General features: G+C 38.1%; 1 protein-coding gene across 2 annotated transcripts; it reads left to right on the forward strand.

Annotated features, from left to right (window-relative positions):
* The first annotated feature begins 17,007 nt into the window (after positions 1 to 17,007).
* On the forward strand, positions 17,008 to 106,692 carry OPRM1 (opioid receptor mu 1). 2 transcript variants are annotated; one of them, XM_074037306.1, is made up of 4 exons: positions 17,008 to 17,581; positions 78,858 to 79,210; positions 79,985 to 80,505; positions 104,442 to 106,692. In XM_074037306.1, exons 1-4 carry the CDS (start codon positions 17,292 to 17,294, stop codon positions 104,478 to 104,480), a joined length of 1,203 nt encoding a protein of 400 aa, XP_073893407.1. In that variant the 5' UTR covers positions 17,008 to 17,291; the 3' UTR covers positions 104,481 to 106,692. The 2 variants fall into 2 exon arrangements, with proteins under 2 accessions (XP_073893407.1, XP_065399681.1); XM_065543609.1 differs by lacking the exon at positions 104,442 to 106,692 and adding an exon at positions 94,243 to 95,250.
* Positions 106,693 to 144,179: the final 37,487 nt, after the last annotated feature.

The following is a 144,179-nucleotide window of genomic DNA, read 5'->3' on the forward strand; positions in this document are numbered from 1 at the left end:
TTTTTTTTCTTTTTGAGATGGAGTCTTGCTCTGTCGCCCAAATTTCTTTTATTACTTTTTTTATAGTTTTCATTATAGACATCTGTCACTTCTTTGGTTAATTTAACCCCTAGGTATTTCATTTTACTTGTGGCTATTGTAAATGGAATTGCTTTCTTGATTTCTTTTTCAGATTGTTCACTGTTGATATATAGAAGTGCTACTGATTTTTTGTATGTTGATTTTGTATCGTGTAACTTTACTAAATTTGTTGATGTGTTCTAATTGTTTTTTGGTTCAATCCTTAGAGTTTTCCAAATATAAGATAATATAATATGTAAACAAGGATAATTTGACTTCTTTTTTTCCAATTTGGATGCACTTTTTTTCTCTTGTTTGATTGCTCTAGCTAGTACTTCCAGTACTGTTAAATAACAGTGGTGAAAATAAGCATCCCTGTCATGCTCCTGATCTTAGAGGAAAGGCTTTTAGTTTTTCCCCATTTGGTATGATAGTAACTGGGGGTTTGTAATACATAGCTTTTATTATGTCGAGGTATGTTCCTTCTAGCCCCAGTTTTTTGAGGGTTTTTATTATGAAGGAATATTGAATTTTATCAAATGCTTTTTTTAGTATCAATTGATATAATCATATGTTTTTTGGTCTTCATTCTGTTGATATGAGGTATCACATTGACTGATTTGTGTATGCCTTGAATCCCAGGGAGAAATCCCACTTGGTCATGATGAATTATCTTTTCAATATATTGTTGAATTCAGGTTGCCGGTATTTTCATGGGGATTTTTGCATCAGTATTCATCAGAGGTCTTGGCTTGTAGTTTTCTTTCTTTGCTGTGACTTTGTTATGTTTGGTATCAGGGTAATATGGGCCTCATAGAATGAGTTTGGTAGTATTCCCTCCTCCTCTATTTTTCAGAATAGTTTTAGTAGGATTGGCATTAGTTCTTCTTTAAATGTTTGGTAAAATTCAGTAGTGAAGCCACTAGGTCCTGGGCTTTTCTTTACTGGGAGAACTTTATTCTGGGTTCTGTCTCATTACCTGTTATTGGTTTGTTAAGGTTTTGTATTTCTTCATGGTTCAATCTTGGTAGGTTGTATGTGTCTAATAATTTGTCCATTTCCCTTAGATTTTCCTATTTCTTGGCATGTGGCTGCTCATAGTAGCCATTAATTATCCTTTGAATTTCTGCAGTATCAGCCCAAATGTCTTTTTTTCCATCATTGACTTTTATTTATTTGGATCTTCCCTCTTTTTTTCTTAGTTAGTCTGGCTAAAGGTTTGTCAATTTTGTTTATCTTTTCAAAACCTCATTTTTTGTTTTGTTAATCTTTTGTATTGTTTTTTACATTTCAGTTTCATTTATTTCTACTATGATTTTTATTATTTCTTTTCTTCTACTAATTTTATCTTTGGTTTGTTTTTGCTTTTCTAATTCTTTAAGACATATTACTAGGTTGCTTATTTGAATTTTTTTAATGTAGGCACTTAATAGCTACAAACTTCCCTCTTAGTACTGCTTTGGCTATATCCCACAGGTTTTGGTATGTTGTGTTCAAATAAACATTGTCATTTGTTTCAAGACTTTTTTCAATTTCCTTCTTAATTTCTTCATTAACTCATTGGTCATTCAGGAACATATTGTTCAATTTCCATGTGTTTGTACAGTTTCCAAAATTCCTCTTGATATTGATTTCTAGTTTTATTCCATTGTGATCAGAGAAGATACTTGATATTTAATTTTGTTGAATGTTTTAAGACTTATTGTGTAACTTAACATATGGTCCATTCTTGAGAATGATTCATGTGCTTAGGAGAAGAATGTATATTCTGTAACTGTTGCATGAAATGTTCTGTATTAAGTCTATTTGGTCTATAGTGCAGATTAAATGTGAGGTCTCTTTGTTGATTTTCTGTCGGGAAGATCTGTTTAATGTTGAAAGTTGACTTTTGAAGTCTCCAGCTATTATTGTACTAGGGCCTGTCTTTCTCTTTTGTTCTCATAATATTTGCTTTGTATATCTGGGTGCCCAATGTTGGGTGCAAATGTATTTGAAATTGTTATATTTGCTTGCTGAAGTGACCCCTTTATCATTATATAGTAATCTTCTTTGTCTCTCCTTGTAGCTTTTGTCTTGAAATCTATTTTGTCTGATACAAGTATAGTTACTCCTGCTCTTCTTTGGTTTCCATTGACATGTGATATCTTTTCCTATCATTTTATTGTCAGTGTATATGTATCTTTAGAGGTAAAGTGAGTTTATTTTAGACAACAGATCAATGGGTCTTGATTTTTCATCCATTCAGCCACTAATTAGGTTTTGATTGGAGAGTTTAGTCCATTTTCACTGAATGTTATTATAAGTAAGCAATTATTCCTCCCATTTGGTTATTTGTTTTCTGGTTGTTTTGTGGTCTTGTCTCCCTTCTTTTTTCCATGTATCTGCCTTTCAGTGAAGGTAATTTCCTCTGGTTATATGGTTTTATTTGTTGCTTTCTATTTTTGGTGTATCCTTTGTATTTTGAGGGATGGTTATGTTACCATGAGGCTTGCAAATACTGTCTTGTAACTCATTATTTTAACCTCATAACAATTTAACACTTTTTGCATAAACAAACAAACAAGTAAAAACAAAAACAAAAACTTTAAACCTTAAATTTGTCCCCCTACTTTTTAAGGTTTTGTTGTTTCTATTTACATCTTATTGTACTGTCTATATCTTAAAAAGTTTCTGTAGTTATTATTTGTGTATTGGTTTGTTATTTATTCCTTTTACTTAAGATAGGTTTAGATTACATACTAAAGTTATAATGTTATAATATTCCATGGGTTTCTGCGTACTTACTATTACCAGTGAGTTTTGTACCTTCAGATGATTTCTTTTTGTTCATTAATGTCCTTTTCTTTCTGATTGAAGTACTCCCTTTAGCATTCCTTGTAGGACAGGTCTGGTGTTGATGAAATCACTCAGCTTTTGTTCATCTGGGAAAGTCTTTATTTCTCCTTCATGTTTAAAGTATATTTGATGAAGAAATAGGGTAAATGTTTTTTTTTTCTTTCAGCACCTTAAATATGTCATGCCACTCTCTCCTGGCCTGTAAGGTTTCCACTTAAAGGTGTGCCCACCGGACATATTAGAGCTAAATAGTATGTTGTTTGTTTCTTTTTTATTGCTGCTTTTAGGATCCTTTCTTTACCTTTGACATTTGGAAGTTTGATTGTTAAATGACTTGAGGTAGTCTTCTTTAGATTACATTTGCTTAGTGTTCTATAATAATCTTATACTTGAATATTGCTATCTTTCTCTATGTTTGGGAAGTTCTCTGTTATTATCCTTTTGAATAATCTTTCTACCCTTATCTCATTCTCCACTTCCTCTTTAAGGCCAATAACTCTTAGATTTGCCCGTTTGAGGGCTATTTGCTAGATCCTGTGAGTGTGCTTCTTTGTTTCATTGCTTTTTATTCTTTATTATTTTGTCTCCACTGACTGTATTTTCAAATAGCCTGTCTTCAAGCTCATTAATTCATTCTTCTTCTTCATCTCTGTTATTAAAAGACTGTGATGTATTCTTCAGTATGTCAGTTGCATTTTTCATCTCTATAATTTCTGTTTTATTATTTTTAATTATTTTAATCTCTGTTAAATGCATCTGATAGAATTCTGAATTTCTTCTCTGCATTACATTGAATTTGCTTCAGTTTCTCCAACATAGCTATTTTACATTATTTGTCTGTATGTCACATATTTCTGTTTCTCCAGGAATAGTCCCTGGTGGCTTATTTAGTTCATTTAGTGGGGTCATGTTTTCTTGGATTGTCTTGATACTTGTAGATGTTCATATGTGTTTGAGCATTGAAGTATAAGGTATGTATTATAGTCTTTTCAGCCTGGGTTGGTTTGTATTTGTACCTGTCCGTCTTGGGAAGGCTTTCCAGATATTCAAAATAACTTGGGTGTTCTAATCTAAGGTGTATCTGCTTTAAGGAGCGCCTCAACCCCAGTAATGCTGTGATTCTTGCACATTCACTGAGGTACCATTTTGATGGTCTTTGACAAGATCTAGAAAACTTATCTGAATTACCAGGTAGAGACCCTTGTTTTTTTCTCTTACTTTCTCCCAAACAAACGGAGTCTCTCTCCCTGTTCTGAGCCACGTGGAGCTGGGGGTGGTGTGACACAAGAACCCTTGAGACCACCACTACCTGGACTCTGCTGGGTCAGACCTCAGGCCAACACAGCACTGGGTGTTACTCAAGTCCTGCTGTAGGTTCTAGAGTCAAAAACCTTAGAACTCTATGTGGTAGCCAGGTTCTAGAGTCAAAAACCTTAGAACTCTATGTGGTATTCTACATTACTGTGGCTGAGGTGGTACTCAAACCACAAAATGCAGTCCTTCCCACTTTTCCTTTCTTTCCAAAGGCAGAGGAGCTTCACCCTGTGGCCAGAGCTGCTATTGGCCCATGGGGAGTACTGCCAGACTACCATTGCTGTTCCTTTAAGCCACGAAGGCTCTTCAGTCAGCTTGGCATGAATGTACCCTGCCTGGGACTCACCCTTCAGAGCAATGGGCTACCCTCTGGCCCAAGGCAGGCCAAGAAATGCTATGCAAGAGCCAAGTCCTAGAACCCCATGAACCTACTTAGTACTCTACCCCACTGGGGCCAAACTGGTATCTAAGGTGCAAGACAAAGTGCCCTTTGCTTCCCCCTCCCCCCCGCCACTTTTCTTAAGTGGAAGGAGTCCTACCCCATAGTCACTATGGTTGGGAACCTGCTGAGTCTCACTTGAAGCCATGAAGTTCTCAGTCTCACTTAAGGCCCTCAACATAGTACCTGAGTATTGCTGCTGGTTATTCAGGACCCAGGGGCTCTTCATTAGCAAGTGATAAATTTTTCCAGGACTGGGTTCTTCCCGTCAAGGTAGCAGGTTCTCTTCTGGCCCAGGGCGTGTCTAGAGATGTTATCCAGGAGCTAGGGCCTTGAAAGAGGGCCTTACGACGATGACTGGGGCCATATCCTGCTGTGGCTGAGATTCAAGATGCAACACAAAGTCCCCCCCACTCTTTCTTCTCCTCTTGTAGAGTGGAGGAAAGGGATTTCTTTGGAGCTGTGAGCTGTGCAGCCTGGGGCTAGGAAAGGAGTGATGCCAGCTCTTCCTTAGCCATCACAATGCTCCTATAGTCCACTGTCTATTGGCCAAGTTCAGCACTAGGACTTGCCTGAAAGTTGCAGTCCTTGTGGCCTAGATAGTCTTTCAAGTTTATTTAAGGCCCCAGAGCCCTTTAGCCCACAGTGGTGAGGCTTGCAGGAACTCAAGTTTAGACCACTGGGATTAGTGATGCCCCTCTGGCTAGGGCTGGGTTAAATGCTCCCCACAGTTTGGTCCAGTTCTGTTTTCTGCTATAATAGGACAGCACTGAGTTCAATATGTCACAAATGTTGCAATCTCCCTCTGCCTAGCACACAGAAACACTGTCCATGCACTGCCCACCCACTGCTGGGGAATGGAGGAGGGATGGTGTTGGTGATTCAAGACTGTTTTTCCTACCCCTTCAGTGCCTCTTTCTCTTTCAGTGATATGAAGTTAAAACCAGGTGCTGGCTGGGCACAGTGGCTCATGCCTGTAATCCCAGCACTTTGGGAGGCCGAGGCAGACAGATCATGAGGTCAGGAGATCGAGACCATCCTGGCCAACATGGTGAAACCCCTTCTCTACTAAAAATACAAAAAATTAGCCGGGTATGGTGGCAGGCGCCTGTGGTCCCAGCTACTCAGGAGGCTGAGGCAGGAGAATGGCATGAACCTGAGCAGAGATTGTACCACTGCATTCCAGCCTGGGCAACAGAGAAAAAAAAAAAAAAAACAGATGCTGTGAGTGCTCACCTGATTTTTGGTTCTTATGAGGTGCTTTTTGTGTAGATAGTTGTTAAATTGGTGTCCTTATCTGGGTGGCAATTAGTGGAGTCCTTTATTCTGCCATCTTGCTTCACCAGAAATCCAATATTATTATCTTATTTGGTCTAGCTTATCAGTAGCCCTTCCCTTGTAGAGGTCTCCATGGGGCTTTGCTAAGCTCAAATACAGATTCACATATTAGACACTGCCCCCTTTAAACTCTGATCTGCCCTTAAAATATTTGGATATACATAAGACTGACATTTTGTAAATAGTATATGAGCAACGTGACAACAAATTAAATGTTTCCTTTAAAAAAAACTAAATACTCTAGAATATGAATAAATGAAAGCAGTCTTTCAAATGGTCATTTTGTAAGATTATCTGTTTCTGAAAAAACTTGCTGGTTTAAGAACTAATCTTGAAATTGCTTTAAAAAAATTCATAAACGTGTTTTTTGAAAATAAATTTCATTCACATACACTAAAGCTGAATGTCTTTCTTTAAACCACAAACAAAATAATATGAATACAATGAATGCATAAACTTGGCTTTAATATTTCAAAAAAAATCAATTCTACTTCAAGAAATAAAGACTTAAACACTTGCAGCTATATTAAAGGATATGTTAATATAAAAGGAAGCACAGTTCCAGATGAGATTTTCTAGACATATGCTGGATGATATGGTTTGGCTGTGTCCCCACCCAAATCTCATCTTAAATTGTAGTTTCCATAATCCCCACATGTCATGGGAGGGGCCCAGTGGGAGTTCATTGAATCATAGGGGCAGTTACCTCCATGCTGTTCTCATGGTAGTGAGTTCTCACGAGATCTGATAGTTTTATAGGAGGCTTTTCTCCCGTTCACTCTGCACTTCTCCTTGCTGCTGCCATGTGAAGAAGGACGTGTTTGCTTCCTCTTCTGCCGTGGTTTTAAGTTTTTTGAGGCCTCCCCAGCCATGTTGAACTGTGAGTCTATTAAACCTCTTTCCTTTAATAATTACCCAGTCTCAGATATGTTTTATTAGCAGCATGAGAATGGACTAATACAATGAGCTATCATTAATAATTCTGTAGCCTCCTATCAGGAAATGTTTAGTCATGTACCCATGTACATTATATTCAGGTCTGTTTCCTTAAAAAGTAGTAGAATACCTGACATACTGTAGACTTCTGAGAGTTTCCCCTTGGTGTGCATTTACATTTAAGAGAGGAGATTTTAACATATTTATGAAGAAGGGTAAATCCTGGTTTTTGCTCTTGAGGTCCATAAACTTGATTAAGAAAATAAAAAGACAGGCATTGTGGGGACACTGGGGATTTTAGAACTTTTCTTTTATGCCCAGAAAAATTTTAAAGATACAAAACAGAACTATATCTGTCTCTTTAAGAATTTAAACCTTTTATAGTAAGGTATTATTAAGAATGAACTTCAAAGCATCAATTTACTTTAATCAATATTCTTACTATGTACTTGGACACTTACAAGGAAAATGAGGGAGAAACAAGTAAAATTGTAAGCTAAAAAAACAGAATAATAGAAAATATTCACAAAGTACATGCACTGGACTTTCCCAGTAGCAAATTAATTTTTAGTACAAAAATTTTTTTGTATTTTCCCCTATAAGATTTGGAAAGTACAGAGAGATTAGAGAAAAAAGACAGTCTGGTCAAGACCAGACTGACCAACCTGGTGAAACCCCATCTCTACTAACAATACAGACAGATTAGAGAATAAATTTGGGTAGTAGACCTTGTTCTATGTCAATTTTGGCAATCTCCTCCCTGAAAAGAGGAAACATTCTATGAAGGTGAGAAGGATTGAGAGTGATAAACACCATTAAAATACATGGATTGCTTTCGTTGTTCTTACATGAAAACAGTCACAGAACAGATAAACACAAAGACAAGTTACGTTAGTACTGCTCTATGAGCCTGTAAATGGATCCAAATGAAGCCTAGACTATATAATCCAAGATAAGAAGCAGAAATTTCAGCCACAAAGAATCTAAGTGTAACTTAATTCTAAGGTTACCATGGAAGTTTAATTTTATATTTAAAGCAATCAAAAAAAAATAACATGTTCTATGGTAGTTTAATCTCATCAAAAGCTCTGTGAGTAGTTCACATTTCTATAAATCTCATTTCAAAAATGGAATGTCCTACTGTTAATATGAAATATTGCTATTTTGACAATTTTAAATTATTATTTTACTAAAAGTACTTAAAGAGAAAATTATCAATTAATTGTTTGGCACAGGTCATTAAGTTCTGAGATACGCTGTTGCATATGTCTAGAATACACCAAACCATGGAGTCTACACCACTCTCCTGGCAATCAGTTGCTACACAGAAGGCTGAGGAGCTGCTACATTCCATAACTGCCAGTCTATAATGTCAATAGAACCAGTGTCTTACAGTGAGTCAAGAAATGTTTATTGGCTAGGTTCAGTGGCTCACGCCTGTAATCCCAGCACTTTGAGAGACCGAGGCGGGCAGATCCTTTGAGGTCAGGAGTTCGAGACCAGACTGACCAAAATGGTGAAATCCCATCTCTACTAAAAATACAAAAAAAAAAGCTGGGCATGGTTGCACACACTTGTAATTCCACCTACTCGCGAGGCTGAGGCAGGAGAATTGCTTGAACTTGGGAGGCGGAGATTGAACTTTGGAGGCGGAGATTGCAGTGAGCCAAGATCACGCCATTACACTCCAGCCTGGGTGACAGAGTGAGACTCCATCTCGGAAAAAATAATAAAAATAAAAATCAAAGTAAAATGTTTATTAAATATCTACTGTGTGCTAGAAGAAAAAAAAATGAGCAAAAACAGAGAAGAAAGAAAGAGCATGGCAAGTACAGGGACTTATAAGCCGTTCAGGATTCATGGTGAGCTAGGAGCAAACAGTGGGTATCCAGAAATGCAGCTAAAAGGGTTTGTCCTCAAGGACCTTAGATGTCAGGATGTTTAACTTTATCCTGTGCATTATGGGGAGCCAACAAGCATCATCAGCAAGGGCACAGTCTGATTTCCATTCTTTTAATCTCTTTCTGGCTACAGTGTATAGGATGAACATGTAGGAAAATAGATCAGTTAAGAACTCACTGTAAAACTCTGTATGAGCCGTGAAAGTCTGAACAACAAAAATGATACCAAAAGGTACAATCAACAATCGTGGTAGTTGAATGTGGGAAAGGCAGTGAGAGCAGTCTATGATTTTCTTTAACAAAAATTTATATGATGCATATTGTGCCAAGGACTCTTGTAAGTGCTTTATTAATGAAGCTCATTTAACACCCATAAAAGTCTTATAAAGTAAGCACTACTGGAAATCCAATTTTACAAATGAAAAAATCAGGCCATCAACTAGCTGATTAAGTTGTTCATAGTCACACCAATTGCCTGTGATTGAAACAAGATTTTAGCAAGAAATGGGGTATGAGAATTTATATTTCTTTTAAAATTGTTTTTGGAGACAGGATCTCTCTCTATTGCCCAGGCTAGAGTGCAGTGGCACAGTCATAGCTTACTGAAGCCTTGACCTCCTGTGCTCAAGTGATCCTCCCACCTCAGCCTACCGAGTAGCTAAGATTACAGGCATGCACCACAACACTTGGATAATTTTTTGTTTTTGTAGAGATGGGATTCTGCTATGTTGCCCACGCTGGTCTCAAACTCCTGGGTTCAAGTAATCCTCCCACCTCTGACTCTCAAATGCTGGGATTACAGGGATAAGCCACCTCACCCAGTTCAAAGTTCACATTTCTAACCACTGAACAGTGCTGCCTACCTAGAAGGCCAAGGAAGGCTGCCAGATTTTTGCCTTGGGGAACTAAGGAGATGATGATGCCATTAAGAGAACTATGTTTGGATAGGAAGGTGAAAATGCTTTGGGCTTGTTGTATTTCCAGTGCTCATGAGTTATTTAAGTGGAAATGTCTACCAAAGTTATCTGTATTAGAATCTGAAGCTTTAGAGAAACAACTGAGCTGGAGATGTAGGTTGGATCTGTCAGCATATAGGTTAAAATCAAGACAAGAATGACTTGAGATTACTTAAGAAGAACACATTGAAAAGGTTAATAGAGAGAATGCTGGAAAACATCCACATTTAAAATGCAAGCAAAGGAAGAAGAAAGCATTAAGATAAACCAAAAGAAATTGTCAGGGTGGGAAAGTAATTTTAAAAAATAAAGTTATGGAAGAGAGATAATAAAGAATATCAAAAAGAGAGATGCTACAAAATAAAGACTAAAACACCAATAGATTTAACATTATGAAAGTCCCTAGTGTCCTTGGAAATAAAGGCCAGATTTTAAAGTGTGGAGGAGGAGAAAGGGAAGCTGTGAAAAACAGAGAGAAAATTGAAGGCAGGCCTTGGGTTAGAGATGAAAATGTGAATAAAATGCCAGTTTTTAATGAAAATGGAATAGTCCCATGGAATTAACACCGAGTCTTTTATACAAAGGCAAATGTGCAAGGGTTTGACAGCAGAATTAAAGCACTGCAAAAGTGCTACCCCCACTGCTTTCTCTGTGACCCTTGGAGCATGAAGTTCAGGGAGGGGAGGATGAGAGAAAGAATCAAGGGAAAGGAAGGACAGAGAGTTGTACGGAGATAAGAATGCAGGTTAATACATTTTGTTTGTTTGTTTGTTTGTTTTGTTTTGTTTTGGTGAGTATTGAAGGCTATAATGCAAAAGAGTGATTTGCTCAAGAAGAGATTTCAGAAAGATTTACATGGCACTGGTACAAATGTTCAATGGAGTAAAAGGAAACAAAAGACAGAAGCTGAGACATTCTTATAATGACCTAAATCAGCGCTTCTGAAAGTATAGTCTGTGGATTTGTGGGGTCTCTAAGACTCTTTCCATGGATCAACGTGGTTAAACCAATTTTAATAATAATTCTATAAAGTTAAATGGCTTTTTCACTATATTGCATTTTTGCATGAATGGTGCATAAGCAATCATGAGTTCAACTGCTCACACCTTAGCAGAAATCGAGACAATAACCCCATGCTGTACTAAGAGTCACTGTGCTCTTCACAGACCTGCAGTCACAGAAGAAAAACATGAAATAAGTTCTACTTTTAAAACTATAATTAATGGATCAGTAAAATGTATTAATGGTATTAAATCTTGGCCCTTGAGTACATCTCTTTAAATCTATGTATGATGACATGGGAAGGACACATGAAGCTTCTGCCACAAACTAAAGTAAGAGATTTGTCTCAAAGAAAAGCACATGCATGACTGTTTGAGCTGTGAACTGAACTAACCACTTTTTCCGTGGATCACTATTTTTATTTAAAGAATGACTGAAAAATAAACTACATTTATTCGAAATTCTGTGTTTGGCAGATATCTTCCTGAAAATGAAAGAACTGAATGTATCAACTCAAGGAAAACTAAAAGTATCTATTACCAATGATTAAGTTCAGGCTTTCAAGCAAAGTTGGAATTTGGAAAATTGTCCCCCACTGGGAGCTTAAAAGCATCTCAATATTGGAAGAAATTTCCTACAAGACCAGTTGTAATATGAACAAATGTAATTTGTTGCTATTTTCTAATGACATGTTTCACCATTTGGAAAGTGACATAATGCAGTGAACTAGTATTTTCTAAATGATCAATGCATACTATTACAAAACTACACATGAATAGCAGATTCGTTCAAAGTAGAAGACAGATCAATAGATTTAAACGTGTCAAAGTACAAAAAATTCATTAATGTGGTTTTAATCTCCACATACCAACTAACCTTTAAAAAACTAGCACTTCTTAAGTTTGGATTTAGTATTAAAGAAAAATATCCACTATTATTTGTAAAGGCTGTTAAAATAATCTTCCTTTTTCCAAACACATATATGCAATTGTAAATCCATATTTTTGTTCATGTATATCAGCTAAACAATGTATTGCAACTGATTGAATGCAGATGCAGATATGAGAATCCAACTGTCTTCTTCTAAATCAGACATTTAAAAGAATTGTATGATGTAAAACAATGCCATTCTTCTCACTAAATATTTTCTTGCTTGGGAAAAATATAGGGTTTCTTTTTCCTAGAAAAATATTTATGTTTACGTGTAATAGGTGTATTGTTATTTAAAATATAATGATAGGCTGGGCACGTTGGCTCATGCCTGGAGATCGAGACCATCCTGGCTAACATGGTGAAACTGCGTCCCTACTAAAAATACAAAAACAAAATTAGCCAGGCATGGTGGCAGGTGCCTATAGTCCCAGCTACTCAGGAGGCTGAGGCAGGAGAATAGCGTGAACTCGGGAGGTGGAGCTTGCAGTGAGCTGAGCACCACTGCACTGCAGCCTGGGTGACAGAGAGAGACTCTGTCTTAAAAATAAATAAATAAATAAAATAAAGTATAATGATAAAGAAATGTTTTTATAGATCTCTCAGTTTTAATATCTGAAGTGATAGACTGTGATAAAGATAACCTAAATAAGAAAAGCTTTTTGGATCCTCAATAATTTAAAAACTTGTAGAGTCCTGAGACTGAAACATCTGACAACTGTTTATCTAATAGAAAGTGATAAGGGGCTGTACTAGGGTAATGGCAAACCTCTGTAACTGGAAATTGAAGAGCAAGACTTGAATAGAAATGAGGTTCCAGATTTTAGAAAGACATTTAGACTTATGTATCATTTAAACTATTTGTTTTTGGATGAATTTTCAAAAGAGTTGATTTAGCTGGACCCTAGATACTACCTTCAGGCCCTTAAAAGAATCAGATCCTTTAAGGATGATTCTGTATTATTAAATATAGTGTATTATTTATGATAATTCTTTTTGCTAATTTGTAGGCCACATACAACAGGATATAAAAAGCCGAAAGACAAAGGATAAATTCTTTCATATGTGTGTAATCCTATAAACCCTCTTTGAAGTTGATTCTCATATTTTTGCTTTACAGAAAAGGAAACCAAATATCAGGAAGTGTAAGTAATTTAGTAAGTCACAAGGAAGTAAATAGTTGAGCCTGGATTTTGAACTGCTTTTTTTTTTTTTTTTTTTTTAAATCAAAAGTCCACGGCTGTCATCCACTTTATTCTAGATGCCTTTGTTTTAGGTTTATTGGGTAGAAGTTGGTGTGAGAAGTTTTTTGCTTTCATTTACTTATTTGTTTTTTACCATACAAATAAAGAGTGCCTATTCCATTTTACTTGATATGTATGCAACAATCCAGTGATCAAGGATAATATTGTATCACAATGAATTTGCATTCTCATTAGCTATACACATTTAAATGTTAGATAACACAGAAAAGATCTATAAACAAATATATAAAATGCTCCTCCAATGAAACCTTGGATGTCCCATTTTTCTGAGCTTCAAACCACTGTAATTGTTTCCTGCATAGTATTTATGCCTGTGTTCCTCATTAATAGCCATTAATCATGTGTTCCATTAACAGCCACTCTCAACAGAATCAGGACTAAGCTATTAAAATAAGTGTAGGGTGATGGCAATCCTATGAATAACTAAGCCAAAAGATGTTGAAATTCAAAAAAGGGAAGTGACTTTTAGCACTTTCCTGGGATTCATCCATGCTATGAATAAGTATGTTGCTTTGAAACAAATAATTTTTGTGAAAAATGTTGCATGATATGGATTTGATAGCAATGTTAAATCTAAATTGATAGATAATAAATTAGTCTTCCTTCAAATAGAAAGCCTGGGCTAAGCAAGAAGCATCAACAAAAAGATATTTCTATTGTACAAATTACATATTAAGACTCAATGAAATAAAAGATTTTGTGTTTGGGATCAATACTGTATAAAATAATTATGTTTGTAATAAATTGACTCATTTATTTGCAGTCCATCTGCTTTTATGAGAGACTTGAATTTTCACAATAGACTTCAGACCAATTGAGTAGGAAATGAACAATTATGGAGGAAAGGGGGAATATACCAGAGGGAAACTCTGAAATAACAAAAGCTTGAAATTGAGGTGCTTTTGTACTACATATTAAGTGGTATTAATTTATTATTTCTGAAACATTTTTTATCTAGGTTTCTCAAGGCGGTCAATATATTTGAAAGAAAATTAAATTTGTTCTGCAGTTCCCTGAATTGTATATTAAATAGGTGGAAGATACCAAGATATAAATGTTAATACAACATAAGGAAGGACATGCAATGATAACCAGAAGATTCTATATTCAAAATAGAAGGATAATAACTATCCTCAGTGAAAGATGATAAAGACCAATAGAAAAAGAGAAAATCAATCTCAGCTGAGAATATGAAGTACAAAGTTCAAGTCCTTCTCTAGAGAGCAATTGCATTTTTCTATAAAACAGAAAAAAAAAACAACTGTTTCTAGAAAAGGGCAATGGGAATGGGGTTGCTCTTCACCTATAATTCTAGAAGAAAAGGCATATGGCTAGTCCATAAGTATATACATTTAAGTCCTGGTTCATTAACAGACTATATTGAGTCAAAAAGGACAAAATATCTTCATTAAGGTTTTCCCATAACGATGTTTTATTTTCAAACTGTATCATTAAAAAATCACCCAGATTATTTTATTAAATAGATAATGGCACAAAATATATGCTAATCATTTTTTCAATTGAATTCAAATATGATGCACATGCATATTCATATATATTTAATACAGAAAGAAACACAGAGAGTGAGGGAGGGAGTCCACTATGTATTAAGTACTGTGTTAGTGAGTAGGCCTCTCTTAGGAACCTTATTACAGAGTACAAAGCTAAGAGAGTAAATAAAGTATATTAAAAAATGCATGCAAAAGATGACAGAATCACCATTCCAAAAGATCTTGGTGGGTAACAATCATGAACTGGATCTAACAAGATGTAACTTAAAAGTAAAAAACTATAGTGTTGCACTGAGCTCCCTCCAAAGCAACTATATATTTATAGGAGATGAAACACATGATTCACCAGGCATGAGAAGAAAGCTTCCATAATCAAAAACAATTGTATCCATCTTTTTAAACTCCAGCTCCTATCACATCATCTGGTCCAAAGCAGATCTTTAGTATTTGTGGAACTGACTTGGATTGTTTTTTGGGAATTTTGTCATTGGTAAACCTAAGGAGAGTCAAGAGAACAATGTGACCAAAAAATAAAAATAAAAAAATAAAAAAAGATTGGGACTTTCATTGTACTGGTAGAAAGATGAAGTTTATAATCTGGCTCAGTTTCTTTTTTGTTTTCTTTTTTGTTGTTGTTTTTTGGTCAGGGCAAACTTAGGTCATTATTTTTAACACTAGAACTGTAGTTTAAGAGCAGATAGACAAGCTATAATGAGAATAGACAAACAGCAAGGCCACCGAAAGAACTCAGAACTACATCTTATAAGAAACAACTGAATGATGCCAATGTTTAACTTGCAAAAGAGACTACTCAGTTGATTTCAAATATATGACATATAATGGTAATGAACTATCACTTATTAAGCAATTACTATTGCAATGTATACTCATTTAATCCTGCTAACAGACATGTGAGGTGAATATTACTAGCCCACCCCCCCTCTTTTAAACTAATGAGAAGACTGTCATCTGTAAGGTAAAATAACATGTCCAAACTCATAGAGCTACATAGTTATAAAGCTGATTTATAAAATGATTTGACTCCAAGATCAGGAATTATTACACTGTGTCTTGTCTTCCACATGAACTAACCACAAAGGAACTGAGTGCATGCAGACAGATTTCAGCTCAGTATAAGAGAATTGTTACATTAGTTCATGGAAGAATATGTTTTTAAAGTATTTTTGTTAGTCTCTAGGAAATCTCTGTAACATTTTATTGTATAAATTATACCCTTTAATGTAATGTTTTTTGTTTGGTTTTAACAACCTTCTTCTCAGAAGCATATGTCTATCGAGGAAGTCTTCAGATAACAAGGACAAAAATAATACTGAACATTGGCAAATAGCCTATGATTAATAGAGTTTACCTATGAGTTATCTGCTTCTAAGATAAATACCTAAAAATAATATTGGAATTAAATGTTCCTTTCAAGATCTACCCTCCCTGCTCCCTGAGAGTGCAGTTAATTTTTCAAGACCAACTGGGGACATGTATTTTCAATGTTTATGGTTAAAAGATATATACATGCACAAAAATATACATGCACAGAAATGAGAATCACTTCAGAATTGGTGTTAACTTTAGGGGAAAAAAGGCCAAGAACTTACTCTTTGTAACTACAAATTTATTTCTAAAATAGAAGCACTCGTGGATTTAGAAGTAAGGTATAAAATTCAAAAACGTATCCATGTTTCTCAAGGACCTTGTTGTAGGCCACTCTAATTCCATACGTTATGTGACTTTTCCTAGAATTTTTACACTAGAAAACAGGCAATCAAATTTTGTTTGGTTTTAACAACCTTCTTCTCAGAAGCATATGTCTATCGAGGAAGTCTTCAGATAACAAGGACAAATCATTCCTAATAGGTCTATGAGATTTAAGATGTGAAAGATCAACATTATCTTTAGTTGACTTTACTGGATGCCACAACCTTCTGATTTCTGTAACCACTTCTTATGCCTCTTCCTCACTGAGACAAAATCAGAGGTAAACAGAGATTCACCCTAAGAGAAATTGGGGAAAATGAGGAACAGGTTTTCTACACAAAAGTTTATTTCTTTCTTATTTCTTTTTCAGAAAATAGAGGATCGCTGTTGTTCCCAACAGGTTTGTAGGGAAGAAAATTGGAGAAACATTATTACATTTTCTTAGATGTTGGCAACTGAGGCAACAAGGACTGCAAAACAAGATTGTGTGTCCCCTATTCCCAAATGATCAAAATTGGCAATAGGGATGGAGGAGCATTGGGGTTTTAGGGTTGTTAGGGTTTCGTCAAGCCAGTGTATTCCCTGCCAGATTTTAAGGAGAAAAAGGCGCTGGAAAATGGAGTGATGTTAGCCCCCTTTCTTATTTTTCACTGCTGCCAAAAACTAACTCTATCTCTCTCCCCAACCCTTCTCTCCATCTCCCTCCCTTAGATGTGTTTGCACAGAAGAGTGCCCAGTGAAGAGACCGACTCCTTGGATCGCTTTGCGCAAAATCCACCCCTTTTCTCTCCTCCCTCCCTTCCAGCCTCCGAATCCCGCATGGCCCTCCCTCCCCTCCCGCAGCGGTGCGTGGCTGGGGATGAGCCGCTGTGAACTACTAAGGTGGGAGGGGGCTACAGGCAGAGGAGAATGTCAGATGCTCAGCTCGGTCCCCTCCGCCTGACGCTCCTCTCTGTGTCAGCCAGAACTGGTTTCTGTAAGAAATAGCAGGAGCTGTGGCAGCGGCGAAAGGAAGCCACTGAGGCGCTTGGAACCGAAAAGTCCCGGTGCTCCTGGCTACCTCGCACCGCGGTGCCCGGCCGGCCGTCAGTACCATGGACAGCAGCGCTGTCCCCACGAACGCCAGCAATTGCACTGATGCCTTGGCGCACTCAAGTTGCTCCCCAGCACCCAGCCCCGGTTCCTGGGTCAACTTGTCCCACTTAGATGGCAACCTGTCCGACCCATGCGGTCTGAACCGCACCGACCTGGGCGGGAGAGACAGCCTGTGCCCTCCGACCGGCAGTCCCTCCATGATCACGGCCATCACCATCATGGCCCTCTACTCCATTGTGTGCGTGGTGGGGCTCTTCGGAAACTTCCTGGTCATGTATGTGATTGTCAGGTAAGGAAAGCACCAGGGCTCCGAGCGGAGGGTTCAGCGGCTCAAGGGAGTCCAAAGAGACACCTAACTCCCAAGGCTCACTGTTGGGCGGGAGGATGAAAGAGGGGAGGTAAACTGGGGGAACTCTGGAGGCTACCACGGACAGTGATTGCTATTTCTGTGAGAAAATCTACTTTTCTAATTTTTCAATTGATAAAGAAGTAATCCAAAATTTCAGGAGCAGAGAAGTTGCTTTGGTTAAAGCTACAAAGGTCTAGGGGTGGGGGGGAAGTTATAGGGTAGACTTAGAGCTCTTCCTTATACTGAGCAAAGAGGGCTCTTGGCAGAGTCCTACACTCAGTCCCTCTGCAGGAGCTATGGAAAGAGTAAGTTGTGAATAATGGGTGAGAAATTCTAGTTAGCTTTCTCAAATTTGGTTGGGGCTGTGGTGTGTGGGGGGGGGGGGGAGGGGGGAGAAGTCTTCTCAGTTGTTTTGAGATGGACCTTGGCAACTTTCCTACTCCTACTGGTTTAGTACTTCCCTGTACTACAACCCCACCCTTTCTTCTCCCCTACCATAGCAGCCCTTACCCATATCTTCCTTTCATCCTGAGGCAACACTAGGTAGAGGAAGTTTCCCTAGCGTCTCTCCATGGTAGTTTTCCTCCTGTTATAACAAACATGACAGCTGTGTTGCCTAGACCAGTTTGCCATTGGTAGCTTCAGATCGCCTAAGTCACAAACTGCATCTGGAATGAGTAGGTTGGTTCAGGAAAACTGCAGGACATGGCTGTATTTCAATGCCTCCACAAGTTGGAGCTAATTAGGAGTGACCAAAAGCATCATAATTCCACAGTAGAGAACACAGGAAGTTTTGATGGGTGCTCTAAACAAAGTGTTCTTATCAAGTAAAATTAATTCAAAAGAGTTGTGGTCCACTTTCTGTTTACCCAGATGTTCCAGGTATATTTGGCAGAGTGTGGAAGCTCTCAATATTGATTGAGATTGGTATTGATTGTGTTGCTGTTGATGTGTATATTCAAATATATATTCAAATACTATATGTGAATGTGAAATGCCATATATCTGTTTTTGTTAAATAATATAAATATTTTAAGACTTTAAAATAGCTCCTAAATCGAGGGTTTTTTCTTTTTTAACCAGGGGTATGTGTATGTAGGTAACAAGGCATTGTTTTCATATTTAGTTACAATATTTGTTTCACCTATTCAGCAAGTATTGCAGGTTTCAGTGGAGCTCTTAAATCATTTAACAATTGCTCTCTCCAGTATCGTTTCATTACCAAGGTGCTGCAAATTGCTTATAAGCAATTCTTTCTACTCATCTGTCTGATTTCTTTAATTAATGATTTTCAAAGAGTAAAGCTAATTTCCCTGATCTTTTGATGAGGAATAAGATAAGTATCGTCTGTAAGAAAAGAGCACCATCTACTGAGAGGAAGGCTAACAACAGAAGGAAAAATGTAAGAAGATCAATGGAATAATTTATTTTTAAAAACATTTACTTTAAGTAATTCAATACAATGATTCACATTAAAGATTAAAAGCCAAGTTTCATTCTGCAGTTATGACAATAAAAGTTATAATTAAAGGCCTACTTTGTGAAGAGAAAATATGTTTCTCATTTTTTCTAAAAGAAATTCATAAAATCATACACTAATCAAGCTAGAAGGGACTCTAGAGATTATCTATGCTAAGTAAATAAACTGAGGCACAGAAAATGTAAATGATTTTCTCCAAAAACAGATATTTCATTAATTCAGTGCCACTGAATCTCTCCTAGCTAACATAATTTTATGTTTATTGTGTTGGCAAATCATGATTTGAGTTAATTTGACTATTAGGTTGACAGAGTGGGTTGATACAGCAATAATAACTTGGGAATAACAAATTATCCCCAAATTCTGTATGAAATCCTGAAGGAAAAAAAGCATGAAACAAAAATTACCAAAGCATCTAGGAATCCTGCCATCTGAAACATAATATTTTATTCCTTTTTATTGCTTCTTGGTATTTTCCTTCCTCATTTTTCTACACTTCAGTTTATGCTTTGCAATACAGAGAGGGCCAATAGAGTGGCAACTGGCTGTGAAATAAGCAGATTGGTTTTATTATTCCAGTGTAGATGTTGTTGGTTGGGTGAGTTGGTTTTAAAGGCATTACCTCTGGCCTCTTGTTGACTTGGAGAAACATGGTGACAGTGCATCTTACTGAGAACATGATATTATGCTTTATCCTTGGTACTGAAAGTTCTTACAAAATGCAGTACTATTTGAAAGGTCATCCCAAACACCCACCTGTGGCAGGGTGGGTTTTAATTGCAGGGTTAGGTAACCCTCTTGGAATGTGACTGTGAAACAGAAAAATGGGCAAGTTAGTGACAGATGAAGTGACAGGGAAGGCATCTGGGGATTGAACCAAGTATATCTATTTAGCCGAGAATATTTAACTGACTGTCTCCAGGCTGCAGTGTTTAAACTACAAAATGATCAGTTCAGGGATGTATTGTCCTTGCTAATAGGCTGGATATAATGTTGCATCTATTAAGCATTGAGGAGAAGTGCTCACTTCCTTCTCTATTTCAAATTCAACAAATACTATTGAATGATCAAGTAGCTGCAGTTTTCTGATTATATTAAGGTAATATTTATTAAGATGTTTTAGTCCATTGAGTGAATCATGAGGCTCAGATGACTATGGCAACAACAACAACAAAAATAACTGCTAACGCAGATGCTGTGATTAACTCTTTGGCTCTGTTTGTACCACCATCATCATCATCCCTTCATCAACAACATTATTAAGTAGTATAACTTAAATGAGATTCTTAAATAGGGCTGCTCTAAGGAATACAAGGGAGGAAAGAAGAAACTGTAATATGTTCTAAAGGTTTTACATCCAAATGTTAAGTCATAAAAATGTTATCAGTAACCATCACCTGAAAGCTTTTTTTGGTTTTAAAGAAAACTAATGCTTGCAGAATAACTTTATGAAAATTACCACAAAGATTTTAGAAAATATGATGAAAATATTACAAAAAGTAGCAACCACTTAAAATGGGATGATAGTGTTTCATTGTCAAGAACTGTAAAGAAAAAAAATCAAAACGAAGAGTAACAGCAACCAGAGATGTTTCACTTTTTAAAAATATTTAATAACTGAACCAAACTATAGGATTACCCATAACTGCAAAAACTAATATAATCCCTGATGTGTTTATGTTGGCAGATTCTTTTTCCAAGGTTTGTTCATATAGCTATGAACGTGGTATGTACAGACACTGTTGAAAAGTGGAGGGCTAGAAACTTTGGAATCTCTGTGGGCTGTGTAAACCATCCTTACAGTAAATTTCCAATGAAGAGTGCCAAGTAATAGTACCCTCATTTGTAAGACTATTTCTTAATGTGGTTAGATAAATTCCCAATATAACTAATTATCAGAGAAGAGCATTTAAATACGTGCAAGATGTTATTGTCATTTCTCCTTCCTAAGAAGTATTTCTGATTTTAGAAAAGTCCTGTGAGCTTATACTTGTTCTATATACCAAATATTTGATTCAGGTTTAAATTTAAAGATGATCAGTTATACTTGATTGGAACAGAAGTATAAACTTTTAAACTTAATCCAGATTTAGGTAGGTAGAAATTAGTGAACAATAATGTTTTATCTAATATAAGGATATATATATATGTGTGTGTGTGTATATATATAAATTCACACACACATACATATATATTTGAATCAATTTGAAAGCATATGTCACTAAATATGATCATTAGTAATTTTCATAAAATAAAAAGATAATAGTTTATTTAGAAAGCTCAAATACTAATAAAATTCCCTTTTTTAAAACCCATAAAATATCCTAATTAGAGGATAGATTTTAAGTGGAAAACACTAAGTAAAATTCAGTTCTCAATTTAATGGCTTACATTAAAAAATACTAACTTAATTGCATGCCTTTCACTTAGTAAGGGGGAGCTCCTGGTACCTATTACAATTTGAATTTTAAGTGCTATTTTCCCTATAGATACTAATTCAGAGGAGAACAACTCTTCTTCTGTGTCTCCTAAACACACTAAATTGCTTTTACTTTCCTTGGTTGTAAGCTGTGTCTTTTGTCATTTGCATGGCATTACCAATCAATGAGTTTCCTACATTCTTCTCTCTCTGTTTTCTTTCTTGAAAGAATGACCTATCTGATATTTCTTGAAACATCTCCAAAGATAAAAAAAATATAGAATTACAGAACAATTCTTCTGTTAAAGGATGGATGGATGGATAGATAGATAGATAGATAGACAGAGAGACAGATAGACTGAAACAGTTGAAGTCTCTTCTGTGCTCGCATTACCCTCCTTTCACTGAGACTACCACTACCATAAATTTAGTGGTGAGTATTCACATGCATGTTTTTAAACATTTACTACATATGGAAACACATATATATAGTAAATATATGGAAACACAAACACATAGTAAATGTTTTTGTATGTTTTTGTAACTTTTTATAATTGGTATCATATCATATGTTTAAGCTTAAATACATAATTTCCCAGTTACCCCAAGTTGTTATAGTTCCAGTAGGCCAGTGCTAGAAAATAGATGTCAAATAAAACCAACAAACATAAAAGAAAACAAACAAACATTGTGGCCATTAACTCTTCTGAGTACTTTTAACTGATCTTATTTTTAAAACATGTGTTAAAAATTATTCATAAAAATTTATTTGCAAGCATTTTTCTAATCTAATTGTTTTAATTAATATTTAGGTATAAAAAACTCAGCTACTGCTGCAAAAAAAAATACTGGTTAATAAATTTAAATAGAGCACAATTTCTCTACTGCTAAGAAGAAAATAAAAGTAATTAATTGGTGTCTGTATGCATTCGAATAATAAATGCTGGCAATATTTATTTTGAGATTTTGAACATCTAATAGGATCCCTTACATATAAAAGTTGAAATATTATTTCTCCTAGGATTCTGTTTAAAGCAGTAGTTGAAACAGATATTTTAAGCTCAGCAGCAAGAAAAAATAAGCTCATTTTGATAAATAACATACAACCATATGAGATTTTAAAATGTACTCGTGGTGGTCAGGCACTGTGGCTCTTATAAATGCCAGTACTTTGAGAGGTGGAGGCAGGTGGATCACCTGAGGTCAGGAGTTTGAGACCAGCCTGGGCAACATGGTGAAATGCTGTGTCTACTAAAAACACAAAAATTAGTTGGACCTGATGGCACATGCCTGTAATCCCAACTACTCTGGAGGCTGAGGCACAAGAATTGCTTGTACCCGGAGGCAGAGGCTGCAGTGAGCCGAGATCGCACCACTGCACTCCAGCTTGGGCGACACAGTGGGACTCTGACTCAAACAAAAAAATTAAAATTAAAAAAAAAGTACTGGGGTAAGTACCAAGACTAAATGGTGCATGTCATTTTAAAATACAAGAATTTCATGTCTTTAATCCTCACTAAGTTTAATGTTTATCTAACTGAAATAATTGTCTGTGACAGCAGTCTCCAAACTTGTTTTTAGACATAGACACTCATTTCAAGAACTTGGGACCCAATATATAAAACAGATCACAGAACAACTGTCCAGATGTAACCACATGTTGGGGCCAAGAGCGCTGCTCACCTTGCATCCCCATACCACCCACCAGTGCTGTCCCCAAGGGACCACCACAGAATTTCTAGCGCTCCACCAGGCAAAATTTGAAAGCAATGGCTTTCGTGTTGTTTCATAGCCTTCTCGTGGCCATGTCATGTCCTTCACCTTGCCTTCCACCTCAGCCGCTGATATGACAGTCAGTTTTGCCCAAACATAACTGAGTAACACTTCATCTTGGCTGCATCAAAATCCCTTACTTTCCGCCCTAGGGCTTTTCTATTGGAGTAATTGGCCTCCGTAGGAATCAGCCTGGCACTCACAAAGGCACTATTTGGAAGTTCAGGGAAGTTCTCTTGACCAGGAAATGGAAGCCTGTGGACAAATACTGCCCTTGCTCCCCTCTCTCCTCAGTTGTACAATTCTGAGGTGCCAACTACAAGGCATGTCAGAAGGCCCTGCCCACGTTGTGACCGTCTCAAACACATGCCTTGTTTTCCTCTTCCCTGGTTTACTCTTCAGGTTTCCCACTCCTTGCCAAGCAACCACTTTTCAAAATGGTTCACCTTCACACAAGGTCATATCTCACACTCTGCTGAATATCCTTCCTGTTCTTTTATAATTGGTGACTATATGTTAGCACAGTAAAATGTGGTTAATCAATAGAGCCCTTAGAGACCTATCAATAAAGGTTTTTTCTTAACTATCAAAAACTCATAAGAAAAATTCTAATAGGCAGCCCCAGTCAGAACTACCAAGAGAGTTCAGAAGCTAAGCTTTGCCTTCCATTTGTGTTCCTGCCTTGGGATTTAGGAAAGGCTTTTTTGGGTAAGTTTGGCTGAATGGAGAGAGAGTGGGCACCAGTCATGTCCAGTGCTCCGTTTACTTCTTCTTGAGCTCAGGGTGATAGGAGCAGAATTGTCTGCGCCATGTAAAGGAAATAAAGCTTCCTGTGCCTTCTGGCGAACTATCTGAGGGTTTAAAGAAACAAACAAACAAAAAAACCTACCACTCCCTTTTCCATTAATTTTATGTTATATAGTAACATTAAGAGTATCTTGTGATTAATTGAGCTCAAGAAAATTTCAGTCTTCAAAAGTGAGCTGAAGCATCAAATGCAAGAAATGTCATATACAAGAAGCATCATATACTGAGCTTGCCAAGCAACTCCTTTCTTTATCCATCCTTTCTTGTCTCAGGTAACTTTTTTTCTTTCCCATCCACTTTTCAGATATAAATTTAGAAAGGAAGAACAGCAAGGAAGAAACCTTGCTCTGGCTCAGGACCCCACGTGTCAGTTGTGGCTTGACTTCAAAGCACTGTGTGCCCCACTCTCCGTATCTGTAAAAATGTGCGAATCGGACTAAAAAAATCTTAAACCCTTTCTGGTACTAAAATGTCCTATGGCAACTTCAGTCACTATTAAGCGCATGTTTTTCCCAGCGATACAGTCTCGAGGAAAAGAGTAATCATACACAAAACTGAACAGTCATGGTCGCCATTCCGAATACCACAGCCCTTTGGATTCTATATAAGCTCAAATAGGTTCTGTCAAAGGGAGAAAGAGCGAGTGCGCACTGAACTGCCAGGTGTGGTGTTTATGATTAGGACAATAAGCGAAACAGAAAGTTACAGTCAAGCCTTTATTCACATGCTTCGAGAGTACAGGCAAGTGGTTAAATGGGAAAAGGTGGAACCCCACAATGTTTCATTCCTCCCACTCCCACCCCACAGAAGCCACCAGGTGAGCATAACATGTTTGAGCAGAAATGCAGGAAGGAGAGGGGAAGTCATCTTCTCACTGCACAGGGAGCCCCAAGCAAAAGGTCCTGCTGTTTTGTGCACCCAAAGTACTTGTGTTAGAGAAGCTTTGTTCAGGCATGATTTACAGTGCTGCTGACCATGAGTTCAACGTTAGTGAATCAGCTATGTATCATATAAAGCGTCTTTAGACAGAAACACACATAAAAAAGGTTATATATGCATTAGCTGATGAAAGGGTATAAAGAAACAAACAAAAAACCTACCACTCCCTTTTCCATTAATTTTATGTTATATAGTAACATTAAGAGTATCTTGTGATTAATTGAGCTCAAGAAAATTTCAATCTTCAAAAGTGAGCTGAAGCACACCAGGCACCCAAGGGCCTGGGTGAGAGATGGGGAAAGACAAGGAATGAAAAACAGTGAGTCAGAGTATGTGCTGCCTCCTTAAGGGTTAGGAATGCGTAACGCCTAAGAGCGTGATTGGCAAAGGTGGGGCGTGGGCAAAATTCTTTCTCACACTCTCTCTCTCTCTCATTCTCTATATAGGAGATTGTTTTAATATCTGCCTTCAGATATTAGTCATATCCTGGATGTTGTATTCCAAGTCTGATGCAGAGGTTCCACCAAATCTAATCAAGTGAACCTTCGTAAATCAATGGATAAGGCTTTCCCATAAGATGAACTGTGCGATGGGTTTAAACGAGAGAGAGATCATTCTGTTCTGGATATAAGTTTCTGTCCAACCAAAATGTTGTTAAGTACAATTTTTGTTTGTTTGGTTTTTGCTTGTTTAAAATAATATGTTAGCTTATGCACTGTATATAAGTAGGTGTCTTTGTGTATTCAGGCTGCTATAACAAAGTACCGGCCGGGCGCGGTGGCTCAACCCTGTAATCCCAGCACTTTGGGAGGCCGAGACGGGCGGATCACGAGGTCAGGAGATCGAGACCATCCTGGCTAACACGGTGAAACCCCGTCTCTACTAAAAAATACAAAAAACTAGCCGGGCGCGGTGGCGGGCGCCTGTAGTCCCAACTACTCGGGAGGCTGAGGCAGGAGAATGGCGTGAACCCGGGAGGCGGAGCTTGCAGTGAGCTGAGATCCGGCCACTGCACTCCAGCCTGGGTGGCAGAGCGAGACTCCGTCTCAAAAAAATAAATAAATAAATAAAAAATAAAAAAATTAAAAAATTAAAAAAAATAAATAAATAAATAAATAAATAAATAAATAACAAAGTACCATAGCCTGGGTGGCTTACAAACTACAGAAATTTACTCTTACAGTGCTGGAGGCTTGAGAAGTTCATGTTGAAAGCACAAGCAGATTCTGCATTTGCTGAGGGCCCTCTTGCATAGACAGCTATCTTCTCCCCATGTCTTCACAAGGCAAAGAGGCAACGGAGCTCTCCAGGACCTCTTTCATAAGGGCATTAATTGCATTCATAATGGCTTTGCTCTCATGACTTAATCACCTCCCAAAGGCCCCACCTCCAAATACTATCACACTGGGGAATAGTTTTCAACATATGAATTTGAGGGGAACACATTCAGTTTCAGTAGGTGTCCTAAGTGATTCAAATATTAACCGCTCATATTCACTAAAAACTATTAGTGTGATTTAAATTAATGTTTAAGTAAATTAGGCCAACCTGATCCCTTCACTATCTTCCAATATGCTTCATATTTATCTCTTTTATACTGTTTTCTTTATTTTTCTTTCTCTCTGTTTACCCATAACATATCTCTCATTCTTTTCCTATCAAAATGTTTCTTGTTCTTCAAGTATCAGCTTAAATCTATCCTTTCTTAGAGCCTCTCCAAAGTACTCCTACAACAAATTTCCCTGCAATATAACCCAAAATACATGCAACCATTGTTTAAAAAAATTATGCATTTTCTCATGGCCTTATAAAATGTCACTTGATAAAATTTAAAGACTTGAACTACATCTATCTCTCTATATTTAGGTAAGAAATCCAACATTCAAAGTTGACCAACACAACTGTATATCTTCAAAATACTGTACAATTCTAAGCATTTAGCAATTCAGATGTACCTCAAATTAAGTATAAAATCTAATTTAAATAATTTTCTCAATTCACTTTGTTCATGCATATTTAGCTTTTATCACTTGAGTCATGAAAAGTGATCTGTACCATAGATACATATTAGCAAATCATAAATTCATATACAAACACATGCATGTCTATATATGCTTATTCCTGAGTTTGCAAACTTTAAAAAGGGAATATATGGTTACTCTTATAATAAAAATGCAGAAAGTAAAATTTGAAGAAGTAAAAAAATAAAAAGTTAATATAGTCAATCCTCATTGTTCATGATAGTTATGTTCCATAAAGTCATTATGACTACAGAATTTGTGAATACTGAAGCTTTGCTTCTAGCGGATATATAGAGCTAGGTTCCTGTGAGCCTCTGATTACAAAATTTTCATCAGCTAATGCATACATAACCTTGTTTTATGTGTGTTTCTGTCTAAAGACGCTTTATATGATACATAGCTGATTCACTAACGTTGAACTCATGGTCAGCAGCACTATAAATCATGCCTGAACAAAGCTTCTTTAACACAAGTACTTTCCTCATAAGCTACACCACAGTCTTCTTGGCTTAGGGACACTAAGTAGAACTTCCACACTATGTTTGAGACCATTTTAAACAGTGAAGCTGCCACCATCACCAACAACAAAAAAACACAGAAATGTGAAAAATGTGGCATTAAATAGATTGTGAAAAGGACACTTGGTTGTAGTACAAGCTGAAATAAGACAGCAGAGCATTGCCTTGTTTGGCCTTACCTGGGAACTTGCACAGAGAGCAACTCAAATTTTTTGCTGCTCTACACATGTCCACCTAGGTCCTCAAATGACTGCAAAAGTCAAGTTTTATTTTGAGGGTAAATATTAATAGATTTTAGTGAACAGGCCAATTTTCAAATACAGAATCCTCAAATAATGAGAATCAAATGTATATAAATTGTTCCTCAAGGAGATATTTTTAAAACATTAGTAAAGAAGAAAATCAGGAAGCTATGTTCCATATTAAATATGGTAACAAATTCATGACATGATGACAAGTTGTATGTTTTGTTATAATCAGGTAGAATCATTTGAAAACAAAATGGATTCCCGTATAACTCACTCATCAGTCACCAGATACCTAACCACATCACACGAATTAAAAATATACATAGCACATTGATTGATTTGCATATTTTGAACCATCCTTGCATCCCAGGGATAAATCCCACTTGGCTACGAGGAGTGATTTTTCTAATGTATTATTGAATTCTGTTTGCTAGTATTATGTTGAAGATTTTTGCATTACTATTCATCAGAGATATTAGCCTGTATTTTTCTTTCTTTGATATGTCTTTGGTTTTGGCATCAGGGTAATATTGACCTCACAGAATGAGTTTGGAAGTATTCCTTCCTCCTCTATTCCTTAGAATAGTTTGAATAAGAATGGTATTAGTTCTTCTTCAAATGTTTGGTAGAATTCAGCAGTGTAGCCATCATGTCCTGGGCTTTTCTTTACTGGAAGACTTTTTATTATGGCTTAGATCTCAGTACTTATTATTGATCTGTTCAGCTTTTGGTTTTCTTCCTGGTTCAATTTTGGTAGGTTGTATGTATATACTCAAAACAAAGGAAATTAGTGTATCAAAGAGATATCTGCACTTCTATGTTTGTTGCAGCAGCATTGTTTACAATAGCTAAGATTTGGAAGCAACCTAAGTGTTCATCAATAGATTAATGCATAAAGAAAATGTGCTACATAAACACAATGGTATACTATTCAGCCATTAAAAAGAATGAGATCCACTCATTTGCAACAACATGATGAAACTGGAGATTATGCTGTTAAGTGAAATACGCCAGGCACAGAAAGACAAACTTTGTGTGTTCCTACTTATTTGTGTTATCTAAAAATCAAATCAATTGAATTCATAAACTTAGAGAGTAGAAGGATGGTGACCAGAGGCTGGAAAGGGTAGTAGGGACTGATAGGGGGTGGGAGGAGGTGAGGATGGCTAATGGGTACAAAAATATTAGAAAGAATAAATAAGACCTACTATCTGAAAGCACAAAAGAGTAACTATAATCAATAATAAGCTAATTGCACATTGTAAAATAACATAAAGAATGTAATTGGATTGTTTGTCACTCAAAGGATAACTGCTTGAGGGGGTGGATACCTCATTCCTCATGAATGTTTATTTCACATTGTCTGCATGTATCAAAACATTCCATGTACCCCGTAAATATATACACCTACTACATAGCCACAAAAAATACAAATAATTTTAAAATTAAAATATATATTAGCATGTTTTTTGCATATTGAAATAACATTTTCAAAACTAAATTGATTCCTGTATATTTCTAAAATAGAAATTTAAGTAAAATTATGATTATGTAATATAAGTATGTGAATGTCAAAATTATCCTTACAATGTAGGATTTCATCTGTCTGAAGTCTTAGGCTTTTATTTTCAGTAAAGCTCTAAAACATGGAAAGGAAACTTTTACTTAATAAGTAATAACCACGCTATAGCTATAAGATCACAACAATTACTTGAGATTTACAATTAGCAAATTTTGGAAAAAAATTTTAAGCCACAAAATCCTTACTCTAATTTTTGATAAACAACTAAAAAGGGCTCTTCCTACAACTGAATGACTCTAGGACTGTGAATTAGCCTGCTCCCTCCAAACCGAGAATGGTGAAAACGCACAAGTAAACTAGACATTCCATCTGGAAAATAAAATCCTATTTTACACCAAAGTAGTTTTATTAGCCAAAGTGAAATTTGGGTCTAAATAATTCTGAGGTGAGACTGTCATCTCATTTTACTAAGATGCACATAAGATCCATTCATTGCATGAAGAGTGATGACTTTGCTCAGTCTTTCCTATAAGAGTTACAAAGCATTTATGCAGCCAACAAACATATGAGAAAAAGCTCAACATCACTGATCATTAGAGAAATACAAATCAAAACTACAATGAGAGACCATCTCACGCCAGTCAGAATGGCGATTATTAAAACGTCAAGAAACAATAGATGCTGATGAAGCTGTGGAGAAAGAGGAGTGCTTTTACACTGTTGGTGGGAATGCAAATTAGTTCAACCATTGTGGAAGACAATGTGGCAATTCCTCAAGGATATAGAACCAGAAATATCATTTGACCCAGCAATTCATTACTGGGTATATACCCGAAGGAATATAAATCATTCTACTATAAAGACTCATGCACACGTATGTTTATTGTAGCACTATTTACAACATCTAAGACATGGAACCAACTCAAATGCCCATCAATGATAGATTGGATAAAGAAAATGTGTTACATATATACCATGGAATACTATACAGTCATAAAAAAGAATAAGATCATGTCTTTTGCAGGGACATGGATGAAACTGGAAGCCATCATCCTCAGCAAGCTAACGCAGGAACAAACAACCAAACACTGCCTGTTGTCACTCATAAGTGGGAGCTGAACAATGAGAACACATGGACACAGGGAGAAGAATAACACACACTGGGGCCTGTCAGGGGTTGGGGGGCAAGGGAACAAGGAGCATTAGGACAAATAGCTAATGCATGAGGGCCTTAAAACCTAGATGACGGATTGATAGGTGAAGCAAACCACCATGGCACACGTATACCTGTGTAAGAAACCTGCACGTTCTGCACATGTATCTTGGAACTTGAAGTAAAATAAAATAAAATAAAATAAAATAGAAAGTAAATATTTCAGGTTTTTACAATCAGATAATCTCTATCATAACTATTTAGTTCTCCTATTGCAGCCTAGAGGAAGCCATAGACAACACATAGACAAATGGATATGACTGCATTTCAATAAAACTTGATATGGACACTGACATTTGAATTTCCATATAATTTTCACACGCCTCAAAACATTATTTTTCTTTTGATTTCTTTCAACCATTTAAAAATGTAAAATTGTTCTCAGCTGGAAGACCACAGAAAGAAGTCGTACGCTGGGTTTTGCCCACAAGCTGTCATTTGCCAAACTCTGATACAGAACATCTTAAATAAAATTTTATTCTTGCAGTGGTCATGAAATAGGAACATATCATCTTCTTTAGAAAATTTGATTACATATTGTTTACTACATGAAGGCAAAACATTTTGTTAAAATAACCTAGTACTTTGTAGGTGTATGTATTTATGGGGTATGTATAAACCCACAAAAATTAAAAATTAACAAAAACCCTAGGCCAACTCACAGTATTTCTCAACATCAGAAAATAGCAACACAAATATGAAGTTAGCACAAACCACAACAGTTGCCATAGATTGCTATGACAGAGCACATTGCTCTTCCGGAACTGAGGTTGAAGTTGTGCTATAATAATCATCACACAAAATTATCTCTATTTCACCCCAGGCCCCCATCTCTAACCCTCAACTATTTATTTTGCTCAGACAATCAGCAAGGTTCATTACCACCCTTAGCCAGTGATTAAGGAGTAAGTGCTTAGAAAATAACATTTCTGAAGAATTTCTCTCTATTGGATATGCTTTGTGGTTATCTTAAATAAGTGCAATTTGCTAGGCTCATCACAGTATTTTCGTCTTCAATCTTTTGGAAGTTTTCAGGAAAAATGGAAACTGTCATCTGCAAATTCATATCAACTTCTTGGCAAATATAAAATCTGCCCTCCAAGACACCTATGCCTGCACACCCGCCGCCCTGCACCCACTGCATGTGACCAGATAGTGAGTGGCAGCTTCAAACTCTCTTTATGCCATTTCAAACGTAAAAGCTCATTGCTTGGATCTTTTTTCTTTTCTGTCTGACTTATATGTTGCTCATTTTAAAAATGTTTTCTACAGCTCTCAAAAGTTGCTTTGGAAAATGCTATTACTTATTCTTTGGAACTCAGACTGTCTAGCTGGGTAAAAAGGAGTACTAGGGTAGGCCAAGGTATTCTAAGGATGTTTGTAATCTCTTTGCTTCTTGTCTACAGTTTTGTTCAATGATTTCCTTAAGACTCAATTGAAATCTCCTCCCTGCCTGACTCTACGTCTTTAACTTTGTCCCCATATCTAAGTGACTGCTCCTTTGATCTGCCATGCTCAGAGGAAACCTTCTCACATGTACAGGAATTCTTTAGATTAGCCAGATGACCATCAGGAAAAAGTTTGCAAGAAGAGTTAAGTTAAAGGAGAGTTTAAACTGGGTAAGTTAAAGGAGAGTTTAAACTGGATGACATAGAGTCCCCTGCAAAATTTTATAATTCCCAGACTCTCATAAGTGAGAATTGGATCTAAATTCTAGCAAGGAACCCAGACAGGATAAAATGAATAATAACTGAGTCTCCTTCCAATTAATTCATGGAACATCAGAGCCATTATATAAATCCCTACAATATGCTGAGACATGTAGAAGAAGAGTACTTTCAGATCATCTAGTCCAGTGACTCTGAATCCTGGTGGTACCTTAGAATTACCTGGAAAGCTTAAAAAAAAAAAAAGGAAACCCACCTAAGGTTAATTGAATCAGAATCTCCAGGGGCAGCTCCTGGGCATAAGTAAGTATAAAAGTTCCCCTGGTGACTCTATCATGCAGCCAAGATCAAGAAGGACAGGTCTGGTTCAACCTATCCATTTTATGGATGAGAAAACTGAGTCCTGTTTGTGAAAAATATTTAACTAATCTGTCTATATATTTTACTTCTCTGAACTTTAAGGGGTTATTTATAGAACAAGTAGTAAATTAAATTACCTTCCAGAAAAGTGAAAGCTCAGGATTTTTTGAAAATTTATCTAAATTTGACCAATCACCTCTCTTCAGAGTAGGCATAGTGGAGTAGACAGAGTAGTAAACATGTAATGGAAGACATGTTTAGATAAATGCTTGAGGGGATGCATACCCCATTCTCTGCGATGCGATTACTATGCATTGCATGCCTGTAGCAAAACATCTCATATACTTGATAAATCACACAACTAACACCTGCTAGGTACCCACAAAAATCTAAATAAAAAAAAACTTGAAAAGCAGACATGTTTAGGTTTCTGCCCCTTACTAGTGACTACACTAGACACCTAACCTATTTCAATCTCATTAGTTAACGCTTAATAAAGGAAAAATAGCCATATTCAACCTCACATGGGTTTTAGGTCCAAATAGATAAGCTTTTGATAATAAAAATATGGGAAAATATGTGGTAAACTCTAAAGTGTTCTGTAAAGCTTGGCTGGGCGCGGTGGCTCATGCCTGTAATCCCAGCACTTTGGGAGGCTGCGGTGGGCAGATCACTTGAGGTCAGGAGTTCGAGACCCACCTAGCCAACATGGTGAAACCTCGTCTCTACTAAAAATACAAAAATGAGCCGGGCGACATGGCTTGTGCCTGTAATCCCAGCTACTCGGGAGGCTGAGCTAGGAGAATAGCTTGAATATGAGAGGTGAAGGTTGCAGTAAGCCAAGATGGTGCTACTGCACTCCAATCTGGGTGACAGAGTGAGACGTCGTCTCAAAAATAAATGAATAAATAAATAAATACTGAAGAGTTTTATTTGCTCCTAATTATCTTCCCTCATACTGGATTCACACCATCAGTTTGCAAGCTATCAACACTCACCCAGGGCTTTTGCCTTTTGCCTTTACCTAGGTCAGATATATTATCCATTATAATATTTCTGATTACAGTTTATCTTTCTAGACTCCTAAGTTCTGCAGAGGAGAAGCTAGGCTTTGCATGAGTATCACTGTTTCTTTCCATTCTTCTCTTCATTCCCATCAACTCCTTCTACATGCACTGGGTCATTTCAAAACCATCTTGTCAGGGACATGATGATGTGAAGAGAATTCTAAGACAGGTAATGGCAACTCATTTGGTTCCCTATTGATAAGTCTTTTTGTATTGTCTAATAAAGTCAGTGGGGGGAAAATATACGAACCGGTGATTTTTCGAACAAAATAGCATTTTGTTACTTAAATCTTGGTGTGAAAGAATCTCAAGCAGGATCTAAGTCTAAATGCTAATTGCATGTGACAAAACTCCTTTGTCTCCAGCAGCACTGTTCATTTGAATAAGAAGAAATAACTCACAACAATGACTTTCTCTGAACACTAGCTTTGAGAATTTAGGCATTTCTAATTTCATCCCTGTGAAGAGTCATCCTGACCCCTGTTGTGTCTGATTCTCTAATCACACAGTAAAGCTGGACAAATGATGGAGCTCTTTTCCTTTTTTTTTTGGACGGAGTCTCACTCTGTCGCCAGGCTGGAGTACAGTGGTGTGATCTCAGCTCACTGCAACCTCCATCTCCTGGGTTCAAGTGATTCTTCTGCCTCAACCTCCCGAGTAGCTGGGACTACAGGTCCTTGCCACCACACCCAGCTAATTTTTGTATTTTTAGTAGAGATGGGGTTTCACCATGTTGACCAGGATAGTCTTGATCTCTTGACCTCATGATCCACTGGCCTCAGCCTCCCAAAGTGCTGAAATTACAGGCGTGACCCACCACGCCCAGCATGATGGAGTTCTTTTCTGCATGAAGGATGCCTTAATGACAGTTCCTTGGGCCTACGTGTCAATTTCTAATGCCTTCATGATGGATTTTTCCAAGACTTGCAATGCAATGTCTGTCAACTTCCTAACTCAGGAAAGTAAACTCTATAAATAAAGCAAGCACAGGATGCAGCAGAGAATAATAACCTTGAATCTCATGGTGCCCTTGAGAACTAAGACTCTTCCAAGTACAGAAGCTGTGGGAACAAGGAGATCAATGGAAGGGAAGGCCTCTTTGTTTCCAAGCATTTTTTCACTGAAATGCTGGGTTCGGTGCCAGTGAGAGGTTGAGCTTTTTGTGGGGGAGTATAAAATGTTAATTGAAAAATATTGCCAGCAGGATAACCTGAACATCAGAGCCTCATTGTGCCTGCCAAGAAGAACAAGGGAAATTATTATCAACATTATAATTTCATTCTTACTCAGCCTCCATCAGCTCTGGAAAGAAAACCACGCAGGCTGAATAAAATTAAATATGAACATGTTCAAGATCCAAGGCCACTGAAATTGGTAGTCCTATTAAAGCAGATAGCATTAATTGAAATCCTTCAAATAGTCTTTCCTTCTGATGACAAAACGAAGCTTTTTCAAGTTCCTTATAAGATATATAAAACACATATCTAAGGACTAAAGATATTCCTTAAAATTGTATAGAACTTTACATTTTTCCCTATATTGAACAGTTTGAGTCTCATAAAATTTTTGTGAGTCTAAACAGAGAAGAAATTGAACAGATTCATTTTAAAGAAATAAGCAGACTAATTTTAAAGAAGAAACATGAACTACATTTGTTGAGCACTATGTACAAAGCACTCTCTTAGAAGTTTCAGATATCAGTGAGCAAAATAGACACAGTCCGACTTTTTTCCAAAGCCCAAAGGTACAGTCTAGTGGATAAGAAAATTAAACAATTTTACCAGTTAATAAATGCCAAGAATAAGACTATAAAAACTCACCTTATGTTCTTTCCATCACACTATCAGAAAAACACTCTTCTCAAGGTTTATTACAATCAATTACTGTAGTTCATCTTATTCCATCACCAAACCCATCAATGTGATATCTTCTTAATTTAAGTCTTTATTCCATTCCTCAAATTTTGTTAAAAGTATTATTTATGTCTCAGAGGCAAGATAGTAGTGAGTGGAAAAGGCCTTGGTTCATTTTCATAAAAGAATGAAAGAAAGTGCTATAGACCATAATTTTATAAGTATTCTTCTCAAAGTAGATATTGCAAAAATTTTACAAATAGTAAGGATATCGGCTCAGAAGAGCAGAGTCCTGTATGAGTGGAATTCGTAGGAAGAAAATCTCAGGAATCATTCCTTTCAGACATTTGTTACTCTGTCATTGTATTGGAACAATGACCAGTCTACTTATGAATACCCTATCAAGCGAAGACAGGCAGCAGAAGAATCAAGCTGAAAGTCAAACCTGAAACTTTCACATTTTACAAAGTTTTGTATCAGTTTTGTGGAATTTAAGATGTGACTATCAAAAGAGAAATTGACACTATCTTTTAGAAAAGGGCCACTATTCTGAACAAAGAAGAAATTGTCTGCATATAAACAAATACATCACATTTCCACAAAAGACTTTGGTACATTAGTCAATGCCACAAAGCATAACTTAAAACACATAAACTACACCAGTGATCATGTCCACAGGAGTATTATTTTCTCAGCAATTTCGAAACTCAAAATAACAGCATATGAATGAAGGAATTAACATGCTTTCTACACACCCTTGCTTTTATACATCTTTTAAAAAATATTTTATATAAAGATATATGTCTTCTACTATATCAAAAAAATTCTAACAGTAGTAAAAAGATGAAAAATGATGTTTGGTATAGCTGTCATGTTTTTATTCACACAGTTGTTTGAAGTTAAGTTGATATTAAAGCAGAATATATTGGGTCAACATTCTAGTTGAAATAGATAAAGTTATAAAATTTAGCAGACCAAAACATTTTTGGAACGATAATTGATCAAAGAAGCCCTTTGAAAACAGTTGTGTTTTCAGAACAATCATAGGTCAGAATGCATCAATTATCTTTAGCACACATGAGAAACATCTAGAAGCAATGTTAGTACAATCAAAACAAAAAGTAACACTTCAGTAAGTATGAATGCTTAACCTGGGCCCATATTTTAAGGACAAATAAATATGAACATAGAAGAATATTGGTCCCTAGCAATGTGCCTTGGAGAATAAATTAGCACCCATTAAATTTGAAACTCACAGAAAGCATTATCATCATCACCATCTTCATTGTCATCATCACCATCTTCATTGTCATCATCACCATCTTCATTATCATCATCATCACTGACTTTTACTGAAAGTAACTACAGTTCAGATTCCATACTAACAATCCTTCAATACACTACATTAAAAAAAAAAATGTCATCTGTACACCAACCATTAAGGAAGGTATTAATATTTTCCAACTATTACAGATGGGAAAAATAGAATTTAGGCAATTCGTATAGTAAGCCCAAATTTGTCCAACTAGTAAATAATGGAAGTAAGATTTGAACTGAGAGCTACGTTACCCTGAAACTTAAGTGTTTAAAAATTGTTTTATTCAATTGCATCAAGGAGAGATTCTCAAACCAGTTATCAAGGGTCCATTTGGATGGCTGACAGGTATATTAAGGTAGCTTTTACATCTTACTTTCCAGAATGTTCCCTAATTGGCAACCTATTTTCCTTATTGATAGGCTCTTCCTCATGGAAATCGGAATGAAGGAAATGAGATGCCTGTCTCCTTGCAAGTCAAACCCTGGAACTTTTCCTTCATATTAGGCTGCGACATTTTGAATTGACCTTTTGTCTCTATTAGAGACCTTTTGTCTCAATAGAGACCTATATAATAATAGACCTTTTGTCTCAATTAGAGACCTAGATCCAGTCTAGGTCTCTAATTGAATAACTAGATCTAGGTCTCTAATTGAGACAGCCTTTTAGCCTGGAAAAATAGGACCCATCAATTATTAGTGGAACTTCTATTTTACAAAACCTCGATTGTGATCTAAAGGTGCTGTCTTAATCTACCCTCGACAGCATCATTACTCAGTGTGTGACTAGGGAGTGCTAATAATTCCTATCGGCAAACTGGTCAAGAGACAGCCACTCTGCCAGGCTCAGTGCTTAAAGTTGGAGATCTAGTCAGGCTTCCTGGCTGTATTATTCAGTCAAGCACTGGGACATTTGCATATTTCCATTTACATTCATGATCCTTTTGTACACTTTTTTTTTAAAAAATGAAATTTCCAGTTTTGGGAATGCAAGCTTCTTGAGGACAGACTTTGTCTGGTATTTTTGTTGTTGTTTGTTTGCCTATTTTAATTCTTGTATCTCAGAACCCAACAAAGTAACAAATACTCATGTGACATACAGTAGCTGAAATGTTCCACTACACTGAATTGATTATAATGTTATGTTAATGCTACATTTATTTCAGCCCTTTGTGTCTCAGTGATCCATTCCTACGTTTTTAAAGTAACTTTTAGATCATTGTTCCACTGAGAGCTAATGTTTGAAAGAAACTTGAAATTCCCAAAATTAAAATTATTGTAAAAGAGCTATTTTTTTATTTTGATGCAAAGATATTTCCCAAGGTTATTTTCTACATTCGAGTTGAGAAGAGAACCTAAGCCCATGAAGTGTTTGCCTTTTCCTTTTCCCAATTTATTGTCATAAGGAATCCAAATGGGAGAGGGGTTATAACAAGATAATAGTAACGGAGAAAAATTGAATCTAGAAGAGGAATTAAATCTGAAAGAATCTAAGAAGAATCAATCTGGAATAAAAGGTTCAACTTTACTCAAGGATTTTTTTTGAAGCAGCACTAATTAAATTCAAGAAAAGCATCCTGCTCCATATCCTTGTATCCCTACCCTAGCAAGCAAAACACCAGATGGACAGGCTGAAGGCAGATTAGCTGGAATTACTGCCAAATGCAAGTAACCAGGCATGTCGGTGGTACTCCAGCGAGCCTGAATAAATAGACCAAAAGGACCCAGAAAAGTAATGGAAACTCCCCCTTTTTACTCATGACTCTTATCCGTAACTCTTTCTTTGCTTCTCAAATGGTTAATGGGGTCACTTACAAAAAGTATGGAAACCTAGTCCATTCAACTCCCATGCCAAATTCTTCCCATAGACTATTCCAGTCCATTCCATATTCTTTGTCTTAGACACAGATTGGAAAAGAATAAGGTATCTGGGGAGACTTCCAGTAAATGAGATTTTACTTATTGTATCAATATGATGGTCTGAAAACTGACAAATACTGAGAGAAGAATTCTTAGTTGTATGAATTTTTCCCCCAAAAAAATCAGTGGATTTCTGACTCCCTGAGAAAAGAAGATGAGGTGGCAATAGCCATAGTAACAGGAGAACAATAGGAGTAGAATGCTTCCCTAGAAAATGGAAAGAAAGAAGTCACAAGACAATGTGTGTTTAAGAAATCCAGATTCATCTTAGAGATGTATCACACAAGGAGGTTATACTAGGTGACACAAGAAAATTTCTAGCCTCTACTCTGCACCAATTATTTCACAAATATTTAAAAGTACAAAGTTTATGTCAAGAAAAGAAATTCTTACTTCACAGAGCAGAAAATACACTGGTAATAAAATATTGACAAATATCTCACTCTCAGTAAAATGGGTAGTAAAATTGGTGAATTTAAACATATTTATCAGTGGTGTATATTTACTTCTAGAAAGTAGATACATGGCAGGCTAATTGGAGAATACTAGATATATATTTGTTTCTGGAAAACTTTGGGGCCCACCCTAAATTAATGGCTTTCTGCCACCATCAGGGACAAAATCCTTGGCAAAATGGGCCAGGAACATGACCCCAGTAAGTGAATTTAATATTCTCATTGACACTCTCCATCTAGTAAAACAAATCTTGAAAAATTGCAACGTTCCTGTCACCTACATGAGGATTAGGTACGCTTCTCAACACTGCCATGTTACCCGCACTGTGCTATAACATCTAACATACCATTTAGAAATCACTTCATTCTGGTTTGTCACCAGACTTAGGAGAGATATGTCTCACTGTAGAACCAGTGCCTATCATGTGCTTGGCAAAAATAAAAATAAGAAAGGTGTTATATGGAATACTATGCAGCCACAAAACAGAATGAAATCATGTCCTTTGCAGCAACATGGATGCAGCTGGAGGCTGTTCTCCGGAGGCAATGCATGCAGGCACAGAAAACCAAATACCACATGTTCTCACTTATAAGTGAGAGCTAAACATTGAGTACACATGGACAAAGAGGGGAACAAAAGACACTGGGGCTTACTTGAAGGTGGGAGGTGGGAGGAAGGTAAGGATCAAAAAACTTTTATCAGGCACAATGCTCACTACCTGAGTAACAAAATCATTTGAACACCAAACCTCAGTGACATGCAATTCACCTATGTAACCTGCACAAGTACTCCCTAAAACAAAAATAATAGTTGGAAAAAAAAAAAAAAGGTGTTAAAGAAATGTATGTTGGCTCAGTGTTGACACTAAGAAGATTTTATGGTGAACAAAAGTAATTATGAAAATATAATGCATTCTATGAAAATTAAAAACATGCCCACAATTCTTAAGATGCTTTAATACATAAAGCTCAATAACATTTTTGTCTTTAGCTAGGAGAAGTGTGAAATTTGTAACTTTGATCACAAAGTTAGAGTATTAAATATAACAAAATGTTCCCAGAGTTTGGCTGTACTTGTTAAATTTAGAGTGATTTGTATTTTAGTTTCTATATAGTTCAATGTTCTTCAGATTTTTAAATATGAATGTCCAATAGTATAATAAGGAAAAATATAATCAATCATATGAAAACAAGTGAAAAGGGAGATAATTTCAGAAGTAGTAGATGATCCTGAAAAGTAATAAAGTATTGCATTAGAGAGCTTTTATACTAAAATATAAATCAATGTTTGGAGTTTTCCTATTAAAAAAAACAGTTACATAATTTGTGGCTGAAAATGTTGTTAGTGCCAAATGAGTCTATTCCAAGTCGGAAGACAACTCTATATTGATTTAATAACCCTTATTGCACTATAAGACTAAAATTTCAGGCTTTAAAAACTAATGGGACTTATTTGCTTTGCCAAATTACTGGTTTATTCATGAATCATATTTTCTCCTCACAAATGCTATTGAGTTCTCCACAGGGAAAGGAAAATACCTTCCAAAAAAACTATGTGACTGAAAAAAAAATCTCAGTAAGCTTCTTTCTGTTTCCTAGAAAAATGTCAATCAGCATGATTGTTAAATTATAAATAATTGTGTAATTCTTGGATGGAAAACAGTCATCATAAATACATAATTTTATATAAATCAAGATCTACAGGAACTAATTGCATTACCTTTATTTTTCCATCGATTGGTCCTAAAATATTTTGGAAGCCTCCTGTTGCAGGAATTCATTAAATGCCAAAATATTCAGACATCAGGAGGTACTACGACACACTAAAATGGATAAACAGGAATGCTCATCAACAGTTTGGACAAATAGAATTTGAAATTAAGTCTTTATAGACCTTAATTAAATCTCCCTTTTGTAAAACTTAGGAGCATTGAGAACATCCTTATTTCAATTTCAGCTTCCTAAGCAGTATCCTGACATATAATTCTTTCTAATCTGTTGTACTATTATTAAACATTCCAAGTGGTTAAATCTCCAGAAAACACACACACAAAACTACAACTAAAACAAATCTTAACTACCCAGATTTTTTGCTTGCATAGCAACAAATATCCAGTTAGTTCAAATGCATAATGCTAACAATGTTAAGCATTTTTGTCTTTGACAATTGTTCTAAACTTTAGTACTCTTCTCTTTAAAAATAGGTACAATAATCATAGTTGTCTTCGTTACTACTAGAATTTTTGTGAACATCAGTTTGCACAAAGCCCTGTAAAGAGTTAGTAAACTTTACTGTACTTTATAATTATTTATTATACAGATGGTTTATATTTCATGGTGCAGATATGGTAGCAGTGCAATGTAGTAGTAAAGAGTGTTGACTTTATTTTAAAAACAGGTATGAATTTAAATTCTGCCTGTGCCTTTGATATTCTTTTGTAACCCTAATTCATATTTTTATTGATTCATGCAACATAAAATTTCCATTTTAATCACTTGTAAGTATAAAATTCAGTGGTCTGAAGCATATCCGTATCATTGTGCAATCATTAGTATCAGCTATCTCTAGAACTCAATTCATCTTGCAAAACTGAAACTCTATACTCATTAAACAATAATACCCATTCATTCCTTCCTCCTCCCAAACCCTGGTAATCACCATCCTACTTTCTGTCTCTATGATTTTGACTAATCTAGTTAACTAATATAAGTAGAATCATATAATATTTATCTTATATAAATACTTTATTTCATTTAGCATAATGTCCTCAAAGTTGATCCATGTTGTAGTATATGTTAACATTTTCTTCCTTTTGAAGGATGAATAACATTTCATTGTAAGTATAAACCACATTTGGTTTATTTATTCATCTGTTGAGTGGTTGCATCTATCCTTTAGTAATTCTGAATAATTCTGATGTGAAGATGGGTAAATAAATATCTCGTGGAGACCATGTTTTCAATTTCTTTGGGTATTTGGATCATATGGTAATTCTGTTTTTAATTTTTTGAAAAACTGTCATACTGTTTCCCACATTGATATGTCATTTTACATTCCCACCAACAGTCCACAAGGGTCCTGTACTTTTTTCATATCCCCACCAACACTTGTTATTTTCTGCTTTATTTGATAGTGATATTCCAAATGAGTGTGAGGTGATATCTCATTGTGGTTTAATTTGCATTTTTCTAATGAATAGTGATATTTTGATCTTTTCATATGCTTATTACTCATCCAAAAATCTTTTTTGGAGAAAAGTCTGAATAGACTCTTGAATAAGTCCTTTGTCTATTTTTTAAATTGGGTTGTTTGTTTTCTGTTGTTGAGTTTTGGGAGTTATATGTTTTGGATATTAATCCCTTCTCAGATATATGTTTTCCAAATATATTTCCCATTCTGTAGGTTGCCTTTTTACTACATGGAAAGTGTCCTTTGATTGACAAAAGTTTTCAATGTTTATGATATCCAGTGTGTCCATGTTTGCTTTTGTTGCCTGTGCCTTTAGTATCATATCCAAGAAATCTTTGTCAAATCTAATGTTGTGAAGATTTTGCCCTATTTTTTCTCTTAAGGGTTGTATAATTTTAGCTTTTATATTTAGCTCTTTAGTCCATCTTGAGCTAACTTCTATACGTCAGGTTAGGTAAGGTTCCAACGTTATTCTTTTGCATGTGAATGTCTAATTTTCCCAACACCATTTGTTGAAAGGACTGTTCTTTCTCCATTGAAAGGTCTTGGAACTCTTGTTGAAAATCATTTGGGCATGTAGGCAAGGGTTTATTTCTGGGATCTCTACTCTATTCCATTTGTCAATATGTCTGGCTTTAAACGAGTACCATGCCATTTTGATTACTATTACTTTAAAGTAAGTTTTGAATTCAGGAAGTGTGAGTTCTCTGTCTTTGTCCTTCTTTTTCAAGATTATTTTGGCTATACTGTTTAACATAAGATTCCATATGAATTTCAGGATGAATTTGTCTACTTCTGCAAAAACTTCATTGAGATTTTGATAAAGATTGCACTTAATCTGAAGATCACATTGTATTAGATATGTTAGCAGTATTACATTTCCAATCCATGAACATGGGATGCCTTTCCATTTATTTATGTATTCTTTAATTTTCTTCTTCTTCTTCTTTTTTTTTTTTTTTTTTTTTTTTTTTTTTTTTTTTTTTTTGACAGAGTCTCTCTTTGTCACCATACTAGAGTGCAGTGGCATGATCTCCGCTCACTGCAACCTCCACCTCCCTTGTTTAAGTGAGTCTCCTGCCTCAGCCTCTGGAGTAGCTGGAACTACAGGTGCATACCACCACACCCAGCTAATTTTTGTACTTTTGGTAAAGTCGGGGTTTCACCATGTTGGCCAGGATGGTCTCCATCTCTTGACCTTGTGACCCACCCACCTCGGCCTCCCAAAGTGCTGGGATTACAGGCATGAGCCACAATTTTCTTTAGCAATGTTTTGTAGATTTTATACAAGTCTTTCACCTCCCTGGTTAATTCCAAAGTGTTTTATTACATTTGATGCTATCATAAATAAAACTATTTTTCTAACTTTCTTTTCAGATTGTTCATTGAGAAAGTATAGAAATGCAACTGATTTCTATATGTTGACTTTGTATTCTACTACTTCACTGAATTCATTTTTAGTTCTAACAGGTTTTTCTGTGTGTGGAATCTTTAGTATTTTCTACTTGTAAGATTATGTCATCTGCAAACATACATCATTTTACTTCTTTTTTAATTTAGGTGCATTTTTTTCAAATTTATTTCTCTTACCTATTTTCTCTGGCTAGAATTATCTTGCTGCATAGAACAGAAGTGGGGAAAGCAGCCATCATTGTCTTGTTCCTGATATTAGAGAAAAAGCTTTCAGCCTTTCAACATTGAGTATGATCTTTACTGTGGAAGTTTTGTATACAGCTTTTAATATGATACAGTTGATTCTTTCTATTTCTATTGGGTATTTTATCATGAAAGGGTGTTGAGTTTTAACAAATACTTTTTCTGAATTAAATGAGATTACCATGTGGGTTTTTTCTTCATTCTGTTAATCTGGGATGTTACATTGATTGATATTCATATGTTGAACCATCTTTTCATTCTAGAAATAAATCCCAGTTGATTATAATATATAATCCTCTCAATATGCTGCAGAGTTTAGTTTGACAATATTTTGCTGAGGATTTTTGCCTTGATTTTTATAAGGGACATTGGTTTGCTGTTTTCTTTTCTTGTGGTGTTGTTGTCTGTCTTTGATGTTAGGGTAATTCTGGCCTTATAGATTTAATTAGGAAGTGCTCTCTCCTCTTCGTGATATGGAAAATTTTTGAGAAGGATTGGTATTTGATCTTTTTTAAGTGTTTCGTACAATTCACGAATGAAGCCATCAGGACCAGGGCTTTCGTTTATTGGGAGATGTTTTTATTACTGGGTCAATCTCCTATTATTGATAGCTTCTGTTACTTTGTACTTTAGTCTTGAAAGGTGTTATGAATTGAATTATACACTCTCCCACTCCCCCCAAAAAAATCATACGTTGAAACGCTAACTCTGATGTGACTGTAATTGGAGGTAAGGCCTTTAGAAGATGATTAAAGTTAAATGAGATCACAATGATGGGGTACTAATGAGGTTAGTGGATTAGTGGAATTAGTAGCCTTATAAGAATTCGAGAGAGAGAGAGAGAGAGAGAGATCTCCTTTGAGCAAAGAGGAAAGATCACAGGAGGACACAATGAGAAGGCTGCACCTGCAAGCCAGGAAAAAACTCCCTCACCAGGAATTAAATCAGTTTGCACCTTGATTTTCAATTGACCAGCCTCCAGAACTGTGAGAAACATTTTTGTTGTTAAAACCACTCAATGTATGGTATTTTTTATAGTAGCTCAAGTAGACTATTACAGTAGTTTTTATGTTTTTAGGAACTCAGTCATTTCATCCAGATTATCCAATTTGTTGGCATATAATTTGTTCATAGAACTCTCTTGTAATCACTTTATTTATGTATAAAGAGTAGTAATATGCCTACTTCAATATTGTAGTGATCTGATTATTCTCTATTTTGTTCTTAGCCAATCTAGTTAAAGATTTGCCAATTTTGCTAATATTTTTGGAAAACCAATTTTTTGTCTTTGTTCATTTTCTCTATTGTTTTTCTAGTTTCTATGTCATTTATCTCTACTCCAATTTTTCCTTCCTTCTGCTAGCTTTGTGCTTATGTTGTTCTTTCTCTAGTTCCTTAAGTTTTTAAGCTGTTAATTTAAGATTTTTAAATTATACATACAAATTTTCCCTTAGCGCTGTGTTTGCTGCGTCACAAAAATTTTGGTGTGTTGTGTATTAATTTTCATTTATCTCTAAGTATTTTCTAATTTCTCTTGTGATTTTTCTCTTTGAACTATTGGTTATTTAAGAGTGTTCTTAATTTTCACAAACCTGTGAATTTTCCAGTTTTTGTTATGTAATTATGTTATCGATTTTTTAAATTTTATCCAATTTTGGTCAGAGAAGATACTGTATATAATATTTATTTTAAAATTTTTATTAAGATTTAATTTGTGGTCTAACATATAGTCTATCTTGAAAATGTTCAATGTGCACTTAAGAGGAACGTTGTTGTTGAGTGGTCTGTACATATCTGTTAAGCCTAGTTGGTTTATTGTGTTTTATAAGTCCTCTATTTCCTTACTTATCTCATCTGATTATTCTATCTTTTGTTCAGAGTAAGATATTGGCACCATCTCTTTCCCTCTTCAATTCTGTCCACTTTTGCTTTATATCTTTTTTAATGGTCTGTTGTTGAGTCGTGTTTATAATTGTTATATCTTCTTGCTGTGAAACATTTATTGACATACAATGCCTTTCTTTGTCACTTGTAAACTTTTTTTATTTACAAAAAGTTAAATTACAAATTATTGTTGCAATAATACTAGCTTTTATAATTGTCAATGTATTTACCTTTACTGAGACCTTTATTTCTCTGCATGGCTTTGAAGTATTGTCTACTATACTTCCCTTTCAACCTGCAAGATTCCCTTTAGTATTTTCTTAAATGTTAATAGTATATTTTACTTAATCTCATATATCTATATTATCATTTCAACAAGTAATCGATGTAAATTTCTTAAATCATGTACAACTTGATATTTTGAAGTATATGTACATTCTGGGATGGTTAAATCTAGCTAGCTATCACTTTTGTAATGAAAACACAACATCCACTCTGCACATTTTTCAATAGTACCATATGTCAATATTAACTAGAGTCACCATGTTGTACAATAGATCTCTTGAATTTATTCCTCTTAACTGTAAATATGTTTTCTTTGATCCACATCACCTCAACCCCAATTCACCCTAACCACCCAAGCCTCCATTCTATTCTCTACTTGTATGAGATCAATTTTGTAGATTTCTCACGAGTGAAATAATGTGGTATTTGTCTTTCTGTGCCTGCCTTATTGCACTCAACATATGTCCTCCAGGTTCACCCACTGTTGCAAATGACAGGACTTACTTTTTTTATGGCTAAGTCGTATACCATTGTGTATATATACCACATTTTCTTTATCCATTCATATATTAATGGACGCTGAGATTCATTCCATATCTTGGTAATTGTGAATAGTGCTGCAATAAACATTGGAATGTAGCTATCTCTTTGACATATTTATTTTGTTCCCTTTGGATATATATACCTAGTAGTGAGATTGCTAGATCATATGTTAGTTCTATATTTAGCTTTTTGAGGCACCTCCACAGTGTTTTCCATAACGGCTTTACCAATTTGCATTCCCACCAACATTGTGTGAGGATTTCCATTTCTCTCCATCCTTGCCACCACTTACCTTTTGTATTTTTTGTATCATCATTCTAATAGGTACAAGTTGATATCTCATTGTAGTTCTGACTTGTATTTCCCTGATGATTACTGATGTTAAACATTTTTTTCATATACCTGCTGACCTTGTGTATGTCTTTTAAGACATGTCAATGAAGGTCTTTTGCCCATTTGTTAATTAGGTTATTTGCTTTCTTGCTGTTGACTTGTAAGAGATTCTTATGTATTTTGGATATCAATCCCTTTTCAGCTGTATAATTTGCAAATATTTTCTCCCATTTTTAATGTTGTCTTTTCATTCTGGTAATTTGTCTCCTGCATTGTGCAGAAGCTTTTTAGTTTGATGTAATCTTATTTGTCTAATTTTGCTTTTGTGGCCTGTGCTTTTTTTCTTTCTTTTTTTTTTTTTTTTAGACGGAGTCTCACTCTGTCACCAGGCTGGAGTGCAATGGCCCAATCTCGGCTCACTGCAACCTCCACCTCCCAGGTTCAAGTGATTCTCCTGCCTCAGCCTCCCCAGTAGCTGGGATTACAGGTGCATGCCACCACACTCAGCTAAATTTTGTATTTTTAGTAGAGACAGGGTTTCACTATGTTGGCCAGGATGTTCTCTATCTCCTGACCTCGTGATCCACCCACCTCAGCCTCCCAAAGTGCTGGGATTACAGGCGTGAGCTACCACGCCCAGCCCTGGCCTGTGCTTTTAAGGTGATAGCCAGAAAATCATTGCAGAAACCAATGTCATGAAGCTTTTTCCTATGTTTTCTTTTAGCATTTTCATAGTTTGGGGGTCTTCCATTTAAGTTGCTAACTTACTTTGAATGTCTACTTTATCGGGTGAAAGATAAGGGTCTAATTTTATTCTTCTGCATGTGGATATCCAGTTTTCCCAACATTATTTATTGAAAAGACTTTCCTTTCCCCATTGTGTTTACTTGGCACCTTTGTTGAAAGTCACTTGATTGTAAATGCATGGACTTATTTCTGGACTCTTTATTCTTTTCCATTGGCCTATGTTTCTGTTTTTATGCAGATACCTTTTTTATTATTATTATAGCTCTGTAGTATACTTTAAAGTCAAGTACTGTGCTGCCTCCTGCTTTTTTTTTTTTTTTAATCAAGATTACTTTGGCTATTTGGGATCTTTATAATACCGTTTGAATTTTAGGGGTTTTTTTTCTGTGAAGAATGTCATTGTATTGCAGATGTCATAATTCTATATCTAGAAAACTCCATCATCTCAGCCCAAAAGCTTCTTAAGCTGCTAAGCAACTTCAACAAAGTCTCAGGATACAAAATCAATGTGCAAAAATCACAAGCATTCCCACACACCAACAACAGATAGGCAGAGAGCCAAATCATGAATGAACTCCCATTCACAATTGCTACAAAGATAACAAAATACCTAGGAGTACAGCTATCAAGGGAAGTAAAGGACCTCTTCAAGGAAAACTACAATCCACTCCTCAAGCAAATCACAGAGGAAACAAATGAGAAAACATTCCATGCTTATGGATAGGAAGAATCAATATGGTGAAAATGGCCATAATACCCAAAGTAATTTATAGATTCAATGCTATTCCCATTAAACTGTCATTGGCATTCCTCGCAGAATTAGAAAGAACTATTTTAAAATTCATGTGGAACCAAAAAAGAGCCCATATAGCCAAGAAAATCCTAAGCAAAAGGAGCAAAGCTGGAGGCATCATGCTACCCAACTTCAAACTATACTACAGGACTGTAGTAACCAAGATCGCATGGTGTTGGTACAGAAACAGACAGATAGACCAATGGAACAGAATAGAGATCTCAGAAATAAGACCACACATCTACAACCATCTGATCTTTGACAAACTTGACAAAAACAAGCAATAGGGAAAAGATTCTCTGTTTAATAAATGGTGCTGGGAAAACTGACTAGCCATATGCAGAAAATTGAAACTGGGCCCCTTCTTCATGCCTTGTATGAAAGTTAACTATTGTATAAAAGTTAACTTATATTAAAGATTTAAATGTACAACCCAAAACCATAAAGGCCCTAGAAGAAAATCTAGGCAATACCATCCAAGACATAGCACAGGCAAAGTTTTCATGACGAAAACATCAAAAGAAACTTCAACAACAGCAAAAATTGACAAATGGGATCTAACTAAAGAGCTTCTGCACAGCAAAAGAAACTATCATCAGAGTGAACAGACAACCGACAGAATGGGAAAAAATTTTTGCAATCTATTCATCTGGCAAAGGTCTAATATCCAGAATCTACAAAGAATTTAAACAAATTTACAAGATAAAAACAAACAACCCCATTAAAAAATGGGCAAAGAACATGAACAGACATGTCTCAAAAGAAGACATTTATGCAGCCAACATACATATGAAAAAAAGTTCAACATCACTGATCATTAGAGAAATGCAAATCAAAACCACAATGAGATACCATCTCATACCAGTGAGATTATTAAAAAGTCAAGAAACCACAGATGCTGGTGAGGCTGTGAAGAAATTGAAAAGCTTTTACACTGTTGGTGGGAATGTAAATTAGTTCAACCACTGTGGAAGACAGTGTGGCAATTCCTTAATGACCTAGAGCCAGAAATAATATTTGACCTAGCAATTCCATTACTGAGTATATACCCAAAGAAATATAAATCATTCTATTATAAAGACACATGCATACATTTGTTCATTTCAGCACTATTCACAATAGCAAACACATAGAATTTACCCAAACACCCATCAATGATAGACTGGATAAAGAAAACGTGATACATATATATCATGGAATAACATGAAGCCATAAAAAGGAACTAGATCATTTCCTTTGCAGAAACATGGATGGAACTGGAAGCCATTAACCTCAAACTAACACAGGAACAGAAAACCAAGACTGCATGTTCTCCCTTATAAGTGGGAGTTGAACCATGAGAACACATGGACACAGGGGGAGGAACAACACACACTGGGGCCTGTCGGGGAGTACAGGGGGAGGGAGAGCATCAGGATAAATAGCTAATGCATGCAGGGCTGACGTAGGTGATGGGTTGATAGGTACAGCAAACCACCATTGCACACGTTTACCTATGTAACAAACCTACATGTCCTGCACATGTATTCTGGAATTTAAAATAAAATTAAATTGAATTTAAAACATAAAATAAAATTTAAAATCTAGCTGTCTTCTATTAATTCAGAACGTTAAAGAGATTTGTAAACATAAAAAAAGTCATTATAGTTTTAACACGGATTTTATTGACTCTATAGATTGGATTCAGCAGTATGAACAGTCTAACAATATTAATTCTTCTAACCTATGAACATGAGATGTATTTCCATTTGTTTCTGTCTTCTTCAATATTTTCATCAATGTTTTATAGTTTTTTCAGTGTAGATGTATTTTACCTCCTTGGTAACATTCATTTGTAAGGTTTTTTTTTTTTTTTTTTTTTTTTGAGCTATTGTAAATGAGATTTTTCAAATTTTCTTTATCAGATGGTTCATTGTTAGTGTGTAAAAATGCTACTTTTTTAATGTTGATTGTGACCTACAGCTTTACTGAAGTTTGTTATCAAAAACCATTTTTTTGGTAGAGTCTTTAGGATTCTCTATATATAAGCTTATGTCATCTGTAAACAGGAACAATTTAACTTCTTCCCTTCTAAGATGAATACCTTTTCTTTCTCTTGCCTAATTGCTCAGATTAAGACTTTCAGAACTATGTTGAATAGAAGTGGCAAGAGTGGACATGCTTGTCTTGTTCCAGACTTTAAAAGAAAAGCTTTCAACTTTCCCCCATTCAGTGTAATGTTACTTGTGGGTTTTTCATAGATGGCCTTTCCTGTGTTGAGATACATTTCTTCTATACCTGATTTGTTGAGAGTTTTAATCACAAAAGACCATAAATTTTATCAAATTCATTTTCTGTATCTATTGAAATGATCCTATGGTTTTTGTTCTGCATTCTATTAATGTGATGCATTCATTTGCATATGTTGAACCATCATTGCATCACTGGGCTGAATCACACTTGATCACAGTGAATGATCTCTTTAATAAGATGTTAAATTACGTTTGCTAGTTTTTTACTGAGGATTTTAGCATATATGTTCATCAGGAATATATGCCTGTATTTTTCTCTTGTATGTGTGTTTGTCCTTGTCTGGTTTGGTATCAAGGTAATGCTGGCCTCACAGAATGAATTTAAACAATTTTTTCTCCTTCAATTTTTTTGAAATAATTTGAGAAGAATAAGTATTAGTTCTTCTTTAAATATTTGATAGAATTCAGCAGTGAAGTCTTCAGGTCCTAGACTTGTCTTTGATGGAAGACTTTTTATAAATGATTTCATCTCCTCATTCATTATTGGTCTTCTCAGTTTTCTATTTCTTCATAATTCAATCTTGGTAGGTTGTACGTGCCCATGAAATTGTACGTTTCTTCTAGGTTATCCAATTTGTTGGCATATAATTGCACATGATAGTCTATTATAATATTTTTTCTGTGATATCAGTTGTAATGTCTCCTTTTTCATCACTGGTGTTCTTCATTTGAGTCTTCTCTCTTTTTCTGAGTCTAGCTAAAGATTTGACAATTTTGTTTATCTTTTCAAAAAATAAACTCTTTATTTTATTGATCCTTGGTAATTTTTTACAGTCTCTCGTTTATTTCTGCTCTGATCTTTATTATTTTCTTTCTTATACTAATTATTTATTTATTTTATTCTTATTTTTCTGGTTCTTTGAGGTGCAACATTGGGTTTTTTTATTTGAGATCTTTCTTCTTTTCTGATGTAGGTATTTACTGCTCCAAATTTCCTGCTAAGTACTGCTTTTGGTGTATTCCACAGGTTTTGGTATGTTGTGTTTCTATTTTCATTTGTCTCAAGTAATTTTTTAATTTCTCTTTCAGTTTCTTCATTGACCCATTGGTTTTTCAAAAGCATATTGCTGAATTTCCATATGTTTGTGAAGTTTTCAGAGTTCCTGCTTTTATTGATTTCTACCTTTATACCATTATGTTCAGAAAAGTTACCTGATATGATTTCAACCTTCTCAAATTTTTTTCAAACTTGTTTTGGGCCTTACATATGATCTATCTTGGAAAATGTTTTATGTGCAGTTGAGATATTCTGCAGTTGTTGGATAGAATGTCCTGTAAATGTCTGTAAGTTTCATTTGGTCTAGAGCACAAATTAAATCCAATGTTTCTTTATTGATTTTCTGTGTGCATGACCTGTCTGTTGCTGAAAATGGGGTGTTGAAGTCCCCCACTACTATTGTATTGCCATCCATCTATTCCTTTAGATCTATTAATATTCACTTTATGTATTTAGGTGTTCTGATGTTAAGTGTGTTTGCATTTACAATTGTTACATTTTCTTGTCGAATGAAACCCTTTTTCATTATGTAATGTCCTCCTCTCTTTCTTTTCATAGTTTTTGACTTAAAACTTATTTTATCTGATATAAGTATAGCTACTCCTGCTCTCTCGTGGTTTTCATTTGCATGGAAAATCTTTTTCTATACCTTCACTTGCTATCTATGAATGTTCTTACAGGTGAGATGAGTCCTTTGCAGGCAACATAGAGTCGGCTCTTGTTTTTTCATTCATTTAGGCATTATATGTCTTTTAATTGAATAATTTAATCCATTTACATTCAAGGTAATTGTTGGTAGGTAAGAACTTGCTACTGCCATTTTTTAATTGTTTTCTGTTTTCTACCTGTTTTGCATATCCATTGTTCCTTTCTTTCTCTCTTACTGTCTTCCTTTGTGGTTGAGTGATTTTATCATGTTTGATTCAATGCCTTTTTTTGAGAGAAAGAAGGTGTATTAGTTCATTCTCACACTGCTATGAAGAAATATCCGAAACTGGGTAATTTACAAAAGAAAGAGGTTTTGTTGACTCACAGTTCCACATTGCTGGGGAGGCCTCAGGAAACTTACAATCATGGTGGAAGGCAAAGGAGAAGCAGGCACTTTCTTCACAGGGTACAGGACAAAGCAAGTGCAAGCAGGAGAAATGCCAGATGCTTATAAAACCATCAGATCTCCTGAGAATTCACTCACTATCACGAGAACAGCATGAGGGAAACTGCCCCCATGAGCCAATTACCTCCACCTGGTCCCACCCTTGGCATGCGTGGATTATAAGGATTACAATTGGAGGTGAGATTTGGGTGGGGACAGAGAGTCAAACCATCTCACAAGGTCTGATTCTGTCACCCAGGCTGGAGTGCAGTGGCACAATCTTGGCTCACTGCAACCTCTGCCTCCTGGGTTCAAGCAATCCTCCCACCTCAGCCTTCCGAGTAACTGGGACTACAGGCATGCACCACCATGCCAGCTAATTTTAGTAGTTTTTGTTTGTTTGTTTGTTTGTTTGTTTGTTTTTAGTAGAGATGGGTTTTCACCATGTTGGCCAGGCTGGTTTTGAACTCCTGGCCTCAAGAGATCCACCTGTCTCAGCCTCCCAAAATGCCATACCCAGCCATTACTTCTTTTGTTAAACATATCTACTGTAGGTTTTTGTTTTGTGGTTACCATGAGGCTTACAAAAAAATCTTGTAGGTAACAATTTAACTTCATAAAATAAAACTCTATATTTTTACTCCACTCCTCACCATATTTTGAATTTTTTAGTGTCACAATTTACATCTTCTTATATTGCATATCCCTCAAAGAAGTTTTTGTATTCTATGATTTTGTCTTTTAACCTTCATACTAAAGATATACACAAGATATACATGATTTACACACCCCATTACAGTACAGTCATGTATCACTTAATAACAGGTATATGTGCTGAGAAATGCATCATTAGGTGATTTTGCCATTGTGTGAACATCATAGATTGTATTTACACAAACCTAGATGATATTGACTACTCCACACCTAGGCTATATCGTATAACCTATTGCTACTAGACTACAAACCTGTACAAAATTTTACTATATTAAACACTGAATCTTATGGGACCATCATCATATATGCCACTTGTTGTTGATTGAAGTGTCATTATGCAGCTCATGACTGCACTCCCTTTTACTAGTGAGTCTTACACTTTTAGATGTTTTCATGTTACTCATTAGCGTCCTTTACTTTTGGCCTTAGCATTTCTTGTCCGGTGATAAACTTCCTCAGCTTTTGTTTGTTTGGGGAAGTTTTTCATCTATCGTTCACTTATGAAGGACAACTTTGCTGGGTACAATATTTGTGAATGGCAGGGTTTTTTTTTTATTTTTCCTTCAGTGTTTTGAATATGTCTTCTCACTCACTCACTCAAGCTTGGATTGTAAGATTTCCGTTGAGAAGTTTGCTGTTAAATGTATTGAAACTCCTTTTGTGTCACTTCTTTCCTCTTGCTGCTTTCAGGATCCTCTCTTTGTCTTTAATCTTTGAAAGTGTGCTTATATTGTGTCTTGGTTTAGTCTTATTTGGATTAAGCCTGATTGGAGACTTTTGGCCTTCCTTTACCTTGACATCTATATTTTTCTCCCGGTTTGGAAATTTTTCTGCTATCATGTATTAAATAAGCTTTCTACCCCTTTATCTATCTCTAATCCCTCTTGAATGCCAAAAACTGCTAATTTGCTCTTCCAATGTTGCCCCATAAATTCCATAAGCTTTCTTCAATCTTTTTCATTCTTTTTTTCTCCTCTGACTGTAAATTTTTAAATAACATGTCTGAGTTTACAGGTGTGTTTGTTGTGTTTGTTTTGCTTGATAAATTTGCTTGATGCTCTTTATTACATTTTTAACTTCGTTCTGTACTTTTCAGCTCCAAGATTTTTATTTGATGTTTTGTTCCTTTAATCTCTCTGTTAAATTTCTCAGATAAATTTCTGAATTGTTTTGCTATATTTTCTTTAAGTTTACCAAGTTTATTTATTTATTTATTTATTTATTTATTTATTTGAGATAGAGTCTTGCCATGTCAGCCAGGTTGGAGTGCAGTGGTGCAATCTCAGCTCACTGCAACCTCCACCTGCTGGGTTCAAGTGATTCTCCTGCCCTCGCCTCCTGAGTAGCTGGACCTGCAAGCACATACCACCACACCCAGCTAATTTTTGTATTTGTAGTCGAGATGGAGTTGAAGCACATTGGCCAGACTGATCTCAAACTCCTGACCTCAAGTGATCTGCCCACCTTTGCCTCCCAAAGTGCTGGGATTACAGGGGTTAGCCACTGTGCCTGGCCTTACTAAGCTTTTTTAAAACAGTATTTTGATTTCTTTTCTGATAGTTTATTTATCTCCATCTCTTTAGAGTTAGACCTTAGCACCCTATTTTGCCATTTGATTATGTCATGTTTCTTTAATTGTCCTTGATATTCATGGTCATGCATTGATGTCTGTGCATTGAAAAATGAGTACTTATTCTAATCTTTGCAGTCTGACTTGGTCTGGAAATGTCCTTCAATAGTCCAGATATTCTGGGTAGATTGTCTGATGTGGTATCTAAGACTCTGACTGCTGCACCTGTTTCAGCACTAGGGGGTGCCTATGCCTAGGACTGCCATGCCAGCACAGTCTGGGCTGAAATTGCTGTTAGCTAGTTTCTGTGGTTCCCAAGTTTTCAGATGTTTGGGATGGGATTTTTGTCTGTGTTTAGTGGCTAGTTGGATTTCTGTCAAGAGGAAATGAAGCAAGAGAACTCCTATTTTGCAATCTTGTTCATATTACTCCCCTTTGGCATTTCTTGCAGGATAGGCCTAGTGGTAACAAACTCCTTCAGCTTTTATTTTTCTGGGAACAACTTCTCCCTCACTTTTGAAAGACAGATATAGAATCATTAGGTGACAGGTTTTTTTTTTCTTTTAGCACTTTGAAATTACCAACCCACTGCCTCTGGCTTCCAAAGTTTCTGATAAGAAATATGCTGATAATCTGATTGAGAATCTCTAAGATGAGACAAGTTTCTTCTGTCTTGCTGCTTTCTCTCTCTTTATTTTTGTCTTTCAACATTTTGATTATGTGTCCTGAGCATCTTTTATACATGACAAGTTTCTTCTTTCTTTCTGTTTTTAAGATTCTCTCTTTATCTTTGTCTTTCAACAGTTTGATTATGTGGGTCTCTTTTAGTTCACCTTACTTAGGGATCATTAGCTTTTTGGATGTTTATATTCTTGTCTTTCACAAAACTTGGGAAGTTTTCAACTATTATTTCTTCATGTAATCACTCAACCACCCCCACTTTCTTTTTCCTTTTGGATTGCCACAATATGTGTGTTAGTCCATTTCATGGTGTCTCATGGGTCCCTTACACTGTGTTTTTTCTTCACCTTTTTTCTTTCTCTTCTTCAGACTTGATAGTTTCAATTGTCCTATTTTCAATTCACTAATTCTTTTTCCTACTCAACCCTGCTTTTGAATCCTTTTGGTCATTTTTTAAAATTTCAGTTATTATTATATTCAGCTCTAGAACTTCTTTTTTGTTTCTCTTTAGATTTTCTATTTCCTTATTGATATTTTCATTTTGTTCATACATTGTTTTCTTGACCTTCTCCATATCCTCCTTTTGTTATTTGAGTAGCTTTCAAATGGTGTTTTAAAGACTTCTTTAGTAGGTTTGTCTTCTGATCTCTGTCAGTAACAGTTTCTGTTGTTGTTCATACTTTTTTCTTTCTTTGTATGCCTACTAATTTTTTTTTTCAAAAATAGACATTTAAATCTGATAATCTGGTAACTCTAGAAATCAGGTTGTTCCCTTTCCCCAGAGTTTGCTGCTATTTTGTTTCATTTTGATTTGATTTTGATTCTTGTAAGTTATCTCTGTGCCAATGATTAGCCTACGATATAAACTTAACATCTTCTCAGGCGTTTTTCCGAGCCTGTGCCTCTCCCTTGGCTTGTTAGTGACTTTCTGATTTTCCTGGTATATGCAGTTGCTTTGGAATATCCTAGTCTTTAATGTCTGATCATCAAAAAAGGAAAAATAAATGAAGTAGGGGGAATATGGTCCTGGTAATTTAAATTCCTTGGAAGTTGCTTCAGTTACAGGAAAAGAAATTTGTAATATTTGAAGGTGAGGAGATACAACAATGACTATCTGTCTTTGTGTCTGCACCTCCATGATCAGAAGCAGCAGTCAGCACTCAGAACATAGATTCTGATATTTGGAGGACAGAGTTCTTCTTGCCTACCTTGGCTCCTGCAAGCTACATGCAAGCTGCATGCAAGCTTCCTGAAGCTCATGCACTGCCTCCAACCAGGCTCAGGGTAAGAGAGAGAAAGCTGCTAGCCAGATAAGAGCAGAAATTGACCAAAATTAACCACAGTTTACTGTCAAGCATTCCCCTGGAAGTTGCAAGCCTTCAATAACACTCCAAAGTTCAAAAATATTTACAACACACAGAATATGCTAATGCAGTTGTTATCTAGATGGGGAAACAGATTCTTGAAGCTTCTACTCATCCATCTGCCCAGAATCTTTGCCACTGTTATTTAAGAGGTGGTAGCATGCATCTTGAAAGGCTGTGATGAAGATCAAGTAAGAAAAATCCAAGTAAACTCTTTAGAGCAATGCCTAGCATTCAACAAATGTTAGCTATAATTATAATGCTCAAAAACAGTATCTATCTCCATTATTATTTAATTTGTTTTAATGATAATTTTTGTGGTAATATTGTCAACACTTCACATTTATGGAAATTGAGACTCAGCAACTTGACTAACATCACAGACAGTGTTCAGATTTTTATATCCTAATTCCAAACCCAATATTCTTACTACTAGAATATGCTGCACCGTTTTACTCCTAAATTGGTTAAGAAGCCAAATATAGGAGGAGATTAACAAATCAAGGTAGCTGTAGTTACTCATTGGTCTGTGGGTTCACAGCATTTTAATAGAGCCGACTTTGCTCTTAAGATAGAGTAAGCAGTTGGTATGACTCAGGAATCTCTATGAATGTTTCTTCCTTAAAAGGCAAGATTTGCTTCTAAATCCTGTAACAATTAAGATTCTAATTAAGGGAACATTGGATAGACATATTAAGGAGCAAAATACCTCTAGAAGGTATTGAAAATACTCACTGTGAGTATAAGCCAGTTGATTACAACTGAGCAAGCAGGTCTTCACTTTGATAACTTCTAGACCTAAAGACCATGTTTAACTGATATTTGAAGGTATGAAATGCATAATATGGAAAGAGATTTAACCTAGAGCATGGTGAAGATCTAGCTAAAGGCACAGTGTGTAGTCATAGATGCTGAAGGAAGGAAGCAGCTCTAAAAAAAGGTGAATGGTATCCAATACTAGCTTTCATACTCCCAGGTCCACCTGAGATGGGTTTTTGCCTGCCACAGATAGACACTGGATAAATATGTATGCCAAGATTTCAGTGGTGCAGCAGCTGATGTAGCTACTATGCCCCTTAATTGGCCTGTACCCATCTGTCAACATCATTGGAAAATGTCTATTGTTTCCCTCTAATTGCTGATTTTTGTTGGCCTGCTCATCATGAAGCCTGATCCTCATTGTTATCTTCAAGTACACTGTATTATCCATGCTCACCAGACAAAAGCACCAAGAATATCTCTGTAGTTTAAAAAAAAATAGGTTTATTGATCTTGCTGCAGCAAGGGACACAGAAAATCCAGGGATTTCAGTTTATATTTGGTGATTTGGGAAAGGATTCAAAGAAACGAAGGTCTATCCAGACAGGGTGCTGTCTTAAAGCAAGAGAAATTTGATGAATGAGCATCAGCAATTTTTTATCTAGGAGGCAGAATTAAGCACATAAGGCTAGAGTTGTCACTGAGCAGTGGTCAATGACAATAAGAAGCAGTGTTTACTTAATGTTAACCGGAAAAGGGAGATGCTTGCCATTTTTATGGTTGTGGGTGATTTTGGTTTTCTCTCTTGTCCAGGCACGGTTACAAAGTTAACTTATTTTTGTCTTGTTGCATCACACCATGGAGAGACCTCATCTGAGGTTTATATTCTATGGAATTTTGTTCCACAGAGGAATACCACAGACTGATGGTTAGCAACTAGGCTGCTCCCCAAAAGTTCTCAGGGACTTTTTTTGGTCTTTCTCAAAATTACTCAACTGACTATTATATACTGTCCATTCTCCTTCTTTGGCAATAGGAGAGGGATAAAAATGAGAATCAATGTGGGAGTGGTAAAATAACAAGCGCTGGGAAGGTATGGTTTATTCTTATTGGAGGGAAATCTCCTACGAGTGTGAGATGATTAGGAATGTCATAATTAAACAAATATATAAATGTGGCCATTAGGATCAAGAGAATGCATCATGTTACTCAGGCATAGCAAGGCAGGCAATTGAGTGCAGATTGAAGGTGGTCTCTGTACTTATAAACCAATAGATAAAACAAATAATACTACTATAATCATCACATATGTTACATAGCACTAAGATTTCATGTGCAAGCATGCAAAAGGTTGAAATATATTTTCAAATTCATTGATAGCACAAGATTTGCCTTTATTCAATACTAAAACTGAGTACTTGTTTAAAGTGAATTTCAATCTTTCATTTTCAAGATAGCTAACTGAAAACAAGCACAAGACTCCACTCCTGGTGTCCAAACTCCAAAACATGATAGAGACTATTTTTTAGATAATATAAAGCAATAAATCAATGGACAGTCATACATTAGTTTATGAAAATGGCAGAGAAATTCTTACTAAACAATGTGATCTTTTAAAGGGCCCTATTAAAGGTTATTCCTGTTTTCTCTGCCATTTTTGAACCAACTGAGAGATAAGACAAAATGAATTAACAACTTCACTACTGATAAATATCTTTATAATGAAAAGTTGTGCAGTAACAATGGCTTCCCAATTCTTATCCCAGAATGCAGCATATTAAACCACCTGATTGCCTGCTTGGACCACTGGTGACCTCCGCACATGGATACCCGCCCCTTTAAAATTTAGAAAATAGAGTAGCTTTGTGTTTTCCTTGAGAAGCTGAATCTCAAAGAAAGAGAGAAAAGGAGAAAGCTATACATATCCTATTCTTTAAACATATAAACTAGCTAAGTCACTCCTCCTTTTGAAAGGAGTGAATAATGGAACTGAGAGAAATCAAAGCAGAGAAATGGTGGATGACTTCACTCATGAAACATGAAGTCAGAAGAAAGGAGTTTCTCCCATTGCAGATAAACTAAAATGCTAAAAGAATACCTGAAACTAAGAACAGCCAATATAAGCTGCAGATAGTGGAGGCAACCCCACTGATATTCCATAATGAGGCAGATTTCCACAGTGGTAGCAGGCATGTTAGTTTACTCTTTTATATCTTCTGGGCTAGACATAAGCAAAGGTGTCCTTTATAAAATTCATGCAACTTACGGAAGAGATACTAGGCTATACGTGGGAGACTAGCACTTCTCTGCAGGATTAGAAGGAAAGATAAGTAATCGAAATCAGATGACCAGCCACTAATGTATTACATCTACTACAAGCCGTCTCATCCTCTGTTTTTATTGAAAACTGCATGGTGTGTAAACTCAGGAGCTAATTCTAACCTTTATCTCCAGCCAGGCTGCACAAGCAGAAGCAGTGAACAGTCTACCAGGGAATATTATCTTCAAGGATCAGCTCAAAGCCAATAATCATCACACTGTTGAAGAGTGACCACCCCAGGAAAGAGACAGGGCAGCAGTGGGAACACAACAAACAGAAGAATTTACACTTGAGGAAACAGAATAAAAAAGCAATCACACAAGGACTTTAAAATAAATCATATCAGGCATGGTGGCTCACACCTGTAATCCCAGCACTTTGGGAGGTGAAGTCATGTGGGTCACTTAAGTCCAGGAGTTCGAGACCAGCCTGGCCAACATGGCAAAACCCATCTCTACTAAAAATACAAAAATTAGCCAGTGTGGTGGCCCACGCTTGTGATCCCAGCTACTTAGGATGGTGAGGCAGCAGAATCATTTGAACCTGGGAGGTGGAGGTTGCAATAAGCCAAGCTTGTTCCACTGCACTCCAGCCTGGGTGACAGAGCAAGACACTGTCTCAGAAAAATGAATGATAATAAGTCATATTTCACATCTTCAGAGAGATAAAGGAGAGAATTTGTTTATGAAATAGTAGGAAGCAATTCAAAAATAGTAAGAGGTGGTTATTAACAAGCAAAGCATAGCACCTAAATTCCCAGACAACCTAGGTTTCAATTCTGGCTCTGACGACAATCAATAGTTGGATGTCTCCAGGGCAAATTACTTAACCAATCTGTGTCTTCATTTTCCATCTGTAAAATGAAGATAGTCATGGTATATACCTTATATGTGTGGTATGAGGATTAAATAATTTAGCATTAATAAAGCACTCTGAACAGTATCTGACATATAAATGTTTGTTAAATAAACAAACAAATTGGAAATTCTAAAAATAACAACCATAATTTTTGGCATTCAGGATTTTATGGGTGAGCTGAAAACCAGGAGAGAAGGCAAAGAGCATGTTAACGAGCTGGAAGAACACAGAAAATGGGATGGAGGCTGGGCGCGGTGGCTCACACCTCTAATCCCAGCGCTTTGGGAGGCCGAGGCGGGCAAATCACCTGAGGTCAGAAGTTCAAGACCAGCCTTGCCAACATGGTGCAACGCAGCCTTTACTAAAAATACAAAAATTAGCCAGGCATGGTGGTACACGCCTGTAGTCCCAGCTACTCAGGTGGTTGAGGCAGGAGAATCGCTTGAACCTGGGAGGTGGGAGGTTGCAGTGAGTCGAGATCAGAGCCGGGGGACAGAGCAAGATTCCTTCAAACCAACCAACCAACCAACCAACAAACAAAAAAAGACAAGAAAAGAAAAGAAAATGGGACAGAAATGGAGAGTATGAAGAAACACATAAGATACTAAAAGGATAGACACAGAAAAGCTAAAATTTATCTATTAAAGGTAGAGAACAAAGGAAATGGAAGAGAGGCAATATTGGAAGAAATAACAGCCCAAACATCCTATAACTAAAGAAAGGAATGAGACTAAACTGATGTCTCTGTGTTCCAAGCACAATCAATATTTTTTAAAATTCTTGCCACATTTTAGTAAAATTCAAGAACATACAAAAGAGAGAAGATTGCAAGTACTACAAGAGAAGAGAAAATTATATTTTTAAAGGGAATAGAATGAGAGTTTTCAACAACACAATCGGCACCAAGAAGACAATGAACAGAGCAACATTTTCAAAGTGAACAAAAACTACTTTGAACCTTAAGCCAAACCGGCTCTCTTAGAGGTTATATCCTCAACGTACACTAGAAACATGCTTTTTAGAGATATTGAAGTAAATAGCAACATAATCAGTTACAAATATTGAAAATGATACAGTGAACAATAGGAATGAGACAAAGCAAAAAGAACTGGCATTTTTCATTACAAGGATGAAATTATGTATTTGTACCTTTTTCATAGAGATTAAATCTGTTTTTTATATAACCAACTAAAATAAGCACTTTTTTTTTTCCAGACAGAGTTCACTCTGCTCCCAGGTTGGAGTGCAGTGGCGCAATCTCGGCTCACTGCAACCTCCACCTCCCAGGTTCAAGCACTTCTCCTGCCTCAGCCTCTCGAAGAGCTAGGATTATGAGTGCAGGACAGCATGCATAGCCGATTTTTTTAATTTTAGTAGAAATGGAGTTTCACCATTTGGGCCAGGCTGGTCTCAAACTCCTGACCTCAAGTGATCCACCCACCTCAGCCTAAAACAAGCATTTCAAGTGCTCCTGTACAGGGGGCTTGAAAGACTTACAAGACTCAACCCCACCTCTGAGATACGCACCATGTGTTAGAGGGAGGAAGGGTAGAACAGTGAACAGACCCAGGGAATCCCAGTCTGTCATTTACTGGCTTTACAGATTGGGGAAAAGGAGCTGATGTCTCTGAGCCTTAGTTTTCTTGCCTGTAAAATGGGGATGATGAAGTGCCCACCCCATCAACTTTATGAATTACTTAGTGCAATACCGGGCATGTAGACAATATTCATTTTCATTACTCCTCTTCTCATGTATAAGGAGATACTTGAAAAGGCAATCACCATGTAGTAGGATTTTACTTTACTTTTATGTTATTCTTTGTATTTTCCTGTATTGTGTATTTGTAGAGTAAGCATGTGTTATTTTTACAAAGTTTAAATAATGCACCCTGTAAAGGAATCAATATTTTTAAATTATCAGAAGAAGATTTCAGAGATCATTTTTAATAATCTCAGAATAAGTAAGACCTTTATGAAAAACATGTACAGGCACATACACCACAGGTAGTCAAAATGTAATACTTCTAAGGGACAAAAACACTATGAATAAAGTTAAACAATAGCAATCTTTGAGGAAATATTTGCAGCATGTATCTTAAATTTTTATAAATCAATAGGAAAAAGACAACCCAATAAAAATGGTCAGAAAAAGAAAATAAATTCATAGAAGAGGCAGTACAATTAACCCAGAAATAGATGAAATTATTTTCAACCTCTAAATAGTATACTGTTAATTGAAACAATAATGGCATATTACATATCATTCATAATATTGGTAGATATGGCTGGATATGGTGGCTCATGCATATAATCCCAGCACTTTTGGAGGCTGAGGCAGGCAGATCGTTTGAGTTCAGGAGTTCAAGGCCAATTTAGACAATCGAGGGAGATCCCATCTCTACAAAAAATAAACAAAAATTTAGCCAGGTGCAGTGGTGTGTGCCTGCAGTCGCAGCTACTTGGGAGTTTGAGATGGGAGGATCATTTAAGCCAGTGAGGTCAAGGCTACAGTGTGCAGTGAGCTGTGATCACCCCACTGCACTCCAGTCTGAGTGACAGAGCAACACTCTGTCTGGAAACAAACAAAAGAAAAGATTGGTAGATGTTTTAAAGTATTTTGACATCAAGTATTGGGAGGATGTAGGAACAAACGATCATGTGCCTCAGATCAGAGGACAACTGCTTTTCCAGGTAATTTGGGTGACCTTCTCTAAACAGAAATGTGGATCCTCTGGAAACTGCTAACACCAGCCCAGAGAAAGATTTGCACAAAGAGACAGTTACAGCAACACCCATTGCAGGGTTGCTAATAATATTGAAAAATGAACAACGTAAATGCCAAGTGGCAAAAAGCATACATAAAATGAGGCGTATTCATATAAAATACTACTATACAGCTATTTTTTAAAAAATGAACTAAACCAGGCATGATGGCTCACACCTGTAATCCCAGCACTTTGGGAGGCTGAGGCAGATGGATCACCTGAGGTCAGGAGGTTGAGACCAGTCTGGCCAACATGGCGAAACCCTGTCTCTACTAAAACTACAAAAATTAGCTGGATGTAGTGACAAGCACCTGTAATCCCAGCTACTCGAGAGGCTGAGGCAGGAAAATCTCTCGAACCCGGGAGGTGGAGGTTGCAGTGAGTCGAGATCATGTCATTGGACTCCAGCCTGGACAACAAGAGCGAAACTCCATCTCAAAAAAAAATGAACTAAGTCTACAGGTATTAAAATGAAGAACCCACAAAATTATATTGCTGACTAAAAAGTTGAAGGAACTCACAGAATATATACAAAGTAGATAGAGTATGTTACTATTTGAGTTAAGAAAATAAATAATGTAGTCCGGGCACCATGACTCACACCTATAATCCCAGCACTTTGTGAGGCTGAGGTGGGCGGATTACCTGAGGTCAGGAGTTCAAGACCAGCCTGGCCAACATGGTGAAACCCTGTCTCGACTAAAATATATAAAACAAAAAATAGCTGGCCATAGTGGCGTGCACGTGTAATCCCAGCTACTTGGGAGGTTGAGGCATGAGAATCGTTTGAGTCCCAGAGGCAGAAGTTGCAGTGAGCCAAGATCATGCCACTGCACTCCAGCTTGAGCTGCAGAGTGAGACTCTGTCTCAAAAAAATAAAAAATAAAAATAAATAATGCGGCGTTGCATATTTTCTAAGGGTACATATTTATGCACAAAATTACTGTCAAGGCAATGTAACAGTCCAAACTCATGAGGCAGAGAGAGTGTGTGGTGTGTATGTGTTTGAGGAAAAGAGGCATATGATACTGGAATTGGCTTAAAGGGGTCTTTAGTATTATTGGAAACTTGTGTACAAGTGTTTTATACACAAAAATTTGTATTTTCATAAACTGATTAAAATTAATTTTAACATTGAATGAAAAAAGAAAGTTTGACTCAATACTTGTTTAAAGACTACATGTGCTAAAGGAGATATAATCAAGTCATTACTGTAATATAAAACAGACTAACCTGAAGAGAATTGGGAGAAAGAAGAAGAAAGGAGGAAGAAGAAGAGGAATAGGAGAAGGAAGAAGAAAAATAACAAGAATAAGAAGAAACGGAATACCTAGTAGAAGTAGCAGTAACCGCAGTAATAGTAACAATAGTCATTAGCAGAACTCAACCTAGAGAGATCACACCCGTGGAAAGGATCAAAAGACATCATGAAGGAGATAGTATTTGAATCGGGCTCATTATCAATATTTCACTCTAGGTATATTTTGGCCCAATCTTCCATAGTCATATCCTAGAACTGGACATCAAGAACTCCAAAATCTCCCCTGTAAGAATCATCACCTTTCAGACAAACACCTCTTCCTTTCCAGACCCTGAATCTGATACCTCCCCCAAAACTGAGCTCTTCAATCCATCATCCTCATTCCTTTTTTATAAACTACAAATCTCAAATGAGCACCTAATATTGCCAAGCAAATGTTTCTCTGCTAAATTTACTTTCCTGTTCTCTTCTCTTCTAGACCTCCGACCTTTTCTTCTCTATCATTTCCTTTCATGGATACTTCTGGGTTTTATTTTATTTATTCATCCAACAAATACTCATTTTGTTCCTTTCCAATTGAATTCAGGACAGTGAATATGGATTCTTTCCTGAAGTTTTGCTGACAAGTAAAACAAATGAAAATTATAAAACAGAAAAAAATGAGGTTAATAGAGGGCTTTCAATTAAAAAAACAATAAAAGCAGGCAAAAAAAGTTCTCAACAGATCTACAAGCCTCTTCTGTATCTGTACCCATATTTTTAGTCTTGTTGCTCGTCATAATCAAGAAGAAATCAACCAATCCGCATGTGCTCCAAACCCCACCCCCTTTCAGTTTCTCAAGGACATTGTTCATACTCTATTTTCCCTGCTTCTTCAAGTTTTCATTGCTACAACATGATTTAGTAGCACACATACATTCTCTAGTATATCAAATCATAAGGAGGTTGTTTCTAGGATTTTTGTTTTGTTCTGTTTTTAGAGACAGAGTTTCACCACGCTGGCCAGGCTGGTCTTGAACTCCTGGCCTCAAGTGATCCTCCCACCTCGGCCTCCTAAAGTGCTGGGATTACAGGCATGAGCCACTTCGCCCAACATTCAAATCACGTTTTTTAAAAAACAAAATAAGGCCAGGCATGGTGGCTCATGCCTGTAATCCCAGCACTTTGTAAAGCTGAGGTGGGTGAATAACTTGAGGTCAGGAGTTCAAGACCAGCCTGGCTAACATGGTGAAACCCTGTCTTTACTAAAAATACAAAAATTACCTGGGCATGGTGGCACACGTCTGTAATTCCAACTACTCAGGAGGCTGAGGAAGAAGAATCGCTTGAACTTGGGAGGTGGAGATTGCAGTGAGTTGAGATGGCGCCACCACACTCCAGCCTGGGCAACAGAGTGAGACTCCATCTCAGAAAATAAAAATAAAAATAAAAACTAATTAATTAATTAAAACAAAAACAAAAATCTTTCTTGAACTCACAGTTCTCTTTCCCTCTTGGTACCAAAATATCTCCAAAGACGTTTCTAAATCATTGACTTCCAGATCCTCACTCCCCATTTACTTTTTTTTTTTTTTTTAACTCATATCTGTTTATCATCCAACCCTACTACTCCATGGAATTTGCCAAGGTTCTTAACAGGTATTTTGTCAAAGGCAGTGAACATATTTCTGTTACTCAATCTCCTTGCATTCAGCAAATTTGACCACTATAGACTTCATGGTAATCTTTCTTCTTTTGACTTCCTTAACCCCAGCTCTGGGTTTCTTGCTTAAATTCTCTGGCCATTTCTAAGTTCCTCTACTTTCTCAGAGCTTTAACCTAGGCCCTCTTCTCTTCTGTGCATATACTTTCTCCTTAAGTTTTCTTCCTCAGTTCCATGCTTTATAAACTATCCATATGTCTACTACTCCCAAAGTCACATCACTAGCCCTATCCTCTCTTCTAAACTCCACATTCCAACTGCCTATTTAATTTCCTTACCAGTGACCTAATAGGCACTTAGCAAAAATAAGAAACAAAAATAATATCCATTGCGTATATCCCCTTTCAGTAATTCCTTTTTATGCTGCAGGTCTGTTATCCTTAAAACCAGACTATGAGAGTAAGCCTGTATTTCCAAGAAAGGTAAAAAGAACCCACAGGGAGAGCCATTGACTATCAATTCCATTACAGAATTTTGAAAGCTTTAGCTTTAAGATGCAAAACTAGATGGATGAGAAAGGAAAATGTTTTTCATGAATTCTGAAAGCTTGCACTTAATTATGAAAAACATATCCTAGGCTGCATGTGGCGGCTCACACCTGTAATCCCAGCACTTTGGGAGGCCAAGGAGGGAGGATCTCTTGAGCCTAGGAATTTGAGACCAGCCTGGGCAACATGGTGAAGCCCCATCTCTCATCTCTACAAAAAGTACAAAAGATTAGCCAGGCATGGTGATGCATGCCTGTGGTCCCACCTACTTGGGAGGCTAAGGTAGGAGGATCGCTTGAACAGAGGAGGTCAAAGTTGCAGTGAGTCATGATTGTGCCACTGCACTCCAGCCTGGGCGACAGAGCCAGACCTTATCTCAGGAAGGGGGCGGAGGGGAAGAAAGGTCATCCTAAAAACTGAAAGAATACAGCTTATGCAATAGGTCATACATTAGAAAATAAAAGCTGTTGAAAATGTTGATGATCCTGCCACACAGAGAGGAAGACAGGAGAGAGGAAAACATTCTGGGTTGGGGAAAGACATTTGAGAGGATAGGAGAAAGAGAGCAGGAGAAATTAACTCAGTGTGAGCCCTGCCTTTACCAACTGATCATCTCATTCCCTCACTCCAGGAAAAACTCTTTATGGGGAAATAAACAAAAGGAATCCAAAACAATAAAAGATGTGACCTCTCACCTGACTGGAATTCTGGAGAGAGACACTTCACAGAGTGTCCCAGGGTCCCCTGGAGTAGCTAGAGGGGAGTAGAAATCTAGCCAGATGACGCTTGGCAAAGAGAAACTGAAATGGTCTTTTAATATGAGGAGGAGACCCAAAATGGGATAGAGGAGGTTCATGGAGTTGGGAACTTTTGTGCCAGCCAGAGGCACCTGCGCTGCATGTGGGAAGTGAGCCCTCTAGAGTCTTGTGGCAGAAATCCAGGGGAGACACCAGAGAGATCATCAGGCTCCCTCCAGGAACAGCTCTGAGAGCCAGAGTTGAGAGGTGAGCAGGGAGGGGCTGGAAATATGTAGGGTGGGGCTCAAAACTCATACACACTGGAGTGCTCTGTAAGAAAACGATAAAAAATCACAAGTAAAAATAAGAAACTAAAGCAGATAATTCAATGGAAAAATGATTTACAAATATAAAGTTTTCAAATTTGACAAATAGCACAGATATCACAAAATTCAGAAAAGATACTTTTTTTATCTTTTTAATTTGTTTTCATTTTTTAGAGATGAGATCTTGCTCTATTGCCCAGACTGGAGTGCAGTAGCATGATCGTAGATCACTGCAGCCTTGAACTCCTAGGCTCAGTGGATCCTCCCACCTTGGCCTCCCAAAGAGCTTAGGATTAAAGACGTGGGCAACTGCACCTGGTCAGAAAAATAAATATTTTTGCTAGTTAACTCCCTGCCATACCTCTGTAATGCTTTCTTAAATGGTAGGCTGCATACTTTAGGAATGCCTGATTATTTGATTAAAATTTCAGATGATCATTTTCTATATGGAAAAAGGGAATAAGAATTAGTTTCTCTAGCATGATTAATGAAAAATTTATTTATTTTTATTGATATTTTACATAATTTTTTGGTTTGCAAATTGATCCTGGAATTGTCATTTAAATTTGTAAGATTGTCAGATTTGGGCACATTTCTATCAAGATCATTTCTTATATGAGCTATAAGATTTATCAGGAAAGTTTTTATCACATAAGTGAAATGTAATCCAATATGTTAAGACGCATGAAATATGTGATTTCACATACAGACATACTCATGGCTTTAGTAGTGCAGCAAACTTAACACCTTCAAATGCAAGAATCCTGACAAATTGTATTTCAAAACAATTGCCATCAAAAGTTATAGTCCATAAATAATTGCATTTTACATGTATAATCAGCTATAGTCATGATAGATGAGAATTGCTTTGATTAGATATGATAAAAATCAAATCCTCTACTTACAAAAACGTGTGTAAGATGATTTAAAAAATTTCCCACAGATTGGCTTCTGCCTGACATTTCAAACCTCATTTCTCTCACACTCACGTATTTCTGACATAGTCTGCAAAGTGCATTCCTATCTTTCCTCCCCGTCTCACTCCCTCTTTTCCTCTCTGTTTTTTTCTGGAACTTGATCCTTCTCTGCCTTCAGCATTCTTTCCATTCTGCATCACAGCACAGAGCCATCCCATCTGCTCGCATTAGAGAATCATTATCTAGAGTCTGGTGACCCGTACGTCAGTGGCTCCGGCTAAACTGTAGACATTTCCAATGGCTTAATGAACAGTCTCCTTTGTCCTACAACAGCATACATCCAAAGTGTCAACACCAAATCTGCTTTTCCTCTCTGCCTTCTCTGTTAGACAACGCTATTGTCATCTATTCATTCTCCCATGCTAGAAATGCGGAAGTCACATTACACCCTTCTTTCATTCCCTCCTTCTAAAAAATAATTAAGTCTTGTTGATCCTTCTTTCTAATAATCTCAATTCTCCATTTGTTGTATCTTCCTAAATGATTTTACTGATTATTGTGTTGTTCTCATTGTGGTGGTGGTGGGATGAAGAGGTGAGAAAGAGTAAGTGCCTTTTGAGAAGTATTGTCTCTGAGAAACCAATACGACAAGCAGGCACAGATGTCCAAACAAAAGGAGAAAACGTAGTCACAAATCTGGGAACAGAGAGGTTGGGAGTCAGTTTACATAGAACTGATAGGTTCAAACCACGGATTGTAAGAAAATAAAGCAGAGCCGGGCGCGGTGGCTCACGCCTGTAATCCCAGCACTCTGAGAGGCCGAGGCGGGTGGATAACGAGGTCAGGAGATTGAGACCATCCTGACTAACACGGTGAAACCCCGTCTCTACTAAAAACACAGAAAAAAGTAGCCGGGCGTGGTGGTGGGCGCCTGTGGTCCCAGCTACTCAGGAAGCTGAGGCAGGAGAATGGCGTGAACCCGGGAGGCGGAGCTTGCGGTGAGCTGAGATAGCGCCACTGCACTCCAGCCTGGCAACAGAGCCAGACTCCTTCTCATAAATAAATAAATAAGTAAATAAATGGAAAAAAAGAAAAGAGAAAAGAATGCAAAGGATATGGAAAAAATAAACAACTATGACTGTTACAGCATTCACTATAATGAGAAAATGTCTCAAGATTTCCAAGATACTCTCAGCACAGTCATCTTTGAAAAGAAGATAAGAAAGCTTTACATGCCTACCTCAGTGTGGCCAGAGAGGCGGAAGGGTATTTCTGGGACACACTGCTTATAACATGCTCAGCAATGCACTCCTAGAAATACACGTGGCCCGCAATGCAAGCTAGACTCCACTTTAGTTTTAGATGGAGTCTAGAGAAATGGCAGAAAAGCCTCAAATACTTGTACCTCTCTGTGCCTCGGGTCCTTCACTATCAAGCAAAGGTGCCTCTTTGCTTAGTTTCATAGAGGCCTCTTCCGGTCTTCTCTTTTTGAGGCAAATTAGCAAGCAATAGTTCCTTTCCTGTAGCAGGATTCAGAGGCTTGATATCACCCCTTTTACTCTTAGACAATGTGATCTTCAAAGTCTCATTGGGATCCTCTCATTATTCCATGACTTTCTATGATTGAAGTTTTTTTTTAATTTGACAGTGAATTGGCATATCAAAAACAAATATTCCCTCTTCATTCTTACTTCAAAAATTGCTGGTCTCCCAAGAAAAAAATGTTCTATCCTACACACAAAAGATAAAATAACCCAAGCTCTTATTTCTTTATTTAAATTCCATTCAATGAGTATTTGCTGGTGCCCATCTTGTGCTGGGTTCTATGCTGAATGGATTATTTTTTTCTATTTTATTTTGTTAAATTATTCTATCCATGTTACTTTTCACATTTTACTTCTATTGAGTGATTATATGTACAATGTCATTACCAAAAGTATATATTAAGCCTTATATTTGTTGTACTAAGTGCAGTAAAAAATAATTTTACTAGTAGTCTAAGCTCTCTAGAAATTTAAAATCTACAGCATATGCTTGCACTTCTACAAAAAGTAATTTTCTAATATTAATAATGATGAAATTGTTTTATTATATTTTGAAGTTGTTTTCTTTGTCGCTTCTATATTACAGAAATACTTAGGGCTATATACCATGATTTGAAGTTGCTAGTAATGCATACTTGATTTTTCATTTATAAAATTCCCAGATCCTAAAATATAAGAAATGACCTTTCTCCTTAGAAGTTATGAGTTTGAAATGTAAGCTATTTCTAAGCTCTAAATATCAGGTTCTTAGAATAAAAGCAAAGCAGTGTTCTCTGTAAATCGAAAAGCTCTAGCTCCTGAGATGGATGCTTCAATGCTGTTTTCAAAGTCTTTGGTCCAAAAAAATAAATCTTCTATATATTTGCAAACAAAAGCCAAAGCCACAAATAGGAATATTTCATCTAGTTATAACTGCATATATATGTAATCTGATATATATATATATCAGCAAATATAGCATAGTAACATTTTTCTATAATACATAAATACTATTTATCACAGAATACAGAAATCAGAGAAGCAAAACATGTCATTTTTTAGAAACTTCTGATAAGTGCTATTCATGTCCTGAAGTAAAGTTTTCAGAAATCGAATAATGCAGGAAATGGGCACTTCCAGAAAGCATAATACAAAAATGGGAAAGTAAGGTCTCTTGGCTGTAATGGAAGCATCTCTCTTTCCATTTCCTTTCCCACACCCAGAGGGGTAGTGCAGTGACATGCGGCCATGTTCTCTCCACACCCTCCACTCCAGTTTCCAATTCCAAAACAAGAATTTGAAGAGCCTTACAAAAATGCATACCAAAAAATAAGAGAAATAAAGGAGAAGGCAGGCCAATAGAAACCAAGAGAGAATGAAACAATGAGATTAGCAGGAGAGGTGACACAATAGAAATGTGTGCCATGAGCTTCTACACAATTATTATGAGGATACATAGATTTTCCTCTGATATTTTCAAGCACCAAATGCAAAAAGAAAAATATCATTAGTTATTCATTTTACGTTTTCTATATACAAAGTTCATCATGGTTCTGAGAAAGCAACTTCCCCTTGCTCTGTCTGACAGATAGTTTACTCAAGGTTTGTCATTAGGGGACCTGGAGGAGGAAGAAAGCAGAGAAGACTGGGGGAGGACAACGCAGCGAAGACAATGTGGAGGGAAAGAGTGACATGCCACCAAGAAGACGGATAGTCATCCTACTCTGGTGACACACAGAGATGGAAACAGCCACTTGTCCTCTGGATGGAGATGCCTCTTTGCTTAATTTCATACTGGCCTCTCCCCATCTTCTCTTTTTGCGGCAAACTAGCAAGCAATAGTTCCTTGTCTGATATCACCACTCTTTCCCTTTGCTGATAGTAGCTCATTGGAAATGTCATTAACCACATAACATTGCTTTGAAATAAATGTAAATTAAATGTTTCACAACATTTTATAGCAAAGTCCTCCATTCTCCTCTTCATTAAGATGGCGGAGAATATAATACAATAAAAGGACCTAATATGTAGTCTTTCTCCATGTTAATACCAATGAAAGGATAATCACTAGTTTTGATTATGTTTTTTCTTATTTTAGAACTCCCCCACAGACACACACACACACACACACACACACACACACACAAGTAAAAACGCACCTGGGATATCAGAATGGAATAGATAGATAATAATGGATAAAATTAATTCAGGTAGATACTCATTTGACCACAGTCTTTGTCTAAATAATTACTTGAAGTGTAGGAAAGTATCTTTATTTCATTGGATTGATCCAACTAATTATGAATATTAAAGGATAACACTCTAGGGAGGTTTATTTTCCTCAACTAAAAAAGTTAATTTCTATGTGAGGGTAAGTGGACATAAAAGTCATGGCAATTGCAAGAAATATATCTTTCCAAGCATCATTTCAATGATGGACATATAAGAGGGGCTCCTTGAATTCTTACTGAATTAGGTATCTTTCTTCACACCACTTGGTAAAAAAAAATGAAAAGTCAGAAAAATCAGCCCCAAAAGAGGTGAAATTCTTCTGTCTGTCACCACTGACTCTATTGTGAACGTATGAAAAAGGTAGTTGAGCAATATGAAGGCCATGATGTGGAATTAAAATAAAAAACACACGCAAGTTGGATTCTAAAATGTGTCCTTCCTCCTCTCACTCTCTTGATCAGTTTTATTTCTGTACTGAGACATGATCATCACAATTCAAAGAATTAACTACAGGCCAGGTGCGGTGGCTCACGCTTGTAATCCCAGCACTTTGGGAGCCCGAGGCGAGTGGATCACGAGGTCAAGGAATCAAGACCATTCTGGCCAACATGGTGAAACCCCATCTCTACTAAAAGTACAAAAAATAATTAGCTAGGTGTGGTGGCGCTCGTCTGTAGTCCTAGCTACTCCAGAGGCTGAGTCAGGAGAATTGCTGGAACCCGGGAGGCGAAGGTTACAGTAAACCAAGATCGCCCCACTGCACTCCAGTCTGATGACAGAGCGAGAAAAAAAAAAAAGAGAGAATTAACCACAAAACTAAACAGAAGTTTACAAAGCCCATCAGGTGTACAGAGGTAATTTATTCAATCTGGCTTCACTTAGCACAAATGGGTCAAAATCAATCACATTTTCGTAAGTAGAAATAGTTGGAGAAACGTGTGAAGAATAGGTCAAAAGATAAATAGGAATTATTTTATAACCATAAGAAAGGAAGAACATTTATAAACAAAAGTCATATATACAACATAAAAGAACAGGTGAGCTGCCAACAAAAGGGGCTCACAATGCCTTTTCCCCAACGCTTCTGGAAGCTCCATAAAAAATCACTCTAATAGGTCAAACACTGACGGTTCTCAGAAGAACACAATATTTTTCAAAAATGAATAGTGTGGTAAATTTGTTTGAATTCATAAAACAGCTATTTAATCATCTAGACCAAAGTTAAAGAAATACCTACTACAAAAATTTTAATGGGATAATGAGAAAGAAACAGCGTGGGCCACTGCTTAGAGCAGAAGACGGAGTTCAGTGGCTACCATAGGAAGGGTCAATGTCAGGACTGCCTGTGAGTCCAGATGAGTCTCTCTTTGCCCATTTTGACACAGAACACATTCACAGCACAGTACAAAGCAGTAGGCACGGAGGAAGGAAAAAGCCCTGTGATTTAATAGCCAGGAGTTCTACTCAGACCCACTCAGGTAAACTGAATGGCAAAGATAATTCTTCCTGCAGGTCACTTCTTTTGCTAGTTTGCTAACTCTGAGTCCTATGCTCCTGTGCGAGGCCCATGGTGCGACTCTGACCATCCATTGAACTTTGCTGGGACAACATTCATGCCACCACATCAGAACAGAACAGAATGAAAAGCTTGCCCATTTTTTTTTTCTCTTGAGACAGAATCTCTCTCTGTTGCTCAGGCTGGAATGCAGTGGTACGATTCTCCTGCCTCAGCCTCCCGAGTAGCTGGGATTGCAGGTGCCTGCCACCACTCCCAGCTAATTTTTCTGATTTTAGTAGAGATACGGTTGACCAGGCTGGTCTCCATCTCCTGACCTCGAGTGATCCATTCACCTTAGCCTCCCAAAGTGCTGCGATTACAGGCATGAGTCACCATGCCCAGCCCACATTGCTCCTTTTCTGATTAGACCATCTCTTCAGATTAAAGCCTTTGGGTATATGCTGGAGGCAATTGGAATTCTTAATCCTTTAGCTTTGTATGATTTTCTTTCACATATTTAGAAGATCGCTGAGCCCCCTTTTACATGTTGCTGTGATCCACAGCACGAGTAACTGGGGTAAGAATGCTGGCTATCTTTAGAGGAAGGCTTTTTAAATAAATTGAGAAAAATTAAACGGCATCATTCCTATAAAATGTCCATTGAAAGAATTTTTTTAGATAAATATTCACTTTTCTTTTTTATTATTTTTATTGTGTAAATTGACAGATAAAATTATATATATTTACCATGTACAACATGATGTTTTGAAATGTATACACATTGTGGAATGGCTAGCATGCCAATTAACATGTGTATAACCATGTTTCCTTTCACCATGTTGAACCCTGACATAAGTTTTTTTTTTGTCAAACACCTCATTCTGGAGAAGGAAATGATTTTTTTAAATTAAAATAAACATACATTGGAAATAGTGCTAAAATAAGCCTGAAGGAAAGGTTAGAAGTATGATGAGTCAGAAAACTGTAAAGAACCAGTTACTTAACATAAAACACTATTAAAGATAAGCCGCACAAAGTAAGGTCTGCTGGGTAGGAAAGTGGCGAACGCAATGAAGCATGTCTTTAGATCACGCAGGTCTGTAACCAACGGTGAGTCTAGCAAAACTTATTTTCTGCTTTTGGGGAGAAACTTCTGCTTATTAAAGAAATCAAAAATATTTAAACTTCTTGAGCACCAAGTTCAATTATTCTAAATCTTAAAACCATAGTTTTCATTTTGCTTTTTTGTTAGTTTTTGTACTTTGGAGTATTTGTCTACATTATCTTTTCATATTTGCCATATTTAGAGTCCAAACTAAAATCACATTATTTTCTCTCCTCAAGTTAAATGGCTCTACCTTTTTCTTTAAAATCCGTTCAGAGAGTGAAACTTCTAAAGCAAGTCAAGAAAAAAAAAAAAGCCCTGAAAATGTGGAGCTTTTCTGGCAGTAATGCAACTTCTGCAAGTATTGCAGACCGGATCAGGTATCAGAATTTTAAAGCTTCAGTAACAAAGCCACCCTATTGACCCTGAGGAGATTTATGAAGTCACTTTCCTGATGTTATTGAAACCAGAACACTTTCCTGTACACAGAATTCAGTCCGAAAGAAAGGGCCTCCAACCAACAGCCGTCTTGGACTGAATGAGTTAGACTCAACCTCGTGTGATGGAAAAATAGTAAACACAGCTAACATTTAAAAGGAATTGATGGCACCATGTAAATCAGAAGCCCAAGAAGGGCCTGGCTTGAGGTATGGGGTTCTCTCTCATTCTCTCAAATCCACATCCTCTGGATTAGGTCCATTTTCAGACAAGCTCCTCCAGCAACTACATACCATACATCTTCTCAGGTGTGGGTCCTGCAGGAAAACTACTACACTCCTTCTCCGTAAGTCTCAAAATAAACTCTCACTGGCTCTGGTTGGAACATGAGACCATCCTTGCCATTCACCATAGCCCCAGTCACTGAACATCTTCACGCCCTGGACTAATAATAGAGCCCATCACAAAGCACCTGGACTGAGAATGGGAAATGAGTGGTTCCCAGAGTGAAACTGAGGTACTATTACTAAATGAAGGTAAATATATGTGGAATCTTAAAAAAAAAAAAAATTGATGTCCAATATTTGCAAGGTATACTTCTGCCATCAGATATAATATATTATTGCAAGTGTACCTGCTTATCCATTCTACTATCATATTTCTAATTTCTGCAGGCCTTGAAAGCATATGACACTTCTAGATACTTACCCAGGAGAAAGAAAAGCATATAAAGACTTGCACAAGAATGATTATAAACAGTTTATTTGTAACATCCAAAAGTTATATGCAACTCAGTTCCCATTGATAGGTGAATGGATTAAAAAACAGAAGAATGGATAAGTAATACTACTTGCCAATAAAAAGGAATTATTTCTTGTTATATGCAACAACATGGATGAATCTCAAAATAATTACACTGAGTGAAAGAAGCAGCACAAAAAAAAGAGTACATACTGAATGATTCTGTTTGCATCTTCTAGGAAATGCAAACTAATCTACAAGAACAGAAAGAAAACCAAGATTGGCAATTGCCTAAGGAACAGTGAGGGTGGGATATGAGGACAGGGAGGGGCAAAAAGGAAAGATTAAAGAGCTACACAAAGACACTTTTGGGGGCAATTGATGTCATTGTCTTGATCAGGAGTTGACTTTTTTTCTGTAAAGTGCAAGATAGTAAGTAACTTAGGCTTTGCATGTGATCTGATCTCTGTTGCAATTATTGAACTCTGCCATTGTAGCATCAAAACACTCATGGGTTTTTAAATGGGTGTATCCGTGTTCCAATAAAACTATTTATAAAAACAGGCAGTGGCCCAGTTGGATCTACACACCATAGTTTGCCAATCTCTGATCTTAATTATGGTGGTGGTTTCACAGGTGTACACATGTATCAAAGCTTATCAAGTTGTACACTTTAATTATGTGTTATTTAATGTAGGTCAGTTCTACCTCAATAAAGCATTAAAAAATAAAAACAAAGCAAACACACTTGGGTTCCTCATCATGGATTGGATACAGTCTAATTTTCTTACCATGGCATACAAGTTCTTCAGGTACTGGCCTCTCTTTTTCCCCAGTCAGATCCGTTGCTATTCCCTGGTAGAATGTGCTTGACACACACCTCAGGTCACTCCAACTCTACACCTTTGTTGGGGTTCTCTCTGTTACCTCTCTGTCTAGAATGACCTGCTCCTACCAAGTGTCTAACTCAATCATCCTACTTGTACTTCGAGATTAAACTTGCACTTCCAGGATGCCTTCCACATCTTACTCCTGCTATTCCCTTTGCCTTATGCTCTGTGAGTTGCCTCATCTCTGTGCTTCATAATATCCTGTGTGTTTGTATGTGCATGTGTTCGTGTACATACTATCTACAGACGTGCACAATTATAATTCTTGATAATTTTAACTATATTTATATAGCTAAAATTTTCTCTTTTATATTTACAATTACTATCCAGTCACTGCCTCTACTACTTGACTGGAATCTCCCTCTTTCTATTGGACCTATCACAATGACTGACACAATACCAAAAAACAAAAAAACCTCACTGTGTGCTTGTGCCTGTAATCCCAACATTTTGGGAGGCTGAGGAGAGAGGATTGATTGAGCCCAGGAGTTCAAGACCAGCCTGAGCAACATGTTAAGACCCTATCCCTACAACAGTTTTTTTAAATTAACAGGGTATGGTAGCATGCACCTCCCAGCAACTCAGGAGGCTGAGGCAAGAGGATCTCTTGAGCCCAGGAGGTTGAAGCTGTAGTGAGCCCTGTTCATACCTTTATATTCCAGCCTGGGTAACAGGGCAAGATCATATCTATAAAAAAAAAAAAAAAAAAAAAAAAAAAACCTCAACAAAGCAGCATCATTGCTATTATTACAGCTATTCAGCCCATAGGCACATCATTGACATCATTGTAAATAGCCAAGCTAATACTGGAAAATAATTCTATATCGAATCTCAAAAAAGCTTTCTATTAATTCATGCAAATTTATTATTGGAAGCTTACCTGTATTTTACATGAGTGTCTTTTACTGACTCGGACACTCTTCTTCCTTTATCTCCTAGATACACCAAAATGAAGACTGCCACCAACATCTACATTTTCAACCTTGCTCTGGCAGATGCCTTAGTCACCAGTACCCTCCCCTTCCAGAGTGTGAATTACCTAATGGGAACATGGCCATTTGGAACCATCCTTTGCAAGATCGTGATCTCCATAGATTACTATAATATGTTCACCAGCATATTCACCCTCTGCACCATGAGTGTTGATCGATACATTGCAGTCTGCCACCCTGTCAAGGCCTTAGATTTCCGTACTCCCCGAAATGCCAAAATTATCAATGTCTGCAACTGGATCCTCTCTTCAGCCATTGGTCTTCCTGTAATGTTCATGGCTACAACAAAATACAGGCAAGGTGAGTGATGTTACCAGCCTGAGGGATGGAGGGTTCACAGCCTGATACGGTGATGTCATAAGCAAAGTAGTATTTATAGAGAGGTCCATCATCTTAGTCAAATTGTAATTTTAATTATTCTTTCTAGTAAAAAAAAATGCCTTTGAATACTTTAAAATTGGAATTTTCCTCATAATTTTAGGCCTATTAAACCCTTTAAAGAGAATATAATCTATTTATTTCTGATTTCTCTGTATTTACTTCATAAAAATGGTGTGTAAATTAGAACATAGCTCTCCCAAGAGTAATTGGAGCTTAAACTCAAAGAGTATTACACTGAGGCTTGTTGAAAATTTTCAAGTGGCTGATTACATGGCAAATTTGTCTTTCTACACCTAATATCAGAATATTGAACAATCTATCAAAAAATGAAGTGAAAACATCCATTACGTGGAGTCTCCTAGAGACTTTGGACAATTATTACATTTTTTATATCAATGTAGACCTCATGGAGGATCTAGCTCATGTTGAGACGTTCATTTTAGTTCCCTTAATGAAACCTTAATGTGATCAAAGTGGACTGCAAATGAGAAATTTAGGAAAAAAAACAAAAAACATTAGAAGTAAAACTTTCTTTGAAAAGTAACAAACAACTGAGTTTCTTCCACAATTTCTTTACAGCCTTAAGTTAGCTCTGGTCAAGGCTAAAAATGAATGAGCAAAATGGCAGTGTTAACACCTTATGACATAATTAAATGTTGCTACTAATTTTTCCTTTAAATTCCTTTCTTCTAGGTTCCATCGATTGTACACTAACATTCTCTCATCCAAGCTGGTACTGGGAAAACCTGCTGAAGATCTGTGTTTTCATCTTTGCCTTCATCATGCCTGTGCTCATCATTACCGTGTGCTATGGACTGATGATCTTGCGCCTCAAGAGCGTCCGCATGCTCTCTGGCTCCAAAGAAAAGGACAGGAATCTTCGAAGGATCACCAGGATGGTGCTGGTGGTGGTGGCTGTGTTCATCATCTGCTGGACTCCCATTCACATTTACGTCATCATTAAAGCCTTAGTTACAATCCCGGAAACTACGCTCCAGACTGTTTCTTGGCACTTCTGCATTGCTCTAGGTTACACAAACAGCTGCCTCAACCCAGTCCTTTATGCATTTCTGGATGAAAACTTCAAACGATGCTTCAGAGAGTTCTGTATCCCAACCTCTTCCAACATCGAGCAACAAAACTCCACTCGAATTCGTCAGAACACTAGAGACCACCCCTCCACGGCCAATACAGTGGATAGAACTAATCATCAGGTACGTAGCCTCTAGAATTAGGTGCATCCACTGGGGATGACGTAAAAAATTATAAATCTTTGTGCCAAACTAGGAGTTTAATCCATTATAGAGGATGAGAATGGAGGGAAGAGGGGAGCAGATTGTGGTTCTAGTGTTAGAGAAGAGGTTTGTTATATAAACTGTGTTCTTTATATTTGACTGTACATATTCATTTAGGTATAAAGATACACCAATGAGAAATCCATGAAACTATTCAAAATAACTATTTTTATGACTTTTACTTCTGTGCAAAATTTATGACTTTAGCACATTGTAGAAGTAATTCTGATCTAGAATCCTTTTCCTTTTCCCCAGAATTATTTATATAATTCATAGATGTCACTCCAAAATCCCTCTTATTTCTCAAAAGCCAGTCTTGCTCTGGCTCTGTGATTAAAGAGAGAGGGTCAGTGCCTTGCCCGCTGTGGTCATGGATGCAAGATATTCACAGAAAATTCGCATCATGGAAAAGGAGAAAAGATTAAAAGATGACCATTCCTAACTTCTCTTTAGCTATTGGTTTGCTACCTGAACTCTAGCACAAATATCAAACATATTAGACTGAATCATATATTTAACATATGAATCATATTTAACATACGAATATTAATCTAAGAAATATTATTAGATTAAACAATTTTTAACAGACCTCATGCTTGTTGGAGATAATAGGGTGAATAGTGACTAGCTTTTGGAAGGTGTATTTCTGCACCCAGAAGAGTACAAATGGGGACCTACACAAAATATTCAACACTTACACACAATGTCATAATCATATGGGAAATCAACAAGGAGGAAAGAGAAAAGGCTGTCTCCAAGTTAATACTACATGGTTAAGTCACTGGTTGGCTAACTTTGACCTCTGATCTATAAAATCAATCAAATACATGGCTTAATTTTTAATATTAATCTAAGTAAGTAAATTTTAAATAATGATGCCAGTATCCAAAAATCACAGCCTGTATAATTTTTTTAACAGTGAATTCAAATTCAAACTTCCTAGGAAGTAAAGGCTGGAGTCAAAATCTTGGCTAAAGTTCCTAGAGTCAGGGGTCAGGACTGTGAGGACGGATGGCTCCAGAGAAATGAATAGCAAGTCAAATGGTTGAAGAGCTAGGGGAGGCCTTTGACACCACAGGGTGCAGCGGCTTCTTCCTGCTGTCTCTTGACCACACCCTGTCTCTCACTGTCCCCTCTATACCCCACTCTGCCGTCCAGCCAAGCCCAGGCTCAACCTTTCTAATTGACCAGAGGACTAATGTAATATGGCCCAGATGCATCTGTCATGGGCGACATTAATCTTCATACCCCTGGTATTCAGTGATGCTCAGAGGAACACATGAACTCGCACCCCCTAGAGAACATGAGGTAATGATGGCAGACCCACTTCCAGCCAAAGGGAAATTATTAACCTATTATGTCTCACTTCTAATTCCATTTCAGAAATGAATGCCAGAAAGAAATGGTTTTGACTCTGCTTCTTTTCTCTATGTTTTTTTCCACATCAAGACCACTAAACCTACTCATTTTACTAGGAGCTACCTTTTAAAAGTAGTTGCAAAAACAGCCATTACTTTTGCACCAACCTAATGCTAAGCAGCTCTCTTATTCAGTGGCTGCTAGAATCTTGTAAGGAACTTTAAAAGGGCAGGGATTTAAATAGATTTTCACCAACCTGGGGATAACATGTTAAAGACTGCAACTTAAAATGCCTAGTCCTCAGCTAAGGGTAAAATATTTTGCTTTGAAGTAAAATATTTCTATTGGAGCAAAATCATGGCCATTATGAAGCATTGACTCTCCTTCAGTCCCTACCTGTACCTTCCCTGTCTTGCTGGGCTCTAGAGCATGGCTGCTTAGTAGTGTACCCTGGACCACTGCAAGGACCTCTTGCCACATATGACCTCCCAGCTGTCCTTCACTCAACCTGCCTTCGTGGAAATACAGCTCTGAGCCCATCTGGTGGAGCATTTCTCCTGAGTTAAGCATGATTATTCTTCAGTTGCCCGACACTGCCCTTGATTCCCTTCCAAATTCAGCATTTTCACATCAGTATGGCTATTGTACAGCCAGATAGAAAAGAAGCTAATTGGAGGAGTTCTGTTCCAAGTAGCTAAAAGGTTTGCTTTAAAAATACATCCAATTAGGCCTTATCTTCATCACTGCCTCTATGAAGCAGCATTAGTGTAAGATAACAGCAGAAACACATTAGCCCTGGAATTGGCTGCTGTCCCAAAATGCCCAACTGAGACAGCCGGACACAGAATAGAGGCTACCAGGAAAAGAGGGAAAGATGCTCTGACATATTTAAAAATTAAGACAAATCAAAGCTCCCTTTAGCTAATCTCCACTGATGTGTCATCATTAGAATTAAAGCAGTTACAACCAGACAACTGGAACAATACATAAGCTGCTAGTGATAGTTGCAATAATATATCAACATAATCAAATGACTTGAAGGAGAAATTGGAGACTTGATGGCTGTGTCTATAGGATATGTTGAATTAGTTGTACAAACCCAGACTGTGATAAACAGGTGTTTAGTCATTGTTTCACATCATGATCCATCATGTTGGAAAACAAAACTAACAGGATTTGCATTTAACCTTTCAACTACTTGTTTGAAGTTTATGTTGGTTGTGGATGTTTATGTTCTGCCTTATGTATTTGTACTTTCTTTGAGGAATATATTATACTCTATATGTCACATTTCAAGCACATTAGTCAACTTCATATTCTGCAGATCAGAGATCCAATATCAAATCTTCCCAGGGTGTCTATATTCTGACAACTATCCAGTGAGGCAATGTCCATACAGCACAAAGTGGAGTGGCGATTTGGCAGTTATCAAGGTAATTTGATAAGCCAATGAAAAAGTTCTGTGCCCAAAATAAGCTTGGAGTCATACTTACACAGTTGAGAGCTGCTCAGTCAGCTTTTGCTACGCAACAAATCATTCCAAAATTTAGTGGCTAGAAGCAACCATTTACTTAGTTTACAATTCTGTAGAGCAGCCATTGGAACGGGGCTTGGCTAGACCATTCTTCTAGTATTGGCTGGGCTGGCTGAGGGCAGCTGCCCGATGGGCGGGTGCTCAGCCAGCTGATCTACGTGGCCTCAGCAAGAATGACTAGCTCCACGTGGACTCTTACCCTCTAGCACGTTACCCCAGCCTTGTTCTCACGGTGATCACAGATTCCAAGAGAGAGAAAAGAGAGGAAAGCTTCTTTTGGCATAGAGTAGGAACTGGCATACAGTCAACTCCTTGCTTGTTATAGGTCAAATAAAGTCATCCTGCCAACCTAGATTCAAAAGGTGGGAAATTAGACTCCATCTCTTGCTGATAGGATCTGCAGTCACATTGCAAAAGGATAGGGATATAGGGGGGGAATAATTATGACCACTTTCACTAACAATCTGTAGTAAGGACATGCTGCATGAGACAGGGAAGCCATTACCTCCTGAGGACAGGAGCCATGTCTGTCTTGCTCTCCCAGGCCATAGTCTAGCACATTAAAAAGAAAGTACTTCTGGCGGGGCACAGTAGCTCATGCCTGCAATCCCAGAACTTTGGGAGGCCAAGGCTGGTGGATCACCTGGGGTCAGGAGTTTGAGACCAGCCTGGCCAACATGGTGAAACCCCGACTATACTAAAAATATGAATTAGCCAGGTGTGATGGCACATACCTGTAATCCCAGTTACTTGGGAGGCTGAGACAGGAGAGTCGCTTGAACCCAAGAGGCAGAGGTTGTAGTGAACCCAGATCGTGCCATTGCACTCCAGCCTGGGCAACAAGAGCAAAACTCCATCTCAAAAAAAAAAAAAAGAAAGAAAAGGAAAGGAAAGAAAGAAAGAAAGTAATTCCAAAATATCCAAAGCACTGGACAGATTCATGTCTGTTGAATGGATAATGAGAGGGCTGAGGATATTTCAGGAGATGTGGCAGGCATGACCCCTTTCTCATGCAACCGACGAACAACCTAAATGACTGTGTAACCCTCTGACATCATTTCCGGCTTACTGTCAGTAATGGGAAAATATTCAAAATAGGCCTTCTTCCTTTTCTCCTCCTCAGCCTTTATTACTCTGATCCAATGCTATTTATACTTTTCAGAAAATCACATTCATGGTTGTTTTCTAATTTTATTTCTAACGAGTGCTTTCGATGAGGAGACCAAGAGATTGATTCAGTGCCCTAAAGAGGTCTTTCCCTAGCTGAATATGAAAAAACAAAAAAGATGATCTCGTGTTTTTTTGTGCATGCCTGGACTCCACCTACTGCTCCAGCTGTAGCCTTTGTGCCTGATTTATGTTCAGCTTGCTGTCTTTATGACTTTTAGATCTTTATTAGGTAGACTCTGCCATAGGCATTCATTTTCCATCTGCTCTCAGTGCAATTTAATTTCTCCATACATGCCCTACACTGCTGTTACCCCGTTGAACTCCACTTTGCCTTCAAACACTTCCCCCGTTTATTTCGATCACTTCGGGTTCAACTCAAACCTGAACTGCCGGCCACTGCTAACCTGCCTTGCCTACTTGGTTCCCACCTGAATCATATTATCTAATGCATTTTCTTTCTGTTGTTGTTGTTTTTTTTTTATTTTGAGATGGAGTTACTCTGTCGCCCAGGCTGGAGTGCAGTGGTGCGATCTTGGCTCACTGCAACCTCTTCCTTCTGGTTCAAATGCTTCTCCTGCCTTAGCCTCCTCAGTAGCTGGGATTACAGGCACGCGCCACCATAATCGGCTAATTTTTATATTTTTTTTAGTGGAGATGGGGTTTCACCTTGTTGGTCAGGCTGGTCTCAAACTCTTGACGCCAAGTGATCAGCCCACCTCAGCCTCCCAAAGTGCTGAGATTCCAGACGTGAGCCCCCCGTGGCTGGCCTCTAATGCATTTTATGTCTTGACACATAGGTGATTATTGAAAACGTTTAGCATTATATGGGGAAAAAAGCAACACTGTTAGATCAGTTGAATGGTCACTAAAACGGTGTAGTTTGGTGCAAAAGTAATTGTGATTTTTGTCATTACTTTCAATGGCAAAAGCAGCAATTACTTTTGCACCAAGCTAGTACTAACAACAACCATGATAATAATGCTGCCTTGCATTTATATGGCAATGTACAGATTCAAAAGTGCTTTTATGGGCATTATCACATCTGCTTCCTGTAGCAACTCTGATGGGTAAATGTGAGAAAATAAATGCTCAGGGAAGTTAAATCACTATATCAGATCAAACAGCCAGGAAGAGGTAGAATCCAGACACGCACCCAGGGCTTCGAATATTACTCCACAGCTTTTCTCTGCTTCCCCACGCAATGCCACTTTGAACTCAATTATTATCACATGGTCTCAGCCAGATTCTCAAAATTTACTATGAGCTCCAGAAAATGTAAGTTCTTAAGAACTGCTCTGATAAATTACGATTTGTTATGTGAGGGTCCAAGAATCTACCTTTCAAATAAAACAATAAACTGAAATCTCTTATTTAAACTGTACTTTCATCTCCAAAGTAGCAAATTTACTGTTTTGTCTAACTTGCCTAACCATTTCAGTTAAGCTGATTGACATGAACGTTTTCACCAAATGAGTTACGTGTTTTGTGAAATAATGTAATTATCCTTGGAAAAAGGCTTAATATTCTGACATATCTACCTATGGGTCTTATAGGAAAAAGTAACATAATAGTAATAAAGTGAACATCATGGCATGTCCTGCTAATTCCTTTCCATTAATATGACAAGTCCAGTCCTAAACTCTCTAATTACTGTTATTAAAGCACTTTCTTGACGTTTTAATCAAAATAGTAGGTCAAGAAGTTAGGAGATGCTCTGTATTTGGTTTAACTGTGAACTGTATTATCTCCAGCTAAACTAAAAGCAGAAGCCTAATTTTAAAATAAACTACATCACTCTCAAATGTTGATCTCAGTTTTTGTTTTTTTTTAAACAAGAAATCTGTGGAGAGTTCATTTGGGAAAGAAATGATTTCAATTGGGAAAAAACCTCAAATGAGAAGAGCTCACAATATTACAGCAGTGGACAACATTAATGCATATTTTGGGAATGAAATCAAAATGATTATTCTTTTAATTCTATGGTCTGAAAAGAAAATGGTTCCAGGTGTGTGTGGGTGTGTGTGTGTGTGCATGATATAGGTGTGTCTCTTTTTGCATGTATGGGATTAGAGTAAATGTAGGTTTAAAATTAATATTTCATACATAGCAGAAGAAATTAGTATGTGTTTCTATAAATTATTGTGATATGTGAGAGAAATGTTGTATAGTTAAAAATGTATTTATCCCTAGAAAAATTTGGCTTTTAGACTATTCATAATAACATATATTGATCATTTTGTGTCTGGGATGGGATATCTTATTTAATCATATTAGATATGGATTGTAACCTCTACTCTATAGTTGAAGAAACTAATGTTTAAGGAAGTAACTTGCCCGAGGTCATAATTAAAAAGTAGTGGCTAGGGGTCGGGTGCAGTGGCTCATGCCTGTTATCCTAGCACTTTGGGAGGCCAAGGCAGAAGGACTGCTTGAGGCCAGAAGTTCAAGACCAACCTGGCCAACATAGTGAGACCTTATCTCTACTAAATTGATAAACATTTTTTTAATTAAAAAAAAAATTTAAAAGTTAGTGGCTAAGTGTTGACTCCAGTTAAATTCCATCTTATAACCCAGGCTTTTAATCAATGTGCCCTGATATATTCCAGTCTATTTTTCACTCTTTTCAGCGTGGTCTCAGACCTCTGAGAAATTTAGGGAAATTTAGTTTTAAAGATTGGATTAATTAAAATGGTGCAGTATCTTCTTGTGTTCACTATTCCAACTAATGCAACTAACTGAAAAACAGAGCAATATATTTTTCCTTTAAAACCTAACAAAACGAGATGTCATCTTATTTGGTTAAACTTAAGTGGTGAATTGCTATTTTATAGCCCTTTTTTGTAAAAATATTCTCACTGAGATTAAATGTTTTGGAACATGTCAATCTTTATTTTCTACCTCATGTAGTTTGGGATGCCAGATATGAAAGGTGCATATTTTTCTCTTTTAACTTTCAACAACACCACATTTATTTTTCCTTCTCCCTCTATGATTTTGAAATGCAGTTTCACAGTATTTATTTTTGCTTTTGCATTTTTCTCCTTCACACTAAAGAAAAAGATATTTGAATGTATATGACCTATCACAAACCAGCTGTTAATTTTTGGATGTCATTCTGATCACTATATCTTTTGGCAGGTTGCAAATAAATATTTGTAAATTGCTAAAATTTGACAAAAATGGCAAAATTAATTTGGAGAGGACATTATGAGAAATAGAAATTTCTGTGGGGTGTAGAATAAAATTTGTTTTTTGATAATTTTCCTTTTCTAATTATTATTTCCCTGGAAATCAAGAATCTAGAGCCACAATGTCATCAGTCTTCTCCCTTCACACTCAGAATTTGTTTCCTTCTAGAGTAGAGTTTCTGAGTTTGACAAGAATAGGAACTTTTTATGATTAAAAAAAAAATTAGAGCCAGGCCAGGCTTGGTGGCTCTCGTCTGTAATCTCAGCATTTTGGGAGGCCAAGGCCGGTGAATTGCTTGAGCCCAGGAGTTCAAGACCAGTCTGGGCAACCTGATGAAAGTTGATCTCTGCAAAAAATTTTTTAAATAATAGCCAGGTGTAGTGGCATGCACCTGTAGTTCTAGCGCACCTGTAGTTCTAGCTACTCAGGAGGCTGCGGCTCCCTGCAGCCTCTACTTCCTGGGCTCCAGCGATCCTCCCGCCTCAGCCTCCTGAGTAGCTATGACTATGGGCACACGCCACCACACCAGGCTAGTTTTTGTACTTTTTGTAGAGACAGGGTTTTGCTGTGTTGCCAGCCTGGTCTTAAACTCCTGGGCTGAAGTGATCCACCTGCCTCAGCCTCCGAAAGCCCTAGGATAGCCAAAATCCTAAAAATTTAAATGGCTCCAGTATTTACCCAGATCATACTACCGATCAGCTGAATGTTCTTGGGCAAGTTTCTAACACTCTCTGCTTGCATTTCCTCATCAATAAGAAAGGCAATCACTGTAGTAACTACCACTTAGCTTTGATGTAAGCATGATGTATGATTATCCATCCAAAGTGTCAGGCAAGTGGCTAATATTATTACTCTAAGCCATCCAATGAGACTTTACTATTTTCATCTTCTTCCTTTCCTTTTCCCCCAAAACTGAATTTCATCTCCTGTAAATAACATTTAAAAGGAATGAAATAACGTACCAAAAGAGTTCATAAAGTGGACTAACCCAAGCCTTCTCAACCTTGGCACTAGTGACATTGTAGGTGCTGTAAGATGTTCAGCAGCACCCCTTGTCTCAACACACTAAATGCCAGTAGCACCCACCCATCTCCCATTGTGATGCCAAATGCCTCCAGTTACTGCCAAATGTCTCCTGGAGCGGAGGCAGGCAGCAGAAATCAGTCAAGAACCACTGATCTAACCTGTTTAATTTTTTTCAATAGCTGGAGAAACATTAAGGTCCAGATTAGTTGTGATGTTTTTAAAGCAATGCTTGAGAAAAATTGGAACCAAACCCCAAGTGTCCTGACTTTAGTCTGATCCTCCTCTGAAACATCACACTGATTTCTCTAAGGAAAGCTTTCTTCTACACCACTAACCAGTTGAAAAAAAAAAAAATGACTCCATATTCATGGAAGACAAGGCAAAGGCACAATTCTTCAACCCTTGTATTACTTCAAGCTTCTTTTAGAAAATAAAATGACCTTCAGCTTGAGACATTATTAAGAAAAAAATTAAAGGCCAATAAAGATGAAGATAAGGCTCCGAATGAGGTCAAATCTCATGGCGGTATTAAAACATTAAGAGGAGTTGTAGACAAACTACAATGAAACACAAATCATAATCTCCAAAGCAAACAAGAATAGAAGGACTCCTGGAAAACGAGGGTAAAGAAATAGTCTTAAGTTTAATGGGAATATTGTAGCAACTGAAAACCACAGAATATTTAGCTTTGTACAAATTGTTTTTAGAACCTGGATTAAACCATTAAAATGTATTTTGAAAGTACTTAGAAAGAAAGCAAGTAACCTCTAAATGGCAAATTATTATTAGTTATGGCAAAATAAATTTTATTTTCTTAGAAAATTACTGGACCAGGAAATTAGGCAAACCCTATACCAATTGTGTTTCTAACAATAGATTTGACAAGCTCTTACTAATTTCTGTAATACTATCCTATGTTTAATTATGATCTAGATAATGGTACAATGAGGTAGGTTTATAAACTTTTTTTTTTCAAAGTGAAAGCAAGTTTATTAAGAAAGTAAAAAAATAAAAGAATACCTACTCCATAGACAGAGCAGCCCTGAGGACTGCTGGTGGCCCATTTTTATGGTTATTTCTTGATGATATGCTCAACAAGGGATGGATTATTCATGCCTCCCCTTTTTAGACCATATAGAGTACCTTCCTGATGTTTCCACGGCCTTTGTAAATTGTCATGATGCTGGTGGGAGTGTAGCAGTGAGGACGACCAGAGGTCACTCTTGTTGCCATTTTGGTTTTGATAGGTTTTAGCCAGCTCCTTTACTGCAACCTGTTTTATCAGCAAGGTCTTTATGACCTGTATTTTGTGCTGAACTCTTATCTCAGCCTGTGACTTAGAATGCCTTCACTGTCTGGGAATGCAGCCCAGTAGGTTTCAGCCTCATTTTATTCAGCTCCTATTCTAGATGGAGTTGTTCTGGTTCATATGCCTCTGACACTTCCCCCCTCCCATTTATAAGAGAATCCTTAATCCTAAGAGTTGCAGAGAGATGAAAATCCATCTTCTGTAACTTCTTCAGGCTGAATAGGGGCAATAATATTCCTGCCTAGCTATTAAGGGCTCTTGTGTTCAGGATAGAGAAAAGTTCAGTCAGAAAGCATCAGTATGGCGAGGGCCATTCATGAATCTTGAGTTTCAACAAGAGATGATATCTGGAAGATTAATATGTGTTTAAGAAAACATTCAGTCAGCTTGTCCTGTATTCCTACACAAAAAGTATAACAGGAATATATTCCACAAGAATAAAGCAAAATATGTAAAGTTATTCCAAGTAAAATAAATTAGAAGGCTTTTCATGAATTGGACAACTGTTGGAACTAAGCTGATACGGGGTTGTTAGCTGTTTGTAATGTGCCCAGAATTAGAATACTGATTTAGATTGTTACATTACCCATCCCTCTTGTTTCTTCTAAGCAGCAGTCAGATGTTACTGGTTGGTTTACAGGAATAAGCGGAATTAGCCTAAATTGTGGAAACAAACTTAAAAACAACTAATGAGAATTTAATAACAAGTGTACAATAGTTTTTGAAACATAATATTTCTCTCTCTAGTTTCCCATTTTTACTAAAGACAAATCATGGTAAGACTGATTTGCTTTATTATACATGGCCTGATTATTTGTATAAAGTGCAGCAAGAATAATTATTTTTCACATAAGCTCTTTTTAAATTGGCTTTGATGGAACTCTATTCCATAGAAGGAATTTCAGATAAGACTTTTTTTAGCTGAGCTGAGCCACGGGTTTGTACCCTCAAATACCTATGAGTTGGGTCAGTTTCCTTCCTCTTGAAGTCCCAAGATAACTTCAGGCTTCTGGACCTGACAGAAAGTGATGTTCTTTACTTAACATAGGTCAGAAACCCTGAACAGGGACTGTGTAGGCAAAATATGAGGCCAGTTCCCCAAGGGGCTTTTATTGGCTTTATAAGTCAAGTTTAATTCCTTAAAAGAAAACACACCATTCCAGTCAAAGCCTTGGCAAGATAACCAATTTCTCCAATTGTGTCCTGTTACAAAAGACAACAGATTTTTATTGCACCTGTGCAAATAACTATACTGTCATGCATTAAGAATACTCACAACTAGTTTCCAAATTCTGTAGAAATCAGGTAGAGAGAAATAAATATGCTCCAAATTTTGTTCATAGGAGTACAGTCAACTGTTAAAAGCTGTAAATAGCTTAAAAGAAAAGTTTTATTGACTCTGAAAAACAAAACAAAGAATCACCAATGTTCTAAGCAAAGTTTAAAAGATTAGTTTTACTGGTTTACTGAATTTAGTTGACTCCTGTTTTGCTTGATATTCATGAACATTCCAGCTCTTCATTAAAGTTCTGAAAGTTGTTTCCTCTATTCTAATGTTACAATTTCCAAAGTTATCAGAAACCTGCATTTAAGAACACCTGTTAGAGTTTTATAGCTGATTATAAATCACCTTCTAAAGAGGATTAAAACAAGACAACAATTTTCTGTGGGTGATAAAAAGTTTTAGGACAGCCACTATTAAAGCCACAATTGATAAGGAAATTTGCTTACTTCTGTGGCACACAAAATTTTACACAACAGTTATAATTATTAATAACATACACTAAGTCATATTAGAATTATAGGAGTTTCCCATAACTTTGGAACATATACCAGTAACACATTTATGCAAATATAGTCTAAAGCAAGCAAAACACCATTTCACATTTGATAATGCTTCCTCTATGATTTTTATGCCAAATAAGCCAAATTTCACCTTTACATTAATGTACGATTAATGCTAAACCTAATTTTTAATACAATCTTATAGACATATTTACCCAATTTTAATGTTTAACCATAAGGTAAGATCCTTATAAACCTTTTGTAACCCTTTACATTTTTTTAATGTAAGAGCAGATCAGTGCTCTAAGAAAAACCTATTGTGCTTTTATTCCAATGTTGAATTTATGGAAAAACTAAATAATGCTCCTTTTTAGGCAATATGTTCACATACAGAATCTCTTACAATTAATCCTTATAAACCTTCCACAACTTGCTTAAATCTTTAGTTGTTTTCTTACTTAAAATAATTCTTTAACACTTTAAGCAGAAAATATTCACATTCTTATGACTTCTTATAATTTTTCAGCAAAAACACATTTTACTTTCTTTACACACCTTGCATGTAAAATTGTATCTTTAGTAGTTTTAATTACATGTTGTAAAGTTAACTCCTAGCAACTTCTATTCTGATGAAAACCCTGGTAAATTTGAGATTTTAATTGTGTATAGGTGTGAAGCCTACCCCAGAACACACCAGGCAGAAGTGCAGAAAAGAGCTGGCTCTCCAGCATAGTTAAGGGCATAACTAACTCCACATGTCCCAAGACCTTACCTAGCAGTAAAGCAGGCAAGTTGTACAGTAAGAGTCATAGTGGCATTTTATGAAGCATTTAGGAGACCTAACAACCTTTGAATTGTACAACATTTCTTGCATAAATTCCTTTTCACAAATCCTTTCACAACTTACACAGAACATCTGAGACATTTGTGGACTTTCTGACTTGCCCTTAACATCCCTTCTTTTAAACAACCAGTTATTTTACTTTAAGACAAGAATTTATCATACAGGATCCTTTTTTATATAAAATCTTTCTTTATAATCTTCTTTGTATAGCTAGTGGGTATGGCAAATTCCACATGTCCCCAGGTCTTATCTAGAATTTAATGCCTTTAAAGTAGGTAAATTGAATAATTTTCAAAAGTCAAAGAAACAGTTTGACCTTAAAGCATTTAGCAAGTCTAAAATCTGACCTTAATTTAGACCAAATGTCTACATTTTTAAGAGATTTTATTTTACCAATCATCTTTAAAACTGTCTTTATTTCCAAAATATTGGTAAAGTCATGTGAACAAAAAAGCATTAAAGTTTCTATTTTTCTGCTGAAATATTTTATTTAAATGCTTATTTTTCTAAGCCAATTAATTAGAGCCCTTTTATATATAAACATACAACACATATAAATATACAGACAGAAGATTCAGCACTTGTAATATTTTCATTTGCCAGTTTCTTAATTGGATGACTGGCTTCAGGGTGGAGCCCTTGGAAGAACAGGTCCAGGAGAGGGATCTCTGGTGCCTCCTGTTTTTTCCAAGGAGTCCAGACAGAGTTTGAATGTCCACTTTTAATTAAACTGATATTAACCATAGCACTCTTTAATAAAGTTCTTTTAGAATTTCTTATGCCAAATGGCCAGTATTTCTGGCTTTTGACCTTCACCAATGGTAACAGCACTGGTGCTTAGAGAAAGGAAAATTTCAGACGATTCATGGAGGAGAAAAAAATAGACATGTTCACGCAAATATTAAACGTGAAATGACTCACTTTCTAGGTGGAATTGAACCTGGACTACCACTGTGAAAATGCAAAGCCTTGGCTACTGAGCTACAATGCGGGGCAGTCTCCATTTCCCTTCCCAGGAAGAGTCTAGAGTAGTTAATTTTGAGCTTGCAAAGGCTCATAACTATTTAATATGATTTTTACAGCTGACTATGACATGAACCCTAAAATTCCTATTCCCTTGAAGGTGGAGACCAAGAGACGGTACTGCCACATGGTTAAAAGGTCAAGCTCCCAAGGTGGAAACTTCATCCAGTTTTTTTTTGGTTGGTTTCAAGGACGTCCAGCCAACTTTCTTACTGACCAGCTTGCTGGGGCTTACAGGTATTCTAAGCCCGTGTTCTATCCTACAGCATCCCTCAACAAAGAAAAACGACCTCATAACACAAAATGCACCAGCTTAAGAATAGCCTTAGAATTCTTTTTTGCATTAATCAAAACTCTACAGAGGAGATAAACACTGATTATTTTATTTTATTGCCATTCATTCAACCATTTGCACAGAGAGGGAGAAGACAGAAATCTGACTGGTAAGAAATTCTTACTTTTTTGCCAGCATGCCAGGCTTCTGGGTTCCCTTTCCCTGAGCAGCCCTAGTGATCTGGCTTGTGGCACCATTGCCCTAGAAGCCAAGTCACATTATAAAGGAAAATTTTTTTTTCATTCTGGCCAGAGCAAAATACATGTGATAAAGCATAGACATTAGCCACTCCGCTTAGCACCCATATCAAACTAGCAAGCCTTAAATTTACCCCCAGATGGGCCCCGTCATCTTTAATCCGACCTCTGACTTGGAGTTTCAACACGTGGTCTCTGGGCAAGACAGTTGTCTTGAGTAACAGAAAAGATAGGAAAGGAAAGGGAGAGAGAGAAAAGCGTTGCCCGTGGCAGGGTGGGGAAGGTGAAAGGATCAGGAAGGCCAGAGAAAGACCCACCTGTTGCAGTGACACTGTAAAAGTTCAGGCAGCTGCTTCTCAGTAGCAAAAGGATCTTTACCAGCATTCCTATTAGTTCTCAAGTTTCCCCTTTTAGGGAAGAAAAAGCTCCCCATGTCCCACGGTCCTGTACATGTCCAACCCTGTCATCCACAGCCATCAGTGAAGAGTGCAAGACAGATTATTCCCAAGAGAATAGCAGTTAATATCCCATAGCATCAAAGCTGTTCTTAGCCGAGAGGGACTTTACTGAGAGGGGTCTCTAATGCCCTAAATCTTAGAAGGGACTCTGACCGTCCTAAGTAGGGCCTCTAGCCCCGGTTTATAAACTTTCAATTGACTCCCCTCTTAACAGTTTCAATCAACGGAAGAATGCTTGATAACCTCGGTGATAAGATGAAAACCCAAGCATACTAGAAGTGTTCGCTAAAATTAAAAATACAGTAATTACTACAGAAAGATTTTAGTCCAAAAATCCAACTATAGAAACATAGAATGTGAGTGGTAGCACATAAGAAATAAGTCATGGGGATTTTATTTCATGGAACAACAATATGATGATATAAGCCATCTAACCCATTGAAATTATAGGTCTCATCAACAGAATTTTAGTGTCTAGAACCAAAGAAATGTTCGCCTCACTCTAATAGACAATACACTTCAGGAATGAAATAAGCAAATTAGATTGTGTTCAGAGATGAATAACCAAGATGGCAGAGGGAATTAAAATAATTGCTCATGATTACCCTGGGAAATAGAAGGATCAGAAAGGACAACATAGCTGTCTTCATATACTTAAAGCAATGTGAATTGGGAATTGGACTTATCCAACATAACCCCACTTATTAAAGCCAATGGGTAGAGGTTACAGAGAAAGCTATTCCAGTACAACCAAACGCAAAAAAGTTTTTAAGCCACTTTCTTGAGACATGATTGACTTACAAAAAGATGTACCTATTTAATGTATACAACTTGATGAGTTTAGAATTTTCTAAGCTTTGAGTTACAGAGATTTTCTTGTTACTGGAAGTCTAATATTCAAACATCAGCATTTTGCCTACATGAAAAGGACATTGAGGGAATTCAGATGTAAGATTTGATGATTAGAGAATCAGAGGGAATGACCCTTTGAATAAGGCTTTTGGTTTTCTTTCTTTCTTTTTTTTTTTTTTTTTTTTTGAGACAGAGTCTTGGTCTATCGCCAAGGCTGGAGTGCAGTGGCGTGATCTCGGCTCACTGCAAGCTCCGCCTCCTGGGTTCACATCATTCTGCTGCTTCAACCTCCCGAGTAGCTGGGACTGCAGGCGCCCGCCACTATGCCTGGCTAATTTTTTGTATTTTTAGTAGAGACAGGGTTTCCCCATGTTAGCCAGGATAGTCTCGATCTCCTGACCTTGTGATCCGCCTGCCTTGGCCTCCCAAAGTGCTGGGATTATGGGTGTGACCACCGCGCCCAGCCAGGTTTTCAGTTTTCACATGTTCTACCAACTTCTTGTAGAACACTGCTACAGTGAAATGCTAATGGTGGTCCATGAATGAGAAGCTCTATAGACAAATGTTAGGAAATGTGGCCTATCTTATTTTGGTCATGGGGACTGATAATAAGTATAAGCATTTAAAGGGCTTTGAAAAGCCTTTCTCTCTCTCTCTCTCTCTCTCTCTTTCTTTCTGTGTGTGTGTGTGTGTGTGTGTGTGTGTATGTGTGTGTGTGTGTGCGTGTGTGTGTGTTACATACATACACATTTTATTTTCTAAGCCAAAAATCTACAGTTCTCCAATTTATCTGAGCACAGGCCCAGTTTTTCAAGGGACACCTTATAACATCTCACAGAATAAAGGTTTCACTAAGCAATATTTAAAAGCCACTGCAGATAATCAGTCCCAGTTAGGCATGAAAATATTCAAAATTCAATGTTTCACTGAATAATTGGCAAAATCTCATAATTCTAGGCATTAATCAGAATCCTAAAATTGATTGTTAAACTCTTATTCTTACTCATTTAAAATATATTCTCTAAATACTTTGGTATACAAAAAGACATTAAAATTTCCTATCTCTGAAAATAGAGCAGGGTTTTTTTCCCTTTTGTTTTACTTGGGTTTTCACTTTTGTTTTGCTTTGTTTTCCAGTGATAGTATAAGAAAAAAATGTATGTAGCTTTGGAGTATAAATCACTGAATTAAACAATACATGGCTAAGAATAAGCATTATAATTGGCACATTGTTCTGTTTTTGAATGAAATATCTTTCCAGAAAATAGATTTATTTTAAAAGTCATCTAAACTCAACTGTGAGAATACCAAGGGCTAACAATTACAATATTTGCCTGTGAAAGAATGTAAGATTGGAAGCCAGAGAGCCTGGGTTCTGGTGCTAGCCCTAATGGAGACCATTTGTGTGAGTTTTTCATCCCCTGGCTTAAGGGTTGCTTATGGTTGCTTAAGGGATCCCTTCACAAGCAGGAGTTTCTGAGCTCTTTTGACTACTCAAGAATTAGGACTCATTGGCCGGGCACAGTGGCTCAAGCCTGTAATCCCAGCACTTTGGGTGGCCAAGGCAGGTGGATCACGAGGTCAGGAGATCGAGACCATCCTGGCCAACACGGTGAAATCCTGTCTCTACTAAAAATTCAAAAAACTAGCCCGATGTGGTGGCAGGCACCTGTAGTCCCAGCTACTCAGGAGGCTGAGGCAGGAGAATGGCGTGAACCCAGGCAGAGCTTGCAGTGAACAGAGAACGCACTGCTGCACTCCAGCCTGGACGACAGAGCGAGACTCTGTCTCAAAAAAAAAGAATTAGGACTCATTTCTGGGTTTGACTGATTACGCCATTCAGACTCCAGGGCCAGCTTCTGTTGGTGAACAATAAATGTAATGACCAAAGCTTTCTCTTCTGAAAGAGAGATGTATTATATTGAACAAAATAAGTCCATATTCACAGCATTGGCAGATCAAGAAAGCATTGGCAGATCGGGTCTGGATCTTTTGGACTACCAGATTATTCCACCTCTCCGTGAATTCTTCTTTGCTGAAGTTGGAGCCTTTGTACTATAGATTCCATATGTCTGATTCAGGCAATGGAGCTTGGAAGAGGGGATGCGTTTCCTATTATTATTATTTAGGTACATGGAGATCTTTGCCTATGAGTCATCAGCTCCCAAGCTTTTCTGTATGGTTCTGTTTTTATGGTTTCTGTAATAAATGAGATTTTGAAGCCTGTTACTGGCTTAAACTCTGATCGGCTTCAAAAGTACCCAAGCCTGTTATTGCCTACAATTGTAATTTTGAATGGCATCACAAAGAGGAAAGAAGAAATGGAGGTGGAAGAGAGTGGCCGCAAAATAAAAATATTAAACCAGCTTTCCTCCTGCGATGCACCTGGGCACACCACTTCACCTCTCAAGGTTATGTTTGCTTCCATAGATTGACAAAGTGGAAAAGATAATCTCTTCAATTTTCTTTAGTTCCAAAAGTGCAGGAAATACACACCAATCTTTGTGTGGATAAAGATTAAAAGTTCAACTTCAGTTTGAACCTTAAAAGCTTTTCAAACATTTAATTTTTTAAAATATGACCAAAAATAGCCCAAGGAAATTTGCTAATTTACTTCCTGAAAAAACTATAGTTTAAAAAAATTGTTGACAAAAATAGAAAACCGATAGCAGAAAATTGTGTATCCAACATATGTGTTGGATATCTATGTATCTAACATATGTGTCTAAGCATCGTATCTAATGTCAAATGTCAAATCTACTGACTGTACTGTGGTTACCACCAGAAAAGAAACCCAGCTTTGGAAAATGGTAGAGAGTTCCAAAACTGCAAAGGAGATATCTTAGCAAGCAAGCAGGTTGGTTTGTCACAATTCTGTGGGTGCTAGAAATAGACAGTGTGACTCAGTAGACCAGAGAAAACCACTTATTACTCACAGCACAGTAAACAGCACAAGTATCAGCATGCTAATGCCAGTTCCTTTGCCTTTGTGTCTTGTGATGTGACACAATGAACACAAATAGCTGCTACACATACGATGAGTTGCACAGCAGCTGAGGAGCTCAGAGATACGGGTTCAGTGTCTTTTGTAGCAAGCAGTGAACAAATTAATCCTCCTTCCCCAGGAGGCAGAGTCTCAAAATGCTGTGGTCCTCATGTGGTCAGGCAGTGAAGGTTGTTAATTGACTATATGACTAGCTGTAGAAACAACTCAGGGTGAGAAGATAATTAGATCTTGCAGTTCAGCTCAGTCAGTAAGAATGGGCAGGGTTGTTCAGTGGACGCCCTCTCCCAATAATTGACATTCAGCCTAGCACATTCTTGGCTGAACTTAAATTTTTATATGATTATGGCACCCCATCAGCAACTTGAATTAGATATATTGACAAGGACTAGGACCAAATCTGTTTCCACTTATTTCAGTCAATACTGGATTACGGCTATTGTCAACAGAATCCCATCGACGAGATGAGGTCAGTCTGTAGTATTGACCTCAACCATGCACTCCAGGATCCCAGACTCAACTAAACAAGTCACAGAGAAGAAATAGGTCAAATTTCAGAAAAGCACCTAGCTTCCTTTCTTACAGTATGCATGGATTGCTCCACCATACCGTGGATATTAATCCAAACACAACAGGAACAGTTGGCAACCATACAAATTCTCCCCCATGCAGCCAGCCTGTAGTCTAAGGTCAATCGATGACCCATTTACAATCAGGGAGTGAAGACCGACCTGTTGATGTTCTATGGTTTGTTCCATCTCGTTGGCTATGGTAGCTAAACTTAAGAATAGGGTCCTGACCTGTCTCTAAAATGTGGATGCTCTTGCTGGGTAACAGTACTCACCCTTCTGTATGGGAATAGAAAACCACATATCCCTCAGGCAGGATAGCCTTCTTTACCTAGGGAACTAACAAAGGGAATGAAATCCAAAGAGTGGTGCCATTGCCAATCATTGCAAGAACTCAAAGATGAACCAAATAGCAACCCCCACATGCGACAGTGGATGGATATCCTCTGGGCCACTCTCTCCCACATATGAACATATAACTTGATTTGGATCACCATGACCTTGGTTTGGTTAAGCTCCACGGGCAGGGTCACCAAGTAGTTGTCACCTGGACAGCCCTACATAGCATGACTCAAGGGCACTCGGTGTCAGGAGAAGCACATGAATCAGTAGGAGCTGTCTGAGTGGTTGCGCGGGTAAAAGGGTGATTCATCTGGGGGAGCTGTCTTTGATACACCAGGCACGGTAGAATAATTCTGGACCAAGCAGGCCAACAGGAGATTTTCTGATCCCACAGCACATGGATGAGGATGATAAATTCATCTGATAAATCCAGCAGTGGTACAGGTTGGCAGTCAGAGCTGCTGCTTGTCTCTGATGGACCAGCCTCTCATTTTGCCAAGTGAGAGATTGAGATTCAGAGACAAAAAGAGCATTCATTTTTCCCTCCTCTGAGCACCTCCAGGGTCTAAGGTGTCCTTTCCCCAATGAAGTGGGGAGTGGTGCCAGGGAAGCAGTGAGTCCAGAATGCTAAGGGGTACCTCCAGGTGGAGATTGTTTCCCTTTCCAGAAGCCTGGAGTTGAAAAGGGTCCCCTGGGTGGTCTGCTGCAACAACCTGCTACACTGACCCAAGTGTCACCTGCAGCTTAGGTCCCCAGCCATATATGGCAGACTTTCTAATCAACTTGTACATAGGACTCAACAGGAGGCATGCATAGGTAAGGCATGTATTATCCCTAAGATCTAAATAGTCCAATTAAGTGCCAGGCTTCCTTTCTCTTAGGAGAGCCATAGAGCAAAGAATATTTTATTTATAGTCTAGGATCAACTTTTGAGTCTTAGTCCACATTGTTTTGGAGATTTTGACTTGGGTAGCTGGTCCTGTATCTTATCAGAATTGAGAGCCTTTCTGGGCCTTCATGTGATTTAGCATTGGCTAATTTTATTGAGACCTTTCAATAGAATATCATCAACATAGTAAGCCCAATTTCTCTGCAAAAAAAAAAAAAAGAGAGAGAAAGAGAGAGAGGCTTGTCCCATGTTTTGACTCACCTACTGGCGATAAACAACAGGGAAATTCAAGTAGTACTGCAACAGCCCAGTGAACATGTTTTGGAGGGTCAGCCAGGGAAGGGGTCTTAATCTTTGGGTGCAAAAGGGATTGAGAAAAATACATGGCCAAAGTCCAAAATGGCACACCAGGTGCAATCACAGAGAATTGATTCATTTACAGTCACAATGTTTGTAACAGCCAGGACTATAATACCAACAAAATTCAGTTGGCAATGATCTACCACAAGCCTCCAGATTCCCATTAGCTTTTTTTCACTGGCCATACAAAGCTGTTACATTGAGATACTACATTTTTCATTAGTCACATTGTATTTAAGCCTTTGATCAAGGCTATGGTTTCCTTTTCTCCTTCTGGAATTCTGAATTTTTTTTTTTAAACTTAGAAGAGAACCAAAGCCAAGTTGTGTCCAGTTGTGCATGCATCCTTCTCTCCCTCTCTACAAAGGGCTCTTCCAAACAAAACAATCTCCCCTGGACATCATGAATATTTACAGAACAAGGATGTAAATTATCAATAGCAATTACACATTCAGCCCTGGGAGCCACAAAAGTAGTAGATAACAGGGCTCTAAACAGCCCTGCCCAGTGGATAGAGTTACTTCCTTTCCAATTTTTTTTTTTTTTTTTTTGTATCAAATCTGGGTAGTTAAATGTGTGGTCCTTACAAGAGAATGACCTCAAGAGAACTTAGTGCAATCCCTCAGGAGGACCTAGTACTTAGTCATTTGAGCATGGATATCAAAAAGCAACATAAGGCAGCACAGTGGCTCATGCTTGTAATCCCAGCCCTTTGGGAGGCTGAGATGGGTAGACCGCTTGAGCTCAGGAGTTCGAGACCAGCCTGGGCAACATGGTGAAACCCCGTCTCTACCAAAAATACAAAAATTAGCCTGGTGTGGTGTTGCATGTCTGTGGTCCCAGCTATATGGGAGACTGAGGTGGGAAATTGCTTGAGCCTGGGAGTGGAGGTTGAGGTGAGCTGAGATTGTACCACTGCACTCCAGCCTGGGTGACAGAGTGAGGCAAGAAAAGTAGTGGAGTCCTCTACCATGGAGGAAGAAACGCCATCTTAAAAATGCATTGGTCATGCTCTGGGTGAGGGTTTGTTGTCAAAGCTGTCATTCTGTCCAGGACAGAACAAGTCTAGGGCAGCTTCAGCCCTCAGGCCTTAAATAGATTCCTCCGTGGGATTTCATGAGATTTTATTCACTTAAGAAAACCTTCTTCACTTGGGCATGGTGCCTCATGCCTGTAATCCCACCACTTTTGGAGGCCAAGGCGTGTGGATCACTTGAGGTCAAGTGCTCAAGACTAGCCTGGTCAACATGGGAAACCCCGTCTCTACTAAAAATACAAAAATTAGCTGGGCATGGTGGCACATGCTTATAATTCCAGCTACTTGAGAGGCTGAAGCATAAGAATTGCTTGAATCTGGGAGGTGGAGGTTGCAATCAGGCAAGATCGTGCCACTGCACTCTAGCCTGGGTGACAGAATGAGACTCTGCCTCAAAAAAAGAAAAAAAAGGAAAGGAAGGGAAGAGAAGGGAAGGGAAGGGAAGGGAAGGGAAGGGAAGGGAAGGGAGGGGGAGGGGAGGGGAGGAAATGAAAGGAAAATCTTCTGGGATTGGCCATAATGTAGTCACTAAAACAGAAATCCAGGGTAGCAAACCTTATTGTGGGACATGATTCTGTCTAAATGACGTAATTTGCACAGTGTTTTAAAGTACAGGGTCCCACATGAGACAGCCTCAGTTCTGCATGCTCTAAGACATAACTTTCTTACTCCTTAATTACACCAGTGCAGCAGCCAAGTGTCGAACAGCCCCTCTGTCTGCTGATCAAAGCACCCCTGGACTTCTTTCCTTTCTCTCTCCCCATGGATCTGCATCTTAGTACTCTCTGTGGGAATACATTGCCCTTCAGGTGTATACAATTGTAACTTTCAACTTGACACAGTTGTGCTTTCCTCCCTAATGGGGCCCGGAATGTTCTCTCGGTCCTTTACCCTATAGGAGAGCAAACAGAAACCAGGGCAGCTTGTTGGATTTTATCCCTCACTTTTCAGCCTCCATCTATTGGCTCAACTCTTGTTCATCAACAGATAGGACAGAGGTGGACCACTCGCTGCCCACCTTCTGCACCATTTGGACCAGAATATTTGCTACCAGACCCAGGGAGTTCACAAATGTCCCTGAACCCAGCTTATGAGTTCTTGCCTTTTTATTCTTCCAAAAAGTTGTTGTCTGTCTTGGCACCCTGCACTTTGTGCCACTTTGGGAAGAATCTCAACCCCTTAGAAGATGGCAAGAAGTAACAGGATTCCAAAGGAGATGACTAAGCAAGCAAGTAGGTTGCTTTGCCACTCTATAGGTGCCAAAATTAGACAAAAGACTCAGACAATTGACTACTCACAGCACAGCAAACAGCAGAAGCTTTAGCGTAATAGTGCCAGTTTCCCTACTCCCAAATCCCACAAGGCAATACGATGGAACCAGATGGCAGTACACACATAGTGGGTCATATCACAGTTGAGGAACCCAGAGCTTAAGTCTCAGCACGTGGGGGAGCAATAAACCAACCTCCCCTAGGAGCAAGCAGCCACATTGTGGTCAGTGCTGTGGTCACCTGTGCCTACTTAATTGCCTGTGTGACCAGCTACAGAAACGATCAGAGTCAAAGGACAGTTAGACCTTACAATTTCTCAGGGTCAGCCAGGGTGTGCAGGGACACTTCTGGCCATGATGGACTGCCTCTCCCTAAAATGAGAATGGCCTGACCTATTCTTTATTATTAGAAAACATGTACTGAAATATTTAAGGGTAAAGCAACAAATGGTTTAAAAAAATGGGGTGTGTGTGTGAGAGAGAGAGAGAAACAGAGAGAGAGAGAAAGAGAAAGAGAGAGAGATAGAAAGAGAGATAAAGCAGATGGTAAAGCACATGGATAAAGCAAATTTACCAAAATAAAATTTTTTAAAAATGATCTTTTACCCTTTTACACTTATTATACAAACATCTGCTTTTCTCCTCAGCAATATTATAATGAATGATAGCAAAAATTATTTGTTAATTACAGAACTTGTTATATTTCCACAGTCCTCTTTCCTTACCTGAAAATACCAGGTCACATTTCCATGTGTCTGAGCAAATTTTGTTACTGTTCAACACATATGCCAGCTTTACAGTGGCGATCAGGTGGGGTGTAATTCAAATCAGTTACAGGAAAAAATATCATTAATTTTGAGAATTGGGTAAAAATAAAAATATCTTTATCTGGAAATAAAGAAGATCAGAAGTACTGAAAAAAGCATTGCTTTTCTTTCAAAATGTTGATCAAGTCATAAATGATTTGAGGCTAACGAGGGAGGAAGAGGGTAACAAAGAGGGAGAAAGAGTTTCGATTAGAAGGTATTTTTTCAAGGAAGGTATCAATAATATCTCTACAATGACTATACAGTTGTTTTCAGTAGTATACACAAATGAAGAGCATATTCATAATGAGCCAGAAGATTATTCAAAATGTCTGAAGAGATTGATTAATGTCTTGACATTTAAGAGAAACTGAAACTTGCAGGTGAAAGTATACGAGAAGGTCTTCAGTATAGTTCCTATGGGCAGAAGATGCTCAATAAATGTGTGCTGCAACCACATCTGAAATGTTCACTGTCTTTGCTCTTTCTCTCCTTTCAGCTAGAAAATCTGGAAGCAGAAACTGCTCCATTGCCCTAACAGGATCTCATGCCATTCCGACCTTCACCAAGCTTAGAAGCCACCATGTATGTGGAAGCAGGTTGCTTCAAGAATGTGTAGGAGGCTCTAATTCTCTAAGAAAGTGCCTGCTTTTAGGTCATCCAACCTCTTTCCTCTCTGGCCACTCTGCTCTGCACATTAGACGGACAGCCAAAGTAAGTGGAGCATTTGGAAGGAAAGGAGTATACCACACTGAGGAGTCCGGTTTGTGCAAGACAGCCAATGGAACCAAAACCCACTGTGGTATGTGAATTAAAGTCATCATAAAAGGTGACCCTTCTGTCTGTAATATTTTGTGTTCAAGCAAATATTTACGACCTCATCAAAGAAAAACCATCTTTTGTTAAGTTCACCATAGAAGCACATAAAGTAAATGCTACCTCTGATCAAAGCACCTTGAACGGAAGGTCCGAGTCTTTCTAGTGCTTTGCAAGGCAATGGATCCATTATTCTATCTTAGATCTTTAACGTTTACCTTAAAATTAGCATCTGGCTAAGGCATCATTTTCACCTCCATTTCTTGGTTTTGTATTGTTTGAAAAAATAACATCTCTTTCATCTAGCTCCATAACTGCAAGGGAAGAGATCAGCATGAAAGGTAATCTAAACCACAGTCATGTGTCAGCTGTAGAAAGGTTGATTCTCATGCACTGCAAATACTTCCAAAGAGTCATCATAGGGGATTTTTCATTCTTAGGCTTTCAGTGGTTTGTTCCCCAGTTTTAAATGTGCAATTTTCTTGCTCCTATTTAAGTGTTCACAAAAGGTAATAGTCAATGAGCTCATCACTTCATCCATGCAGGAAGTCAAGCATTAAAATGTACTCTTTATTTCTCACTGATTTCTCCATACCGCATGCTCCCCACATATTATTTTCTTTTTTTAACTCAGCTCAGAATCCTTATGCCTTTTGAATCAGTGTAATAAAATGGCAGATGTTTTTGTTGATTGCCAGAACAGTTTAAACTTTTTTTAAATAATAGATCCAATAAACATAATCTCAAGACAGACTCAAATGACCATATAAGGAAGTGTGTCATCTATTTTTCAATCCTGTGTAGCTACTTGGATGTGAAATATTAACAATGGCCCAAAAATATTTTCCTGAAGATTGTGTTTATATAATGTTACCACCAATATTTTGGTCTTTTTGATCTCTGCTAAATGTCAAGATTTCCTTTGTAAAGTGTCAATCTTCTAAATAGTTTCTCTAAGACAATTCTCCTCTTTGACTGATTTTCTTTGTTGTGAAACACAGTAGAGATTTGGCAATCACCCATTTTACTTGATCTAGGTAGACAGCCAAGTCAGATGGCTCATGCCGAGAAGCTCTCCATTTTGAACTTTTGTCAGCATTGATTAAACTAGTCAAATAACCCTTGTAGTTATCTATGAAGATACAAGTGAAAAACTAGGCTGCTGACTTCTGAGTATTCCTGAGTCTACAATCTGCCAGAAGACTCCATTGTAAAATTTGTATTTCTTCATCGATCTGACAAGGCACAAATATGTGCCAGATATCCAAAAGCGATGCTTCTAGAAAACAGCTGTCGGGATCAGAATAACTGAATTTACTCTCAGATCTATTGGCTATAGTTATGTGGACTCAACCCATCTCTCCAGTAGATGGGAAAAAACAAAAGCCAAAATAAGTGTTCTAATGTTTCCTTCTGATGAAGTTTCATGTTTGCTTATAATAATCTCCATTTCTCAAATATTATGTTCCATAATAGATATTATGTTTAATTTTTTGTTTTCTGACAAAAGTAGCTAAAACTAGGACCTTAAAAAGATTTAGAATGTTAAAAAAGTGTACTAGTTTGTATATATTTACATATATACACTACTAGAGCTTCCATAAGTAAAATGGATAATTCAAACAGAGTACAACGTAATATTTGTATGTAAATAACAGAGGAGGAAAATTCATGCTTTTCATGGGCTATGATGGTTTCTCTCAAGGGATGACATAGTATTGCTTTTGCTCATCAGGCTGTTTTTCGACAAACATTGTTTCTGCTTAATACCAGCTCCTAGTACGAATTATCTGGCAAGTTGTTGAGAGCAACTTTGCCTTCAAGTAGGACCTGATCTATCTTTTTCCACAAATGTCATGCATGTGAACAAGTTTCTTCCATGTCATCTTTGAGACTCTATGCAGAATACACAATAAAGGGGGTTATTTTTAAAATAAGACATTCTAAAGTAAATAATAAATAAGTGCATTGTCAACATTTTTCATTCAAAACCATTTTTTAATGTAAATTTGCTAGAACCACCTTGCAATTCCAAGGCAAGTAGAGACATAACAACCCCAACTCAACTAGATGGGCTAAGGTTTCTGATAAAATCTGAAGATAAAGAAAGTGGAATATTCTGCTTTTTTCTTCCTTCTAATTTTACCCTTGCCTAAGGATGTGATTTCTTTCTGGGTTGGTATCCCAGAAATGCAGACTATAGATATGGGGCGGAAGCTTTGCTTCTTCACCTGATCACTTGCTGTGGAATTTCTAGCTTATTCTGTCCCAAGCAGTTAGTGGTATTTTCTCTTTCAGTCTCCACTGTTATTTTGCTCCTTCATCCGTCTTTCCTTGCCAATCATTAGAAAGGGAAGAAGAGGAAAGAGATTTGGCTGGGGCAATTGTGAATCCCTAGGACCCTGCTATTAATGTCCCCATAGGAAGGCGCTATCTGTCCTCAGAAGGGGATTTGATCATACTTCTGTTTTAAGCCTCTAGCTGTAACATTGTAGACCCACCTTAACAGCTTGATGATGTTGAATAAAAGAGTATAGCGAAGAAGCTAAAATTTGAGCTTCAAGGTCATGCAAACCAACGTCTGAATACACTTTGAAATTTTTCGACTTTATGGTTTTGAGCAACATATTTAAGCTCTCCTAGCTTCAGTCTTCTCTTAAAACCGTGGATGATAATAGCAACCTTACTGAATTGTGGTTAAGATTAAGTGACATAATACATACAAAAAGTTTGGCCTACCAGGCAGCCAATGCTTCCTATGTGCAGTGAAAATTATAAATGAAAACTATCAGCACCAAAACAACAACAAGGGAAACTTGGGGAATTCACTGGGAACAATCTCTGCTCATCTTTGGCACTAAACCCTGAGAGAAATCTCCTTGAGAAGGCAGGAAGCCCCTTAAGGGGAGCCTTCTGTGATAGAATGGCATCCCAATGGGGCTGTCAGAAGGAGAACTCCTAATCTGGCCATTTGAGACACTTCTCAACATTGAAATAGACAGTTGCAGTTTTAAAATAAACTCTTCTAAGACACAGCTATGAGTAGGTAAGAGAGCATTCATTTCCTTCAATAATATGACTATGTTGATAAAACTGATATCCATTCACTTGCAAATTTTATTACTGAAAAAGTCTCACTTAGCTCATTTAATATTACCCAAAAGATGCTAGCAAATTCTGTTTCCCACATTATCACAGCATGCCCTTTACATCTCAGGATCCAGGCAAAAGTTGAAATTCAGAAACATAGATATGAAATGTAGCTAAGATACAAAGAAAATACCTCTGCAAAGATTCTGACCACATTTAACAGAAAGTCCCCAAACCATTCAAAGTCTTTACTTAAGTCTATTTTTATGTTTAAAAGCTAAAAACAAGATATTTTTGATAATGCTTCAATTAAATGTTTTATCTAAATATGTGGAAATGATAAGATGCATACTGCATCTCTCATATAATAAAGATAATCAGTTTTATATGGACATATTCTCCATCTACTGGCAATTACCAAGATAAGATGGCACTAGAAATTTTTCTCCAGCTTATGCCATGAATACTGCAGAAGCTGATACTATCCGTTGTGTTTTTACAAATTCTAGAGGGTTCTAGCCAAAGCAACCTAAGAATAGGACATGGTAGCTTAAGTTTCTCAGCTCCTCAACTGGCCACACACACCTAAGTTGTGGTTGTACAATTCTTGAGGTCAATCAGAACCAAAAAAAAACTGCTGCTGGAAGAAATATTATCCTCTTCATAGAAATATCCACCAACAGAAAATTGGTTTCTCAAGGAATCCCTACTGTCATTGTAGAAATATCAAGATTCTTGCCTGGATTCTCAACATAATTCTTTACTCACTGGCCTATTGCTTGGGCTCAGGAGAAGAGTAAGAACATAAAAGTTCATAAATGCCTGGGCCACTACAACTCTAACCACTGTGTTTCCCCCGGTTTGGTATGGTTCAGGATCCACAGTCATAGAACAGGGCATGCAGACTGCATTTAAGACCACTGCAAGTAGAGTCTAAGGCAAAAGTCAATTAAAGAGTCCAACTCTTGGACATCCATTTAAGAGCCATTTAATCCATTTAATTACAAATAATTTCAACTCATAGTCAATGTTCTTCACTATCATCAAAATATAAAAAGTACAAGGAATTGTGTACATTACAAACTGCTCCAGAAGCAAAACCAAATGTAGATAGCTTTGTGAGCTGCATTGTGTGGCAAATGTTCAACCTTTTGTTATGCAATACCACCCATATTGAGTACCATTCTTAAAACAGTAGACAGATGAGTCAAGTTCAATTTAATGCAAACAATATTATTGTGTCCTAAGCACTTCTGTTACTGGAAAGGGATCTGATAGAAACCCCAAAAGAAGATTCTTGGACCTCATGCAAGAAAGAATTCAGGGGAGTCCATAGAGTAAAGTGAAAGTGAAACAGGTCAGGATCAATGGTCTTGTTGTCAAAGGTGTTATCTGAGCTCACTGTCTCAAAACCAAGAAAATTAAGGAGCATGGACACAAAGGGTGAGGTTGGAGCAAAAGTTTAATAAGCAGAAGAGAAAAGCTCTCTCTAGCAGAGATGGGAGCCCAAGTGGGTTGCTGTTTTTACAGCTGAATCCAAAAGCTTTCGTAAGAAACTCCTCTCATCTCTGTAGCTATTTGAGTAACTTCTCTTATCCGAAAAGCTGTCTGTATAACTGCCTCTATCTGTGCAGCTATGGGATGTCTCTAGGCAAGCACAAAGCATAGCTTCTCTTGTTGTATAACTGTGGGTTTGTTTTAAGTAAGCCCCTTTTCCTCCCTGTGGAAGTTCCCACAGAGCAGAAAAAAGCAGGAAACTTTTTCCTGGGAGCCCACTAATCACACAGTGAACAAAAGGCTTCTGTGCTGGGCCTTACTTTCTAAGAGTGCAGCAGTTACAGTCTGAGTTTTCCCCAGGCTGCTCCATTTTTGCCTGTAGCTATGATTTTTCAGGCAGGCTGCTTCTCCAAGGACTAGTCTTAGCTGTCTACCTAACTGATTTGTCCTTTTTTCTCCCTCAAAAGCAAGTTTATTAGGAAAGTAAAGGAATAAAGAATGGCTACTCTGTAGGCAGTGTAGTGCCAAGGGCTACTGGTTGGCTATTTTTGCGGTTATTTCTTGATTATACGCTAAACAAGGGGTGGATTGTTCATGAGTTTTCTGGGAAAGGAGTGGGCAATTCCCAGAACTGAAGTTTCTTCCTCTTTTAAGACCATATAGGGCAACTTCCTGACATTGCCATGGCATTTGTAAACTGTCATGATACTGGTGGGAATGCTTCTTTAGCATGCTAATGCAATATAATTAGCGTATAATGAGCAGTGAGGACAATCAGAGGCAACTTTCATTGCCATCTTGGTTTTGGTGGGGTTTGGCCGGCTTCTTTACCACATCCTTTCATCAGTAAGGTCTTTGTGACCTGTACCTTGTGCCAACCTCCTATGTCTTCCTGTGACTTAGAATGCCTAACCTCCTGTGAATGCAGCCCAGTAGGTCTCAGCCTTATTTTACCCAGCCCCTATTCAAGATGGAGTCGCTCTGGTTCAAACACCTCTGACACTTGAATTACAAATATAAGGACCGTTGACACTGAGATTTTAAGGGACGAAAAGTAGATTGACAGTGGACTAAAGGTACTTTTGTAACAGGGTACTTTCCACACAATATTGAATAAATGCAGTGTATACATTTGTAAAGGAATTTTAAGAGCTCAGAAATCATTAAAATTAAATTTATCAATTTTTGAAAGCATCTTCTGACTCAAATATATGAAAAGATTATTCTAGACCCTAGGCAGATATTCAGAGAAAGATCAATTTTCTATGAGTTTTTCCCATCATGCATTTTATGCAAATATAATAATATACTTTTTCAACTCACTTTGCATTTCCTGTTACCTTGTACTGAGAACTTCATTGAAACCTGCACTTGAAATCACACCTAAACTTTAAAAAATTACAAAAGAAGTGGTTTTCCACAGGTATGGAGTGGGATGTTAGAGCTCTAGACATTAATTCCTAGGAATCGCATACCTACGGAAAACAATCCTCTCATCTCCTGTGACACAAGGGATGAGACCTTCCTTTTTGTCTCAGACTCAAAAAACAGTAAGTATTTAATCCATTTGCATCCAAAAGTACTTCATATGCTTGAAACTAAAGTAAAACTTTATTGCAATACATTAATATGCTCCTAGAACATACTACTGGGTCTCAGACAATACAGAAAGTTTATTGTTTATTTGGGAAGAGCAAGGTAAGAATCAAGTTGAAATAATAGAGGGCAAGGAAAAAAGATGAAAGCTTACTCCTGTTAACCATTCTACCATTGGAATGATTTGCCAACACACCTTGCTGCTACTTAGAGAAAGTAGTTCACCTCACTACCTTTTATCCAAAGAAATTATCTCTAAAAACACTCAGACATTTTGTAGAGCAAGTAGCAGTCTATTCAAAGTTGCAGTTTCTGTAGAATCTCTCAGACCAGGTACAGGACCGACCAAAGGCCACAGCCAAGCACAAGCAGCTACACTAGACAGTCTTACAGCTCCGTGTTTCAGGAAAACTTCTGTCCTGTGGGAGCAACACAAAACTATACCAGTTTTTTGTTAGTGTAAAAATTGCCCAATATTAACCAGAGCAGCCCAAAATGTTTCAGGGTAAGAGTAGATATATTCATATTTTTCAGATGATGTATCTTCATTTTTGATTTTGAAAGAACAGTAATATTAATTATATCCCATGTAGGGGGCTACTGACAATTTCAATGGCACCTGAATTTGCCTCTATCATACATCTCAATGATTTATTGTCATCCAAAGCTATTTCATGAATCAAATATAGTTTTCTACCTGCCCCACAATTGTGTACATAAAACCTAAACCTCTTAAGCAATAAACCTCTTTCATTACACAGGTTTAGATTCGGAGTTTTGTTGCTTAAGTTCCAACTAAAAGTATTACATTCTTAGCATAAGCATACTCATAAGAAAAAATAAGCATTTGTTTTAGGTTATAAAGAGAGAGCACAGAGGCCCTTTGAGACAGTGGGGAAAATTCATCTTCCTATTGTCACAAACACCGTAATAGGAAAGTTTAGCAACAAAAACTTTCCAGAGAAAGGTGGTTTCCAATATTACCTACAACTTCCTTTGCAATCTGATTTTTGAAAGGACCTAAAAGTTGAAAGCAGGCTATCACATCCCACTTGCTTTCAAGTCTCTTAAACTTACGCTCTTTTGCTTCAAATGCATAAATATTTTATTTAAGTTTGCATTGTCCAATGAGGCTAGAACTGTTTCAATAAATACACAAGGTTACAAAATACCAAATGGAAATGAGAGAAGTGATATAAACCACAGAAGATGTAGGAGAAGAGAAAAAAGAGGAAATAAAGGAGACAACTGATTTCCTAAGAGTCTGGGTAAAACTGAACATAGCCATATTCACTGAACAACATGAGTGAGTTTCATTAATTTAAGCACAGCAAAACTGCTTTAATTAACAAGACCAGAGAGAAGGGAGAGGAGATTACATTTGCGTGACATAATGGTTGTGATTTCACTGTCCAAGAGGACAAAGACAAAGAAGCTCTGGGAAGGAGAATAACTATTATTTTCCCCTATTTCAAGAAGGGCAGAAGTGTCCCAACACTACCCAATATTTGCAAAATTCAAATGGCTTATAGGCTCTCCTTCCCTGGTTCCCTTAGGAGCTGGGTTTCTGGGTTGCAGAAGTGCTTTTCATAGTCTGTATCTGGTTGTGGTGGCAATGTCACCACCCTACACTGCTGTAACACCGAAACAACCAAGCCTAGAATCAGCTGGTGACTCTTTTCATCTTCAGGGTAGATTTGGCTACCAAGGTTGTTCACTGCTCTGTGATAGGAAGGCTCAATGACAGGTGTACAGCCTTCAGTAAAGTCTCAAAGGTTCTCCCAGCAGAGGTAAACATGTGGGTCCTGCTGGTGACATATTAGACTTCTTACTTTCCCCAAATAAAAAAGTGCCGACTGGGTGTGGTGGATCACGCCTGTAATTCCAGCACTTCTGGAAGGCTGAGGAGGGCAGAACTTGTGTTACAAGGTCAGGAGATCAAGACCATCCTGGCCAATATGGTAAAACCCCATCTCTACTAAAAATACAGAATTAGCCAAGCGTGGTGGTGCACGCCTGTAATCCCAGCTAGTCAGGAGGCTGAGGCAGGAGAATTGCTTGAACTGGGGAGGAGGAAGTTGCAGTGAGCCGAGATTGCGGCATTGCACTCCAGGCTGGCCAACAGAACGACGCTGTCTCAAAAAAAAAAAAAAAAGAGTGCCACATGCCATGCTATGTGCCCAAAGTTTCCATCGCACAATGCAACCTTGAGATGCAGTATTAAATTCTACACTTTTCCTACCATAGTGATACATGTGGCTTCTCTTTGCTGTGTTCTGAGATGTCATGCTTTGAAATCAGTGGCCATGATCATCTAAGGATTCCGCCAGAGATGTCCAAAAGAAGAGGTTTCATTTATAAAGTGAATTTGAATAAAATGGCCAGTTAGGTGTTTTCAGAAACACCTATCCCCTACTTGCCTACCCTGTAAGGGTTTAGGGGTTTGGGGGGAGGTTTTGTTTGTTTTTTTTTTTGTTTGCGTTTTTTGTTGCCATTGCTTATTTGTTTGTTGTTGTGTTTAAAACTTTTTACTTGTCCCTGAAATGTTTGTCATCACACAGATATGCACTCAGGATGAGAACTACCAGACTAGATTAGGAGGTCCACACCACCAGTTAACATGTATCTGTGCTCATGTTTTGACATTGCGGTGGGCCAGCTACAAACCTCCCCACCCCTCGCTTTCACTAAATAACAACTCTCTTCTCTCCATCATTTTGACTTAGAACCAGTCAGAATTCAATCTCCAATATCCTGACTAGCACAAGAAATCCATGGGTTGATTCTTGTTCTCCTGCATCTCTGCAGGTGGCAAACCTGATTCCTAATGCCTGTTCCTGCCTCTGCAGGGGTCCATTCAGAAAACAGGAAAATAACAAGGGCTTCCTATAATTCTCTTTGGCTGTAATACAATTTGTTCCTGTCTGCCCCCAGGCTCACCCAGTGCTCTGTCTCAGTGGGGAGCTGTAACTGATCACTGCTGTATTAACTCAAAACTCATTTGCTTTACGGAAATTCATGGCCCTTATTTCTCAAGGGACCAGAGAAAACCAATAGGCCTACTTCCCAGCAGAGTATTTTCCATGCAAGCTACTGCAGCTGTATAAATTAGGTTCAAATAACAGAGCATTTCCAGGATTTATAAATTCAGTATTACAAATAGTAATCTGGCAAGTGTTCTCAGGATCCCCTTGCTACCTGTAAATCAATCATTTAACTTCCGCATGGACTGGGGGAAAATAATAAGAAGAAAAACTGGTGTTTACCTGAAGAGCTGCCCAGCGATTTGTGTGTTTTCTTAATAAACTTTACCCATGTATTAGAAGAATAAAATGAGGATGGAGTTAATTCTGACTACGGGATTCCTTTTTCACTTTTATAATGAACTCCTTCTTTCTAACTAAATCTTATCATAACCAAATCTATACACCAAATTATTTAATACAATTCCTAATAATGGCTGAAGGACCATTTATTTGAAGCAATGTTCACCACAGCAAAATTCCAGTGAAGGCTAAGAACTGGGACAGTCCATTGAGGCTCCTTGTGCCAGGATGTAGGTTGCCCCATGAATGTGCACATGCATATTAAAATACGCGCACCTCTTTTAAGTCTTGTTTTTCTCATAGTAAGGTTGAAACTCACAGTAGGAAATTGAGAGATCAGTTTGGTGACTGTTTTCGTATTGATCTTGAAGACAGTTGAAGCAATCATGCAGGTTGTTCTCGAACTAGCTGGTTTACCACAGAGACAGCTGGAGACTGAGCAAATAAAGACATCATTGAGGAAAAAGGCTACCTTATACCTCATGCAGAGCTGAGGCTCTGATAAATGGGAACTGCCAGATAATAGCTATGCTGTTTCGGACATAAATTTAAAAACTAGAATTGTTCCTTCTAGCTCTGTTTTTGCATAGTGGACAGAGATCTTTGTAAAAAAATAGGAAATTAATGTTAAATCGGATCTGTAAACATAAGTCAGTTTGGCTCTATTGTGTCAAAAGAGAATAGGAGTTTTAACTTATATCTGTGTTTTGTTAATATTTTGAAGTATAGGAACCTCATGTCAGCCTCATATATGATTGGAGACTTCCACATAATTGAGTTTTAGTGAGCACTGTTACAAAAAATCATAATGGAAAAACTAAAATGTCAATAATAATTTCAGATGTGTGTTTTAGTTCTCATAAGAACGTCTACATTCATTTGAAAAATAGTTCTATATCTATTCTTGAAACATATTTCTTTAGTTCAAGGTCTGATGAGCTCCCAGACTGCTGGGGATTGCTCTGCAGCCTCTCAAGCTTTTGAAGACACCTGTGATTTTTTTAAATGGCTGGTTTGGTTGAAGTTTCTCTTATCAGTCAGGCACTTTGCATTTTAAGTGTACTTTGCCACCAACACCCCCCCAGCACACACACACACGCACACACACATACACACACGCATGCGCTCACACACACACACAACACAGTGAAATGGACCCGCGGGAATTATATGATAGCTGTAATCAAAATAAAATGCAATCAATACTAAAATACAATTTACCAAAAGCTTACCTTCTTATTTGAAAGTCCAGCATCAATAATTCACTTGCACTCTTGTTATTTACATTTGTACTCTGGAAGTAAACTTGAAAATTATAATTTGCTTTCAATTATACTTACTCTGTCTAAATCTTAATTTGAAATTTAAATTATTTTATCTCTACCCAACCATCGGTTTCATGGAAATGTTTAAATTTTCTTTTTTTTTTTTTTTTTTTTTTTGAGACGGAGTCTTGCTCTGTCGCCCAGGCTGGAGTGCAGTGCTCAATCACTGCTCCCTGCAATCTCAGCCTCCCAGGTTCATGCCATTCTCCTGCCTCAGCCTCCCGAGTGGCTGGGACTACAGGCACTTGCCATCACACCCAGCTAATTTTTTGTATTTTTGTAGAAACGGGGTTTCACCATGTTAGCCAGGATGGTCTCGATCGCCTGACCTCGTGATCCGCCTGCCTCTGCCTCCCAAAGTGTTGGGATTACAGGCATGAGCCATTGCGCCCGGCCGGAAATGTTTAAATTTTCATAAATCTTGAATCCATAAAATTCAATGCTACCATTTATAATTCAATACTCCTACCATAACAATTTCAGTGTTAGACATACCTATATGAATATTGGCCTATAAATCCCCATTAATTTAATAGGAATTAAGTTAGAAATACTAATATATATATTCCCTTTATATACTAATTGTATATCCATATAATGGCATTTTAGTACTTTATATGAAAGTATATTTGCCATTCCATGAAAATATATCTACCAATATAAATAGAATATATAAAGGGAATATATATACCAATATAAATAGGAATTTATATTGGCATATACATTTCCATTACTTTAAATGGGAATTAAAGAAAAAATGCCAGTTTTCACTGTCATCCTTCCCCTGGCAATACATTTCCTGAACTTTTACATACTTAAATAACCAATTCTGAAAATGTAAAACAATGAGTGATCTTATTGTTTTCATTTTATTATGTTATATGAAAAAAAGAAACCCTGCAAGGGCAGATTTATTTTTAAAAAATTGAAAAACTACTCTGTCAAACATAACACATAGAAAAGTTAAAAAATAAAAAAAAAGTAAGTCTAAACATTAGGTGCTCTGTCATTTGTCATTTTTTTTTATAACATTAATGACACATTTTTTGCTACCCAAATATAATTTCCACTATAAAATAAAATATGTCCTCCATGTTTTAAATTGCATTTGAAATTCAGGTAACTAATAACCGTTGGTTTTAAAAGATACCTATAATGTTTCCGTGGGGAAAAAAATCAAAATATTGTAAAGAATCTGAGTAAATGAGATCCTCTTATGGTTGATTCAATTCAGACATTTTAAACAGACTCCTGCCCACAAATTATTTTTTCTCTACAGGAATAGGAATGGCAACTGAATTGTTCCTTCTTTATTCTATAGCTTTAAGTCAAACCTAACATAAGCAATCAACTCTTCCACCCATTGTCCTCTTTCTAGCTGCTTGTGTTCCTGAGTCTGAAAGAGGGCAGAATTAATTCGTTTCCTTGACAGTGTTGGGGGTGAAATAAAAGCTAGACCCCTGCTGCTCTGCACGTGGATTCAGCTTCTTTGCCAGGGTGACATTTTAATTTACAGTAGTCCAGATACCTAAACAGGACATAGAAATGTCAACTGGTCGTATTAAAATAAAAAAGTCTAGAATAGTTTCTGTTTGACGGATTGTGTATCCAAGTAAATAAAAACACAATCACCTTTCAAAACATGGTATGAAATCCACAGTTGTGACAGTGAGCACGACGTGTTTTCTGTGTGTGTTTCGAAGCTCTTTCCCCACATCTGCTTTTCAAAAATATTTGCCTGGGAACCTGTATTTCACCTATATGACCCTGCCAGGAAAATAGAGACAAATACATATATTGTTTGTTGTGATAATGCACAAAAAGGAATGTTTTTTAAAAAAAAACACAACATTGTTTTCCTTTTGAAGGTCTGGGAGTTTTTCTTTTAAGTTTTTGGGTTTTTTTTTTTTTTCCTCTTCATTAGTGTGTTAGTTCCATCATCATGTCTGTTTACTATTGAAAAATAAAAATTTTAATTTACAGTAGAGACAAAGCTATTATTTCACATTTTATGCACATTTCCAGGTAGGACAGGATGATCAGATGTAGCTTTCAAAAGAACTACCTGCTAAATCATAACAGTCTCATGTGCAGATCAAAATGTCAACTAGTATATCAAAGAGTGAACAATTCACTAAATTATTTTTACATTACTCCTATTTGACTGTTTAAGATAGTTGTATGTAAAATATATAAATGTTTGCATTGTATTATTCTTGATGTACCAGCATACATAAACATATTAGGCTGTATTGTGAGTTTCCTGCATGTAATATGTAACGTGTAATTATATGTGATAAATAAAACCTAAAAATGATACAAATCTAGATTTTCTCTTGTCTTTCTCATTCTCACATAACTGACCCGTTTTAAAAGAATATTCCCCAAGTAAATGTTGCAATGTAGGTAAATAGCCTAAGAATCAGAGACAACTTTGATACTAAATAAATACTTCAAAATAAAGAAGTGAGCTTTCTCTCTTCATGAATTATTTCTTTTTTTTTTTTTTTTTTTTTTTTTTTTGACAGAGTTTTGCTCTTGTTGCCCAGGCTGGAGTGCAATGGCACGATCTTGGCTCACCACAACCTCAGCCTCCCAGGTTCAAGCGATTCTCATGCCTCAGCCTCCCGAGTAGCTGGAATTACAGGCATGCACCACCATGCCCGGCTAATTTTTTTGCATTTTTAGTAGAGACAGGGTTTCTCCATGTTGGTCAGGCTGATCTCGAACTCCTGACCTCAGGTGATCTGCCTGCCTCAGCCTCCCAAAGTGCTGGTATTACAGGCATGAGCCACCGTGCCCAGCCAAATTATTTCTATTTTTGTAACCAAAATGTCTCTAAACCTTGACAACTGTGACTTCTTAGGCTAGAATTCTAATCAAACCATACAGAGAAGAAAGATACCCACCATAAAGTCTATAGTTGAAAGTATAGGTAGCTAAATCCACTGATAGTCTACTTTTTTTGGTAATTTGCTCTTGATGTTTGAGCAGGAAAATTCTTTGCAAGAAACAAGAGTTTGATAAGGTGAAATTCAGAGCATACTCTGCGTTGTTAGGTACAATTTTCTGAAGTGGAAACGTCTCAACATGAAAACACTTTATGCTAAGAAAAAAAAAAAAAACACTGCATAACTTTAGATTGCCCATTGAAAAAAGTTATTTACGAGGGCTTTTTGAAAAGAAAAATCTATGTCCCAATATGTAAAAATTTCCTCTCTACATAGCATTACCAGATGTAAATTCCTGACACACAGTTTTTATCTTGTCCTTCTGCTCAAAAGCTTTGAATGGCGTCCTACTATCTAAAGATTAAAGTCCAGTCCCTTCCTATGGCATTCAAGGGCCTTCATATTTTGTGTGAACATGTCACAATTTATTCACGCATTTTGCTATCAATAGATAGACATTTGGGTCACCTCCAGTCTTAGGCGATCATAATGCTAGTGTGTAACATCTTCTGGTACACATATGCATGCATTTGTCTTAAGTATTTATCTAGAAATTGAATTGTTTGGCAAATAATACCAAATGGTTTTCTGAAGTGACTTTACCAGTTTACCCTCCTTCCAATAGTGTGTGAGAAAGTTCCGGTGCTACTCTTCCTGATCAATATATGATATTAGGCTGGGCACGATGGCTCATGCCTGTAATCCCAAAACTTTGCGGGGGACTGAGGTGGGATAGTCGCTGGAGGCCAGGAGTTTGAGACCAGGCTAGGAAATATTGTAAGACTCTGATCCCCACTGTCACCTCTACAGATAAAAAACAAAAAATTAGCCTGGCATGGTGGTGCACACCTATAGTCCCAGTTACTCAGGAGACTGAGGCAAAAGAATCACTTGAGCCCAGGAGTTTGAGTCTGCCGTGAGGTATGATCGATGCCACCGTACTCCAACCTGGGCAACAGAGTGAAACCCTGTCTCAAAAAATATATATATGTATATATTTTATATTTTCAGTTTATAACAATTTTAGCTATCTTAATGGTATGTAGTGACATCTTACTATGAGTATAACTTGCATTTTCTGATAGTAATCGTGCTGAACACCTTATCATATACTTAATAGCATTCGAGTTTTCTCTTTTATAAAGTGTTTATATAAACTTTTTACTTGCTTTTTATTGAGTTGTACATTATGTTCTATTGACTTGTAGTTCTTTCTATTTTCTGGATATAAATCTTTCATTGGATACACAGTCATGCATCACGTAACAAGGGGCATGTTCTGAGAAATATGTTAAGTGATTTCATTATTGTGTGAACATCACAGACTGTACTTATACAAACCTAGATAGTATAGCCCACTTCATACCTGGGCTATATGGTACAGCCTATTACTCCCAGGCTACAAAACTGTAAGGCATATTTCCATATTGAATACTGTAGGCAGCTGCAACACAATGGTATTTATATATCTAAACAGAGAAAATGTACAGCAAAAATGTGGTACTAGAATTGTCTATTCATGTCCTTTGCCCACTTTTTGATGAGATGATTTGTTTTTTCTTGCTGATTTGTTTGAGTTCTTTGTAGATTCTGGATATTAATCCTTTGTCAGATGCATGGTTTGCAAATATTTTCTCCCATTCTGTGGGTTGTCTGTTTACTTAAAAGATGCTATACAAACAGTCAACAAACATGAAAAAATGCTCAACATCACTAATTGTCAGGGAAATGCAAATTAAACCACAATGAGATACCACCTTACTCCTACAAGAATGGCGATAATTTAAAAATCAAAGAATAATAGATGTTGGTGTGAATGTGATGAAAAGGGAAGTCTTTTACACGCTGGTGGGAATGTAAACTAGTACCACCACTTTCAAAAACAGTATGGAGATTCCTTAAAGAATTAAAAGTGGAAATAGCATTCAATCCAGCAATCCCACCACTGGGTATCTACCCAAAGGAAAAGAAGTCATTATATGAAAAAGACACCTGCATGCATATGTTTATAGCAGCACAATTCACAATTGCAAAAATATGGAACCAACCTAAATGCTCATCAACCAACAAGTGGATAAAGAAAATGCAGCATATATATACCATGGAATACTACTCAGCCATAAAATGGAATGAAATAATGGCATTTGCAGCAACCTGAGTGGATCTGGAGGCCATTATTCTAAGTGAATTAACTCAGGAATGGAAAACAAAACATCCTATGTTCTCACTTATAAGTGGGAGCTAAGCTATGAGCATGCAAAGGCATGAGAATGACATAATGGACTTTGGGGACTCGGGGAAAAGTTGGAAGGAGTGAGGATAAAGGGCTATATTGGGTACAGTGACACTGCTCCGGTGACAAGTGCATCAAAAATCTCAGAAATCACCACTAAATAACTTATTCACGTAACCAAAAAGCACCTGTTCCCCAAAAACTATTGAAATAAAATAAAATAAAATTTTAAAAGTAACGATAAAACTAATGATAAAATAATTATAATACTTTTCCAAAAGTAAAATTTAATACTTGCAGAATAATTCTCACTTATTAAGGAAATAATTTTCTTGCTTGTATTCAATAAATTAAAGACAATAATAAAATGTGGGTTGGAAACGAAAAAAAATAGTGCTAGAATCTTATGGCACCACCGTTATAAGTGGTCTATCATTCGTTGAAACTTTGTTATGTAGTACATGACTGCATATATTGCAGTCTTTCATACTCCATGGCTTCAATTTTTACTCTTTTGAAGTTGGATTTGGATGAATGAAAGTTCTGGATTTTAATATAGTCTAATTTTCAATGATAGTGGTTTTTATGCCCTATTTAAGGACATTTTCGCCTACTACAAAGTAAAGAAGATATTCTCCTATGTTTGCTTCTAGAAGCTGTTACCTTTCACAATCTACAATCCATATGAAAATTGTTGCTAAATTAGGCACAATGTCCTCTGTAGTTTCCATATGGACATTCAATTGACCCAATACCTTTTCTTGAAAAGACTACTTTTCTCAAGTTCATTGTCATGTACCTGTGCCAGAATTCAGGCACCCCTATGTGTGTTGGTCTGTTTCTAACTGTTGAATTTATTCCATTGATCTGTCCACTCTGTTTTAGATACTGTGCATTTACAATGAGTCTTGATTATCTAGCGGCGTAAGTCCTCCAAGAGCTTCATTCTCAAGACTGACTGCTATTCTTGACCCTTTACATTTCTATATAAATTTTAGAACTAGCTTGTTCATTTCCACAGAAAAGGACAAAGGGATTTTGATAAAAATAAACTGTTGTCTGCTGGAAATGGCCTATGGTTTGGTTGACTGGGACATAGGGTTTGAAAACTGACCAATGGAAGAAGCTTTAAGTTTGGCTGAAAGCTTATTTTTAAAAAACTTTGGCTGTCATTTAAGGCGTATGCATTGTATTCACTGTACAGTGGGGAACCATCAGTGATCTTTAAGCACAGAAGTCAGATGATTAGATTTGTCTTTCTGAAAGATCACTAGGAGGTAATATCCGTGCCTAATTCCTGTCACCTAAATTCCCAGATATCTACTCTAAATATAGACTTATATTCATACCCAGGCGCTGGGAGATGAGTGATTCCTTCTGAAACCCCAAAGCAGAGAAGTTGTTTCGTGCCTAGCTTTGCGGGAGAGAGACCTCACCATGGGGTAGAGTAAACACAGCCAACCAGATACTTCTTTCTGATGCATCAATATTCAATCCAAGCTTCGGTGTGAGAGGCAGGAGAGTGCCCTCTCTGAAGTGGTTTATGTCTGCAAAGAAGACTTGTGATGTGCAAGAAGAGACCAGCAGATACAATGGCCCTGGTTCTTAAGCTGTGCCTGAATCACCCACTCTACACCTCACATCACCCCTTGCCCCCACTCTGATCCCCAGGCTGAAGCAGGGAACCCACTTAGCACTGACAGTGCTAGAAATATAATATATCCAGAAGTCATACTGAGGACCGTAAAACACAACAAAACAGCAACTTGTTAAAAGATATTCCACCAGGACTCAGACTCCTCACCCTCAAACTTCTGACCCAGATAGAAGGAGGGATCAGGCCAACGTGCAAATTGCAGATAGTTCTCTTCCAGAAACTGGCTAGCTGAGCAGCTAATTTAAAATTTCATATGCATTTTTTTTTTTAGAACAAGAGTCAAAGAAAACTACTATTTGAGAAGGGAAAATGAGAATAGTAGTTAACCCAGTTGTCAAAAATAGCTGACAGAAACTATCTATTTAAATTAGATTTCATTCTGGGAGAAGAAGATCTCAGAGCCCTTCTTTCATTCCCACCCATCACCTATGGGTTTCCCAGAGCCGGTCTGGTGGCCAAGCAAGACTTGGACCATTTCACTAAGTCAAATCTATAGCCCACATTCTAACAATGCTTTTTTTATTTCTTTTTTGCTGTATGTACTATGGAATTCATTAGAGGTGTCAGAATATGAGAACACATATCTTCCCTTATTAAGTCTATACACCCATACTAAAGAATATTGATATTTGACCAGGTGTGGTGGCTCACGCCTATAATCCCAGCACTTTGGGAGGCCGAGGCAGGTGAATCACCGGAGGTCAGGAGTTCAAGATCATCCTGGCCAACATGGCAACACCCCGTCTCTACTAAAAATATAAAAATTAGCCGGGCATGGTGGCAGGTGCCTGTAATCCCAGCTACTCAGGAGACTGAGGCAGGGAGAATCGCTTGAAACTGAGAGGTGGAGGTTGCAGTGAGCCAAGTTCATGCCTCTGCACTCCAGCCTGGATGACAGAGTAAGACTCCATCTCAAAAAAAAAAAAAAAAAAAAAAGATTGATATTCTGTCAACCATACCATAGCTTAATGTTGGTCCAGATCTAGGGGGAAACTTAGTTTTTTAACTCAATCTTCTTCCAGTGGCAGGCTCTCTGGCCAACTTGAAAAGGCCATGGTCAAGCCATGGTGTCCAACTTCTCAGAGGTACCTAGGCCTCATATCCAGGCATATAGAACCTCTTGGCCTTGGCCAAGTCTCCCGAGGAATGAAGGCAGTAACTATGGGCACCATTCGACATTTTCCTAGTACAACCTGGTACTCCCAGCAGTGCTGAAGCTGCTAGCTTCCCATTGAAACAAGACACGTGTTCTCTGAAAGGAAAGTATACTGAAAACATCAAGACAGAGAGAAAAAAAAATGAAAGCATTTCATATTTTATAGTCCCTAAAGAAGCATCGTAGGGAATATTAAACTCAAAACCTTGCTGGGCTTTACCTGTGTTGAGTATTTTTACCATTTTGACTTACACACAGAGAGAGAATCATTCTCTTGAGTGTGTAGCACCTATAAAGGCATGATTCAGCTCTGCCTCTAGGAAGGCTGAGACATCATATCCCAGAGAGACCTAGGTGATCACATGGAAATGGCTGAATACGAATTTGTTGGGTCCTGGCCATCATAAAGGCAAGAGAAGCTATAGCCAAGGGATCCCAGGCAATCCCCTACCTGTGTCACAGCCTGTCACTCATTCTGTTTTCCAGGGCTTCCATTTCTCCATCTCCCCATCACCACTCTCCTCCCCTCCCTGACTGCACCATGGTTTCATTCCAAGGCTAAATATTTAATACGAAGAATACTCTGCCCAAGGCAGAAGGAAAGAAGAAATAAGAGAAACTCCTATGAGAATGTGTGTATGATATTAGGCTATCCCTGACTCTTCTTGTAAAACAATGGTGCCCATTTCAACTGAATCATCTAGAAAGAGATGTCAGATATATCTAAGTGATTCTGTAGACTGAATCTCTCATACCCACCTGAGGGTCCCTCTCTAGAATGGCCAGGGGGATCTCATGTTCCACCTCATCCCTCAGCCCCTCAGTTTGGTTCCTGGGCCCTCTGCCTGCACTGGCCCAGCACCCCACAGACGGTGCCCAAGACACTGTCTGAAATTCAGGTACAACAAAAATATACATCTCCTTACGGTGCCCAAGACACTGTCTAAAATTCGGGTACAACAAAAATATACATTTCCTTTACTTCAAATACATGTGGAGAGTGGTGAAAACTGGCAGCTGCTTGCTATGACCTACCCATATGATGTGGATAGAGCTGGGATTTGAAGGGAGGCCAACATGTGACTGGCAAAGGATGGGTGAAAAGGGAGGCAAGAAGAGTGATAGGTAGCTGCCCACATCTACTTGTCAAAAAAACATTCCTGCTGCTATTTGGGGAAATAAAGTGCCTTTGAATGCAGCTCACATTTTAAACCTTTTAATGATAATAAAAATTTTAATACTGATATTGTGAACATTCATCAAGTACAGACTATTTATGGTCATTCTAGTAAGATCTTTATTATCTCATTTAATCTTCACAACAACCTTAGACAGTAATACTAGTATCTCATTTCACAGATTAGGAATTACCCATAGTAATTTTATGAGATTACATTACCCATAGTAGCCCAGCTAATATATTATGTCAAAACTATACTTTTAACCTCCACATTACGCTACCTCCTTCAAAAATTATTCTCCAAGAATATAGGTGAAATGCCTATGAAATACAAGTCCATAATTGGAAAAGTGGGCTTATGGTAAAGGGAATATTACATCTATGTACAGTGATAAAGAGAAAGGAAAAGATGGGAGTATATTTATTATTTTAAAATGTATCTGTCACCTCTGAATATACTTGCTTTCTGTGGCATGCTTGTGCAAAACTAACAAATTACTTTATATTAATAAAGAAATAAACCTTTATGTACTCAGTTATTGATGCTAATAATTTTATTTCCAAAGTTAGAAATATTTTTCTTTAATTTAATAAATTAATTTTTTTTTCTGCATGATGTCATTTATTTGTGGGATCTAAAAATGTTAAACTCATAGAAGCATAGTGTGGTTGCCAGGAGCCAAGGTGGGGGTGGGGCAATGAGGAGATGTTGGTGAAAGGGTACAAAGTTTCAATTAGACATGGAAAATAAGAGTGATCTCTTATACAGCATGGTGACTATATTTAATAACAATATATTGTATACTTTTCTTTTTTGGTAGGCACTTAGTACAGCTGGATTTGACTTTCTTTTTTTTAAATTTTTTTTTATTATTATACTTTAAGTTCTAGGATACATGTGCACAATGTGCAGGTTTGTTACATATGTATGCATGTGCCATGTTGGTGTGCTGCACCCATTAACTCGTCATTTACATTAGGTATATCTCCTAATGCTATCCCTCCCCCCTGTCCCCTCCCCACAATAGGCCCCAGTGTGTGATGTTCCCCTTCCGGTGTCCAAGTGATCTCATTGTTCAATTCCCACCTATGAGTGAGAACATGCGGTGTTTGGTTTTCTGTTCTTGAGATAGTTTGCTGAGAATGATGGTTTCCAGCTGCATCCATGTCCCTACAAAGGACACAAACTCATCCTTTTTTTATGACTGCATAGTATTCCATGGTGTATACGTGCCACATTTTCTTAATCCAGTCTGTCACTGATGGACATTTGGGTTGATTCCAAGTCTTTACTATTGTGAATAGTGCCACAATAAACATACGTGTGCATGTGTCTTTATAGCAGCATGATTTATAATCCTTTGGGTATATACCCAGTAATGGGATGGCTGGGTCAAATGGTATGTCTGGTTCTAGATCCTTGAGGAATCGTCACACTGTCTTCCACAATGGTTGAACTAATTTACACTCCCACCAACAGTGTAAAAGCGTTCCTATGTCTCCACATCCTATTCATTTGTTTCCAACTAACATGGGGCATAATGCTGAGCATTGGAAATAGAGATATAAAAAGACATAGTCTTCCCCTTCAAGGAGTTCTGAGCCCAGTAAAAAGCTAAGAAAATCAAGCTAACATCTACAATAGTAATTAAAATTCTGAGCTTTCAAGTCACACTGATTAGGTGTAACCCCCCACCCCTTCTACTTACTAGCATATTCTTAACCTCTCCGAGCCTGTTTCTGCCACTGCAAAATCTCTGATAATTAATCTGAGAATTAAATTAGACAGTATGCAGAAATCTTTCAGAAAAAAAAAAGTCATGCAGTTTTTTAACAGTTAAATATTTTAATGCCAATATTTTAGAATGCCTTCATACCGAGGTTATTCTCACTCCAGCTATTCAATTGAATCACCTGATTGCTTTAAAATTTAAAAACAATACCAATGTCTGGAACCTTCTGCAGATGAATTATATCAGGTAAGTGTCTGGACTTTGCTCCAAGTCCAGCCGGTGAGGCTCATGTGCCTGCTTTCTGGGTTGAGCATATAAAAGGAATAAGCAGCTCTGCCCGTTTGTTTGCCAGGAGGGAGCGTGTCAAGGTGAAACCGCCTTTGCAAGATTATGACAGAGACAGAGAAAGAAGTCCAACTTAAATGATTCCATCTTGCCTCTAATCTCCAAGCTGTCCTGTTCATTCCTGGGTGTAGGCTGAACCAACTTTGGTTCAGAGTTTAGAGTTTAAAACAAAGATGATAACAGACCTTTCCCAAAACAAACCTCCTTCTTGCCTGGGGACTAGACTACTAACATTAGCCACAAGATTAGAAATTATAGTTTTGGAGTCACGTAACTGGTGGCTGAAAGATTCTGACCCTCCCTAAACTGCTCCTAAGATCAATGCTTAAGATGTTTTGCAGACTCTACACTTGATGGATCAACCGGCACTACCCAGATGGAGAAACCAGCCCATCTGATCTTGTACCCCACCCAGGAACTGACTCAGCGCAGGAAGACTGGGAGAGCCCAGGATTTCACCTCCAACCCAACCAATCAGCACTCCTTGACTCACTGTCCCTCCACTCCCACCAAATTTTCTTTAAAAACTTTGATCCCCAAATGTTCCGGGAGACCGATTTGTGTCATAATAAAACTCTGATCTCCAACTTGGCCGACTCTGCTTAAATGACTCTTTCCCTATTGCGATTCCCCAGTCTTGAGAAATCAGCTCTGTCTGGGCAGCAGGTAAGGTGAACCCATTGATAGGTTACAAAGGGAGGCCTCCTGGATTGGATGATTCCTGTCTTGTGTCACTGGTATCAGAGTCTGACAGACAAGAAAGGAAGAGGATAAGATGTGTACCAAACATTGGAGAGGTCAAGACGAGGGTTATAGTCAAATATAACTTTTATATATAGTCAAATACAGTCAAACAAATATATAGTCAAAATATAGTCTTTCGAAGGTCTTAAAAACGGTTTCCCTTTTGAAAACTCTTAGAGTTCTCACCTTAAAATCTGTTGTCTTTAAAATTTCTTTCAACCTGGAGCACATTATAAACCAGAAAATAGGAAAACCAGAATAAGCTGAAGAGAAACAGCTACCATGCTGTTTCAACAAAATTTCAACATGCTGTTTCAATTTTGTTGATTCAGCGATCAACAAAAATAGTGCTTTGAGGATCTCATGTCTCTAGCGTCTCAGAAAAAGCCTCCCAACCTGTGGGGCCCGGGGACACCTTCTTACTTTGTAGCTATCCTTAAAACGAAAAAGGGCATCCCTACGGCTGGAGCTGGGCCTAACACACAACCATCAATCAATGGTCGGCTAATATATTTTCACAGGAGCAATCAGAGTGAAAGACACTTAAGTGTGAGCAGCCACTTAAATCAGCCTCTAACATCTAGCTTGCTAGAAATTCAATCCAATGCTTTTTATCTTCTTCACTGTGTATGAAATGGAAGACATGATCCGCAGACCAAGATGACCAGAAAAAAGAAGCATTCATTCCCCTGGCCCACAGTTTAAATTCCCAGGTGATGTTCTCTCTTGAAGGAAAAAAAAAAAAATCGCCCTTGAATCAGTCTAGGCCAAATGCCGTTGAGGAAGCAATCATGCCATCTCCAGTTCCCCGCCCTCTTGAGAAAACCAGCACAGAGGGCCTGAAACATTGATATGCAAGTCGCTCTCAAGCTTTTCTTCTCAAAGCAATTAGCAATTACCAGCATTTACTCAGCGAATGGGAGTCAGGCAAATAGACAGACACTGACAGTCTGTCATTATCGCAACAAAAGAACCACAGCTTTTATCCTCCGCAGAGGAAGTAAGACTTTAGAACTCTTCAACTTTCAAGCTTACACACTTCCCAGACCTATGATTTATTTCATGAACCTTAAAAATAATAGAAAGTTTAGCCATTTATGTTATTTTATTTTATTTTTTTGAGACAGAGTCCCACTCTGTCACCCAGGCCGGAGTACAGTGGTGCAATCTCAGCTGACTGCAACCTCCATCTCCCAGGTTCAAGCGATTCGCCTGCCTCAGCCTCCTGAGTAGGTGGGATTACAGGCATGTGCCACCACACCAGCTAATGTTTGTATTTTTAGTAGAGACAGGGTTTCGTCATGTTGGCCAGGCTGGTGTCGAATCCCTGACTTCAGGTGATCCGCCCACTGCAACCTCCCAAAGTGCTGGGATTACAGGTGTGAGGAGCCCCACCCAGCCGTATTTTTGAGGCACTACTTGGAGATGGACTTCCCAAGAATCATATGCGAAAGGACGCCATTATTAATCATAGATGTACAGGTCAACCTACAGAGGGCACCCTGCCTACACTCCCTACCCTACTGATGGCCTGGAGGGAGAAAACACCCTTTCTGCAAACTTCGGGCAGACTGCATCCTGTTGGCCACTTCCTAACTACTCAGATGCTGTTTTTAATGTGGTCAAGTCCATTCAAGAGTTGCTTGTCACATGTCCATTTGAGGCCAGTACTAGATGCTGTAGAAGCCAGACTGAACAAATGACTCATGTTTGGCCCCAGCTCTTCAGTACTAGACTTACAGTTTGATCAGAGCCTCAGTCATGGAGCCAAGGCAAAACCGGAATTTTCACTCCCTGGTGGTTTCATGGTTAAGATTTGTCACTCTCAAAATGAATCAGATCCACCCCTAACTGTTATTGGATGTAATGCATTTAACTACCCTGAGCCCAGGTTTCATTTTCTCATTCATCAGAAAGATAAAACCTACCTCACATAAAATAAATAATGGGCACAGAGCACCTGAACATCAGGCAGCGTGTGTTAATGTTATAAATCACCCGCTTACCCCAGGCTTTACTGGCTGATGAATGTAAATATTCTAACGGTTAGCTTACCCCGAAGTCTCAGTGCTCTATCCCCTAGATCCGTTGTGTCCAAACTCCAATCCTTTGCATTAATTTCCTCCCAAATTATTTCCTCTTGGAAGCCTTGATGGGCGTAGGGCTGGTGGTATTCACAGCAGCCCTGTGGTCTGAAGCTGGTCTGAAGTCGGCAGAGCTCTGTGTGAAGCCCGTAAATTTGAGACAGGTCTCAGTTAATGTATCAAGTTTATTTTGCAGAGGCTGAGGATGTGCACCCATAACACAGCCACAGGAGGTGCTGACGACGTGTGCCCAAGGTGGTCAGAGCACAGCTTGGTTTTATACATATTAGGGAGACATGAGACATGAGACATCAATCAACATATGCAAAATGAACATTGGTTCAGCCCAGAAAGGCAGGACGGCTGTAAGTGGTGAAAGGGCTTCTAGGCCACAGCTAGGTGAGAGACAAGCTGTCGCATTCTTTTGAGCTTCCAATTGGTCTTTGCAAAGGAGGCCATCAGATATGCATTCATCTCAGTGAGTAAGAGGATGACTGAGTACACTGGGAGGCGGGTTTGCCCTAAGCAGTTCCCAGCTTGAATTTTCCATTTAGCTTAGTGATTTCAGGGCCCAATATATTTTCCTTTCACATCTTCCAATCCACAAGCCTCAGTTTCCGCCTCGCCTTGTGCCTCTCATGACCAAGTTTTACACCAGCGGTTGCTAGTAGACCTGTAGTACTGGTATCATCACTGATTTCTCCTCTCCAGAGTGCTGAAGCATTTGAAAGTTGGAAAAGATACAAATAGCTCAACTCTCATCTCTGGACCTGTAATCTGTCCCCTCCAACCTCTGGCCGTCTGTCTCTGCCAAGCTTGTGTTACAGTAGGTAGCTCATCAGGCATGAGTGGGGCAGGAGAGGGCTCCCCCACACCCCATCAGGAAAGTCAGGTGATGGTCAAGCAGTTGTCACACTGTCCCTCTAAAATAACAATAGGTTCACAGCCAGTGCCAGGGAGAGGCAGTTTCCCCAGAGATAACAATACATGAAGTTGGTCATCAGCAGCTTCCAATATGATCTCAGGAATTGGGTGAGTGGGCTCGAGTATGCACATTAAGAGGCAAAATAGGCAGTATGACCTTCCCGGGACATTCCACCAGAAAAGGGGAGAACACCTCAGGCAAGCATGCATACAACTCCAGTAAACACACTGTGTACGCTTGTCGCCCTGGGACTAGTGGGCCACTGCGCATGCAGGTGGCTCTCCCTGAAGGAAGAATCCAAGGGAAGGGGCGCTAGACTCCAGTAGGCAACCAGCATATAAAATCCTACATCCAAGTTCAAACGGGGCCACTCGTCCTTCAAGTCTCCCACCTGGGCTTCTTCCAAGTGTACTTTCCTTTCTTTCATTTCTGCTCTAAAGCTTTTTAAGAAACCCTTACTCCTACTCTGAAACTTGCCTCCGTCTCTTTTTCTGACTCCTCTGCCTCAGTTGAATTCTTTCTACTGAGAAGGCAAGAATGGAGGTAGATTTGCACAGATTCCCTTCCAGTAGCTTGGATACCTTCCACTGCTCACACTTGGCCTTCTAGCCTTGCAGTCCATGGTCTCTGCCACTCCTCTCATTCTGTAATGCAGCCTCGTCCAAGGTTCCCACAATTCCATCAAATAGCTGAGATCTATCTGAAGCCCAAGGGAGGACCAGTTCTTTCTTACAATGCTTCCAGGTTCCGTACCAATCAGAGAGTATTTTGAACTCCCTGAACATTCTCTGCCTGGAGTAGAGGAACTCCAGTCAGACTAATAGAGTCTCATTTCTTACATATATATATGTGTGTATATATATATACAGTCACTAATATAGATGTACATATATGCACATAAATGCACAGATATAATATGTGTTTAATACAAGGTAGTTTAATATTATTTTGATTGCCTTTCTACAGTAAGCCAAATTGCTTATGTGTCTATTAATACACCCGGTATTTTTCTGAGTTCAGTCCTCTGTCCCACTGGATCTAAGACTGGCATACCTAGTCCTTCTCTCATCACTCTTGCTCCACCTATACTAATACCTCAAAATGCAGCTCAAACTTCACCTCCTCCATGAAGCCCTCCTTGACCACCACAGCACACAGTCCTCTCTTCTTCATTTACATTTATTAAAATTATTGTTCATGATGTAATTTGACAATGAATTTATTCTTCAGGACAAGAAAGATAGACAGGAAGCAAAGAGTAACAAGACCACAGAGTGAAGTGTAAGAATATAAATTGCCTTCTCTTGCATAAACTACTGGGAAAGGAGTTTGGAGATAGATAGATGCTATGGTTTGAATGTTTGTCCCCTCCAAAAGTCCCCACGTTAAAAATGTAGTTGCCTTTGTTACAGTGTTGAGAGGTAGGACCTTTAAGAGGTGATTGGGCTATGAGGGCTTCACCCTAATGAGTGGGATTAATCTCACTTTAAAAGGGCAAGTTTGGTCCTAAAACAAGACTCAGGAATTTTCACTTCTGGAAAAATGGAGTAGATATATTTTTCCTTACTTCTACTACAAAATACCACACACACACACACACACACACACACACACACATGCACACACACACACACAAATTGAAAACAGAAAAACAATAGAGAAAATCACTAAACTAAAAAGGCAGTTCTCTGACAAAAGCAATATAATCAACAACCCTCTAGTAAGACTGACCAAAAGAGAGAAAGAGACAGAGAAAGGACACAAATTACCAATATCATAAATGAAACAGGGTTTTCAGTACAGACCTACAGATAGCAAAAGGATAATAAAGAAATACTATAGATAATTTAACAAAAATAAATTTGACAGCTTACATAAAATGAGCCAGTTCCTCAAAAATCATAAACTACCACAAGACACTCAATATGAAATAGATAATTTGAATACCGTATAAGTATTAATGAAATAGAATTTGTGATTTTAAAATTCTCAAAAAAGATGTCTCCAAGCCCAGATGATTTCACTGAAGGCTTCTACCAAACATTTAAAGAGTTTACATCAATTCTACACAACCTCTTTGAGAAAATAGAAGAGAACACTTCCCAATTTACTTTCAAAGTTACTGTTATACTGATACCAAACCAGATAAAGATAGCACCAAAAAAATTTACAGACCAATATTCATCCTGAATAAAGAAGTGAAACTTTTTAACAAAGTATTAGCAAATAAAGTTCGACAACATTTAATAAGAATTATACAACAGGAGCCAGGCACGGTGGCTCACGCCTGTAATCCCAGCACTTTGGGAGACCGAGGCAGGTGGATCACCTGAGGTCAGGAGTTCGAGACCAGCCTGGCCAACATTGTGAAACCCCATCTCTACTAGAAGTACAAAATATTAGTTGGGTGTGGTGGTGGGCACCTGTAATCCCAGCTACTGGGGAGGCTATAGCAGGAGAATCACTTGAACTCAGAAGGCAGAGGTTTCAGTGAGCCAAGGTCACAGCATTGCACTTCAGCCTGAGCAGCAAGAGTGAGACTCTGTCTTAAAAAAATAAATAAAAATAAAAATAAAAGAATTATACACCGTGACCAAGTGGAATTTATTCCAAGGAAGCAAAGCTGGTTTGATATTCAAAACAAATCAAGAAACTCACCGTATCAATAGTAAAAGAAGAAAACTCATGATTATAGCAATTGATACATAAAATTCATTTGACAAACTTTAACATCTATTCATGATGAAAACTCTCAGAAAAATAAGAACAGGTGGCAAAAGGTACTCCATCAACTAGATTTTAAAAAAATCTACCGAAGAACTACAGCTACAATTATATTTAATGGTGAAAGACTGGGCCGGGCGCGGTGGCTCAAGCCTGTAATCCCAGCACTTTGGGAGGCCGAGACGGGCGGATCACGAGGTCAGGAGATCGAGACCATCCTGGGTAACACAGTGAAACCCCGTCTCTACTAAAAATACAAAAACTTAGCCGGGCGAGGTGGCAGGCGCCTGTAGTCCCAGCTACTCGGGAGGCTGAGGCAGGAGAATGGTGTGAACCCGGGAGGCAGAGCTTGCAGTGAGCTGAGATCCGGCCACTGCACTCCAGCCTGGATGACAGAGCGAGACTCCGTCTCAAAAAAAAAAAAAAAAAGACTGGATGTTTTCTCCCTAAACACTGGAAACAAAGCAAGAATTCTACTCTCACTACTCTTACTCAACAAAATGCCAGAAGTTCTAGCCAGTGCAATAAGACAAGAGAAGGAAATAAAAGTCATACAGTTCAGAAGGAAACCAACAAACAAACTTCTGTTGGCAGATGACATGACTGTGATTGCCTGTGTAGAAAATCCTCAGAAATCTTAAAAGAGAAAACCAAAAAACCCTCCTAGAACTAATAAGGGAGTTCATCAAAATCACAGAATTCAAGATGAACAGACACAAAAATCAATTGTATTTCTATAGACTTTCAACAGACACATGGGCAGCCAAATTAAAAATACAATACCACTTACAATCACTCAAAAAATGAAATAGGTGTTAATCTAATACAAACATACAGGACTCACATGCTAAAAACTATAAAACACTGATGACAGAAATCAAAGACATTTATATAAATGGAGAGACATACATTGTTCACAGGTTGAAAGACTCAACGTAATAAAGATGTCAGTTCTTCCCAAATTGATATACAGGTTTTTCCCAGCAATGGGTTTTGTAGATGTAGACAAGATTATTCTAAAATTTACATGAAAGGGTAAGGAACTAAAATAGCTAAAACATTTTGAAAAAGAAGAATAAATTGGGAGGAAGCAGCAGTCTGCCCTATTTCGATGCTTATGTAGCTACAGGAATCAAAGATGTGCAGTATCGACAGAGGGATAGAGACGTGGATCAAATGAACAGACATAGAAAACCCAGAAATAGGCCCACATAAATACACCAAACTTATTTTTGACAAAGGTGTGAAAGCAATTCAATGAAGAAAAAAGTGTTTTCAACAAATGGTGCTGGAGCAATTGGACATCCATAGGCAAAAAAAGAAAACTAAACCTTGATTCATAAGGTTTATAACCCTCACACTGTATCTAAAAAGTATCACACTGTCCTGGATGAAATAGCCCAACAAGAAGGCAATATTTGCACAGGGCATCTCAGCAAGTCAGTGGCTTTACAAAGGGACTTTTGGTTAACTTAGATATTTAAGTAAAGAAAGTGGGTCAGGTGCGGTGGCTCACACCTGTAATCCCAACACTTTGGGAGGCCGAGACAGGCAGGTCTCTTGAGGTCAGGAGTTCAAGACCAGCCTGGCCAACATGATGAAACCCCATCTCTACTAAATATACAAAAATTAACTGAGCGTGGTGGCAGGTGCCTGTAATCTCAGCTACTCGGGAGGCTGAGGCACAAGAATCACTTGAACCCGGGAGGCAGAAGTTGCATGAGCTGAGATCGCGCCACGGCACTCTAGCCTGAGCAACAGAACGAGACTCTCTCTCAAAAAAAGAAAAGAAAGAAAGGGGAAGAGGAAATCTACAACCTACTCTGATCAATAATTTCTAATGGTGGGTAACACTTAAATTTCAGTCAAAATTTTTAAGGTATGTAACGGAGTACTTTGTGCATAACATATAAAATCGGTATTTAAAATATGTTGTGTGATTGCTGGTGAATGATTCTGATATTCACTCATATTGGATGATACATTAAGGTGACAGGTTAAGGAAAAGAGCATTTGCATTCTAGTTTCATTCTCAGGGCTGACAAACTATGGTGCAAGGAGAAATACAATATCATCCTTAATATGCTGTGCTTCCCCCTGGGTACCCTTATGAGCATGGAACTGAAAGGGCTTTCCACATGGAAGAGCCATGCTGAGGGGTGGGTAACTGTCCTAGGTCAGGTTCCAGAGAAGAGATGGGGCCAGATATGGGGATTTTTGTTAAAGTGATGCATTGAGGAGGGATCTCAGAAGAAGGGGCATTGGGGAAGGAGGGTGGGGCATGGGAAGTAAGCTAATTAACAAAAGAGTCTGGATAGAAACTAGCTTCCATCTAGTCTTGAGGGCAGCTCTGGAGTCCACTTTGCACCGCGGAGCTGGTTCTATGTTAAGATAAGGGAAATGGACTTTTGTACTCTGCATAAATCAGTTATTGGTTACTGGCTGCTGAGGGAGAGGTGGGGAAGGGGAGCAGAAGAACAATCGCTCCAGGGAGGCAGCTGCTATTCAACTAGAGGCAAAGTTCTGGAGGAGGAAGCAATGGGGAGTGGTTAGCAGCCACCATTCGCTGTAATTTGGGTCCCTCTGCCTGGATAAGGGGATCTAAACAGACTGCTGTCAACACCCAGTGGAGTCCATCTCTTGTCTTGCTCATGTTCTCTTGCTTTTCACATTGTTTGCTACATAGGAACTATCATGATTTCTGGGGAAAATTCCAAAAGGCAAGTTAGGGTGATGAACAACAGCTGTGTGGGACAATTGGTCCTAAAGCCTTCAGTGATACATTATCTCCCTCCTACACAACACGTTCTAGATTTCCCTTCACTTGCATTTCTGCTGTTTGGTGTCCCAGGCCCTCTTCCCTGAGCTGTTTGAGCCCCTGCTCACCATATACTTATCAGGCCAGTTGCTTCACTGGGCAAGTTATAACTGAGTGTGGGCATACGCATACCAAGAGATACCCTAATAGATCGTGTGAGTGCCAACCATACTCTTCCCTCTTCTATTAAGAAACAGCAAATCCTACCTCCTCATGATTATCAATAATCCCTGCCAGGTGGTAAATCCTTTTAGTGCCACCAATCTCCTAGCATCAGGAACCCAAAGGAACTAAGTGGCAGGCATAGGTTTACTGGAATTCTTACAGCATCCTCTAGTGGGAGCAGGACCTCTGTATCCAGAGAGCCTAAAGTTGTATGGATGGGAAACACAAATCCCAGGTTGATCACTTGTAGTGATGAAGAGATAGTCCAGTCCTATTTTCACCCCTCGGTTCCTTGACCTATATAATTCAGCCAGTTGGGGTCAGAGTACCATATAATGGCCAGTTTTTGTAAAGTATACTATATTCTGAAGGCTGATGCTCCGTTCTCACAAGGTGTCTTCCACCGGCAGGTGCCTCACCTGCACCTTCAAGAGACTTTTTCAAGGCTCTTTCAGGCCAGCGGCTTCTGAATGGAACAGCATGTGATAGAACCACATGATCCCATGATTATGTGCCCACTGCCTCACTTCCTTGGCCATACAGTGGGATCCCATGCATAGATCAAACATTCTGTGAGCCCTGGAATATTAGTGTTGACTGAGGCACTGTATCAAGGAAAGGCCAATCCGGGTGAAATCCTTGTCTTTTGTAGTCAGATTGAAACACTGCCTTTTCCCAGATTGAAGGGGTCCAAGCTAATCAACTTGCCAACAAGTGTCTGGTTGATGTCCCCAAAACATGATACCATATTGGGGCTCTGCATTGACTTTTATTAATAGCAGGCAAGTCATCCAGCAGCAGCAGTAGCTTGCAGCCTTGGTGAGTGTGTGCACGTCTGGGGGCCATGGTGCCCCTCCATCTCTGCCACCATGTCTTCTCTGTTCATGAGCTCATGCACATGTCAACAGAGAAACTAGCAGACATCGCTGACTGACTCATCCTGCCTGCGTGCTTCTTCTGAAAGGGATGCTCTCTGGTAGGTATTTTCATTCAACATAAGGATCAGATCATCAACATTATGCCCACTCCCACAGGTACCTCCACAAGCCTCTCCCCAAGACCTCCTTGTCCACTATGTTCCTTGGGCCACTTCTCTCTCCACACAACATGGATGGCAAGATGTGTTACATGAAGCTCTGCCCCATGAAACACTTTCCATTCACCACCGGCTTTCAGAGTCACCCATAAGAGAGGCTGTAGGGCAGTCGTAGCCCATTTTTGGCTTGAACTCACCTATCAAGCTGACCCATTAGTGAACTAAGTTCAGGCATTTTTTCCTCCGTTTGATGATGAGAACTTTCCCACAAGGTCAAATGTGTTTCAAGATGAGAGGTGACTATGTAATAGTGGCAACTAATATAGGTGTCTGGGCCACCAGTTTATGTGAATTTCTTGTGCCCTCTGCAGCTGCTTGAGCCCAATCCTGGATGTACCACTTCCATTTTATAATGAAGTGCTTCCAGGCTAACCTAGACTAACAGTACCCAGCTCTTGACGGTTAGTCCTAGCTGCAATGTTAGCTGATAGCCCCTGGTTAGACACTCCATCATGGTTAGTGCCTACCAGGGCTACATAGCATATCAGGATATGTTTTCTAGTGGTGGCCCTTTCTCTGTTGCAGATGGCATGGACTTGCTCCAGAACCCTAGGGACTTGCTCCAGAACCCTCTGTTGCAGATGGCATGTCCTATGACTCCCTATTGGAGATTGCCAGGGACTCCACGTTTCTTCTGTACTGTATCTACCTCTACTACCATGGGATCTGCTAAGCCATATGGCCCTCAAAATAGGACTACTTATACCACAACCTGTTCCCACTGTACAGCCCATTCTTGTTCCACCCAAAACAAGAAGCTTCCCATATCACCCAATGAATGAAGTCAGAACAATCTTCCTAAGTATAGACTATGTTGCCTAGAAAACTTGAACAGCCCCACCAAGTATGGTGCTTCTTTCTTACTGGTAGAAGTGCAAGGTGCAATAAATTGTTCTTTACTTTGGATGAAATGCCCCGGCTTGCCTTAGCCCATTGGACCTCTAACTACTTCACGTATCTGGCAGGCCCCTGAATCTTTATAGAGTTTCTCTCTCACTCTGGAGTTATTGTGTCTAACCATCGTCTTCAGAGTACATGCCACTTCTTACTCATCAAACTCTTAGTGTTTATTACATGATAACATCAATAGAGTGAACGAATGTAATGGTCTGTGGAATGTCCAAATGGTTTAGGTACCTTTTGACTATATTGTGACACATAGCAGGAGAATTAATATAGCCCTGAGGTAAGACCATAAATGCATATTGTCACCCCTTCCATATAAATGTGAAATGTCTCTGATCCTCCTTCATGATGGTTATTTAAAAGAATGCACTCACCTAGCCAAAGTCTGTCCACTTGAGTCTGTAATCTGCTCTAGGAAAATCCCACATCTAGCACAGTAACTACAAGTGGAGCTATAACTTGGTTGAGTTTGCCGGAACCTACTGTAATTTGCCACATCCATCTGGGTTTTTCAGAGACCAAAGTGGTGAATTGAATAGGTGTAAGTGGGGACCATTACGCTTGTATTCTTAAAGTCATTAAGAGTGGCATTAATCTCTGCCAATTCCCTTAGATGTAATACGGATTATTATTTGCTATCTTCCCTGAGAGAGGTAGCTTCAAAAACTTCTATTTGGCCTGTGACTGCTATTATTGGTCAAAGAACCAACACAAGAATTCTTCCAACTGCTAGGTCTGGCTATTCCAATTATACATTTAGAAACCATTGAGAACAAAGGTCATTTATTACTTGACCTCTGTATACCCCTACCTTAACACAGAGGCCATGTTATTTTTTTTAGTGGTTCCTGGGAATTAGAAACAATGTGGGCCCTGTATACAACTTCTCTTGAAAGATTTACGTATTCCCCTTCCCCACTGTACAGTTGCCCAAGTAAATGGTTATAGGTTCCTTTGGGAAGGACTAGGGGAATTACCTGTATCTTATCTCAGGGTGTATTAGTTCATTTCCACACTGCTGTGAAGACATACCCGAGACTGGGTAATTTATAAAGAAAAGAGATTGATTGACTCACAGTTCCACATGGCTGGGGAGGCCTCAGGAAACTTACAATCATGGCAGAAGGGGAAGCAAACACATCTTTCTTCATGGCAGCAGAAGAGAGAAGTGCAGTGCAAAGGAGAGCGGGAAAGTCTCTTATAAAACCATCAGATCTTATGAGAACTCACTCACTATCACAAGAACAGCATGGGGGTAACTGTCCCCATGATTCAATTACCTTCCCCCATCCCTCCCATGACATGTGGGATTATGGGAACTACAATTCAAGATGAGATCTGGGTGGGGGCTCAAAGCCTACCCATATCACGTGGTGTTGTTAAAATCATCTTCCTCATGAGAAACAGCCTCCTCTTGAGGGTTAGGTCTCAAAACTGAACAAGGGATTGTGACTTTCTTTTGAGGCAGCTGGCTTCAACCTTCTGCGTATCCACTCTGGATTGTGTGTGTGTGTGTGTGTGTGTGTGTGTGTGTGTTGGGGGGAGAGAGAGAGAGAGAGAGAGAGAGAGAGAGAAACTTCCCATATATCTTGTCTTTAGAAATGCCACAATCTATTGTTCTATTAGCAATCTCCCAAGATCTTCCAAGATCCATATGGTTGGTCCCATATGGTCAAGGCCCTAGGTTGCCATTCCAGCCTTGTGCCTGCTACAGTAGTTCTCAATACCTTGCTTATGACTATAAAGTGCTACCATCTGGCCTCTACTATTCCAGAATTCTGTCATCCCCATTGCTTCTAGATAGTTATTTTCCCGCACAGCATCTCCTGACAGCTCCCACCTCCACAGGACAGCCACCATACGCTTTTTAATGATGCTAATAGCCCCCTCACCAGCGCATCCCAATTGCTTTGGCAAATAATGTCTCACCAAGGCACATTATCTGCTAGTGGGTTTCCTGGTTTAATAATTCAATTTTTTTTTTTTAGTTTTTCCCCTACTTCTCTGGGCATTTGCATCCCTTCCTCCACAATCTGCCTGGCAGTTCTGGCATCTCATCTTCATTAAATTTGGGACACCATTTTCCAGGCTTTCAAGGAGAGTCATTTCAGCAGCATATTAGTCTCCCAGGACTTTTGCCCAGCATGAATTCTTGTGGCAGACAACACTGATGGTATATTAAGCCTATATTAATAACCTCTCCCTTGTCTTGCTTGATATTTTGTTCTTGCTTCCCTTGATCCAACCTTCAGGATCTACTCCCAGGCGTTGTGTCCTGGTTCCTGCCAGTGAGTCAGAAGGTTCTGCAGTTACTTGATGTATAAGTGCCTTCCTCCTTTAGTTGGACTAGCCCTTCCCCCATTGGCTAATGCTGTTTGGTCCTACTGACAAATAGGCAGCCAAGATGGGGAAATTGGGAGACAGCCTAGCAAGGTCAGGCATTGTCTTATAAGGTCCCTGCCTCACGGGAACCCTCTGGGTAGTTTTCAAGCCTGGGGGCTTGGAGCCCTATGTCCCAATAAGGAGGAGTCCACTTCTGTTGCAGGCTCAGACATTTCAGGTGAACCTGGGGATTCACATTTCTCAAGCTTCTTTACCTGTGCATCCCCATTCCAAGTCTCAGGGCCTTGTTCCTTCTCCGTCAAGATCCTGACTTTGACATTGAAGACTGGCCAAGGCCAAGGGTTTAATCTGCTTTGAAATTCTGTCACTCTTGTACCTGATTTCCAACTCTTTCTGCCTTCGGACTACAGAAGATTAGTATTAATCATTAGTATCTCTCTGAATGTTGCCCAAAGAGCCACTCTCCATCGCTTTGCTTCAAATTGTGAATAGACCTGAGCCTGTTATTCGAGCCTGTTCCTCTTGTCGATGCACCAGTGGCACTCAGCAACTGTTTTCCCCCATACCTGTCAAACACCAGAGACATGGCCCCGGCTTGTCCACCCTCTTCCTCCCGTGTCTTGTCTCTGGTCACCACAGGTAAAAGTCTCAGCAACCACAGACCACAGGAGGTGTTGTCCCAATTGGCATGCAGCTGGCTTTGCAACCAAGTAGCACCCATCTCTCTTATTCCATCCTTACAGTCTGTATCCTGGGTCCTTTCCAGTACTAACCGCCTTAGGCTGGAAGCAAAGCCTGAGAAATGGAGTCTTAGGACTGTGATTTATTGAAAGAATGCTTTCAGAAGGGAGTGAAGGAAGCAAGATAGGACAAAGGGGTGGGAGAAGCTAAGCAAGGCTGTGACCTCAGTTGTGGACCAGATTCAGCCTGGTCCCTGGGGGAAGCCCTGGAGCACGCATCCTACCGCAGAATTGCTTCCATTATGAGACAAGGGCAAGAGAGGGGCAGGGCCTTTTACACCACATCTGTCAGTCATTGGTTGTGGCCGCCATGGTTGGGGATGGGGAGCATAACCTCCTAACCTGAGTGGTTTCCATGTAGCTGAGGGAAATTTTCTGAAGAAGGAACATGCTATAAGATGCAAAAACTCACAGCCACTGGGGAATGAAAGCTCTGGCCAGGTAAAGGGATCTGGGCAGGGCATCAACAGCAACCACAGCAAGAACCTTTGGCATGGGGACAATAACGTGCTAAATCTCCAGGCACCCTGTTTGCCTGGGAATTTTGTTCCTTCCCCACACCTCCTACCTCCTAGAAATGCCAAGATATGCTCAGAAGAGACTCCAGGGTTGATGTTGTGTTTATGCCTTCCTAGAATACGTGGCTGGAAAAACCAGCAGACTGGCATCAAGGAATTAAGTATAAATCCAGGTTGGTTCATTTGTTTGAAGAGAAACAACAGAGGGCCGGGCGCGGTGGCTCACGCCTGTAAGTCTCAGCACTTTGGGAGGCTGAGGTGGGTGGATCGCTTGAGGCCAGAAATTTAAGACCAGCCTGGGCAACATGCTGAAACCCTGTCTCTACTAAAAATACAGAAAAGTTAGCCGGGTATGGTGGTGCAGGCCTGTAATCCCAGCTACTCACGAAGCTGAAGCACAAGAATTGCTTGACCCTGGGAGACAGAGGTGGCAGTGAGCCAAGATCACGCCACTGCACTCCAGCCGACAGAGTGAGACTGTGGGAAAAAAAAAAAAGAAAAGAAAAGAAAAGAAAGAGAGAGAGAAACAAAGGAGAAATAAAGAAGAAAAAGAAAGACAGAAAGAGGGAGGAAGGAAGGAAAGAAGGAAGGAAGGAAGGAAGGAAGGAAGGAAGGAAGGAAGGAAGGAAGGAAGGAAGGAAGGAAGGAAGGAAGGAAGGAAAGAAGGGAGAGAGAGAGAAAGAAAGAAGAAAGAAAGAAAGAAAGAAAGAAAGAAAGAAAGAAAGAAAGAAAGAAAGAAAGAAAGAAAGAAAGAAAGAAAGAAAGAGAAGGAAAGAAAGAGAAAGAAAGAAAAGAAAGAGAGGAAAGGAAGAAAGAAAGAAAAAAGAAAGAGAAAGAAAGAAGGAAGGAAGGAAGGAAAGAGAAAGAAAAAGAAAGAGAAGAAAGAAAAAAGAAAGAAAGAAGAAAGGAAAGAAGGAAGGGAAGGGAAGGGAAGAAGGAAGGAAGGAAGGAAGGAAGGAAGGAAGGAAGGAAGGAAGGAAGGAAGGAAGGAAGGAAGGAAGGGAGGGAGGGAGGGAGGGAGGGAGGGAGGAAGGAAGGAAGGGTATAATGTTCAGGTTGTGGTTACACAGGTCAGGACCAATGAAATTCTGTATTATCCATGCCTTTCAACATCAACATCCACTCAGAAAAGCCCCCTCACACTGTCGTGGGGGAAGAGCTACAGATTAGGTTGAATCCATCAGTCTGACATGGCACCAAGCAGATCATAAACCTGAGATGTTAAGGCCTAAATTATCCTTTGCTTGGTGATACTTGATTCTCAAAAGTGATTTTGTAATGCTTTGTCTTTAAATGCAGGTATTGTAAAAATCTGATTTGCTAATTAAAATACTGTCCCCATTGCACCTGTGCACACATAATTTTTATTTTTGTTTTTATTTATTTTATTTTATTTTTTGAGACCAGGTCTTGCTCTGTCACCCAGGCTGCAGTGCAGTAGCATGATTATAGCTCACTGTAGCCCTGAAATCCTGGGCTCAAGGGATACTCCTGCCTTAGCCTCTCAAGCAGCTGGGACCTAGGACTACAGGCAAGTTCCACCACACCCAGCTTTTTTTTTTTTTTACTTTTTTCTTTTCTTTTTTTTTTTTTAAGAGACAGAGTCTCATTATGTCGACCAGTCTGGTCTCAAACTCTTGGCTTCAAGCAATCCTCCCGCCTCAGCCTCCCAAAGTGCTGGGATTGCAAACATGAGCCACGGCTCGCAGCACTTGATTTCTTAAAAGCCAGAAATTTCTTGCTTTTCCCCTCATAAAGATGAATTATCTTTCCTATGGTGAACATATCTTGAAGTCAAATTCAAGTTACATGGTGTGAAAAACGACTTTCATGCTTGTAGCTAAAACGTGGAATTCCTGGGATTTCTGGGAGGTGTTGCTGGTCCACCAGGACTCAACAGGATATCTGAAATGGAGATTTGAGGTAAGCAGGACAGCGTCCAGGCCAGTGTCACTGGAACTTGTGTAGACATAACAAAGGGGAATTTAGGCTGCAAATTGACCGAGCTTAAAATAGATTCACCTGGATTATCCAGGCGAGCCCGCTGTAATCACAAGGGTCCTTAAAAGAGTCAACCCCAGCCAGGACCAGAGGCTCATGCCTGTAATCCCAGCACTTTGGGAGGTCGAAGCAGGCAGATCCCCTGAGGTCAGGAGTTCAAGACCAGCCTGCCCAACATGACCAAGTCCCATCTCCACTAAAAACACAAAAAATTAGCCAGGCGTGGTGGCAGGTCCCTGTAATCCCAGTTACTACTCAGGAGGCTGAG

Source organism: Macaca fascicularis, chromosome 4, assembly GCF_037993035.2.
Source record: "Macaca fascicularis isolate 582-1 chromosome 4, T2T-MFA8v1.1".
In the NCBI taxonomy this organism is placed as follows: Eukaryota; Metazoa; Chordata; class Mammalia; order Primates; family Cercopithecidae; genus Macaca; species Macaca fascicularis.

Coding starts and splice junctions, on each gene's coding strand:
- OPRM1 (XM_074037306.1), top strand. CDS start 17,292: ATGGACAGCAGCGCTGTCCCCACGAACGCCAGCAATTGCACTGATGCC. Junction 17,582..78,857: donor GTCATGTATGTGATTGTCAG/GTAAGGAAAGCA, acceptor TTTATCTCCTAG/ATACACCAAAATGAAGACTG. Junction 80,506..104,441: donor TGGATAGAACTAATCATCAG/GTACGTAGCCTC, acceptor CTCTCCTTTCAG/CTAGAAAATCTGGAAGCAGA.